This window comes from Microplitis mediator, chromosome 3 (assembly GCF_029852145.1).
Source record: "Microplitis mediator isolate UGA2020A chromosome 3, iyMicMedi2.1, whole genome shotgun sequence".
In the NCBI taxonomy this organism is placed as follows: Eukaryota; Metazoa; Arthropoda; class Insecta; order Hymenoptera; family Braconidae; genus Microplitis; species Microplitis mediator.
Window position 1 is genome coordinate 24,354,256 of NC_079971.1, and position 144,179 is coordinate 24,498,434.

The 144,179-nt window shown below is 28.7% G+C and overlaps 4 protein-coding genes across 27 annotated transcripts in view; 2 read left to right on the forward strand and 2 right to left on the reverse strand.

Annotated features, from left to right (window-relative positions):
• Positions 1-9,319: 9,319 nt before the first annotated feature.
• On the forward strand, positions 9,320-19,576 carry LOC130664595 (protein gooseberry-neuro-like). Of its 3 annotated transcripts, XM_057464579.1 has the most exons (6): positions 9,320-9,619; positions 11,300-11,438; positions 13,925-14,067; positions 14,158-14,220; positions 16,745-17,164; positions 18,830-19,576. In XM_057464579.1, the coding sequence occupies exons 1-6, from the start codon at positions 9,559-9,561 to the stop codon at positions 19,312-19,314; spliced, it is 1,311 nt and encodes a 436-aa protein (XP_057320562.1). In that variant the 5' UTR covers positions 9,320-9,558; the 3' UTR covers positions 19,315-19,576. The 3 variants fall into 3 exon arrangements, with proteins under 3 accessions (XP_057320562.1, XP_057320561.1, XP_057320563.1); XM_057464578.1 differs by having other exon boundaries at positions 13,925-14,220; XM_057464580.1 differs by lacking the exon at positions 14,158-14,220.
• Positions 19,577-25,071: 5,495 nt separating this feature from the next.
• On the reverse strand, positions 25,072-109,964 carry LOC130666130 (potassium voltage-gated channel subfamily H member 6). 21 transcript variants are annotated; one of them, XM_057466869.1, is made up of 26 exons: positions 108,727-109,964; positions 108,441-108,565; positions 99,240-99,470; positions 91,665-91,823; positions 88,246-88,399; positions 78,791-78,995; positions 78,518-78,686; positions 76,545-76,616; positions 74,330-74,454; positions 73,824-73,904; positions 48,187-48,430; positions 47,086-47,267; positions 44,402-44,422; positions 39,866-40,020; positions 39,635-39,755; positions 37,672-37,792; positions 35,822-36,131; positions 35,401-35,737; positions 33,689-33,882; positions 33,496-33,620; positions 31,278-31,376; positions 30,849-31,004; positions 28,899-29,244; positions 28,654-28,731; positions 26,559-26,813; positions 25,073-26,416 (listed from the first exon to the last, which is right to left on the reverse strand). In XM_057466869.1, exons 2-26 carry the CDS (start codon positions 108,514-108,516, stop codon positions 26,089-26,091), a joined length of 4,344 nt encoding a protein of 1,447 aa, XP_057322852.1. In that variant the 5' UTR covers positions 108,517-108,565; positions 108,727-109,964; the 3' UTR covers positions 25,073-26,088. The 21 variants fall into 21 exon arrangements, with proteins under 21 accessions (XP_057322872.1, XP_057322852.1, XP_057322851.1 ...); XM_057466868.1 differs by having other exon boundaries at positions 108,441-108,691; positions 108,771-109,963; XM_057466872.1 differs by having other exon boundaries at positions 78,800-78,995; positions 108,441-109,964.
• Positions 109,965-113,893: 3,929 nt separating this feature from the next.
• Positions 113,894-125,818, forward strand: LOC130665174 (guanine nucleotide-binding protein G(I)/G(S)/G(T) subunit beta-1). 2 transcript variants are annotated; one of them, XM_057465468.1, is made up of 6 exons: positions 113,894-114,552; positions 119,557-119,827; positions 121,858-122,003; positions 122,078-122,573; positions 124,067-124,283; positions 125,669-125,818. In XM_057465468.1, the coding sequence occupies exons 2-6, from the start codon at positions 119,771-119,773 to the stop codon at positions 125,773-125,775; spliced, it is 1,023 nt and encodes a 340-aa protein (XP_057321451.1). In that variant the 5' UTR covers positions 113,894-114,552; positions 119,557-119,770; the 3' UTR covers positions 125,776-125,818. The 2 variants fall into 2 exon arrangements, with proteins under 2 accessions (XP_057321451.1, XP_057321452.1); XM_057465469.1 differs by lacking the exon at positions 113,894-114,552 and adding an exon at positions 118,001-118,413.
• Positions 125,819-140,677: 14,859 nt separating this feature from the next.
• Positions 140,678-144,179, reverse strand: part of LOC130664968 (dynein axonemal assembly factor 1) — a 3,811-nt gene continuing 309 nt past the window's right edge. Inside the window, exons 1-5 of the mRNA XM_057465174.1 lie at positions 144,017-144,179; positions 143,637-143,950; positions 141,829-141,971; positions 141,585-141,748; positions 140,678-141,475 (exon numbers count right to left, since the gene is read on the reverse strand). The exon at positions 144,017-144,179 is cut by the window's right edge and continues 309 nt beyond it. Of these exons, the coding sequence (XP_057321157.1) occupies positions 141,199-141,475; positions 141,585-141,748; positions 141,829-141,971; positions 143,637-143,950; positions 144,017-144,179 (1,061 nt within the window). The 3' untranslated portion in view covers positions 140,678-141,198. The remainder of the gene's footprint in view (positions 141,476-141,584; positions 141,749-141,828; positions 141,972-143,636; positions 143,951-144,016) is intronic.

Consider the following 144,179-nt stretch of genomic DNA (forward strand, 5'->3'; position numbering starts at 1 on the left):
CTTCGTAGAATGATATTATTATTTATTTGGTGTAAAATATCCATGAAATATTACAAAGGTAGTATTCCATCTTCTATGCAACCGTAAGAACAAAAAAAGGGTGAGCGACATTTTCTTTTGACAATTGGAGTTCACATATTTTCTGCCTCGGATAGAGCCAACATGGAAATGCTTAAATTCGAGACACAATGAATATTATGGTCGATGATGACGAATATTTATGAGTTTATGATGTTACGGATTTATGACAGACTTTATTACCTAACATTTACACATTTACACAACGTCCGAGTCCTTGTTAGTTTCTTTTTTTCTTTTATTTAAGAATTATTGACTTTTCGAATACCCTGGAATTTTTTCCTGTTGCATAAAAAAAAAAAAAAGAGACATAGACAAAAATTTTTTTAGGATGTCCGCAGTCGAAGACTACTCGTGTAAGTTTTGCTGAATGAAAATATTATTTTACATTGAAATTATATTTCAAGGACAGACATTTTTGTAAGAAAATTATTTGTAAGTTTTAAGTTTCAAAAATTTGAAAATTAAAATTAATTTTTTTTTTAAACTAAAAATACAAGAAACGAAGCGATGATCGACTGGAAATTTTTTTTAGACATTTTTTGACTCAAATAAAATTTTAGAATTTTTTTTTGGGCATTAAAAATTTAAAAAAGGTCAGTTTTTATTTTTTTTCTGAACGTTACTTGACTCCGTTAGTGCGTTAGTTTTTAAAAATTTTTTTACTGATAAAAAGGCTGACTCTTAATTTTTTCGACTCGATTTTCAAAGGGTCAATTCCGGGATTTTTTCCCATTCATAAAACTGTCAATTTTTTTTAATCGACTCTTGTTTTTTTGCTGCATTTTCACAATTCCTAAACTAGTTTAAAAAATATTAGTCATTGTCTGACATTTTTAAGTCCAGCATAGCCAGCACTTTTCAAACTTTTTTTCACAATTTTTTTTACGCGGCCGACAAAAGATTTTAGTTTACAAACTGAGGATTTTACACTAAACTATTTATTGCATCGATAATATTTATAATATTATTATTATTATTATAAGTAACAACCGGCCGTAAATAAATTTATGAATAATAAAAAAATATAAGTAATAGAGTTTAAAATAAAATAAACTCGGTATTTAATAAAAAGTTATAATTTTGAAAAATATTTAAAAAACTTGTGTTGGATTTTAGTAAAAAACAAAATCGTTATTATAAAAAAATATTAAATTTTTCCAGCGACATATTTTCCTTCGGGTTTAAATAAAAGTGCAAGTGAGTTATTTTTAAAAATATAAATATAAATATAAAATAATAATAATAATTTACTTGGGTGAATATGATAGGAATAGCCAAAAAAAATGATGCAGTCCAGGTTACGATGACGATTCGTCTCGCCTGGCTGATGGTGCAGGTGTACTGAGCCCTCATTGGATGGACTATCGCGTAATATCTGTAAATTAATTAATTGATTTGTAGACTGAGAGCAGATACAGGCAGCGAAGACACTCGAGATGTCGAAATGTCAACATAAACTCCTTGATATCGAGTATCGATACCGACACTTGCTGTTATCAGCAACTCATATATCGTCTTGTACTAAAGCTGATGCTCAGGCACCACCCAGTTGAGCTTTAAAGTCTGCGCCCTCTCTGATAAATAAAACCTCCAAACCGGGAAACTCAAAAATTTATTTTTATTTGTCTGCTGGTTTTTAAAAAATTACAGTAAAAAAGCCCGCAAAGGATTAAAAGATTCAATAAAGTTTTGATGGGGTTAAAAAAACGGATGTACAAAGCAACATATGGATGCTCCGCTGAAACTCGCCGAGTTGACACGATCGACTCATGAATGTAAATTTACACTGAACCCTAGTATCAATAACAAAAGTGCCCATCTCACTACAAATTTGTCCAGATGATAATTTAGCAGTAAATTGGCCTATAAAATACCATCTGGACGTCAAACTTAAATAATAATAAACAATTAGACGGTAGATTTTAATAAAAACGTTAAATATTTTTCTATTGAAAGGAAAAATATATAACTTGTGTCATATATCAGGAATGATGAGTTTATTGGTCAGTCTCATGTACCCATCATACCATCATCCTGTGCCTCGTTGTCCTTAAATTTAAAGGCACGCAAGAGAACAATGCCCTGAAGATTTATAGCCTCGAAAGGACTCTTTAGTAAGTCGAAAGATCTCGAGGAAGAGGAAAAGGACGAGAAGCAGGAGCAGGAAGGCAGGAAAAAATTTATAATTTTGTAAAGATGAAGTTGTTTCCTGTCGTCCATCTCTGAGGCCCCAAATTTTACCTGGGAGAAAAAAACCGACCTCGGTTCGGTGTGACGGCCGCTGGTGGGTCCGGCTTGACCAACCGATTTTCGCAAACCCAGAACTAGTGGCCAAAGTTCGGGCTCAAATCAACTACTGCCTGCCTTTTAAACTTTTGTTCGTCTCCTTCTTGCTCGGTCTGCCCTCCATCTTGGGAACCTGCAGCGAGTGGTACAAAGCGAGATGAGAATTATTTTTAAAAACTCCCTCTACACTAGTATATATATATATATATATATATATATATATATATATATACATATATACTATTACTTTATTTTAGTAGTTATCGAGAGTAAACGACTAAGACGAGGGCACCCCGTAGATCCGTCGCAGTGTGAATGCGTCAACACGCTCTTCAAAATTATAAATTTACTGTTGAGATTTCTCCTAAAACTTTTAACATGCGCCCGAGAGTGTCATCTAAAAAAAAAAAAAAAAAAAAAAATTTTTATCTTGTCTATAAAAAAAAAATTTCAAATCTGTAGCGATAAAAAAAAATATCGCGGAAGTTAATAATTTTTAACGGCTCGTAGATTGACTGGAAATAATTACAGTTTTTTTTTTTTTTTTTTTTTTATTTGTTTATTTGTTTTAATGCAGGAGAGATTTAATTTGAGGATTAGTTAAAAATAAACCGTAAATAATCCACCCTTGGATCGGCTGAAGTTGTCAGGCAAATATTTATATTGTGTGCGTAAGTGTGGGTGGGGGTGTGGAGAGGGAAAATATTGTCTTTGTAGACAGAAGAAGTTGTCGATAGTCTGCGGTTGGATCGGTGATCATAAATCATCTGTCTTTGGCTGATTATTTATGCACTATTGCGGTTTTAAAACGCTCAGTGCTTGGTATGGCACCAAAAGATATTCTCAGATAAAATACTGTTCCTGTGGTCACCTCTGTGGTCTGCTCAAAAGGTTCATTTAAGATTTTTAAAAACTTTACTATTATATTTTGTATACATTTTCACTTTCTTTACATTCTATTCCTTTCGTTTGGGTGAAAGATGATGGAGAATTTTAAGGAAAGTTTGTAGAAGTCTGCAAGCAAATAATGAAGGGTTTGGATATTTTACCAATAATATGTGTGTATTTTTGGCGGGGGTTGAAGGAGAGAAAAAATTTTTTTTTCTATTTTTTGCGACGGATGCGGAGGATTCAAATTTTTTCGGGCGAAAAAATTTGAGGTTTTTTGGTTTTTGATGAAAGGCGAAATTTTTATGAATCTTTTTTTTATGGGAAATATTTGAAAATCTGGGCCTAGGGAACAAATTAAAATTTGGAAAAAAAAATTTAAGTTTAGAAAAAAAATAAAAAGTTGGGACGAAAAAAAAAATTTGTTCAATTTTTTGCAAAGGCTCAAATTTTTTCAATGTGAAAATTTGTGTCTGATAAAAAATTGTACACTTTGGAAAGCTTATAAAATGCAAAAAAAATCTTTACACTCACGCACACGCACTCAAACTCACGAGTGCACACGCACATGCACACGCGTGCATACGCACACACTCAAACAAACGAGCGCACATACACGCGTATGCACACATACTCACATACATATGTACCCATAACATGCACACACATATGCACACATAGCCACGCACATACACGTGCGCACACACATGCACACACACGCACACTGTGTTAACTGTAGTGATCGAGTAAGTAAAAATATTTTAACACCGGGAAATTTCATTTAACATCGGTAAAAAATATTTACACCGGCGGCGGCGTTATTTTCACACCGTTTTTTCGGTGTTGAAATTTAACACCGAAAATTTTAACACCTACACCGCTTGGACTCAGCCCGGTTATTTTTTACAGGAAGGAATATTTGTATAGAAAATACAGTTTGGTTTTTTTGAAGATTTTGAATTTTTGTATGAAAATTTGGATTGAAAAAAAAATAAAAATTTTGAGAAAAAAAGTTTTTGGATTCTTATATCCAAATATATGAGTAATATATATATATAGCGAGAGAGAGAGAAGGAGAAAAAAATTCAAATTAAGTTAAAAATTTATAAAATATAAAATTATAAAATTTCTCATAAAATTATTCATAAATAATAATAATTATCATAATTCGGCAGCCATATGTTCACAATAATTTACTCTAGGTAAGATTTCCTCCACGTGTTCAATGGAACCAAAAAAAAAAATTATTTTTCCAAAGAATTTTCATATAAAAAAAATTACCATCCATTTTTTCATTTCCTAAGGATAGCAGACCATTGTAATAATTTTTTCATAAACGGTTTCAATTTTGAAAAATTACCACTGTCCAAACCTGAGTTACGTATTGAGTATTGTTGCACAAAATATTCCAAAATATTTGTGCATAGCCCCCGTAGCAAAAATGTCTCAAAAGAATACCGTTTCGTCACAAGTTATAACTTATGCCGTCAGCCAACATATATATATATATATACATATATATCTTACTTAACTTACCTGTTTCGTCTTATGGTTTAGTAAATTTATAAAAATACCAACAGAAGCGTAAAAAAAAAAGTATCAAGTAAATAAAGCGAATCGAAAGAGGTGTCAGCAGTTTTAGTTTTAAAATTTCGGTGAAAAACCCGAAATTTATTAACAAGCGTCAAGTATACCTGGGATTCTAACACTGATATGCAGCCATCAGTGTGTTATTATCGCCTTGTTTGAGTTTTCATCAACTCCATAATACAATCTAACGATCCCGTGAATAATTCGTTAACAAAACACCCTGAAGTCTTATTATGGCCAGAAAAATCCCACCTCCGGAGTAGACTATTGACGAAAACGGGAACGAGAACGTGGACAAACAGAAATGTTTTAAAAAACGGAATGAATTTTTTAAGAAGAAGCTTCGGTCAGCAATTATTCGATCCATGTGTACTGAATATTGTTTAAAAATACTTGTGTGAAAAGGACCCCCAAGAGCTCGGGTTAACACGCCGTTACGGTGACGCGTTCACGTCCACCCGAATTTTCATGCCCAAAAACAAACTTGCTGCTGATGTTTCAATGCTACTTGTTTCGAATTATCGACAGCTAATGCTTTATTTTTTAACACGTGGGGTTTTGCGGACCCCAACCTTCGCCTTCTGTATGACTAAAAATATTTTGAGAACTTTATTTTGACAATTTAATTGTTATTTTTATTCTGTATGCAGAAAAATAATTTCTAGAGACAAAAAATTTTCAATCTCTTCAAAAAATTTTTACTCGTCCCAAGAAATTTTTTGCATCATGACTTGAAAATAAAAAAGTTCTTGGATCAAGAAAAAATTTTTTCTATTTTTTTAAATTCATACACAGAAAAAAAGTTATCGAGTCAAGAAAATATTTTTGAAGACAAACGTTTTCGGGAACCAAGTCAAGATTTTCTTGAGCCAAGAGAATTTGTCCTGGTTAAAAAAAATTCGTCTTGGTCGGAGAAGATTTCTACTTTATCTGAGAAAATTTAGGTCTCCAAAAAAATTTTCTTGAATCAAGAAAATTTACCTTCAGTCGAGAATTTTTTTTTCTGTGTACTATAATAGTTGTACTATACACTGAAAAAAATAATCGCTAGCCGCTATAGCGATCATTTTCTGTAGTAGCTAGCGATTAAAAATCGCTAGCTGCTAACGATTTTTTCGCTCTCACACCGACTTAAAAGTACACCGTGCTAGCTACTAGCGAAAAAATCGTTAGTAGCTAGCGAAAAAATCGCTTCCGGCTAGCTATTTTTAATCGCTGCCTGCTAACGAAAAAAACGCTACCTGTTAGCGAAAAAATCGCTAACTGCTAGCGTAATAATCGCTAGCTGCTAAAGAAAATAATCGCTAGCAGCTAGCGATTATTATTTTCAGTGTAGTAGAAAATAATTCTTACTTAAAAATATTTTTTTTTTCTGTGTGTAAAGTGCAGAGTAAACTTGACAATCTGTTAACTTAAGCATACTTTGGAACCCAGAAAACTGTACTATTAAATATAAATTATACTAAACTTTGTTAGAATGCAATTAGAGAAAATTTAATTTTAATTAACTTTTAAAACTTCTATTATTATAATTGATATGCTAACTGTTTTTGGGTGCATGGTGTTGGTGTAAATTTCTACATGGTATCCAAAAATTACCGTCAGTAAATTTAAATAATTATTTGCCGCGGCTGGGATTCGAACCCTGATCTCCCGCGTGCGAGTCCTATCCTCAGTCTGTCGGTCCGATGTCTCCTTAGGACAAAGACTCCACGACTTGCAATACATATTTTTATAGACTATCTCTACAAATCGTTTATTTTTATCCTTCTGGTTTATAAAAATTAAAAACTGGATAGTAATTTGTTTGTTTCCGTCTAATACTCAATACTATTATATTAATCTGATCGACATAAATTATGTACTATACAGACAGTAACTTTTTTATATTGTGCAGAATTCAGTCCATACTTTTAGTTAATTTATATATTTTCACACAATAAAAATAGCTGAGCCGTATAATTAAATATATTACTAATGATCAACAATAATTAAATATACTTTTAATAAATATTGCTGATAATAATAATAATAATAATAATAACAATAATAATAATGATGATAATGGTAAATAGTAATGTAAGAATTAGGGTAGAGATTATAAAATTATAATTATCATTGTAAGGAAATAGGGGGTTGTAAGTGGGGGAGGTAAGGCTAATACCTGGGCCCGGACAGGTGTACATATAAGCCGTAAGGCAACAATGTAGATTTTTACTTTGTTTACTTGTTTGTAGAAAATAAATAAAGTTTTATAATAATAAATATTGCTGTTCTATTAATAAATACTACCAATGAAACAGCTATGAAAGTAATAATATAAAAATAATAAAAATACTCTCTTAAAATGAATTAGTGAAAAGTGCTGCAAATCAGTGAATATTCACTGCATAAACAGTCCCGCAAGTATATCACTTATTTAAAAAACATACAGTATTAATTATCATTTTATAATTTTTACACGGTGAAAAATTCGCAAAGTGAATGCGGATTAAATCCAGAGTAAATGCGGAGTGAATGAATTTTCAAGTATTCACTCCCCTCGGAGTGAAATTCACTCCGAAGGGTAGTTTTCGCGGAGTAGATAATTTTTTTATTTATTCAATCCCTCCGAAGTGAAATTCACTCCGGAGAAGAGTTTTGAAAATATTATTAATTAATTAAAAATAACTCCGCTAAATAAAATTGAAGTAAAAACTCACGTATTACATTACTGATCAGCTGATACGCACACACACACGCACGCACACACATATTTGGACACACACACACCCGCGCACATTCACACAAACACGCTCTCGCACACACACATACTTGCACGCGCGCTTACGCACGCACACTCACTCTCACACACAAATTTGGACACACACGCACACACACCCGTGCACGTTCACACAAACTTGCTCTCACACACATTCGCACAAACACGCTCTCGCACACACACATACTTTTACGCGTACTCACGCACACACACATACTCGCACACACACACTCGCACACACACACACACACACACACACACACACACACACACACACACACACACACACACACACACACACACACACACACACACACACACACACACACACACACACACACACACACACACACACACACACACACACACACACACACACACACACACACACACACACACACACACACACACACACACACACACACACACACACACACACACACACACACACACACACACACACACACACACACACACACACACACACACACACACACACACACACACACACACACACACTGTTCAACAGTTTCATATAAAGTCATTTAATTGTTAAAACTTCAGACCGTAGTGAATTAGGAGTGAACTAAAATCCGCGTCACTCCAAAAGATCACTCCGCTAAAAAAAATTCCCAATTCACTCTGCATGAGGAGTGAATTTTTTTTTAACTCCGAAACTTCGAGTGGCGGAGTGAATGCGGATTAAAATTAAATCCGGATTCACTCCCGATTTTTTACAGTGAACTGAACATTTAATAATAACTAATAACACATGCGTTAATTTATTGAAATTTGCAATTTATGCTAAAATATATGAAATATTAAGAGATCCGGCTCTTTTTCTCCATGTAAAATTCAATTTTCATACATTTCGTCACTTTTATTAAATGACCTATGTAAATATTGTTATTTATTTTCAAAAGTATGTGGCAATATTTATGTAGTAATTACAAATATATATATAACCCCATACATACACTTACAGTTATAATTCCACCGCATTAAAATATCATTAAAAATGTCTCAAAACATCATTATATTATAGATCATCACGTGATATTTTAAAGTATCATTAAGTCTATTTCGGAAAATGAACCACGTGCAGCTAATTTGGGGTAAAATGGGCCAATTGTTTAAATAAAATTTTTTTCTCGAATATTAATATACTCATATATTTATCCATCTAAGACTCGTTTTCTCCACATTTTCACTGACCTCGAGGTCTCACCCCCACCCCCACTTACTTATTAACTGACAATTAGATATTTGAGCCCCATCTATCGCGATTTCCAGATATTTATCGTCAAAGTGCCCCCACTTTTCCTCTTCTATTAGCAAATAATCGAAAATAATCCGTTCCTAAGCATCTATAAGAAAGGATTCGAAGCTGATCCCGAAAATTTCCCTGCTAAAATAATCGGATCAGTACCGGATTTCGTATCAGTGATTAGTAACAACTGATAACTAAACCTCTTGATCTGACAGCCCGGAGGCGGGACTTGCAACGTGGGCCGCTGATTGGTCACATTTTCCAGGTGACCTGCTAGATCTCCCCACCACCTGGTGCAAGCCATCGCCGACGAATGACTAGTGTTTTTACTTACACTTAAAGTGCTGGCAGCATCCGAGGTCCTAAAGAATGTGGGCGGGCCTTCAAGGTTGGTTTAACTCGGGATTCTAAGGCTCAACAGCTCAGTCGATGTCGAGATCTAACACCCGATCGATCGTTCATTTTGAGCCACCATCGAAATTTTACCAACTGGTATCTCAAGTTCCTCAGACTCTTATTAGTGATTGTATTTAAGTGAACTCCTGGTTGTGTTTTTAGATACTGTACTACTCAGTACTTATTTTTACTGAATACTTTTTTTTACTTGTTCAGTGTTTGGTTTTTTTAAAATTTTTTTGGTTTAAATCCGAGTTCTGTGGAAATTTAGCATCCGCGGCTTGAGATGACGGTGACTACAAACTTTTCTATGATGAGACCATGTTTAACTGGATATCCTTATCAAGGTAAGAATATATATATAAATATATATAAATTTTTTTGAGGAAAAAAATCCCGACCCTTAAATGATCGATGCAGATCTACGAGTGATCCTGAAGTTAGCAGACAGTTGAAAATTTTCGAATTTCTGCTTGAACGACTTAATTTAAAAAAAAAATAAAAATAAAAATATGCACATGTAGAAAATTTAAAAAACTATGGGTGCAATTTTTTCAAATATTTTTTTTAAAATAATTTATTGTTTAGAAAAAAATCCAAAAATTATTGCACGTCGGCTAACTTCAGTATCATGATCTACGAGACTACGTGATACTGAAGTTAGCAGACGTCTAATAATGTTTGGACTTTTTTTTAGACGATAAAACATAAAAAAAAAAAAAAAATTTGAAAAAATTGCACCTTTAGTTTTTTTAATTTTCTACATGTGCATATTTTTAGTTTATTTTTTTGCAATTGATTTTTTGAAATACGAAAATTCAAAATTTTTTAAATGTCTGCTAACTTTGAATCATCGAGGCTACAAGGAGATAATTTGATAAAACTTACTCTGCAATTTGTACTAAGCCTGGGCCGAGAACAAAGTAAATTTTTGACTCTTTTTTTATTCAAAAATTACTCGATATCCGGTTTTTTTACCCCATAATTGAACCCCGTTTTATGATGCCAATAATTTCCATTTTTTTCTACAATCAAATTTTAAAAAAAAAATATTTCAAGAAATTGCACCTGTAGTTTCTTCAATTTTCTACACGTGCATTTTTTTTTTTTTTTTTTAAATCAAATCATTGAAAAAAAATATTTCAAAAAATTACACCCGCAGTTTCTTCAATTTTCTACACGTGCATTTTTTTTTTTTTTTTTTTTTTCAATTCAAATCATAGAAAAAAAAATTCCAAAATTTTGAATCGTCCGCTAATTTAAAAATCGTGTTCTACTCCCGATTAATAAGTAAAATTTATCAGATAATTTCCCGTGTATGCATTCAAAATTTTCGTTTTCGCTGCACAGGTGAAATTTATTTTTCAAGGCAAAGGCGCAAACATTCACAGAAATTTATGTCTGCTGCAAAATAAACTTAAGGGTTGAAGGGTAAAATTTTTTTTCCGTCCTTGGGAAAAACCCTCGAGTATTTCAAAATATTATGAAACATCTGGGGAAATTTTTCAGCCTAAATACTTATTTTTAATAACGTCATAAATCTCACAAATAGTTTTGGGCCCACCCCTATTTTCCTTTATTTCAATTTAAAGCTCCTTACAAATTCAAAGGAGAGTTTAAAATCCATCTTTGTCTCAGGGGCTTAAAGTTGTCATATATATGTATACCAAGGGATTACATATATCGAGTACTAACTAACTTACTATGTAATGAGCAATTTGGGGATTCTTTATTCAAGAACTCTGAGCAAACAGAAATGGAAATTATACCTGAGCTTTGGGTTTAAGTACAAACTGACTTGAAGATAAGAAGAAAAATAAAATAAACACGTGCAGTTTATTGGGGGTCATATTTCAAGAAAGTTTTCTTTTGTCCACTTGGTTATTGAGTTGGGAATGAATGGACGGGCGGAGGCCCAAAATTTTATTATTCATTGTATCGGTTCGGGGGTGGACGAGAGTTCATTAGATTGCAATTAGCGAGTTTTTAATTAATTTTTAATAAAATGGATTTTATTTGTGACTCAGATCTCGGATCAATACCAGGACAGGGGCGAGTTAATCAATTGGGTGGCATTTTTATTAACGGAAGGCCGCTGCCGCACCAGGTGAGGATAAAAATTATCCAGTTGGCACACTCTGGAGTTCGACCTTGTGATATATCTAGGTAAATAATTATTTTTGATTTTTCAAAATTATTATAATAAAAATTAAGTGGAAGAAATAAATTTGAGCGCTGGGAGAATTTTAAATGGCTGAGAAAATGAAATAAAAATTTTTAGAAAATTGGAAAAATTGACTGAGGAAAATGAGCCACCCAGAGAGGAAAGTACCACGGGCCCAAACTTGGCCCAACTTTGTAGAACCTTGGGCCAGGCTTGTAAGCCAGTCTTGGCCCAGCCTTGGTAGAAGCCTGGAATGATAATCTCGGCCCAAGCCTGGTTGCCAGACCTGGCCAAGGCTAGGTTACCCAGTCTTGGCCCAAGTCTGGCTTGCCATTGGATAGCCAAGGCTAGGTTACCCAGTCTTGGCCCAAGCCCGGGCCAATATAGGTGTGCCAAAGATAGGTTCTCCAGTGCTGGGCCAAGTAGGGGCCCGTTGTTCAACTCTGGCAGCTCCTGTATGGGCATGAGCAGTTTCCTAGGTTTTTTATTTCAGTCTGAAATTAATGAATAAAAAAAAATTGAAGCCCTTAAATATGATTTCAAATGGCCGCTGAAATAAAATAAAATTAGCCGTGAAAAAAATTATTTTATTAAATTAATTGTTAATTTTAACGGTCTGAAAATATGTGATTATTATCGATCATATATATGCTAGATAAATTTGTAGATAATTAAATTAAAAACTTAAAAAATATTTAAATTATTTATTTATTTGTATTTTATTTAAAAATAATCGTAACTTTTAAAATTTTAAATTTATCACTTCGTTCCTTGATATATTTTTTTTAGCCCAAGTAATTATCGAAAAAATGTCCCTTTAATTTTTTAATGTAACTTTAAAAGTTTACCGGGGGTGGGTGATTTTATAATTATTTGTTATTTAAAATAAACTTTCACCTCCGTACGACTCAAAAAATATCTCAACTCTGACCCACAGATTTTGCTCAGCGGGCTTTTGGTCTAGATTATTTTCCGCCCGGCTGTTTTATCATCAAGCCCAGATAATTATTTAATTATTTAAATTAACACTCAGCGACTAAAAATATTTATTTCGTATTTTGAGTCGCGATAAATTATCACCGAGCTTTTAAAATTATTCCTCAGGGCTTTTTTTTACCGTATGCTAAATAAATTTTACCAGCCTTCCATATAAATAATAGGGTGGTTGTTAAAAATTAAATTTTCTCAGGCGCCCCCTAAAAAGCTTTTTTTTAGTGAAAAAATACGTGGGGACTTTGGTTTTTTCTTTTGAGTAAAAAGAACACGTGCCTTAGGATGATCAAAGTTCATTTTTCGATACAATCGCGGTTTTTTTGAAATATCTCATGAAATATGCAGATTTAAGGAAAAAACCATAGGAACAATTTTGTAGGAAATTAAATTTTTGACAAAAAAGGTCATGTTCATTTTTTTTATAAAATGTGTATTTATGAAGATATTTTAAAAAAACTTTTTTTAGATCTGATGAATTGAGCGTTTTAAGGATCGCAAATTTTGAAAATAACATTTTCCTAAGTATATAGAAACTATAACAAGCATTAATGATTGATATGTTTCGAGTTACGAAATTGTCTATATTTAAAAAAAAAAACGTTATTTTTAACATTCGTTGTCCTTAAAATGCTCAATCGATAAGATCTAAAAAAGTTTTTTGAAAATATCTTCATAAATACACATTTTATTAAAAAAATGAACATGACTTTTTTTGTCAAGAATTTAATTTCCTACAAAATTGTTTCTACGGTTTTTTCCTTTAATCTGCATATTTCATGAGATATTTGAAAAAAACCGCGTGAAAAAAATTGCATCGAAAAATGAACTTTGATCGTCCTGCGGCACGTGTTCTTTTTACGTAAAAAGAAAAAACCAAATTCCCCAGGTATTTTTTCACGAAAAAGAAGCTTTTTATGCCACCCTAATAAATATGTAAATATATCGGCCATTTTACATCAAATAACACGGCTTGGAATTTTATTTTTGTAACTTAAAAAAAACAGCAAATAACATTTCAAATTAAAAATTTCTATGTCCGTTCAAAAAAAAAATTCCAAAATTATTAAAACTGGATTTGAAAATTTCAATTTTTTTTTTGTTCCTAAAAATTTCTCCTGAATTTCTCAGCATTTAAAAATTTTCTACACTGATCTAATTGTGAAATTTTGATAATTAAAATTTTTGTAAATTTTCAAAAAAAAAATAATTTAAATCGACGATCTGATTTTTTAATTATTGAGATCTATATAGAGCTATGATCTACTCAGATCTATAAATCAAACGAAATGTTCGAATTCTAAAATTTCAAAATTTCCCTTTCAAAAAAAAAAATTTCCAAAAATTCAAGATCTACGATCACATACTAGATCATCTAAGATCAATGTAGATCTCTAATATAAAAAACAAACTCAGACGTTAGATCTAAATAATTTTTTTTTTGAAAAAAATAAAATTATTTTTAAAACATATATATATGAAAAATCTATTTAAACAGAAAGCTACGGGTCTCCCACGGATGTGTGTCAAAAATCCTGAACCGGTACCAAGAAACCGGCAGCGTCCGTCCCGGAGTAGTCGGCGGCAGCAAGCCACGGATCACTACTCCAGAAATTCAGAACCAAATAGAAGACTATAAACGTAAGAATCCTTCAATATTTTCTTGGGAAGTCCGCGATCGTTTGATCGAGGATGGTATTTGTGATCGTACTACAGTTCCGAGTATTCCAGCAATATCGCGGATTCTGCGCAACCGAGATCCTCAAGAAGAGGGCGCCGTTAAATTACCCGACGGTAAACATCAACTACTTTTTATTATTATTATTATTTATCATTATTAATTCGGGGATTTAGATCGAAAGGTGAATTAAGCGATCGCGATATGAAATTGCTGGTACTCGCAAAAGATGAACGGTTTGTGCCTGATGATGATCGAGTCTGTAATTTTCTCGCCGCTCGCCATGGGGAGTCTTTTCAATAGCTACCATTCTACACTTGATGTTATATTATTTATGGATGGAATTTCTTTATTGAGTTTTTATTATGATTTATACTTTGATCCTCACTTCCGTTACTTTTATTTTCCATCATCAATTTCCGCTGAGTCTGCACTGAAAAATAATAATTTTTTTTCGCGCCAGAAAATTTTTGAAGGTTTAAATTTTTCGCGCCAAAAATCCATTTTTTTGTAAAGTCCGCATAAGGGTGGGGGAAAATAAAACAGAGAAATTTTTATCGTCTAGAAAAATATGGGGTAAATTGGTCACTTAAATAGAAAAACTAGAAATTTTTCTGTTTAAATTTTTCGCGCCAAAAATCCTTTTTTTTTGTAAAGTCCGCATAAGGGTTGAGGAAAATGGGATGAAAAATTTTTTATAGTCTAAAAAAAATATGGGGTAAGTTGGTCACCCAAATAGGAAAACTAGAAATTTTGACTTGTCTTTTTAAAAGAAATTTTTCCACGAATTGGAAACAAAAATTTTTTTGGCGGGAAAAAATTTTGATAAATCGGCACAAAATCTGACGGGTAAAATGAACTTTCAAAAATTTTATAATTACCAGCAATGACTTTACTATTTATACTTAATTAATTTTCCATAAGTTTTCAAAATTTTCCCACAGAATTTAAGTTTTTTTTTAATTTTCATACGCGCGTCTAATTTATTTTTTCAAATTTTGGTGAACACGAAATTTTGGTCAAAATTTGAAAATGGCCGTACTACCCATGATCAAGTTACCCCATACTTTTTTTGAGGCTGGGTATAAAAATTTATGAAAAAAAAAAAATTTTCTTCGTTAAAAAACTGATATCTCATTTTACCCCCTGCCCCTTTCTAAGCATCGGTTTGATTTTCCGCATTACGGTGTTGTGTTGTAGCCGTGCACCCGTGAGTTAACCTACTGGTGTGTTAATAATATGTAATAGAGTGAAATCCTGATACGAGATGTGTAAAGACTAAAAGAAGACTATGACTCGTATCGCGGTTAAGATGAAAGACTCTCACGCGTTTTACCGTAAGCCGATAGCTCAGGGGATCGTTTGGCGGCAACCTTTGGCGCCTGGTTTTTTTTCTCTCGTGTTAAATATATCAATGAAAACAAAAACGTTGGTAAAAAAACAAACTTCATTAAGAAAAGTGACCCCAAGTCGACGGGGGGCTGGGGGGTCGGGGTACAGACGGGGGTGGGGAGTTGGAGTAAAACAAATGGTAGGAAAAAATTTGTTGAGTTTTTTATAAATTCACTTTTTGACGCCGGGGCAGTTTGTTTTTTTTTGTGGGAAAAAATTTAACTGAAATAGACTGCGTGGAAAATTAATATTGTCGCGGGTCGTCAGGCGTCGGCGAACGATTAGACGCGCGTTTTTTTTTTATTTTGGTGGAATTTTTAGAAGGGTGGGGGGACGGGATATCCCAGTAATTTTTTTTTTATTTCCAAGTCGAATTTCAAAAAAATTCAAAATTTCAGGGTAAAGTTGAAACTCAAATAATTTTGAAAATAAAAAAAAATTTTTAAGGGAAATTTCAAAGTATTACTAATTTCCGGGGTAAGGTGGACACGAAAAGATTTTTTAAATAAAGAAAAAAATTTCGCGGTAAAACCGAAAATTCAAATAATTTTGAAAATAAAAAAAATTACGTCGAAACTCAAACAATTTTGAAAATAAATAAAAATTTGGAGGGAAATTTTAAAGTATTACTAAATTCTGGGGTAAGTTGGGACACGAAAAGATTTTTTAAATAAAGAAAAAATTTCGCGGTAAAACCGGAAATTCAAATAATTTTGAAATTAAAAAAAAATACGTTTGTAACTTTAACAGAGAGTGGGGTAAAATGGGATATCCCAAAAATTTGATTTTTTTTTTCAAGTCGAATTCCAGAAATATTCAAAATTTCGGGGTAAAGTCAAAACTCAAATAATTTTGAAAATAAAAAAAAATTTGTAAGGGAAATTTCAAAGTATTACTAAATTCTGGGGTAAGTTAAACATGAAAAAATTTTTTAAATAAAGAAAAAAATTTCGCGGTAAAACCGGAAATTCAAATAATTTTGAAAATAAAAAAAATTACGTCTGTAACTTTATAAAAGAGTGGGGTAAAATGAGATATCTCAAAAATTTGATAAAAAATTTTTTTACCAAAATTTCACAGCAATACAAATTACGGGGGCGAGTTAGGGCAGAAAAAATTCAGATAAAAATCCCGCGACCCTTTTGAATTTTCACTACCGCTCACTTTAGAATTTACGATAAAGTCTTAGTACTAAAGATGAATAATTAAATGAATTATACTAAACAAAAACTAATAATTATTTAATAGGCAGGACAAGTTCAGGATCCGACTGCGAGAGCGAACCAGGACTTCCGCTGAAACGTAAGCAGCGCCGGAGCCGAACAACTTTCACAGCACAACAACTAGATGAACTTGAGCAAGCATTCGAGCGAACTCAGTACCCGGACATTTACACCCGCGAGGAGTTGGCGCAGAGGACCAAGTTGACGGAAGCGAGGATCCAGGTCTGGTTCAGCAACCGCCGGGCCAGACTGCGCAAGCAAAGCGCGTCTAATAACTCAAATTTCATGAGTTCCACTTATCCAGCCAGCAGCTCCTACATCCTGCATCCACCAGCATCCTCGGGTCACTCCGCAGCCACTGCTGCTGCCACAGCAGTCGCGAGTCTCCCGAGTCATCCAATGCAGACTCACAGCCAAGAGTCCGCGTTTACTTCTTCTGCCCAAGGTAAGGCCCCGTTCCTTCAATAAAAATAAAAATCTCCGCACTACTCTCTAAATATGAATTAGTGATTTTTCACTAATTTCAAGTGAATATTCACTAATTATCAATGCTACAATCGTACCACGCAGAATTAGTGATTTTTCACTAATTTCAAGTGAATATTCACTAGTTGTCAATGCTACAATTGTACCACGCAGAATTAGTGATTTTTCACTTATTTCAAGTGAATATTCACTAATTGTCAATGCTACAATCGTACCACGCAGAATTAGTGAATATTCACTAATTGTCAATGCTACAATCGTACCACGCAGAATTAGTGATTTTTCACTTATTTCAAGTGAATATTCACTAATTGTCAATGCTACAATCGTACCACGCAGAATTAGTGAATATTCACTAATTGTCAATGCTACAATCGTACCACGCAGAATTAGTGATTTTTCACTTATTTCAAGTGAATATTCACTAATTATCAAGGCTACAATCGTACACAGAAAAAAAAAAATTCTTGACTGAAGGTAAATATTCTTGATTCAAGAAAATTTTTTTGGAGACCTAAATTTTCTCAGATAAAGTAGAAATCTTTTCCGACCAAGACGAATTTTTTTTAACCAAGACAAATTCTCTTGGCTCAAGAAAATCTTGACTTGGTTCCCGAAAACGTTTGTCTTCAAAAATATTTTCTTGACTCAAGATAACTTTTTTTTCTGTGTACCACGCAGAATTAGTGAATATTCACTAATTGTCAATGCTACAATCGTACCACGCAGAATTAGTGATTTTTCACTTATTTCAAGTGAATATTCACTAATTATCAAGGCTACAATCGTACCACGCAGAATTAGTGAATATTCACTAAATGAATATGTGAATATTGGAATTCACTGATTTGATAAGTGAATATGAGAATCCACTAAATTGAAAAGTGAATATGGGAATCCACTGATTTCATCGGTGAAAAAAAATATTATATTGCGAAAAAAAATATAAGACACTTGTAATTAGATCCGAAATGTGATTAATGTATTAGAATCATTACTTAGAGGAAGTATACATGATTTTAATTGATGAAAAAATCCCGGTGACTGCTGGGCTCGAACCTGCATCCTTCCGATTCAAAGTCTTTGATGCTATCCACTGCGCTGGCTTACGCATGTGATCGCGCGAGTGTAAATAGTATATTCGTTATGATACCTAACAATAACTGATGAAGAAATAAAAAATCCGTGATGTTATGATTGACGTACTCTTCATATAAATATATTATTGTTCTGTACTTATATTTTTTTTTATTTTGAAAGATTTTTATTTAAATTTTTAAAAATAGCACCGTAATTATTAATTATATTTATATCTAGTAAAATATTTAATTATTTGCTAGTTAAAGTTACTAGTGAAATTGTGAGATTCACAAATTAAGAAGTGAATAACAGTTTCACTTGTAGAAATTATGAAAATATCGCTAGTTCAGTAGTGAAAATCACTAATTTGCTAGTGAAAATTATAGTACTAAATTTATTAGTGAGAATTCACTAATTTGTTATTTAAATACACTGATTATGAAGTGAATACTGCTTCACTAACGTAATTAATGAAATTTCCACTAATTCATGTTTAGAGAGAAGTCTAGTCTATTACCAGAAACTAAACTCATAAATTTTTCAGATCTCTACCCAACGCATTCTTACCCATCACTTCTGACCCCCGGATCATCGGGCCATCAGCATCACCAGCAGCCGTACCAGCAGAGTCACCACCATCAGCTTCCGCCGACCCCCAATTCCCTCATGATGCCGGACCAGTTGTCCTCCTCCACTGACTTGTCCATCGGCTCGGTCTCTCCCATTCACCCGCATCCCCATTCTCACCCTCATCCCCACCCCCACCCCCTTCACCCTGACCCTCATACTCAGCATCAGCACCAGAGGCTCCAGGCTCAGATTCAGAGCCAGGCTCAGGCTCAGGCTCAGGCTCAGACTCATCCCTCGCAGCCGAGCCAGGGCGAGTCGCCACCAGCTTGGAACTTTCCCATCAACGCGCCTCGTCACAGTCCCCCGGCTCTACAGCATCCTTACCATCATCATCAATCTTTCGGTGGCTACCCACCGAATAGTTTCCAGCAGTCGCCTGGGTCTTACTGGTACTCATAGCGATTTTACTTTTAAATATTTATTTATTTACGTTTTTTTTTTAATGTAAATTTGTATACTTTTTAGTTTTATTTTTATTTATATGTAATTATGATTTTATAATTAAATACCAAATTGTATATATAAATATATATAAAATAGGCTTATGTATTTACCAAATATTATTATAAATTGTAAAAAAAATATGTGAAAAAAATTATTATTATTCATCAGTAATTTAGAAAATATTCTTAGGGATAAATATTTTTTATTGTAATCTCGGTAATTTATGTACGAATTATAAATAAAAAAACGTTAAAAAAATATGGAGGTTTTATTTTTTATTTAGGAGAAGGGGTAAGATGAGATGAAAATTTTTTTATGTGGAAATTTGAATTTTTTGGGAAATTTTTTACATTTTTTCGGATTTTGGATTGCAGAGGAAATGAAAAAAAATTCATATTTTTTTTGTGTCGGGAAAATTAAATTTTGGAGTTTAAAAAGTGAAATTTAAATTAATTAGAAGAAGGGGCAAAATGGGAAGGGAAAATTTTTATTCGAATAATTTTTCGATCTCTAATGATTTCGGAAAATCTTCAAAGGAAATCGGAGATTCCTGTCAAACTTTCCTGTGAATTTCCCACAATTTTCGTGGATTTCCCGGAAAATTCCTTGGCAACTATGGGCTCTACCTTAACCGCCGTAGATCTTCTAGGAATTACAAATTAATTTTTTGAAAAGTCAGATCTCTGCAGATCTACCGCGGGTAAAAACATTTCACCGGAAACGCGCCAAAATTTAAAATTATTCCTAATGAACAGGCTGAGAAGTAGCCGGAAAATTCAGTCAGCCCATTTTCGGACATAGAATAATCTGGGGAAAGTGTGCGCAGTGGGTAAACGTGCGCAAACCCATGAGTTTCCGGCCAAATTTCGGTCTTGTGTTCAATACCTGGGCCTTTTGCCGGCCACTTTTCGGCCGAAAAAAAAATTCATAATTATTTCGGCTCGAAATTTTGACTTGGGATATTTATATATATGTATATATTAAAGAAAATAATAAAAATACATATAGTTAAATTTAATAATGTTTTATTTCATTGCGGAATTTTTTTTTCAGTTAAAATTTTTTTTTTTAACGTCATACAATATAAATCAGTGCGCTCATTCGTGTAATATATAATAACAATTACAATGAAATATTATACATGCATATAAATATATATATATATATATATATATATATATATATATATATATATATATATATATATATATATATATACATATATATATTTATAAATATATATATATTGCATGATTTCAAATACATATGAGTGTTATTTAATTTGAATTAATTTTTTTTATATATATATGTATATGTATATGTATATCGTAATGTATATCATGTATATTTTGATATATTTTAACATTAATATATATACATATGTATATAAATATATAACGGCGCGGAACGTGTGTTATTTATTAAATTGTTTTTGCAGATATTTACAAATATCGATACATCGACGTATCGAGACGTTAACGATAACGTCGTTGGCAAAAGAAAAATACGCGAATTAATTTAATTACTAATTAATTTGGTGTAATTTTAATTGAGTGACGGTAACTTAAATTTTTGTCGATTTTTGAAAATTTATTGGTGTAATTTTTATTTTTTTTTACGGACGATTCTGGTTCTTGTGAAAATTTAAAAAAACGCGGGAATAATTTTCAAAACCGGGAATTTTTGAATTTGAATGAAAAAACTAGTGCACAAGATAGGAAATTGAATGCTCTTTCAAATGAGTACCAACATCCCATATTTATTTTTAAATATTTTTTAAAATATATATTCATACATGCAAATATATACATATATATAAAAAATAATTAAAAATAAATATGTCATGTGGGTACTCATTTGAAAGAGCGTCAAATTCTCTATATTTTTATGCACTCAAATATATATAAATATATATATATATATATATATATATAGATATATATTTTAGTAAACCAGAAAAATCCTTGAAATGTATAAAAATTTTTTCATCATGAAACCGAATTCGAACTGCAAGTGGGCATTCGTTAAAAAAAAAGTTTTTAATGAATTTATAAATTCGAACATATGTCAAACTTTCGATTAACTTACGGACATTAATTAATTAATTATCATAAAATTGTATTAATTAATTTTAAAATTTTTTTGATAAAGCTTTCATTGATACTAAAATTCTTAGCAGTATAAATATTAAATATGGCGGATATTTAAATTTCACAAAGAATTTAAACGAAGACATAAATAAAAATTTATTTATTTATTTATTTAAATTTATTAGTCATAGATTTAATTATTTAAATTCGCTGTTTAATAAAATATTTGAGTAAACAATAACGATAATTATTATAATTATGAAACACTTTGGTTATTATTTCTGTTGATAAAAAATAAAAATAAAGTGAGACAGAGTACTCGTAATAAATATTGCTTGAGTGCGAAGGCTGTTCAATGATTGAAAACGGATTTAATTTAAATTATGTATCTATTAATTAATTAACTAATTACTTTCTATTATTATTTCTACATTAGCACCAATACTAAAACTTAAAAATAAAATAAAAATCCATTTTCAATTATCAAAATTATTCTCAAATCATTCATGTACATCCACTAATTACAATACGTTTTTAATAATTTATAATTAATAATTTACTTCACTAATTATAGTACATAATTACTAAATTCTTCTACTAATTTTCCGCCATAAAGAAGAGGGCGCGCAAAATGAGTAAAATAAAATTGACTTTTTTTCTGGATTTAAAAAAAAATTAGTCCATTTTACCCCAACATTCAAATGTATGAAAAATTCTAAAGATTTAGTTTATTTTTATATATATAAATATATGAACTAATGCCCATTTTACCCCAATTTCGAAAACAAATTTCGTGGCCCATTATGCCCCAAATTTCAAATTTATGAAAATTATGTATATATATAAATATTTATATAACTTCTGACCATTTTACCCCAGACTAAAATTTATTGACCCATTTTACCCCAAGAAAAAAAAAATTAGTGACCGATTTCGACCGAAATTTTCAATTTATAAAAAATTATAGATATTATTTTTTCATATATTTCAAAGTATATATGAACGTCCATTTTTCCTGACAGTTGAAAAATTTAGTGACCCATTTTTCCCATAATTTTTCTCCAAAATTTGAGTAGATAAAGTAATTCTACAGATTAATTTTAGTTACATACATATATATGTGCAAATACATATATAAATTATGTCCATTTTACCTCACATTTAACAAGAGTTTAGTGGCCCATTTTACCCCAAAATAACAAAAAATCAGTGACGATTTTGCCTCAACATTTCGACTGATAAAAAATTTTAGATTCATTTTATATACATATATAAATATATATATGAACTATTGCCAATTTTACCCAGATTTTGAAAAAAATGACCCATCTTACCCCGATATTCTGATTAATCGTAATATTTAAAAATTCATATTATTCCAACATATATATATTTTATGCCCAAAAATAATTGTCCGTTTTACCCCCCAGTGAAAAAAAATTACACGGCCCATTTTGCCCCAAAAAAATTAGTGACAATTTTACCTCAACATTTTGACCGATACAAAATTTTATATACATATATAAATATAATATATGAAGAAATGCCAATGTTACCCAAATTTTGAAAAAATTGATGACCCATTTTACCCCGAAAGTTGATCAAAATATCTAATAATTCATATTATTTCAACTGATATATATTTTGTGTCCAAAATAATCAATCGCCCATTTTACCCCACAGTGAAAAAAAATTGCACGGCCCATTTTACCCCCCCACCCCCCCAAAAATTAGTGACGATTTTGCCTCAAATTTTACCCAAATTTTGAAAAAAAATTGCCCATCTTACCCCGAAATTCTCATTTATCAAAAATTCATATTATTTCAACTGATATATATTTTATGCCCAAAAAGAATTGATGTCCCATTTTACCCCCTAAAAAAAAATTTCATGGCCCATTTTGCCCCCAAAAAATTAGTGACGATTCTGCCTCAATATTTTAACCGATACAAAATTTTAGATTCATTTTATATATGAACTGTTGCCAATTTTATCCAAATTTTGAAAAAAATGAATGACCCATTTTACCCCGAAATTTTCATTAATCAAAATATCTAAAACTTCATATTATTTCAACTGATATATATTTTATGCCCAAAATAATTAATCGCCCATTTTACCCCACAGTAAAAAAAAATTGCACGGCCCTTTTTACCCCCCCAAAAAATTAGTGACGTCTTGCCTCAAATTTTACCCAAATTTTGAAAAAAAAATGACCCATCTTACCCCGAAATTATCATTTATCAAAATATCTACAAATTCATATTATTTCAACTGACATATATTTTATGCCCAAAATAATCAATCGCCCATTTTACCCCCTAAAAAAAAATTGCATGGCCCATTTTGCCCCAAAAAAATTAGTGACGATTCTGCCTCAATATTTTAACCGATACAAAATTTTAGATTCATTTTACATATGAACTATTGCCAATTTTATCCAAATTTTGAAAAAAAAATGACCCATCTTACCCCCAAATTTTCATTTATCAAAAATTCATATTATTTCAACTGATATATATTTTATGCCCAAAATAATTAATGGTCCATTTTACCCCCCAATGAAAAAAAAATACATGGCCCATTTTACCGCGAAATTCAAAATTTCAAAAAAAAATCAGCGACTCATTTTGCGGCCCCTTAATATTCAAAATTCGTTACTTATAAAATAATTATCTTGGTTTGTTAAACTGCGGCTATATTTCGTGTGCATTAAAGTCTAAATTTCAATAATAATATTAATAATAATAATAATTTATTACATAATACAATAGAAATACTGAGCAAATTAACATACACCTCAACATCATATTTATTGAATATATCATTTTCTATATTACATCAAATTTAATATTAATAATAATTAAAAAAAAAGCGTAAAGAACAAGTGAAGACAAAGAGAGATCGGTACGCGTGATAATTTTTTTTTTTTATTTTTCGTTTCTTGTATAAAATTTAATAACATTTGTAATTACCATTATATTAATTAATTATTAATTAAGTTTTGACTTAATCGTCGCACAGCTAAAATCGAATTTAAATAATCGATAATATAAATTTCATTTGAATCTCACACTCGCTTATATTTAATAAACAAAAATTTTATTATTATATTTATAAATAAATAACTTAGTAAACTAAAATAACAATATTTATCAAAGCGCACTCATATCCAATCAATGCTCTCTTCATATATATTTATATATTTATTTGATTAACCAATCACTGATTGGTTAATAAAAAAAAACGTAACCTAGTTGTCAATAATGAAACATAACCTCGCGTCGAAAATGCTCTTGGCTGTGACTTATTTATTTTTTTTCTATTTTTAAATAATATGGACGTTTATTATTATTAAATACCATAAAGCTTCATATATGTATATATATATGTATATCCATATATTTGAGTGCATGACAGTATAGAGAATTCGACGCTCTTTCAAATGAGTACCCACATGCCATATTTATTTTTTATATATATATTCATATATTTTTATATACAAATATATATCTTGGGAAATATTTCAAATAAATATGGCATGTGGGTACTCATTTGAAAGAGCGTCTAATTCTCTATACTTTTATGCACTCAAATATATATATATATATATATATATATATATATATATATATATATATATATTAGGGTGGTAATATTTTTTCGAGTTTTTATTTTTAAAAATCACGTGAGAAATTTTAGTTTGAGTTAAAAACTACCCCCGAATTTCAAGTCATGAAAAATTTTTGAATTTCGAAAAACGATGAAACCAATTTTTTTTGTCTTTGGATCTTTGCTGAATCTTTTGTATGTAGGCCGTAGAGAAACAACCCGAATTTCAAGTCGAAATATTAAGACTTGAAGGTCGGTGGATATTTTTGAAAATAAATTTATTGAATTGATTATTTATTGAATCACCTTAGACTATTTTTCTTTGTAATTTTCTATACAAATAAATAAATATCAACATATATAGTCAGGAAATTTAAATATTATTAAACTGAAAAACTTGGAAAACTCAGAGAATTTTATTTTTAAAAATTAGTTGCCGCCTTGTCTAATTGTAAGTATTCATTATTTTTATCATATTTTTAAATTTAAATTACGCTCGCTGTCAAAATTCCTTTGTCGCACTATAAAACAATAGAGATAACGAGATCAAGTCTTAATATTAATATTTAAAGTTCGCTCAAAACGATTTTAAAATTCGATAAATTTATTTTCAAAAATATCCACCGACCTTCAAGTCTTAATATTTTGACTTGAAATTCGGGTCGTTTCTCTACGGCCTGCATAGAAAAGAGTCAACTACTAAGGGGCCAAAAATTAAAAAAAAAATGGGTTTCCGATTTTCAAAATTCCCGAATTCTCGATCGACCTCCAGAAAATTTTTCCATGACTTGAAATTTGGAGGGTAGTTTTTCCATGCAAACTAGAATTTTTTCATTGCCACCCCACTACATACACATATGTATATATATATATATATTGAAAGTTTAATCATAAATAAATAAGAGCTTTTCGAAGATGAGATGCGATATAATTAAAAGCACAGCCAATGTGGTTACGACATAGACATATGATATGTTTCTGCCGTATGTGGAATATTATTATTATTAATTATAAATAAACTGTTGCCTAACTACCATGATCCTGATCAAGTTCATCTAGAGACTCCAACCTGGCAATCGGGGCTTCGTTGATCGTAAACTCCCACGAAATTTCATCGCTGGGTTGTCGAGATGTCTCGGGCCGGGTGTCAGATGTCGCTGATGCTGAGGTCTGGGTCTGGGTCTGAGTCTGTAACTGCGACTGCGACTGCGCAAGTCTGTCAGATTTACCGTCTTTTCTTAAGTCACTTGACCTGGGTCGCTGAAGACTTCCGGTAGCGATCGTGACCGCCGGTGGTATCGCGGTCCAGGGGTCGTCTGACTCTGGCTCTGATCGTTTGTTGAACGAACTGTAACTGAATTGCGTTAATCAGCTGGGCGTTAATGGAGGGATCGGTGGGTTAATTGGTTGGTAGGTCAGCTGATTAATTGATTAATTGATTGTTTGATTGATTAATTGATTAATCGGTGGGTTGGATTTAATGGAAATAAAAATACCCGGTTCTAAATTCCCCGCGTCTAAAGGCGGCAGGTTGGCTGTGCCATCCGTGAAGCTGGTGATGGTGATGGTGGGCTTGGGAAGTGATTGGCGGGCCAGTTAAATCGACGGGCTGACTCTGTGACCTCGTTGGGGCTGTACGGGAGCCGCCATTGAGGGCACTCTGCAGGGCAGTGGCGAGGGCTGATGTGTCTGATGTAAGAGTGAGTCGCGACGTTCCCGATGAGGTTGAGGTTGGATCGCGGGTTGGTGGCCTACCCGGACAAATCCATTATTCAATAATTAGTCTTCTTATTTTAGTGATACTGGTTAGTAATTGGCTGATTAAGCCGTTTTAATCTATGGTTTAGTTACTTAAGCAGCTGCCATTAGCCATCAGTTACCCGAGCAAGCCGGTGACTTTATTTACAGTGGATGTGTATGCGCCACTAGGTTACAGATCTAGTTAGAGGTTGGGACATTCGGAGACCAGTTGGCTGGGGGTGAGCAGTTTTGGTTCGTTTTGCTGATGGAAAGTGAGTTGTGGCCGCGAAGCTGTCGGATTAAGGACTGACATGAGTTCTTCCCCCACTACTACAATACCTGGCCTCGCGCATGCGCGGATATATTTGGGATGTTGCAATGGTGGGAAAAATACTTAAGTGTCGCGCAATTTTCAAAAATGAATCGGGTGAGAAATCAAAAAATTTTAGGGAATTTTGTAAAAAATCGGTATTTTTTATGTTTTTGAAATTTTAAATCGTGTAACGAATGTCGTAAGGGCGCATACTAGCAAATATACCCACAATTTTTTTGACTAATTAATGTAGTTTTTGACTAGAAGTGTAAAAATTCAAATTTTTATCAATTTTTTTTTGTGCCCTTATGGCCTTTGGGACCTAGCTCGAGTTCTAAGGGCGTAGAAAAAGTTACAAATTTTTATTCATGAAAAAAATTTCAAAAAACTAAAGCAGAAAAAAGTTTATGACCTTATATTTCACGCCCTTATAATTCTTGGCCCTTATCTCAGGCTCTAAGGACGTATGAAAAAAAATTACTTATTCCTGTTCACATAAAAAATTTAAAAAAACGGAAAAAAATATTTCAGGCCCTTATAATTCCCGGCCCTTATCTCAAGCCTTAAGGGCGTATGAAAAAAAATTACTTATTCGTATTCCGATAAAAAATTTTAAAAAACGGTAAGAAATATTTTAGGCCCTTATAATTCCCGGTCCTTATCCCAAGTCGTAAGGGCGTATAAACAAAATTACAAACTGTCATTTCTACAAAACTTTATCCACAAACTAAGAACGAAAGAAATTAGCCCTTATAACTCACGGCCCTTATTCTCAGCTCTAAGGGCAAAAATATCAAAAGCCCTATTTTATAATTTTCTACTCCAAACAACAAGTCCATCAATTCAACAAAAGATTTTTTAATGCGCCCTTACAGTCCCGATCGCCATAAGGGCCAATTACCTCTCGCATCACGATACCTAACCTCTAAATTCCAAGGGATTCAAGCCTTAAAAATACTTTCCATCCACATTTCCATCAGCAAAATACCAAAACACTGACCTTATAATCCCGAATGTCCCATAAATTTACTCATCTATAAAACAACGCCACCTGTCTCCGTAAATATTAAAATCTCTAATCTACAATCTTCAGGTTCTCAAATTACCTCCTTTGAATAATAGAAATAAACAACAAAAACTTTAATGGTAAAATCGTCCCAGCGAGAGAATGAACTGAACTTCCCCCACTTTTCTCACACATGCGCAGTTCAGAACCAACAAGTAGTGGGGGTCGTCCGAAGTTCAGTCTCTCTCTAGACGAAGTTCGGTGATGAACGTCAGGGAGTCGATCGCTGGGTCTCGCGTGACCACAGAGATCGTTTTGAGGTCAGGATCGATTAGAAGGGTCAAATGGGCATGTATTTAAATGAAATGTAGATGGAGACACGTGACGCTGCTGTAAAACGAGCTGAAGAAGAATAGATTAATAGAGAGACATAAGTTCTCTTATATATTTATTATTAGTATATATGGTAAATAGTAAATAATAACAGTATTATTATTATTTATGTATTCAGTTGATTGTATGATCACGTCACCTTCGGATCTTGTCCAATTTTTCCAAAACAAAACGCGCCGAAATCAAATGCAACTGATCCAGGGATTTTGAAAGAAAGCTTTCGTTGATGGACAATAAGAAGAAATAAATCTATTACACTTTTTTTTTTCATGGGAGTACATGCGATTTAAAAGTAAACAAATTAAAAGAGTTAATTAACAGTAGGGGAGTGGATTAATCAGTGGCATTTTTAATTAATGGAAATAAATATGGGAAAAAATTTACCGGAAGAGACTGTGCGATGCACTGGACTGTATCTTGGCTCCGTTTCCGTTAGCGGATGAGGAACCGGGCAGAGACGAGGGCTGGGGTTCGCTGGCAGATCTTTGTGCTAATGCGGGTGCTCGGGATGATCTCACTGCGGTAATTGGCGCTGCTGGAGCTGTGCCAGGCATCATATCTGTGCTGGAACTGTCTTTTGATGTGTCCAGTGTCTGCTGGAGCAGCGCCAAGATTAATCTTAGATCCCCTGCCATTGTTCGCTCTAGAGATGACACTTGACGCGACAGATCGTCGATGCGGATGTTTATGTCTTCTAGAGGTCGCCCCGGTCCGCTTTGAAACTCACCTGCTTTTGACAGAACTATTATTAGAATTTTTACTTTTAGGTGAAGGTGTAAACAGTCAATCAGAATTAAGTTGGCTGATGATTTTGAATTTTTGATTGATGTGAGGGACGAGGTAGGAAATTTGAAATTTGAATTTGGGCGGGAAAATTTGAATTGAAGGTATGGAATTCGGCTTATGGATTCTTGAGACGAAAAATAATAAAATGTCTGGGTTTTTCAATCGTTGGGAAAATTTTCATTTTTCGTCGGTTTTTTAATGTCGTAAATTGACGTACGGTAATTTTTTATAATTTATTGTGAGTGAAATATGAATTTTGTTTACGATTTTTGGATCGAAGATTTTGATGTGAATGTAAAGAAAGCGGAAATTTATGAATATTTTAAAGTCATCGAATGATTCGAAAATTTATAAATAATTCCTGTCTCGAATATATGTATAAATATAAATGTATATATACGTATATATTTGAGTGCATATAAACATAGAGAATTTGACGCTCTTTTAAATGAGTACCCACATGCCATATTTATTTTTAATTATTTTTTACACACATATATTTTCATACATAAATATAATATATATTTTAAAAAATATGTTAAATAAATATGGCATGTTGGTACTCATTTTAAAGTGTATTTAATTCCTATTGAATGCACTATATATATGTATATATACATATATATAGTACATATATATAGTACATACATATATACATATACATACATATACATATATAAACATATATATACATGTATATTTGAGTGCAGAAAAATATAGAAAATTAGGTGCGCTTTCAAATGAGTACCCACATACCATATTTATTTCTAATTATTTTTTATACATATATATATTCATGGATAAATATAATATATATCTTAAAAAATATGTTGAATAAATATGGCATGTTGGTACTCATTTTAAAGGGCATCCAATTTGCTATCTAATGCACTACATAAATATGTCTATATATATTATATATGTATATATTGTATATATAAGTATACATATATATTTTTTTTGAGTGCAGAAAAATATAGAGAATTACGCGCGCTTTCAAATGAGTACCCACATGCCATATTTATTTTTAATTATTTTTTATACATATATATTTTCATATATAAATATAATATATATTTTTAAAAATATGTTGAATAAATATGGCATGTTGGTACTCATTTTAAAGGGCATCCAATTTGCCATCTAATGCACTATATAAATATACATATTATATATATATATATATAAGTATACATATATATTTTTTTTGAGTGCAGAAAAATATTGAGAATTACGCGCGCTTTCAAATGAGTACCCACATGCCATATTTATTTTGAAATATATTTTCATATATAAATATATATATTGAAAAATATCTTAAATAAATATGGCATGTGGGTACTCATTTTAAAGTGCATTTAACTCTCTATCTTATGCACTATATATTTATACCCATTTATATACATAATTTTTTTTAAATAGCGTAATGAATGTTATTACCCCATACATATATTTCTACAAAAAATCCACGATTAAAATATAAGGCTCAAATAACCGATTGACTGTTAATAAGAGCAACAATAAAAAATGAACGAGATTATTTCTAACCATGCGAATTTTGCTGAAGAAGCTGAAGCTGTTGCTGAGGTGGTGATGGTGTTGTGTAATGACTAGATGGATTTGAAACCGGTTGAATAATATTACAGTGACTGGTATCACCATTGGTCGAACTTTTGCGTGGCGGCCTGGTCAATGGTGTGGTCACTGTGATTTAAAAAAAAAAAAACAATGAATAAATAAGTAAGTAAATGAGTTGACGTCAGTCTCATATACAAGTTAGTATTTTATTTTGAGAAATGATTTAGCTGACTGCCGGTCGGCAGATTCAGACAAGGCGTGCATGTGCTGACGTTGAAGGTGCTGCCCAATAAATTAACTCATCGTTCTTTTGTTAAGTTACTTATCAATGTTTTTTTTCTTTTCTGATTATTTATAGATAAATTGTCTGTTGTTGTTGTTAATGAACATACTGCTTACCTTGTTTAGCCAAGTAGTCGTGACTCGTTAGCGGCTGCAGGTGGATCTTAGTGTGCTGTCGAAGGTCCGGTATGCTGCGCTTGAGGTGGGTTAGCATGCCTGAACAACCAGGTTTTATAGGCGTTAAACCGACTTTGAGTCGTACTCAAACGTGGGTAATTTTTTTTTTTTTTTTTTTTTTATAATAATTAATTAATTATTTTTGTGCAAGAGAATTTTTTTCAATTGATTTCATTTTTTGTAATTAATTTAATTAATTATTTTTTGACAGGGTTGCAAGTTATTAATTATTAGGAAGTCATAAATTTGTGGAAATTTTTTTTTAATTAATTCTGTACTTGGTTGTAATTTAAAACTTTTTTGATACTTGAGACAGAAGGGGGGAGGGGGAAGGGAAAGGGGATGATGAAAAAATTTTAGGCTTCTTTGGTATGTCGTGGGACCAAAATATAGACGCAGTTTCAAAATGGCGGTAAAAAAATTATTTTTGAATGTGGGTAAAATGGGCCGATGGAAAAATTTTTACTGTGAGATTTTTAGGCCCAAAATGAGAAGTAAATATGAGCCACAAAAAAGACAATTTTGAATGCGGCGCAAAATGGGTCACCGTAAAAATTTGTGTGGGAGGTCAAGAAGGGCCGGTCTACAAAAAATTCAAATTTTTAATTTATTCTTAAAATAAAATTTTTTTCTCCTCTAAAATTATGACAGAATTTTCGAAAAATTTTCCTTTTTAAAAAGAAATTTTCTCAAAATTCTATTCTAATATTTTTCTCAATTTCATATGTAAAATTTAATTTTTAACGCAAACTTTAATTCAATTTTTCAATCAAAAATTTTCAAGCCCGATTTCAAATTCAAAAGTTTTTTAGGGCGGTCCATCTTAACCCTGTGTATAATTTTCCCAAAAATTTCCCCTTCCCCTACTTCTTTTTCTATACAAACATATATTATATATATCAACAAATATTCAAATATATTCCAAAATTTTCACAACAAAAAAAAAAATTCCGCCGGACATAAATAAAAAAAATTCACTTTAATTTTTCCATCCAAAATTTTACGCCTGATTTTAGATCCAAAAATTTTTTACAACGGCCCAAATTGCCCCTCTATATAATTTTCACAAAAATCAAAAAATTCCACCGGAAATATATAAAAAAAAAAATTCACTTAAATTTTTCTATCAAAAATTTATACCCGATTTTGGATTCAAAAATTTGTTACAGTGGTCCAAATTGCCCCTTTATATAATTTTCCCCAAAATTTCCCCTTCCCCTACTTCTTTCTTCATACAAAAATATATTATATATATCAACAAATATTCAAATATATGACAAAATTTTCACAATAAAACAAAAATTCCGCCGGACATAAATAAAAAAAATTCACTTAAGTTTTTCCATCCAAAATTTTACGCCTGATTTCAGATTCAAAAATTTTTTACAGCGGCTCAAATTTCCCCCCTACATAATTTTCACAAAAATAAAAAAAAAATTCCGCCGGATATAAAAAAAAAAAAAATTCCCTTAAATTTTTCTATCAAAAATTTGACCCGATTTCAGATTCAAATTTTTTTCTACAGCGGTCCAAATTACCCCTCAGTATAATTTTCCCAAAAATGTCCCCTTCCCCTCCTTCTCTCTATCCAAACATATATTATGACATATCAACAAATATATAAAAAAAATTTCACAATAAAAAAAATTCCACCGGAAAAAAAAAAAATGAATTAATTAATTAAATTAATGACTTCGCAACCCTGATTGATGATAAAATGACAGATTATGTTAACACGCAAAGCGCGAAAACGTTTAATATTTTTTTAACCGTTTTTTACTTACGTGTAAAGTTGAAATAAACGCGAGAAAGCGATAAATGATTGTGTGTGTGTTATGTTTTTAAATAATTAACGTCTTACTCATAAATTCAAAATGTAATAACAGTAAAAAAAAAAAAAAAAAATTAGAGGATGGGATGATTGCTAAAGATCGCAGAGCATCCACGCTAGCTTTTAAAAAGTTATAAAATAAATACGTAAATAAATATACCGACTTTAAAGTCGTGCTTAACTTTGAATTAACACACTATCGTGCAAGGAACTTGCAAAGTAAATAGTAAATAAATATTTATAGTTTTTTTTTTTTTTTTTTTTTATAAATTAATGGAGTAGGAAAGTAAAAAAGTTTTATGAAAAAATAACAGATGAATATTTTACCGGTAATGGAGTTTAGGGTCGAGCTTCGTTGCTTGGGTTCGTCGAACTCGAGGTTCATTGGAGTGACATCTTGACCCGCTTTGTCGGTACTGAACTCCAGGATCCCGTGGCCACTTGACTTGTCGCTAAAAAAGTGTTGCCGGGTAAGATTTATTTTATTGCATCTGGGGGAGGGTGGGGGGTGAATACTTACTAGTCGTCGGGGTCGTCTTGGAACGAGTCCTGACGACCTGTCGGCACTAGGTGAGTATTTGGTGCACCGATGACACCTGGTCCATATCGATAACGCGGTGGACGGAACGCAAATCTTCGAGTGTCTCCATCTACGTCTGTTGGAGTGCTCACAGGAAATCGCGCTGATATTGGATCGACTCCTGCTTGCTCGTCCTTAGGAATTTTTATTATTTTATTAGATGATTGGGAATTAATTTTGAATCGTTATGGTGATTTTTGGGACGGTTATTTATAACGGACCCATAGTTAGTGATTTTTCGCGGGGTTATTTTATACGGACTGGAAATTTGGTCATTTTAGTGGCGGTAATTTTGTCGCGGTTATTTTTAATAAGACCCAAATTGGAGAAATTTTCGATACAGTTATTTTTACGGGCCCCGAACTCGGTAATTTTGGCGACGGTAATTTTTTTGTGGTTATTTTTAACGGGCCCTAAGTCAGGGAATTTTTCTTTACGGTAATTTTTATTGCGGTTATTTATTCCAGACCCAAAATTGAGTTTTTCGTCATCGGTATTTTGTACGGGCCCAAAATTAGATGATTCAAATGACGGTAATTTTTGTCGCGGTTATTTTTAGTGGACCCCAATTATCGAATTTTTGATAGACCCAAATTTAGAGTTTTTATCATAGTTTTATTAAATGGGCCTGAATTTGATAATTTGAGTGACTGTAATTTTAATTGCGGTTATTTTCTTTGGGCCCCAAGTCAGGGAATTTTTCTTCACGGTTATCTACGACGGACCCAAAATTGAGTTTTTTTGTCATCAGTATTTTCTACGGGCCCAAAATTAGGCGACTCGTGACGGTAATTTTTGTCGCGGTTATTTTTAGTGGACCCCAATTAGGGAATTTTTCTTGCAGTTATTTTTGACAGGCCTAAATTTAGGGTTTTTTTTATCATAGTTTTATTAAATGGGCCCGAATTTGATAATTTGAGTGACTGTAATTTTTATTGCGGTTATTTTCCATGGGCCCCAAGTCAGGGAATTTTTCTTCACGGTTATCTACGACAGACCCAAAATTGAGTTTTTTTGTCATCGGTATTTTCTACGGGCCCAAAATTAGGTGATTCGTGACGGTAATTTTTGTCTCGGTTATTTTTAATGGACCCCAATTAGGGAATTTTTCTTGCAGTTATTTTTGACAGACCCAAATTCGAGTTTTTTATCACGCTTTTATTTAATGGGCCCCGACTTTGATAATTTTGATGACGGTAATTTTTATTGCGGTTATTTTTAACGGGCCTCAAGTCCGGGAATTTTTCTTCGCGGTTATTTATGACAGACCCAAACTCGAATTTTTTTCACGATTATTTTCTACGGGCCCAAAATTGAGTGATTCTAGTGACGGAATTTCATTCGCGGTTATTTTCAATCGACCTCCATCAGGAAATTTTTCTTACGGTTATTTTTGACAGACCCAAATTTGAATTTTATTATAAAGGTTTCATTTAACGGGCCCCGAATTTCGTAATTTTGGTGACAGTCATCCGCGGCTCCAATTCCCGCAATTTTTTAACCTCAAATCAGAAGACTTTTACTGTTTTGCATGTCGGCCATTTTCTCGCGGTTATCCACGGCGGCCATTTTGTCGCGACTATTATCCGCGTCCCAAAATGACATTGAAAAAAAGATTTCTCGTTTCAATTAAAAAATAAAAATGAACTTACATCTCTCATATTAAAAGTAATCTCCAAATTTTCAATAAAATGTTGATGAAACTCCGGATAGAGGGCTAAGACATCTAGAAGATCATCTCGATGTATTTTATGTAAATCACAGTAAGTAAGTGCCCGTACATTGCAGGAAGACTTTCCAACAGTAGGATGCTCGCAGGGATTTTCCCCAAATATGTCCGGGGGATTAAGAATCGCCATCACGATGTCATTCTTCAGTATCTCAATGCTGCCGCGCGATATGAAGTAGAGCGAGGTAAGAACGTCTCCACGATGGACCAGCGTATCCCCAGGCGGAGCGTGGGTTGTTTTGAACTTGAGCGAGAGCGCCCTGAAAGTGAACAACTTTTAGTACAACAAAGCCCAGTTTAAAGTTTTGAATTTACTGCCAGTTGCCCCAGTTTTTTTTTCTTACCTCAGGCAACCGGGACTGGCCTTTTCGAAAGCTTTGCAGTTGTTGAGAAGTTGCCGGTTCAGATGAAGACAAATGTCCGCCTGAAGGCACTCGGGGAACCCTTTCAAGACGCTATTCATATCAATACCGTTGGTGTAAGTCCACGCGTGCTGGAAATATTCTTCCAGTCGCTGCCTCAGTGGGTTCGGGATCTGATGGAAACGAATGAATTCACGGACACGCAGCATCTGCGTGTGGTATCGCGCGGTTCCGCTGTACAGTCGTTGGATTATTGCTGACACGTTTCCGAAGATACTCGCGTACATGAGGGCTGCAAAAAAATTTTTGATGTTGATAATTTTTTACTAGTAGAAATTGGCACGATTTGAAAAAAAGGCGGGAAAATTTAAATAATGGAAATGAAATTTTAATGGAAAATGGGAAAAAAAATTTTCATGTGCGAAAAAGTTTTGATTTTTTTTGTCTGTAGTAAAATAGAATAGGAAATTTTTTTTTTTGGCGCCAAAAATAGAGCGTCGGCTTTCAAATAATTAGTGGAATTTTTTGAGAAAATGGGAAAAAAAAAATTTCATGGACGTAAAATCGGAGGAATTTTTGCGGTTTTTTTTAAAGAATTTTCAATGAAAAAAAATTTCAAAATCAAAAAAATAGCAGGAAATTTTCCTAAAAGTGGGAGAAAAAAATTTTTTTGGTTATTTTTGACGGTAAAATTTTGAATACCAAATTTTTCTAATTCAAAAAAATTGTGAAAATAAAAAAAAACGTTTATTATTCGAATTTTTGTGACTAAAAATAGAGCGTCGGCTTTCAAATAATTAGTGGAATTTTTTGGGAAAATAGGAAAATAAAAATTTCATGGACGTTAAGTCGGAGGAATTTTTCGCGGTTTTTTTTAGACTCAAATTTTCAATGAAAAAAAAATTCAAAATAAAAAAAATAGCAGGAAATTTTCTTAAAAGTGGGAGAAAAAAATTTTTCCGGTTATTTTTGACAGTAAAATTTTGAATACCAAATTTTTCAAATTCAAAAAAATTGTGAAAATAAAAAAAACGTTTACTATTCGAATTTTTGTGACTAAAAATAGAGCGTCGGCTTTCAAATAATTAGTGGAATTTTTTTGGAAAATGGTAAAAAAAAAATTTCATGGACGTAAAATCGGAGGAATTTTTCGCGGTTTTTTTTAAAGACTCAAATTTTTAATAAAAAAAAAATTTCAAAGTCAAAAAATAGCAGGAAATTTTCTTAAAAATGGGAGAAAAAAATTTTTCCGGTTATTTTTGACAGTAAAATTTTGAATACCAAATTTTTCAAATTCAAAAAAATTGTGAAAATAAAAAAAAACTTAAAAAAATGTTTATTATTCGAATTTTTGTGACTAAAAATAAAGCGTCGGCTTTCAAATAATTAGCGGGAATTTTAAAAAAATAAAAAAAAAATTAACTCGGCTTCTGTATATAAAAAGTGATTACATTAATTAGCACTTCTCTAATTATGGACTACTCTATTTTGATCTCTCTAATGATGTCTATTTACCCGAAGTAATCAATAGCAGAACTTCCCACTGATATTTGAAACTTATTTACAAACAGAACTTTAAGATCGTGTAAAAATTTACTTTAAACTCAACGAAATTTCATTCAGTTTATTGACTTAAGAACTTCTTCCAAACTTTTATCAAATTCAAATAAATATTTGGCTAGCTGACATAGTTTTAAACTCTACCGATACTTTTGATACAATTTTCTTATGCTCCATTAAAAGAAACCGACTTGCGGTTTTAAAAAACCCACTGACTCCAGTCAACCGTCCGCCTGCAATCGTATTTTTTTTTTATATAAAAATAAACTTACATCCAATCAACATCACGATGATTGTAAAAATTTTTTCGGTATCTGTGTTGGGCGCGACGTTTCCAAAACCTACTGACGTAAGACTGCTGAAGGTGAAGTATAGTGCAGTTATGTAACGACTCTGTAATAAACATAAGTATGAATATAAATATCAAATTATACATTCTCCCATGAAAAAAATTTATAAAAAAAATATATGTTAAAATATAAAAAAAATATATTTTTCATATAAAAAATATGTATAAAAAATATATTTTAAATAGCTAACTTTTGGCCGATTTTCGTATATATTTTATATATTTTAAATATATTAAAAATTTATAAAAAATACATGTATAAAAATATACGAAAAATATATTTTTCTTATATTTAAAAATATAAAAAAAATATATTAGTAATATATTTTAAATCTATAAAAAAAAAAAAATATTATATAAAAAATATATTTTTTATATATTCTAAGATATATTTTTAATATATTTAAAATATATAAAATATATACGAAAATCGGCCAAAAATTAGCTATTTAAAATATATTTTTTCTACATATTTTATATATATTTATATATTTTTTATGTATTTTTAATATATTTTTTTTATATTTTAACATATATTTTCTTTATAAATTTTTTTCATGGGGGTTCATGTTTTTTTACGAAATTTTGAGTCAATTGAAAAAATTTTTAGTTTTTTTTCTTCTCTCAATTTAGAGTGAGTGGGGCAAAATGAGCCCAAATTAAATCTAGACTTAAATCAGACCAAATTTTTCGACGGGTATTTTGTCGTGACCAAATTACCCTGTACTTTTTTTAGAGATTACATATAAAGATTAACAAAAAACATTTTTTTGAAAAAGGTGTCTGCAGTGTTTAGAAAAAATATGGGTAAGTTGGTCATCCTAAATGTTGCGACCATTTCAAAATTTTGACCAAAAATTTTTTTTTCAGTTTCTTATCTGTTACTTTCTCAAAAATCCGCGAAAAAGCTGACAGGTAAAATTTTAAAAACTTTTTTTTAATAAATTTCAAAAATGAATTTAAAAAAAAATATTCTATGGTTCCGCATGTGGAACTTCTAAACATGTGACAGATTCGAACTTCGAGTGGAACTTTTTTGGAAAGTGAGTAATTTTGATGGTAAAAAAAAAAAATTTTGTGAGCAAATTTAGAGTTAAAAAATGACGATCTTGGAACTTTTTTGTAATTTTTTATGGACTTTTTTTTGTTCTATAAAAAATTCAAAAGAAGTGATTTTGAAACGCCAATTTTAGTCAAAAAAAAGTCAAAAGTGGTGATTTTGGACTTTTTTTGGAATGTTTTTGGAACACCTGTTTTAGTTGTGTAATAGGTTGTAAAGTAATGATTTTGGAACCATTTTTGAATGTTTTTGGAACGTCTTTTTTAGCTTCCGAAAAAGGTCAAAAATGTTGATTATGTAACTTTTTTGGAATGTCCATATAAAATTCCAAAAAATTTCCAAAAACGTCCTTTTTTGACTCTAAATTCACTCCTAAAAACTTTTTTTTTACCAAAATTACTAACGTTCCAAAAAAGTTCTATTCGAAATTCTAATCTGTCTCATGTTTAGAAGTTCCACATGCGGAACTTTTTTAGAATCTTTTTGAAACGAGTTTCTTTCATAGTCAAAAATATATGACCGACTGTTTATATTTAATTTATTTCCCTCAATAATTTTAAAATTTTCCCACAATTTAATTTTTTTTTCTATTTTTTTGCGCATTATTTTGCTTTTTCGAATTTCAGTAAACACGAAATTTTTTTTTGTCAAAATTCAAAAATGGTCACCTTGCTCATGACCATCTTACCCCATACTTTTCTAGAGACTAGATAAAAATTTCCAAAAAAATGTCTCATTTTTTCCCCCTCTCCTCTATTTTTTAAGAGTTCACTCAAGTAAAAAAAAAAAATCTCTCGATTTAAAATACAGACAGTAATTTATTTACCTTAATACTAGGTCCGCCAGTATTATTGTGATAATAGAATTGATGAGTGTCATTTGCGAGTATATCGAGCCAGCCGACTTTACTTTTCAAAAGTGGCCTTTCAGCATTTCCAATAGCGTACCTGCACAACAAGTCACTTGTTAGTACATATTTATATCGATTTCCGATTCCCTATTCAGTATTTAAGATCTCATGTCATTGTTGTGTATTATTATTATTTATTATGTTTACCAAATGCAAGCCATCCAGTGGGCGATCAACGCAAACGTCGCCATAAGCAGCAGCAATACAGCGGCTCCGTATTCACTGTATCGGTCTATTTTTCTTGCGACTCGGACTAAACGCAGTAACCGCGCAGTCTTGAGAAGCCCCATCAGAGTCGTTGTCTGAAAATAAACCGTACTTTTTTTTTTATTTAAGGCCATTGTCAACATACATATATTTATATATATTTCATATATATTTATAATGAGGCATTTTGCTTCTGCTCACTCCTAAAAGATCTTGTTTCAGTGTTTCAGTGTCTTGTGTGTCACGGAATGACAGGCGATTGATGTCAAAAATAAATTTTTGAATTTTGAATTTTAAATTTTTTTTTGAGATTTTAATTGTAAGAATGTGCGAATAATTTACGAGGGATTTTACTGTTCGATTTGGAATTTGAATTTTGGAATAAGTGGAAATTTTTGGTTATTTTTGAGTTTTTGAATTATTTGGGAATTTTCGAACTATTCGATGGGAATTAGAAAATTTTGTTCGAATTGGGGATGGAGAATTTTTGTTGAGGTCATGATTAAACAAAAGGGAAATTATTTGAATTAATTTTGAATAATTCAGTTTTTTTGGATAATTTGAAAATTTATGAATTATTGGAAAACTTACGAAAAGTTTGAAAATTTAGGAAAAATTCCCAAGTTAAGAAATAATTCAAGTACTCAAAATTATTCATGTTTTCGAATTATTAGTAAATTTTTGAATTATTCAAATGGAATTTGAATTTCCGGTTCAAATTTCGAACTTAAAATTGTATATCTAAATTTTGATTGATTTAAAAAAAATTTCCCAAAATACGTTACGAATGATTCAGATTTTTGAATGATTCAAAAATTCCCGAATAGAAAAATTTCCAAATAATTCAAAATTATTCGCAAATTTTCTAATTATTGGTAAATTTCTGTTATTTAATTGACATTCGAATTTCCGGTTTGAATTTTGAACAGGAAACTTTTATCTAAATTCTGATTGATTTAAAAAAATTTCCAAAATGAATTTGCAAATAATTCAGATTTTTTAAACGATTCAAAAACTCCCGAATAATTTGAAAATTTCTGAATTCAAAATTATTAGTAAATTTCCGTATTATTGACGAATTTCCTCTATTCGATTGAAATCGAAATTTCCGGTTCGAATTTCGAACCAGAAATTTTTATCTAAATTTTTATTGAACAAAAAAAATATCCAAAATTAATTACGAATATTTCAGATTTTCGAATGATTTAAAAATTTCCTAACAGGAAAATTTCCATGTAATTCAAAATTATTCGTAAATTTTTGAATTATAGATAAATTTTCGTTATCTGATTGGAATTGGAATTTTCGGTTCAAATTTTGATCAGTATATTTTTTATTCAAATTCTGATTGGTCTAAAAAAATTTCCAAAATTAATTACGAATAATTCAGATTTTCGAATGATTCAAAAATTTCCTAACAGGAAAATCTCCATATAATTCAAAATTATTCGTAAATTTTTGAATTATTGATAAATTTTCGTTATCTGATTAAAATTAGAATTTTCTGTTCAAATTTTGATCATTATATTTTTAATCAAAATTCTGATTAGTCTAAAAAAATTTCCAAAATTAATTACGAAAATTCAGATTTTGAATGATTCAAAATTTTACGAAAAATTCAAAAACCCGAATAGTGGAAAATTTCCAAATAATTCAAATATTCGTAAATTTAAATTATTGACACATTCTTATGAAATTATCTATAATTAAAAGTGATAAATGTTTGATTAGTGAACACACAAATTTATCAAAGCATTTAATTGTCTACAAGCTAAAGTGTAATTTCAATTATGTGATCATATATTTTGAATTTATTCTCCTCTGTAACTTGGAACGAATTTCAAATTTGGGAACAATAAGAGATCTGTTTATTTTCATATATCTTTTATTCATATATATATGTGATATAAATCTTCATTATTTGAAATTGGCTAGATATTTTGGGCGACATATATATTAAATAAGATACAATTGTAGTATATTATAGTACGTTTTAATTTTGTGAAGGAAATAGGTCACGTGTTAAATTGAACTGGCAAACAATTACCAGTTTAACAAAAGTTTAATTAAATATATATATAAATGGATTGTTGATAGATAAAGTTTTGTAAATAATAAATTTAAAGAGGCATTCTCATGAAATTGCTTAAGAAACAGTTAATAAATTTTTTCGGCTGCTGTACGTATACTCAATTAAAGTATTCCGCGTTAAAAACAAACTTTGAACTTCGAAATTTGAGACAATTTTCATTTTTTGTCGAACATTTTTAAACTTTTGGGAAGTTGGAAATAAAATTTTGAGTAGAAAAGATCAAAATTTACGATATCGCAGAAATTTTCATCGGCATGAAAATTTGGAAAAGTCAAACTTTTCCGAACTTTGATACTAATAGAAGTTCTGGAAAAATTCAAAACTTTAGCAATTTCTTTGACTCAAATTCAATTTTTTTATAATTTAAAAAAAATCGGAAGAATCGAAAATTTTGAACTTTTATAATGAAAATTTCTATAAAAATCTCGAGAAAATTGAAAATTTTGAGCTTTTTTCAGTGATTGTTTAATATTTCAAAAATTCAGTAAGGAATGAATTAATTTTTTGGAAACGTCCTTGCAAAATTTTTATTACATCTTCCAATTCCATTCAATAATTTTTTAAAAAAGTCTAAATCGATTTATTTCTGACCCGGGTCTATTAGTAATGAAAAATTTCTAAAATTTCTCAAATTTCGAAGTTCGACGTCGACTTTTTTTTACTCGGATAAATCGCAATTCAATAAAATCAACTCTGGTGGAAATTTTTCAGACTTTTCTCTGGAAAAACTCCGAAAAAGTCTTTAGAACTCTTAAACTGAGTTTTTCATAGAAAATTCCGAAAATTTTTCACCAGGGAAATCACAATTTTTTTTTTGTCACTTTAATTACTATTATTATTTTTTCTCATTGATATTCAAAATCTACGACTCAAAAACCGAGTGAAAAATACAGTGCGATTGTTTTCTCCCAAGCCGGGATTCGAACCCTGATCTCCCGCGTACGAGTTCTAGCCTCAGGCATACGCGCCACAGTCCCTATCGCTCTAGTCAAATTAACCAGTAGTTTATATTCTAAATTCTCTAGTCCCAATTATTCATTGAAATCTTAATATTTAATACATAAAATATCCAAATATTGACAAGTTGTATATTTAGTATATAAAAAAATATATGACAATACAATACCGTGTCATAAAAAAAAAAAAAAAAAAAAAAAAAAATGGTAGCAATTTCATGAAAAAATCTCAGTAATAAAATAAATAAAATGTAAGATAAAAAAAAAAGAAGTGAATGTAAGAAAAAATGAATGACTTGATAGATAAGTGAAAAGACGAAGCACTTTGAAAAAGCAATAAGACGATGGTTGTCGTAAGCGAATATGATTATATTAATATCCAGTAATAAATTATCAAAATTTAGCATCTGACCAATAGACTACTAGTTTTCTTATTATTATTATTCATATTTTCTGAATAAGCTTGCAGTTGAAAATCGATTTCAAAAATTCTGCGTGGGGATTAATTACAAAAAAAGCAAATGATGAATTGTTTGTTTATAGATTTAGTATAGATAATAGGGTGGTCGTTAAAAATTTAATTTTATCAGACGCCCCATAAAAAGCTTCTTTTTAGTGAAAGAATACCTGGAGAATTTGGTTTTTTCGTTTTAAGTAAAAAGAACACGTGCCGCAGAATCAAAGTTCATTTTTCGATACACTCGCGGTTTTTTTCAAATATCTCATGAAATATGCAGATTTAAGGAAAAAACCATAGGGACGATTTTATAGGAAATTAAATTCTTGACAAAAAAGGTCATGTTCATTTTTTTTATAAAATGCGTATTTATGAAGATATTTTCAAAAAACTTTTTTAGATCTTATCAATTGGGCATTTTAAGGATTACAAATGTTTTTTCAAAATATCTTCGTAAATACGCATTTTATAAAAAAAATGAATATGACTTTTTTTGTCCAAAATTCAATTTCCTACAAAATTGTTCCTATGATTTTTTCTTTAAATCTGCATATTTCATGAGATATTTGAAAAAAACTGCAATCGCATCGAAAAATGAACTTTGGTCGTCCTGCGGCACGTGTTTTTTTTACTTAAAAAAAAAAAAAACCAAAATTCCCAGGTACTTTTTCAGTAAACAGAAGATTTTATGGTGCGTCTGATAAAATTTAATTTTTAACAACCGGCCTAATAGATAATTAATTTGTTGATTGATAAAAAGAGTCGAGAGGAAGAGAAAGACACATGTGTGTAATAAACGAGTATGATGAGTGAATATATATTTATATATATAAATATAATTGCAAGACGTGTGCGATATGTTATATTATTTTTATGGGTGTTGTCACACGGCCACACCATATATATTTTATGTAATAAATAAATATATATGTATATAATTAAGTCTTGCCATGGAATTTAGTACAACTGACCTCGTCTTTATCCAAGCCGAGCTACAGAAATGTTAATTAAGTTGTTAAATATAATTTTTTTTATTTATTTTGGTTTTTGTCTATACTACTTTTAATAAATATGTAAATAAATTATAATTAAGATTCGATAACCTCGAATTCACACGTTCTTTTACTCTGTCCTCTGATCTATTTTTATATTTTTATTCCGATCGAGATTATTCAAGTACAGTACTGCTTTTTAATTCCGATAAAGTCTAAAGTTAGATTCCTTGATTTTATTTCATTCAAAAAAAAATTTCCTTTGCAAATCTTTGATCTTTATTCGAGATCTGAGTCAACGTTTTACTCACGCCTCACTTGCGGATTTTAATGAACTCTAGAGGGTTTTCTTTCAATCGCAATATTCGAAATTATTTTTTTCTCAGCGCGGACAATGTGAATTTAAAAGAATATTTATTGTTTACTTTCATTTTTTTACTAATAATTTTTATTGCTTAAGTTGATTAATTTTAGTTTTTGGAGGTTAGAAAATATATGACTTCATACAGATTTTATATATATGTATGTCATGATATATGTCAAATTTATTTATATGATTCATATATACTCATACTGATCCCATATATGAGTTTTTATGATCGAGTATGTTTATATATGATCATATAAGAAAATTGTTCATGTATAAATATATATGAACAATATTGTTTCAATCATCAGATATGATCATATATAAACATTTACATTCCGTGTGATAATATATGAGGATATGTATTCATATATAAATATCTAAGGAGCATGAATATATTTATCTGATTCAGATATGATCATATGTAAAAAATTACGTTATGTGTGATGATATATGAGCATATATATTCATATTTTAATAGATATAGAGTATGAATATATTTATCTGGTTCATCAAAGCATCATATATGATCATATACGATAATTGGTCATATATGAATACATATTATCATAAATTTACTTGTCTAATCCATCTGATCAACATATATGATTTATATATGAGTAAATATGCTCTATATCTGAATATATATGAACGAGTATCAGCAGATATGATCATATGTACAAAATTACCTTACGTGTGATATGAGCATATATTTTCATATTTTAATAGATATGGAGTATGAATATATTTATTTGATTCATCAAAGCATCATATATGATCATATATGATTAATATTGTCATATATGCTTCAGATATCGCCATATATATACATCAGCATATATGCATACAAAAAATGGATTTTTTGTGTAGTCATACATTAGCATATATAATCTTATATAAAAATATATGAAGAATAGGTACTTTTTTATTCATTTATATGATATATGTGAACATATAGGCTCCAAATTTTGATGTATATGAATACGTCATCATATGTGATCTTTTAAAAAATTGATCTTATATGATCACATATAAGTAGATATAATCATATATGAAAATTGGTCATATTTTATCATATATAATTTTATATGGACATATCTAGATCATATATGATTTTCTGTGGGCATATTTAGATCATATGTAATTAATATAATCATATATGCTTCAAATATCGCTATATATGAATAGACATCATCATATATGCATACAAAAAATGGATTTTTGTGTTGTCAGATAATAGCATATATAATCTTATGTAGGCATCTATGAAGAATAGATACTTTTTTAATTCATTCAAGTATCACATATGTTCATATAAGATATATGTGAACATGTAGGCTCCAAATTTTGAAATATATAAATACGTCGTCATATATGATCTTTTGAAAAATTGATCTTATATGATCACATATAAGTAGATATAATCATATACGAAAATTGATCATATATTATCATATATGATTTTATATGGACATATTTAGATCATATATGATCATATATAATTTTTTGTCAGTCATAATTTTTTATTTTTCCGTTTTTGAAAAAAATAAATATAAGATACGATGTTCGTTAAAAATTAAGTGTCATAATGATAATTAAAAAAATTTTTTCTTTAATTCTCGACCCTGCAAAAGATATTTTGACACAACGGTACACTTATTTAATATTTTACATGAACGTTTTATTTCCGAGTATCCAAAAATTTAGAAAAGGTCAGAAACTAGTCTACCAATAAGGTCGTCAAATTATAAATTCATATGCAATGAAAATTTTTATATTCACGTCACCGGATAATAAGTATTTGAGGAAAATATATAAAGCAGTACTGACATTGAATAAATTAACCCGCGATATTTAAAAATCGTATTTATTTGGGGTAAAAAATTCATCGAATTTAAATTCTGAGGTCAGATTTTCAATCTGTGTAATAAAGACTGGTACTGTACATTATTATTACTATGTGTATTATTAATATATATAATATATATGTATATATATATATATATATATGAAGTAATTGGCTCGAATATTGCACCGACGACACCATCGTATCGATCGTAGGACTCGCTCATTAGTCTCACGTGAGTTGTTTCGTTATAAAGCTAAACCCGTTTCTCTAGTATTACGAAAATAGTGAAAATGAATTCCAGTTGATAGAATTATTTTGTGGGATAAGGCGTAGAGGACAAGAGAAAATATGTTTACTCAAAATAAAGACGAATATTAAATAATAATAATAATAATAAATAATAAAAATAAGTAATAGAGTGCGATAGAAATGAGTAATATCGCTCACCTCGTCGGTGTTGTAGCCGTAGAGGAGAAGATCGAACGGTATGGCCGCTACCAAGTCGATAATAAACCACCCTCTCAGGTAATGGACGGCGATCTTCCACGGTCCTGACACAACTTCGTCATTCGTATTGACAAACGTCGTACGAAAATTTATGAGAATGTCAACGACGAAAGTCACGTCAACTGTTGGACAAAAAAATTTATCCGTTGGGTGAAAAATATTTAAAATCTGATTATTTGTGATTATTAATGGTCAGATTTGATTTTTATCAAATTATTTAATCAGACCATGATCAGATTTGAAAATAAAACACTAGATTTAAAAAAAAAATTTCAAATCTGACGAGATTTGTAGTTAAAAATCTGAAGAAATCTGGTGTAATCTGTTGAGATCTTATGATTTTTATGTCACATCAGATCTGGATATATCTGATAAGAACTGGCCAGATCTTGTCAGATTAACACGCTTTAAGATCTGATAAAATCTAGTCATATCCAATCAGATTTGATCAATGATTTCGTTATACTATATTTGCTTATTTATGACCAGATTTGTCTAAATCTTGTCAGATTGACAATTTTAAGATCTAACTGAATTTAGTTGCATTTAATCAGATCTGATAAGCTTCATTATTACTCCATATCTGATCATATCTAGTCAGATTTAGCCTGATCTAGTCAGAAATAATTGTAAGATTTGACAAAATCTAGGCATATTGTCAGATCTAATAATTTTTTTCACTATACTATATCTTTTTATATCCGACTATTTAAAACCCGATCTGACTAAATCTCATCAGATTACCTATTTTAAGATCTGATTAAATCTTGCAATATTTCTTCAGATCTAATAACTTTTTTTCATTACACCATGTCTGATTAGATTTACCCCGATCTAGTCAGACAGGGACAATTTTTAAATCTGACAAAATCTAGCCATATCTACTCAAATCTAATTACTTTTCCGCTACACTACATCTAGTCGAATTTCACCAGATAGTTTAGAAACGAATTCATAATCTGACCAGATTTGAATGACAAATCTGATCAAATCTGACCAGATTATAATTTTTTTTCACAGAGAATGTCTTAAAAAACTTACCAATGAGATCAATAATGACGATTGGATCATCGCTGTACTTTTTAGCCTTCCTGCTGTTATAGTCAGGCTCACTGAGTAAAAAAGCCGCGACATAGGGTGTAAAAATGGCTGTATACATAACCAACAGAAGAATAATCCAGTCCCAAACTGCTTTGAAAGGTGAATAATGCAGGACCGTCCACTTGTGGATACGTGGCGACTGAAGTTTATACTCTGGCAGTACATCTGCGCCAAGTGAAAGAACCTGTTGACATTATCACAAAAAAAATCACGTTAATTACCACCCACACATATCTACATAATCTTATCACCCTAACCACAAATCTAGCCATTACACGGCCGGAAACGTGACACCGCGCGATTTAAAATTAAGACCCCCATGCCTGTTGCAATTATCTGTATTACCTCCGTCGCGAAGTTGTTAGAACGGGTCACTGAATTTTCCACCATCGCATTGTTAGAAGTTCATTTTTTAATTTTTTTTTTTTATTATTGAATACTGCTACAATTATAAGAAGAAAAGAATTGTTCTAACAAGAGACGAGTTCTAGTTGTGGTCTTGTTTGTGCTCAAACGTGTACTGAGCTTGCGATGGGGATGAGGGTGCATAGGTCAGGCGCACCCTCTAAGAGAAGTGTCCTGTATTACTCGTATACAATCCACCCCTATATATATTTATAAACCCTACAAAGTGTTACCCAGACTTTATGTGTATAAGTTGTCTTTACATTTATATAAAATACATATGTATGTTTATGTCTGTGTATAAATATGTTGGAGGGGCGGAAGAAATGGGGACGCTGAGAAAAAAATCAACTAAAACCCGCTGAATTTATTTATTTTTATATATTTGTGTTGCATTGAAAAATAGAGACATATTAAGTCGCGGTAAATTTTTTATTTTTAAATGTATTTAGTTTTTGTTAAAAAAATTTTAATTAAAGAAAACAATTATAATTAATGACACATTATTTAAAATTTTTTTTCCCATCGGCCCCATCCCTTATATATATGTATATAAATTCCACCGTAATATTGAGTATAGCAAAAAGTCTACTGGCTTACTGCCATACTCTTATATTTATTTTTACTTTTTTTTGCTGGTCGATACTCGAGATATTATTTACTATAGTATAAAAGAAAATCTATCAAAAAATATGTTTGTTTTACTTTTATACAAAGTTCTTTATATATATTTAAGATTATTTTAAAAACCTTTAGATTGTTTTGTATACTCTGCGAAAATAAATAATCAATATAGTTTTTTTTCTTTGTAATATTCAACTTAGCCAGGAATTTAATAATCTATAATATATTAATTTAATACCCTGGTAATCGTTTGAAAAAAATTCCGATGAGATGAGACATGAATTGAATATGAAATGAATTTTTTGAATGACGAATATTATTATTATTTGATAAAAGAATAGGGAAAATGAAGGAAGAAATAGAAGCTGATAAATCCTGGTCATTGTTGAGTAACTGAATCATCTTTTTTATTTGAAAGTTGGAATTGACGTAGAATTTTCCACATGTGGAAAATTCTAAAGATTGTCTAGTTTGTATTTTTTTCAGAACGTCGGTCTCTGAATAAAAATTTTGTCAATAAAAACACGAAAAAATTGGAAGTCAACCGGAGTTTCATAAAAAACAACTGCATAAGGAGTAGGGTGGGCCGAAAATCCGCTTTTTTTAAATTTTCATTATTAATACCAAAAATATTTTTCCTTGTACAAAAAAAAAATTTTTCAGAAATCAAAAAAAATTTTAGGTCGATATCTTAGGATTGCTAAATTCCGCTAAAGTTAGAAGTTGTTTAAAATTTTTTTTCCAACACATTTTGATCGAAAATTTAATTCTCTCCAAAAAAGGTCCTATAGTAAAATTACGCAAAGTTGATAGTTACTGAGATAATTGCAATTTTGCTTTAAAAAACGAAATTTTTCCAGATATTATTACTTTTTCAGGGTAAAAAATAAATTTTATCATAAAAATTTCGTAGGAAATTCAATTTTCTACGAAACAGACCTAATAAAAATTTATTCAAAGTTGATAGTTACAAAGATAATAGCGATTCTTGGTGAAAACCACTAAATAACGAGAAATGTGACTATCTGAACATAAAACTGCCAATTTCTGAATAACTATAAATTTCAAGTTTTTACCATAAGACCAATTTTGTAAAAAATTTGATTTTCTATGAAACTTATATAATAAAATTCATATTTTAGCCTGAAAAAGTGATGATATCTTGAAAAATTATATTTTTTAGAACAAAATTGCAATTATCTCAGTGAATATCAACTTTACGTAATTTTACTATAGGGCCTTTTTTGTAGAGAATTAAATTTCCAATCAAAATAAGTTGGAAAAAAATTTTTAAACAACTTCTAACTTTAACGGGATTTGGCGAGCCTAAGATTTTTTGGTTTTCCGAAAAAATTTTTTTTTGTACAAAGAAAAATATTTTTGGTATTAATAATGAAAATTTTAAAAAAGCGGATTTTTGGCCCACCATAATAAGGAGTGAATAGGGATTTTTTTGAGCGGAATGCGACGGGGGTTTATTTAAATCCGCATTCACTCCGCTCGGAGTTTTGACACTTAAATAAATTTATGTTTAATAGAAATAACTTTTTTATGAGAAATATTATTATTTTAATAAATAATTTATTCAGGTATTGATAATTAACACATAATATATTATGTTTTTAATTTATAAAATGTTTTAGTAACTCACTAAATTATAATTTCATATAATCCATAGTAAAAACATTTAATTATTTAATTGTTATGGTGACGTAGTTTTTATGGGAATATTTTATATTTCGGTAGAATATAAAATGTTATTTCGCGGTTTGGTTGATGTGAGTCATGTGACAGTTTGTGGCTCAGTGAAAACTATATTATAATGATGGAAAATGGAAAATCTATTTCTTTAACTTCATAAGCGTAAAAGTTTTAATTATCAGCTGGTTAGAATTTTTAAAAATTATTTGGCGCGAATATTTGAAAAGGGAGCTCGTAATTATTTCCGTACTCAATATAAATATCTAAATATAAAAGACCAAACCTCACTACGTATTAGTAATTCACTCCGCGAGTTCTTACTATGATTTCATACTACAGTTTTTTCATAATTAATATTTTCCAAAACTCCTTTTCGGAGTGAAATAGAAAATCATCCACTCCATGTTCAGTCCTCAATTTTTTATCCCAATGTAGTATTTTATAAAAATACCGCTGAGTTATGAATTTTTTTTCTCGATATTTTAAGCCTCTTGTTTACAAGATCGAGAACGTAGTAAGTAAGCGCTTTCATTGGATTTTCTAAACCAGGAATCATTAAAAATGCATTATAAAAAATACTAAAAGATTATACGCCGATCATAAGAATTTATTTGCTACCAACATGTCATGGCAGTAGAAAAAAAATTTTCAATTTTCTTAGCGGGAAGTTAAAAATTGTCTGCAATTAAATGCAAAATTCATACCCTGCGAAAAAATTCTGCAAAAAAATGCAAACTTCAGTTTCTGGGAAAAAATTCTGCAAAAAATTGTGCCAATGAAATTTCAAATCCCAGGTGTGGAAATAGGGATTGAATGTAAGTTATATTTTCAAAACATGTTTTCTTCATGTAATCTCATATCTTAATTCTACAATTTAAACCTAAGATGCTAAATAAACTCTCTTTTGTTCCCATTCGGTCGTAAAGCTTTTTTATGTATATTATATATAATACAGCATTTTTGTTATTGTCTTCAATGGCTAAATGCATCTTCAAATAGGGCATTTCATTGACATTGTTCAGGTCATTTAGAACAGAATGTATTGAAAATTAAGTAAACATAATACCTATTATTTTGGAACAAATATTTTTATAAATTGAAATACATTCTGTCGAAAACTACAAAACTTAAAATTCAATAGTTTATTTTAGAAACTTGACAATAGAAATCTTATTGTTTTTCACATAATTTCAGTAAATCTTTGTCACTTAAATACAAAATAAAGAAACTAAGCTTTTTATTAAATCATACGAAATTATGTGTTTGAAAATATCGTACGAAAACATTTTCAGCAAAAACTACTAATTTTTTTCATCGCAATGCTTTCCCTAACCGATAAAATAACATTTTTCAATACAATGCCGTATGAAAAAACAATGTAGGGTTAAAATATATAAAATCATATGTTTGCAACAAAAAAATATATGATATATTATACTATATATGTATTATAAAAAATACAAAATAAATCATATAGAGATTTTGGCCGATTTAATGTAACATTATATACGGTAGTAAATATATGTATTCCATATATGTAACTATATATTTTTTATATTGAGCTATATATACATCTGCATTTACCTTATAATATATTGTATCGATATATTTTCATTTATATTCAAATAATATAAAATATTAATAAATTTTTCCATATTTATCATATATTTTGAACATATTTATTTATTTATTTTTATTTATTTATTTATTTATGTTATTTCCATACGGAATGGAAAACTAGGATGAGATTCAACTCTAGAAATTGCACTTTCTTCAACCCTCATTATGCTTATTGCTAACTTGCGTGTGGATTTATGCAAGATGCTGTAATAATTAAAGTTCGTATCAGCAAATTTTGAATTTTTCAAAAGTTCTATTTCTTTATCACACGTTTCACGCAGTTTGTTGAATTCATTGCCACTTATACTTCTTGAATTTAGTTCGGATATGTAATAATTGCAAGCAGTTATTTTGACAATATGTCGTTTTATATTCGGCAGAGCTTGACTGGAGGTCGGTCAATCAGTTTACGCTCGCAACCAATTGCTAATCTTTCTCCTATATTGACATTAATGCCATCATCCAGAAGATATTGAACCATCTTATTGATATTTTCTACTACTGCATTATGAATCATAAAATTACAATAATTATCAGGGCTCTGTTCACAAATGATCTAAATCTCATTAAAATATTTATATCAAAATCATGGTTTTCTGAGAAATATTTCAGTCATTCAGGTCTTTGTTTTTGAATTACTACTCTTGGGATTTTGCTCACGAAATGCACCCAGAGGGCCGATCTACGAGGGCAATACGGTCAGATAGTCTTGACAATGTCAGTAGTTTCCGCCTTAATTGCATGATAAATATATGAGTCTAAAAATACATTTTCTTCTTTGGACTCAGTTTTTAACTAGGACCATCTTCTAGAACCCTTTGAACCATCTTCTCATTGATATTTTCTACTACTGCAGTATGAAGCATGGAATTACAATAAGTATCAGGGCTCTGTTCACAAATGATCCAAATCTCATTAAAATATTTATATCAAAATCATGGTTTTCTGAGAAATATTTCAGTCATTCAGGTCTTTGTTTTTGAATTACTACTCTTGGGATTTTGCTCACGAAATGCACCCAGAGGGCCGATCCACGAGGGCAATACGGTCAGATAGTCTTGAAAATGTCAGTAGTTTCCGCCTTAATTGCATGATAAATATATGAGTCTAAAAATACATTTTCTTCTTTGGACTCAGTTTTTAACAACTTAACCATTGGTTCATTATGACGAAATATGAATACCATGAGAACTCTATATCAGTCCCTAAGGCAAATTTTGCTTTGGAATCAACCCGTAGTTCTATGTATAACAGAGATCGTTGTTTTTAACAGCGAGAGCTAATGGAGTCATTTTGACACCATCGCTATAATTTACTATTTGCACGTCAGCACCAAAATTTATTAATTTTTTCACTATGTCGAAATTTCTGTCGCGGACTGTTAACATAAGAACAGACAATTCGATTTTTTCATCTAGAATAATTTTTTCGTTTAGGTCTACCAACAAACATAAGTCCTTATTCACAAAATATGATTTGTGATGTGTGTTAGTCATTTGTATGAATTTATTAAAAGATATACAGTTTTTCTTGATGTTTCCTTTATTGTAAGGGTTTGGCAATGCGTCTTTAATTTTAATATATAGCTTATACTCAGTTTCTATGTTAAATAAGGAAACAAAGGGCATGATTTTGAGCTGTATAAATTCATCAGCTACTTTTGTCAGAGTAAACTGATATTTTCGTTTCAATGTTTCAGGATGGTCTAGTATAAATCTATCTGTCCCTGAGGCAAATTTTGCTCCGGAATCAACCCATAGTTCTATTATACAGAGATCGTTGTTTTTAATAGTGAGAGATAATGAAGTGATTTTGACACCATCGCTATAATTTCCTATTCGCACGTCAGCACCAAAATTTATTAAATTTTTGACTATGTCGAAATTTCTGTCACGGACTGTTAACATAAGAACAGACAATTCGATTTTTTCATCAAGAATAATTTTTTCGTTTAGGTCTACTAACAAACGTAAGTCCTTATTCACAAAATATGATTTGTGATGTGTGTTAGTCATTTGTATGAATTTATTAAAAGATATACAGTTTTTCTTGATGTTTCCTTTATTGTAAGGGTTTGGTAATGCGTCTTTAATTTTAATATATAGCTTATACTCAGTTTCTATGTTCAATAAGGAAATAAAGGGCATGATTTTGAGCTGAATAAATTCATCAGCTACTTTTGTCAGAGTAAACTGATATTTTCGTTTCAATGTTTCAGGATGGTCTAGTATAAATCTATCTGTCCCTGAGGCAAATTTTGCTCCGGAATCAACCCATAGTTCTATTATACAGAGATCGTTGTTTTTAACGGTATGAGATAATAAAATGATTTTGACACCATCGCTATAATTTACTATTCGCACGTCCGTACCGATATTAATTAATTTTTTCAATGTCAAAATTACTGTTTACTAACATAAACGCTCTACTTTGAAGAAAATTTATATGAGCGTCGATGTCAACTTTGTTCACCAAAAGATAGTCGATGGATTCTTGGTCGGACATAAATACCGCCCAATGCAACATCGTCATAAAAAATTTTATTTTTGGAATATCTCCGAATATACTATACCGATTATACTCAATTTCTCACAACTGTTGGAATTAATAAGCCGCTTCAAACGCGACCTCAAAAAGCCAAATCGGTGCATTCGTTCGAAAGTTACAGAATATTTACATACATACGTACATCATCTTGAAAATAGTCAGAATAGCTTCCTAGGACCTGAAAACGTTCAGATCTGTTAAAAACTTGGATTTCGAAAATCGTACCGACACCAATAACTTCTCTTTTTTGAAAACTTTCAATTTTCTTAGCGGGAAGTTTAAAAAAAATACAACAATAATTTGAGATCAAGTTACAATTATGGGAGGAGGGGGCAAAGTGGACCCCTTAAAATTTTCTATACGCCAGTAAATTCGGACGGATAAGCTTATCGAAATTTCTTATATAATGACGGCTAAAATAGACCACCAAAACTTCATTAAATATAATTTTTTTTTTTTAGATAAATAGATTTAGAGGAAAATGAAGTAGTTGGCTAGTATTTCATTCAATTTAACTGAACATAATTTAAATTATGAGTGAACTATTGAGTGAAAATATTATCAATGTGAGAAAATGTCCAAAAACTACTATAATAATTATAATAAATATATATGTTTTATATAGTTAAGATTATACTTAATAACTAGGTGCATTATTCTTTTGATATATGTGATCATAAGGAGCAATTGCTTCATGATCTAATAAATAAATGAATAAATAAAATAATTTATTAAGAAAGTTACAGATAGTAAAATTACGTTTTAAAATTAAATCGCAGCAGATTATTAAAATGACTTTTATGTCATTAAAAAATAACTGTTTTATAGTTATTTGCAAATATCACACGGTAAAGAATAAAAAATATCAAATCCGAAATTTTTTGGAGGGCCCACTTTGCCCCTAATTTTCGATTTTTCAATTTTAATGCCCCCATGAAAAAAATTGATAAAAAAAATATATTCATGTAAAAAAAATACATTAAAAATACATAAAAAATAGATCAATATATATAAAATATGTATAAAAAATATATTTTGAATAGCTAACTTTTGGCCAATTTTCATATAAATTTTATATATTTTTAATATATTAAAAATCTATCTTAGAATATATAAAAAATACATGTATAAAAATAGAAGAAAAATATATTAGAAATATATTTTAAATCTATAAAAAATCTAATTATGAAAATATAAAAAAATTATATAAAAAATATATTTTTTTTTCTGTGTAGTTGATTAACTTGAAAATAGATTTTTTATATACTTTTTTTATATTTTCATAATTACATTTTTTATAGATTTAAAATATATTACTAATATATTTTTTTAATATTTTTATACATGTATTTTTTATATATTCTAAGATATATTTTTAATATATTAAAAATATATAAAATTTATACGAAAATTGGCCAAAAGTTACCTATTTAATATATTTTTTTTATACATATTTTATATATATTAATATATTTTTTATGTATTTTTAATATATTTTTTTTATATTTTAACATATATTTTTTTTTTATAAATTTTTTTCATGGGGGTGGACGCAGCATAATGAAGTGAAAATAAGTATCAAGGGTCGAAAAATAAGTAAACGCATAAAAAAAATGAATGACATTATAATTATTTTCCTTAAGGGACCCACACTGCCCCCCTCTCCCCTAAATAAAATATCAACAAAATCTTATAAAATTAAACTCGAAATAGAAAGTAATAAAAAATTACCGTTGACAAAGTGGAGCCAAACTTCTGCTTCCTACTGCATTTATTACTAAAATAAGACCGTAAAACTTTACCCGGCATAATAAACTCAAAATGCATTATCAAACCCAAAAAATAAAATGAAAAACTTTGTAGTTTTGCGTCATAATTAATTGCTAGCAAATATCTTTTATATCAAAACTCGAAACAATAATAATAAAAAACTTGACACATTGTTTTTTGTCACAAGAATTTATTTATCCACATCCAGATGAAAGCTTCCGGCATAAAAGTGAACGAAAACAATCCCCGCAATATAAATCTACTGCTTCGTATCTACCGTTTGATTTTTCATTTAAAATTCTCCTTTTATTTAAAACTTTAACGAGACCTACTTGCGCGGAAACACACGCGAGTAAACTAAACCATAGACCACGAGTTCACAAAACGGAGGACGCTCTTCGAGTTCTTTACCTCTTTCCCTCCCCCGCGGCCCGACTTCTTCTTCGTGGGTAAGAATATGTCGACGGAAATAAAAATAAAGCTCATATAAAAAAAAAATAAAGAAGCTTTCATTTGCTTGCGGTACCAACAGAACTCTCTTTTTTTCTCTTGTGATTTTAAAATAGAATATTGCGTTAAACTTTGCCTTACTTACTACTCATAATTATTCACTTTCATCATCATCTCAAATAAAAGTCATTAAATCTTTCGTTCTGTCTTAAAAATAAAATAAAATATAAACTTCTTTCCACTCAATCTATTTAACAAAAAAAAAAAAAAAAAAAATCATAAACAATCAAAATTTATGTGTATATATAAATATATATAGTATATATATATATATATATAGGAGCATATGGTTCACTTAAAGGCAGTCAAGGTTAGAGGAAAAAAAATATTATTTTATTTAAATCTTTAAGTTTCATAGAACCGGAAAAAATAAATTTCCGAATTTACTAAAGAATTTCCGTTTTTTGTTTTTGTATTTTTTTTTTTTTTTTTTTTTCATGAAAAAATTATGCAGCCACCGGATGTGAAAGAATGGAGCTAAAATTTTTAGAATCACATTTTTTTCCATCTGTTTTCGCAGAAAAAATCGGGCGATAAGTTACTGATCCGAGTGCCGCCATTTTGTTGATAAATAATGGATCTGCTTATGTATGTATAATATATAGAAATATGTATTTGTGAACATTTTTCGCTTGACTTATAAGAATTCCAGCAACTTCACTTCAAGAAGGCTTTTCCAGAATTTTTCTGCATGCATGCATGAATTCAGGAAAAGACATTTCTTATTTTTTTCTCAACAATATGTGGAATATTTTTTTATAACATTACTATACATGGAAAGAAAATTATGGGAAATTTTGCAATGCATTATGGGGGAATAGTTCCCATAATGGTATAGGAATTGTACCCATACTATTATAGGGATGGTTCCCATAATATATGGGAATAGTTTCCATAATAGTATGGAAATAATTCCCATACTATTATGAGAACCATTCCCAGAATAGTATCGGAACTATTACCATAATATTATGGGAATGATTCCCATAATGGTATAGGAACTATTCCAATAGCATTATGGGAACCACTCCTATAATATTGTAGGAATAGTTCCCATACTATTATTGGAACCATTCCTATAATGTTATGGGAATAATTCCTATAAATTATAGGAACCATTCCTACAATTATAGGAACCATTCCTATAATGTTATGGGTAGCATTCCCATAATTATAGGAACTGTTCCTATAATTATGGGAAACATTCCTATAATATTATGGGAATAGTTCCCATAATATTATTGGAACCATTCCTATAATGTTATGGGAATGATTCCTATAAATTATAGGAACCATTTCTACAATTGTAGGAACTATTCCTACAATTATAGGAACCATTCCTATAATGTTATGGGTAGCATTCCCATAATTATAGGAACAGTTCCTATAATTATGGAAAATATTCCTATAATATTATGGGAATAGTTCCCATACTATTATTGGAACCATTTCTATAATGTTATGGGAATGATTCCTATAATTTATGGGAATGATTCCTATAATGTTATGGGTAGCATTCCCATAATTATCGGAACTGTTCCTATAATTATGGGAAACATTCCTATAATTATAGGAACTGCTCCCATAATTTATAATCATAAATCCTATGTTTCTATAGGAAAAAATTTTATAGAATTATGGGAACCGTTTCCATAATTTTCTTTCTCTGTACAATTCTTTTATTTATGAAACGTTCAGAATAAGTTTTCAGTCAACCATTGTTTCATTCCCTTACATTTTCCAAGTTAGAAAAAAGTTTTTCATTGTCAAAAGTCATCAAGTTCATAGAAAAACTTTTTAAATTCTCTTTTAGAACCAACTTTTCTTTTACACGGAAAATGTCTAATGGAAAAAATTTTAAGTCAATCTGGGGTTAATTTTCTATGAAGAAATTGTGAAATGCACCGAAAATTATTAAAAAGAAAATATGTATCTAAAGGAATTTTTTTTTTTTTCAAGTAACGAAAATTTTTTCAACAGGAAATAAAACAGCCGATTTTTTTAGCATACAGCTGATGTTTTTATACGAAGCAGGTTAAAAATAACGTAGAAAAAATTAATAACTCGCAGAAATAAATAAAAATTCAGAGGAAAAAAATAGAATTGGTTGGATACTTGAAAAAATTACGAGTGGTTTAAGCATGTAAATTTATGCTCGATCGTAAGCTCCATTGTCGAGCAAGACGGAAGCTTGTTAAAGTTGGAGCAGAGTTAAGGCATTAAAAGTAAACGGATAAGTGAGCGAGGAATTATGGGTCTTAGTACCGATCGATAAACCAATAACAGGACAGATGATTTAGTAACGCGAGGGTGGGGGTGGCGATCATTATTTCCGTATGATGACAGAGATGATGGTTATGAATAATAAGTTGATTGCTTCTGGATCAAACAAGATCCAGTTTTGATGGCCAAGGGGATTTGGACTCGGGTTATGGAACCTAATAAGTGAATATTTACACGGAAACCCGGCTACGGAATTTCGAGAGAAAGGTCAGGCAGCCGCAATAACAAGACCGTTTGTATAATTAGATTTTAAGTGGCGGTAACTCTTCAGAAAGCTTTGGCGCTAATTTATGAAATTTAAATTGCGAGTAATTATTTTTTGTTTAATTAGCATTAGATTAAAAACAAATAATTGCGTTTGAAATCATTTTCAAGAGCACTGCCAATTATATATAAGAAATAAATTTAATTGTTGATAATAGAGATAAAGTGTTTGAACACTACCAATAGTGATTACAAACTTTAAATCCACAGCTTAGTGCAGGAACTTCTTAACTAAGCTTATAAGTTTAAATACAATCACAAAATCCCGCTCAAATTTATTTCCGAGGACTCATTTTAATTGGAGTAGTGGCAAAAAATTCGATGGATCTGAGGCCTAAATTGAGCTTTTTGTAAAAAGGACGGTCGGAAAAAAACCGCCATTTGTAAAAGGGATTTACTAAGGGATGATAACTAAAATAGCCCGCATTGAAAAAAAGTTGTGTTCAATTTATTACCTTATATTATTAATTGTTATTCTCGAAAAACGTTTTAATTATTATTAATATACAGAGATTTGAATTTACGCGCGGAAAATTTTTGGAGCGCGAATTTTTAAATGAAATTTAAGAAACAATTAATTGTTATTTTAGTCTGTCAAGTAATTTTTTGAAGTTGAGAGTCAAATTGAGAATAAAACATATCAATTAACTCAAAAAAAAATAATTAGTTGACTTTATCAATAACAAAAATTCTGGACTTGATTAATTGACGTTTTTTTGATTTTTTGAGAGTAGAAAATTTGTTTGAATAAAATGAATGTAATTTTCATAAAGTTGGCACAATTCCGCGTAAAATGAGTACCAACAACAATATATTACGGTTAGATATTTTTTCAATTAATGATAATTAATTAGGGGGAGATTTATTTTGATTTATTGAAAAAAGAATTTTCGAGGGAAATTTGGTCATGATAATTTGAAAGTTGATGCGATTACGAGTAAAATGAGTACCAACATCAATACATTTCGCTTTGATGATCAATTAATTGATTAATTAACTAGGTTAATTAGTGTAAAATCAAGTAGTTTCGAACATAGTGATGTGGGTACTTAAACTAAAGGAAATTTTACAACCTCTTCGACTGTATCAACAAAATATCATAATTATAAATTTTGACAAAATTAGCGCCCTAATTAACCAGAATTAAAATTAAAAATACTCATTTTCAATTGCGTTAATCGAGACTGTTAATTATAATCATATTTTTAATTACCATAATCCAGATTAATAAATTTAAAAAAATGTAATTCGCGCGTTAAAGTGATACTGGAATTAATTTCCTAATTACAACCGTCAGTAAAAATTCTTAATTACTTTTGAAAATTTTAATTAAGAAAAAATATGTGTGTCATTATCTAGATCTCACCCTTTCTTCCCGTGGTTTACTTTGCTCGTCACACTTCTCAATGTCTTCGACAAGCTCATTTTTATTACCGAAATTTTCTATAAAAAAATTATTGAGATCTAATGCGATCTGATTAGATTCGCCGAAAAATATTCTCAATTTTCACCGGTAAAATTCGAATTTTTCAATTCGGGTCCACGTGATCTGCAAGTCTAAGATCTAAATAATATAAAAAAATTGATCTATGTCTAAAAAAAAGTCCGTGTTTAGATCTCCGTGTCTGAATAATTTATTCCCAGGTCGTATTTAATTAAAGTTATAAACTTGAAATAATAAAATATTAACTTCTCGGAAAACAAAAGCTGGAAATCCCGTTAAGAAAATCAATAGCCCCTCCGTTGATAGCTGATAGTTAATTCATACCGAGTATTATTACCTCTCTATTGATAGGAACCTTGGCCTGAAGTCCGCCGTTTTCAATCAAAAGGCTCTTGGTACTTCCACCTTTGACCCTCACACTACTCCATTTCTGCTTAGAAACCTGATGCGGGGACGTGTTCTCCGGAGGATCTATTTCGATTCTTGTCAATCCGAGCCTGTCAGCCCTCAGCGAACTCCCAGCTCGTTCGGCCTGATATTGATTCCCCCCCGCACGGGAGGACGTAATCCTATTAGGAGACATATCGCCACAGGATACCGGACCATCAGCATCAGTCTGTCCCAGAAGGTTCTCCGACATGGCCCTTGGGGACTTGATACACGTCATTGTCGTCGGTACGAACGTGTTAGCCGACGAAACAGACTTGACCAAAAGATTCTTGCTCTCGCGGCCCCAGGCTGCGAGTTTTCTTCCCAGCGGATGCGTGAACGATCTCTTCGGCCACCCGATGCTGAAAAACGTCTCCCTGACTACGCTCCCCCGGTAATTTTCCCTGTCTTCTATTCCCTGGGGATCCCGAGATTCTTCAGCCTCAATCGGGATTTCCGCGAGTTCCTGACTGTTTTTTTTCAGACACCATTTCCTCGACAGCGCAAACGAACTCGACACCACCGAGGACGTCGACGAAGTTACCGACGAAGACCGCGAATATTTTTTCCTCGTTCCAATAAACGGATTCCGTTCTTCCTCGCGGGTCCTTCGTTCCCTAGACGACTTCCTCTTGCCCTGAGACTTCCGGTCCCTCACATTCAGCGACGATCTGCTGGAAAATGCCGAAGATCCCGCGTGCTCGCCATTGCAGGAAGCAGATCTCAGTTTGGTTATAAAATTACCCCCCTCCTGACTGCAGTCCGTTTCGATAATTCGCGCGAGGTCCGATCCCGCGGAGTCACTGGTCGTGTCTGACGTCGGTCTGTTGTACGGATAATTACCACCCACTCTGCCGATTCTTTTCCGGCGAATGACAACCGGTGGCGGCAAACGATCGATTCTTTCGATCAAATAATTCGATGCCTCTTCTTCATCTGATAATTTTCCTTTTCCCCCCACTCCTTTGGCTTCGCACCAGCCCCAGCCTTTGTCCTTTCCCCGCTCCACGTCTTTCCTTTCCTCGTGTTGATCAATTTTGACAAATTACTTTCTCATTTATTGGACAATATTTATTTATATTTTTGGTTTTTTTCAAAACATTTTTATTAAAAACTAAGGCATTGAGGCGAAAGACAGTCGGGTTTTAATTATAAATTTATAAATTAATTGTGATATTTTAATTTCGGCATTGGAGGCCAGTAAAAAACAGTCGCTGCGGTTTAATTTTTGATAAAATGTAAATTTAAAAAAATTTGTAAATTTCAGTCGAGTAAAATTTGAACTTAAAATTTTTTTTTGTGCGTTAAAACTTATGGTAAAAATTTTTTTTGGCACCAACTCGATAACTCACTTAAGCACTGGCTCGATTTTTTTTTTTTTATAAAAAAATTAAATAAAATTTATCTTTTTCCGTCGACGTCGACGGCCGCGTTCTCTACGTCCCCGTTTTTCTTTTGTGATAAATTCCCACCCACTAGACATCGGGTCTGGACATTTTATATTTTCAAAACTTCGATTTAAATAAATAAATTTTTGTTTCGGAGAAAATAAAAATTATTTTGAAATTCACTTGAACTAATTTTTGTAATTTTTGAACGTTAATTTGAGAGCCGAGTTAATCGGGGAGGATAATTGGCAAACTTTTGGTAATTAGAGTAATTGAATATTTAGTCATTTTAGTGGATAGGAACCGAGTTGTTTAGTTTTAAGATAACACTTGATGCACAATCATTCACGTGCATGGAAGCTACTGCGCCGTTTCTGGATAAAGTCCTAGATAGAAACTACAAGAGCCAACACACGACCGCCACCTGTGCTACGAGAACCCTATATTGATTCCGCGGTACCAGAATGAGAGCGAAGATTATTTTTAAGGTGCGCAAGCGTCAAAAACCTAGCATTTATATAACATATATATAAATATATAGATATATATATGTTTATTTGTAGAGGGTGGGTTTTAGTGAATAAAAGAAAAAGTGGTTTAAAAGGTTGGGATTTAGAACGACTAAATTGAAGCGAGTTCGCGTTTCGCGTTTCGCGTTTCGTATTTAAGACAGATGTAGGATATTGTGATGATTGGGAAATAAATATCAGATCGGGTGATGGGAAAGGAAATTAGTTATGACAATTTCTAATAGTTTATGGATACTTAGAAATAGAGTCGATGTATTGAATGTATTGGGTAATAAATAATGATGAGATCTACGGGTTCAAATTTGGATTTTTGAGATTTGATGGGAGGGAAGACTTTGGTTGTTGATAGGGAAAGTAGCGGGGGTGAAAATTGGGATGGGGTTTGGGCTGAGTAGAGGGCAATAAATAGGGACAAGATTTTTGCCGAATTTTTGAAAGGAATAGTTGAAATTTTTGGTATTATGGGGAAAATATTGGTCGTGTTAAAAAAGTTTTGGAACAAAAGTTGTGGGAAATATAATTTTATAAAAAAAATGTCTCTTATGATTTTTTTATACAATCAATATTTTCACCGTAATTCGAAAATTAAGATTCATAATGAATGATTCAAAATTTTGTTAGTTATGAAAATCTTAATTTCGAAATTACGGCTTTTTTATTAGTCCTAAGAAAAAATTATAAGAGACATTTTTTTTAGAAAATTAAATTTCCTACAACTTTTGTTGGAAAACTTTTTTAACACGACCAATATTTTCACCGTAATTCAAAAATTAAGATTCATAATGAACGATTCAAAATTTGATTAATTATGAAAATCTTAATTTTGAAATTACGGATTTCTAATTAATCCTAAGAAAAAATTACAAGAGACATGTTATTTAGCAAATTAAATTTCCTACAACTTTTGTTTGAAAATTTTTTTAAAGCGACCAATATTTTCACCGTAATTTAAAAATTAATATTCACAATGAACGATTCAAAATTTTGTTAATTATGAAAATCTTAATTTTGAAATTACGGCTTTCTTATTAGTCCTAAGAAAAAATTATAAGAGACATTTTTTTTCGGAAATTAAATTTCCTACAACTTTTGTTTGAAAACTTTTTCAACACGACCAATATTTTCATCGTAATTTGAAAATGAAGATTCATAATGAACGATTCAAAATTTGATTAATTATGAAAATCTTAATTTTGAAATTACGGCTTTCTAATTAATCCTAAGAAAAAATTACAAGAGACATTTTTTTTAGGAAATTAAATTTCCTACAACTTTTGTTTGAAAACTTTTTCAACACGACCAATATTTTCATCGTAATTTGAAAATTAAGATTCATAATGAACGATTCAAAATTTGATTAATTATGAAAATCTTAATTTTGAAATTACGGCTTTCTAATTAATCCTAAGAAAAAATTACAAGAGACATTTTTTTTAGGAAATTAAATTTCCTACAACTTTTGTTTCAAAACTTTTTCAACACGACCAATATTTTCATCGTAATTTGAAAATTAAGATTCATAATGAACGATTCAAAATTTGATTAATTATGAGAATCTTAATTTTGAAATTACGGCTTTCTAATTAGTCCTAAGAAAAAATTATAAGAGACATTTTTTTTAGGAAATTAAATTTCCTACAACTTTTGTTTGAAAAATTTTTACAGAAGACCAATATTTTCCTTATAATTCAAAAAAATTCACAACACTACTTATTAAGCTACTCTGATATTTAGAGAATAAAAATAATTTGCTGTTGTAAGTAAATATGTTAATGTTGATATATATTTTGATAGTAATGATAAAATATTCTATTGAATCAAGTAAATAATCGTGACTGATTTATAAGAGTTTCTCGAATTAAGTAAACATATATTTGATTCAGCAAATGTTTACTCAATTAAATGAATTGCTCGTTAAGTAAATGCACTTTCTTGAATTCATGATTTATATTTTACAAGCTATATATATATATATATATAGGGGGAGGGTGAGTGAAACGAAATAATAGATTTTTGAGCATAAGAATACTGATAGTATAACTTTCCTCTAATTAAAAAAATGTCTTTTAAGTAAAAAAAAATCTGATTAATTAAGAAAAAAAAATTCTTTAGTAATAATAATATTTGTTTTCCGCTCGGTGTAGCAAAAATATGGAGAAATCAATTATCGTTCGAATATTTTGACCTAGATCGTTAGCTGAATTATTTTATGCCACGGGTTGAGCCACTTTGGAACAGCAGGTAGGAATGGCTCGCAGGTCAGTTTCCCATTTGTGTTATCTTTTTTTCTAGTGGGTTATAAAAATGTTATTTTCATAGTAATCGATTGAATATTGAATAAATTTGAATATTTATTAGATTCCCTTGGCAATAATTCGGAAAAAAAATTCATTTAAATATTACTGTAATTTTCCAGTCATTTGCCTTCACAAATTGGATTTACATCGTCGCTATAATTTCCATTAAAGAGCAATTTTTTTTGTGGCAAAAAAATAATTTCCTTTGAGACTGGTCCTCAAGGTCAGACGACTGTCAAATTTTTTAGCTGAACACAAAAATAAAAATGGATTTCACTTTTTATAGTGAAATGGACTTTTATTAGAGACTCAACTCAAGCTGCGATCAATTTCACGTGACAGTAAAAAAATTTGATGTGATTCGAAGCCAGCGTTAAAATAAGACAATTTTTTTTTTTTAATTATCAGGGATTGTAGTGTGGAAATTATTTTTTTTTTAGATTTGAATTTAGGCGCGGGAAATTTTTAGAGCGCGAATTTTTAAATGAAATTTAAACAACAATTAATTGTTATTTTAGTCGGTCAAGTAATTATTTGTAGTTAAGAGTCAAATTGATAATAAAACATGTCAATTAACTCAAAAAAAAAATAATAAGTTGACTTTATTCATAACAAAAATTCTGGACTCGATTAATTGACGTTTTTTTGATTTTTTGAGAGTTGAAAATTTTTTTAAATAAAATGGATGTAATTTTCTTAAAGTTGGCACAATTCCGCGTAAAATGAGTACCAACAACAATATATTACGGTTAAATATTTTTTTAATTAATGATAATTAATTAGGGGGAGATTTATTTTGATTTATTAAAAAAAGAATTTTTGAGGGAAATTTGGTCATGATAATTTGAAAGTTGACACGATTACGAGTAAAATGAGTACCAACATCAATACATTTCGCTTTGATGATTAATTAATTTATTAATTAACCAGGTTAATTAGTGTAAAATCGACTAGTTTCGAACATAGTGATGTGGGTACTCAAACTAAAGGAAATTTTATAACCTCTTCGACTGTACCAACAAAATATCATAATTATAAATTTTGCCAAAATTAGCGCCTTAATTAACCAGAATTAAAATTAAAAATACTCATTTTTAATTGCGTTAATCAAGACTGTTAATTAAAATCGTATTTTTAATTACCATAATCCAGATTAATAAATTAAAAAAATGTAATTCGCGCGTTAAAGTGATACTGGAATTAATTTCCTAATTACAACCGTCAGTAAAAATTATTAATTACTTTTGCAAATTTTAATTAAGAAAAAATATATGTGTCATTATCTAGATCTCACCCTTTCTTCCCTCGGTTTACTTTGCTCGTCACACTTCTCAATGTCTTCGACAAGCTCATGAAGGAGTCTAATGTCCTGGGGGCTGGGGGAATCTGATACCCTGCCAGCCCCCGCGTTCATTGCACTATGAGGCGCCAGCTCACATCGGCTTGCACTGCCCTCGACAACTAAAACTTTATTTTTCTTAACTTCGACCCCCACTTGTTCCTGTTCTTGTTCTCGTTCCCGTTCCCGTTCTTGTTCCCGTTCTTCTTTTTCAACTTTTTCCGGCTCGCGTTCCTCGTAATCGTCGTAGTCGTCGTACTCGTTCTGGTCTTTTAGTTTCCAACCTGACGACCAGCTCGACCAACTGTTCCTTCTGTTCCCACCCTCAGTCAGCCGCCATAGTTCTTCCTCATCGCTCATTTAAGTCACATTAAATATCTTACGAAGTTTTTTCATTTATTATTTTTATTTTCATTATTCGAATTTTCATACCGACTTCACTTTACATTTTTTTTTACTTCATTTAAATATTTCACTGCCACTAGTTTTTTTTTTACCTTCAATACCTTCATACCCCAGCCGAAAAATGAGACACTAGATACAGCTCAGAGAAAAGAAATTTTAATTTACGGTGGCTGAAAGTGGGACAAGTTGGCCCAGTGGACACAAAAATTAAAATAAAAATTTTTTTTCAGTGGTTACTTTAAATATTTTATTGAACGGGGGTAGTCGATGCAAAACGAAACTGGGGTAAAATGAACCAGTGTAAAAAAAAAATTTTGACTAGACAACTGGACACGATGTACAGATTAAAATTTTTTTTTGTTGGTAATTTTAATTATTTTTTAACAATAATATTATTTTAATAATTGTAATTAAAATTTATTGTTAATTATTAATAAGTTATAACTAATTAATTAATTATTTAGATAAAAATTTGGTAATTTATTTATTTAATTATCGAAGCAGGCATTAATTGTCGTGGCCGTACTAAAATTATTAATTTTTTATTTTTACAAAAATTTTTTTTCAGTGGTCCATTTTACCCTGTTTCGTTTTATTTAAGTTTCCCCTAAATCACCAAAATAACTAAAGTACCAAACACTAAAAAAATATTTTTTTTTTCACTTAAAATTTGGGCGCGGACATGGTCAACTTGCCCCGTCCCCAGCCACCGAAAATAAAAATTTATTAACAAAAAAAAATTATTTCCGTGTCATTTTACCCAGGCTCTAACTTATACTTCTATACAACTTTAATATTTTTATATAAAAAAATAACTTTTATTTTTTTTTGTCAGAAAAAATAAATTTGAAATTTTTTTAAAAAATTTAAGTTAAAAATTTTATTTAAAAAAATATCACGTGCTCATTTAATTTTATTTTGAAAATATGGTTAAAAATTTAATAACAGTATAAACGTATATATTTATTTCTGTCTATAGATCCAACTGTTAATGTCGCGATTAAATTGCGCTACTGTATCGCGATTGATATTTTTTTACGGTGTCTACTTATATTTTTCTTATCATAAATTATGATAAATTATAAAAGTTAAATAATAAAAATAATATCGCGTGTCTACTAGTTTATATAGAACACGATTGAGTGCATAGTTCGAGCATGTTGATATTCAAGTGGATAGCAAGTGGTTTTTATATATATATTATATGTATATAAATCAATCAAGAATTCACTTATATTTTTGAACTCACAAGAGGTCAATGTGCTTAATAAATCACTTGAAATAAAAAATAAAAAATGCAATTATGTCACTTATCGAAATTAGGTAATTTTAGTTTTTGTAAAATTTTTTTTTCAAATCAATAATGGCAGAAAAAAATTACAATTATGTCATTTATCGAAATTTGGTAATTTTGGAATTTATGAAACCTTTTTTTAAATCAAGAATTTAAAAAAAAAATTGCAAATGTCATTTATCGAAATTTGGTAATTTTTGTTTTTGTCCAAATTTTGTACAAATCTATAATAATAATAATTGCAATTATGTCACTTATCGAAATTAGGTCATTTTGAATTTTATGTTAATTTTTTTTTCAGGTTAATAATAATAGTAAAAAAAAATTTCAATTATCATTTGTCGAAATTTGGTAATTTTGGACGAGAAAAAATTTTACGTCAATAATAACAAAAAAAAAAAATTGCATTGGTCATTTATCGAAATTAGGTAGTTTTGGATTTTATAAAGATTTTACGTCAATATTAACAAAAAAAAAAGTACAATTGTGTCATTTATCGAAATTTGGTAATTTTGAAATTTATAAAACTTTTTTTTTTAATCAAGAATTAAAAAAAAATTGCAACTGTCATTTATCGAAATTTTGTAATTTTTGTTTTTGTCAAAATTTTGTACAAATCTATCATAATTGTCATAATAATAATAATTGCAATTATATCACTTATCGAAATTAGGTAATTTTGGATTTTATAAAAATTTTACATCAATAATAATAGAAAAAAAAATTCTATTGGTCATCTATCGAAATTAGGTAATTTTCGAATTTCTAAAACTTTTTTTTTCAAGTCAAGAATTTAAAAAAAAAATTGCAACTGTCATTGATCGAAATTTTGTAATTTTTGTTTTGTCAAAATTTTGTACAAATCTATAATAATAATAACTAAAATTATGTCACTTATCGAAATTAGGTAGTTTTGAATTCTATAAAAATTTTACGTCAACAATAATAAAAAAAAAAATTGCAGTTGTCATTTATCGAAATTTGGTAATTTTGGATTTTCTAAAAATTTTACGTTAACAATAATAAAAAAAAAAAATTGCAGTTGTCATTTATCGAAATTAGGTAATTCTAGTTATTGTCAAAATTTGTTTTTTTAAATCAATAACAATAATGATATAAAAAAATTTATCATATGCAAATTAGTTGTATTATTTGTTGAATTTAGTATATAGAGCTAGGTCTCTTTACATAAATATTATGTGGAATGACCACAAGGACGCGAGTCATTGATCTGCTGCGACTTTGCCGGTCGCTAATGGCAACAATATTTACGACAAAATTTATTTCGGTGTCTACTTTTAAATGTCTTACATTTCATACTATTTTTTTAATAAGTATAAATTAAAAAAGTTTTTTCGCGATTTATATAACAAGGCGACAAACTCTGCAGCTTTCGAAATCGATTAGTTGGCAGGGGGCCGAGAACCTTGAGATTTATCTGCAGTTTTTTAAAAAAAGGTCAGTGAGAAAAGTAACGCGGATGTTTTTTTATTAAATCTGTTGTGTATATAAGAGTAATAATAATTTTTATTGGCGAATTTATTGAAAAACTTTGGGTTGTATTTATACTATTGGAAATATATATGACGAGTTTGATATATTGTTATAAATTAATATATTGTTATTTTTTTATCAAAAATTGTGAGTAAAATTTTAGTTCCGCTTAGAATTTGAATAACTTGTTAATTATTGAGTTTATGGAAAAATTGATAGAATACTTTTTTGTAGGAAATTGAATTCTCTATAAATTTGGTCTGATATATTTTTATCGTATCTCGGATGAATAACTCATAATATCGATTTAAAGCATCAAGTTTATAAATAAATTAAACCCGAGAATCTATAAATATTCTCAGGTCTTTAAACTGATATTCTGAGCGAACTATTCAAAATATCAAAAATATACTCTCATACTTTTTTATAGGAAATTTAATCCTCTACAAAAAAGATCTAGACAACTTTGTCCCTAAACTCAACCATTCAGTCCCAATTTCGATTTTTAATTAAAACCCTCGAAATTTGTCATTTTTTCAAAATTTTAGTCAAAATTTGAGTAAAAAAATTGGAAAATTTTTGCCACAATAGTCCATAAATTTTTGTAGTGATAGAAAAAAATCCAAAATTCAAATTTTCACTTCCCAGTGTCCAAAAAAATATAAAACCCATTTTTCAAACTTTCTTCCCTTAAATTTAAAATTTCAGCCGAAATATCAAAAATATGACAAATTTACTCCGATACAATTTTGTAGACAATTAAATTTCCTACAAAAAAGTACTCATTAACTTTTTTCCTAAACTCAATATTTAATCCACAATTTAAATTCAAAGTAAAAAAATATGTCACCTAATAGTCAACTTCAATTAATAATAAAAATAATCATAATTTTTCTTTGATGTCAACATCAAAGAAATTTATAACGAGCTCTGACTAAGCTGTAAGTACTAAATCAATCGACTTATCAAAAAAAAATTCAATTAAAAAATTTTTAATTGGAATAATCCGATTACTTCTCAAAAGAAAAGAAAAAAAGTTCTCCCAAAAAAAGTCCAATATTTAAAAAAAATTTCAAAAAATACAAAAAAGAAAATTTTAAATTAAAAAAAAAATGACTAATTTTATTACGGTAATTATTGTCACTTGTGGGGTAACGATCGCGATATATAAGCCGCGTAATATATATATAATATATGAACGAAGAAAAAGATAAACAAGAAGCAATAAAAAGTAAGAAGTATAAAGTAAAGATATGATAGTTTATTAAAGTAAATATAAGTAAAGTGACAGGAGTGGGTTACGTGAGCCACCGCGCGAATCGGCGGTCACTGCAGCACTGACTGGTACGCAGTCTAGCGGAGCCGCCATGAAACCAACCCCCAAACTACCCCCAGTCCTTTACTATGTTCGTTTCATACCTATGCAGTGCACTGCCTTTATGAGCTTGTGGACGATATATATTCTCGGAAAAAAAAAAATATATATATATATATATATATATATATAGATCGATTTGTCACGCGAGAAAGGGGTAAAGGTCTACGATTTACTTTTATTATTATTTTTTTTTTTTTTTTATTTACTTTAATGGAGATCTTCCAGAAGATTTAACCACAAAATGCTCCATTAAATATCAAACTATCTATCGAGAAAATAAATAGTATTTTTATGAGAACATGAGCACGGAAGAGACTAAAATTGATTTTTTTAAATTTATTTTATGATGTAGATTTTGAATTTTTGAATGGGGGTAAAGAAAAAGAGAAATTAGGGGGTGAGAAGAATTTGGTGCGAAATGGGGGGGGGGGGGGAATTTTGAGTCTTATAGTTTTTGGGAGATAAATAAGAGGAAAAAGATTATGAGTTTTGGAGCGGGCGCTTATAAGAATTTTATCGGCTATAAAAATGAATTTTTATATTTTTCTGATACCTGAGGATTTATGAGATACGGAGTAGCGGATAAACGAAAATCGGCGGGAATAAAAAATTTTTTACGCGATTTGAATTTTAAAAATTCATAACTCGGAGAAGAATAAAGATCTTAGTACGGATTTTGCGGGGATTACTTGAGAATTTCATCAGCTAGAAAAATGGATTCTCTTAATTTTTCCATATTTTCAACCATTTTCTAGATGTCGGCAATAAATTCCGTAAAAAGAAGAAATCAGAAATTGAAATTATCGATCTACATAAATTTCAAAAATTCATAACTCAAAAACAGTTCAAAATAAAATTACCGGTCTTATTTCACTCTCTTCCAAATTTTATCAGCTACAAATTTTCCCTCTTTCATTTTTTTCATATTTCCAACCCTTTCCCAGATATCCGCAATAAATTCATCAAAAATCCGAAACCAAAAATAAAAACCACAATCTCCATAAAATTTCAAAAATTCATAACTCAAAAACAGTTCAAAATAAAAATACCACTCTTGCTTCATTCTTCTCCAAATTTCATCAGCTAAAAATTTCCCATCTTTCATTTTCTTCATATTTCCAACCATTTTTCAGATATCCGCAAAAAATTCATCGAAAATCCGAAATCAAAAATAAAAATCTCAATCTCCATAAAATTTCAAAAATTCATAACTCGTAAACGGTTCAAAATAAAATTACCAGCCTCTCTTCACTCTTTCCCAAATTTCATCAGCTACAAATTTCCCCTCTTTAAAGTTTTTCATATTTCCTACCATTTCCCAGATATCCGCAAAAAATTCATCAAAAATCCGAAATCAAAAATAAAAATAAAAATCTCCATAAAATTTCAAAAATTCATAACTCAAAAACGGTTCAAAATAAAAATACCGCTTTTGCTTCATTCTTCTCCAAATTTTATCAGCTACAAATTTTCCCTCTTTCATTTTTTTCATATTTTCAACCCTCTCCCAGATATCCGCAAATAATTCATCGAAAATCCGAAATCAAAAATAAAAATCACTACCTGTATAAAATTTCAAAAATTCATAACTCAAAAACCGTTCAAATTAAAAATACCGCTCTCGCTTCATTCTTTTCCAAATTTCATCAGCTACAAATTTCCCCTCTTTCATTTTTTTCATATTTCCAACCATTTCCCAGATATCGGCAGATTTACAAAAAATCATCAGTAATTTTTTGAAACATTCAATGAAAAAATGACCCAATAATTTTTTTTCCCATCTTCAGACATTTCCCAGATAATAATCATAGCAAATGTATAAAAAATATATATATATAAGTAAATAAGGACTTACTTGAGCAACTTTTTCTCCCATATTAGGCGTGTGCATAACTCCTTGAAAGTACTTGGCGGATCCGTTGTCCTGAAGAGAGAACTGTGTCACAAGAGAAACACAATAAGGGATGATTGCACAAAATGAGCACACAAAAGACTAAAGATAAAAGGGAAAAGAGCAATAAACGACCCATTCATTTCCGTAATTATATATCTACTGTAATCTTTTGTCATCTCAACCGAAAATTAATTACGCTCTCATTTGACACTTCTATCGCTAATTAATATTTTTTATAATTAACCCGCACATGAAAAAATTAATCAATTAATCAATGAGAGTCTCAAACAATGAAATGGACACAAGTGTCCGGGGTCTTGTCTAAATTTAATTTTCGCCGTTGCAAGAATATATTTTGTGATAAAAAAAGAATGAGCTCCTCTATTCTGTTTATATATAAATATATGTATAGATATATGTATATTTATGTTGCACATTAGACATTAGACATTAGTTGACTTACTTACTTTGTGTTTAACGGAGTCTGAACCCATTTGACTGAGAGACGGCGATTTTCTCTCTTTCGAAGCCCGCCATCTTTGGAGGTCACTTTCGGATGCGACCCCGGGAAATATTTTTGAATGTTTCGTTGCTAGAATTTAATTTTTAGAAATTTTATTATTATTTATATTTGAGGGAGGGGGGAGACACCTTTTTGGAAAAAAAAATTTTTTGTTTGTCTAAATTCGAGAAAAAGGGGCGAGTTGGTCAGTTTTGAAATTTTACCGGAAATGCAGACAAATTTACAAAAAAAAAAAAATTTTGTAATAAAAATTTGACTAAATTTTGGAAGAAGGGGTAAGTTGGTCAGTTTCGAAATTTTGATCAAAAATCTAGTCAAATTTTTATGAAAAAAAAACTTTTGTTGCAAAAGTTTACCGGCAGACTCTAGAAAAAATATGGGGTGAGTTGGTCACTTTAAATATTGAGACCATTTTCAAAATTTTGACCAGGAAAAATTTTTTTCGTGTTTTTTGTCTCAGTTATTTTGTGACAAAAAGGCAAAATAGTTAAGGGGTAAAATGAAAAATAAAAATTTTTGATTCACAGAATTTTAAATTTTACCCGCGAAAATTTTTTTTTGAATTTTAAAATACCCGCGACCCTCATGACCAACTTAGCCCATACTTTTTTTTGGGAGTATATATGAACATTTATGAAAAAAAAAAATGTCTTGTTTTAAAAAATGGTGTCTCATTTTCCCCTACCCCCTAAAATATATGTTATATATATATATTTACATATACTGTACAGAAAATGAACACAAAACAAACATAAGGAAAACAGGCTCAAGTCTACACTACGGCGAGTCTTGAATTTTTTTTTGTCCAGAATAATCAAGAGTCGCATTATATTTATTTATTTATATATTTATATATATAGTTATATTTATATTTTATATGTAGAAGCATATAATTATTTATAGTATTAGTGGTGGCCAGTGTTAATGTCGAGTTTCGCTGTCTATAAGCTGCATCCAGTGAAAATTTCATTTTCGAAGAGAAATTTTTTCGTTTAATTTGATTTTTTTTTTTTTTTTGAAATTATGATTAATGGCGGATGTAATGATTAATGTACAATGACTTAGGGTTAAATTTTGATAGATGGCGCAAAAAAAATTTTGACAGGAAGCCGACGAATTTTCATAATTTTTAGAAACTGCGTAATTAAGCATTTTGTGTAAATGCAATATATATATTCATATATGTATATATGTATATATGTGTATGTATGTATGAGTGTAAGATATTACACAGCATTTTTTTTTTCCAAAATTTTTGAAACTTTTGAATCGGGTCCAACTCACTGCTGATTTTTGAATTTTTTTTCCCGCCAATAATTTAAACCGTCGGTAAAAAATAAAAAATCCGTACGAATAAAAACGTAACTTAAGAAATAAAAAATTTCCCAAAATTTGAAAATAAAAATTTCCCATAAAAAAAAAATCACGACAATTTTCGATAGTAAAAATTTTTCTCAAAATTTAGCATCAAATTTTTATTTCAACCGAATAATTTTTTACAAAAATATTTTGCCTCCAAATTAGAGCGCGAAATTTCAAATTTTTTCAATTAAAAAAAAAAAAAAAAAATGCTGCCACTCAAATAATTGGCCCGAATGCCCTAAATATTTATAAATAAATGTTTGAAAAAAAAAAAAAATTATATGTAGGTCAATTAAATTGGTCTATTTATTATCTACTTATCTAGTGAGATTATTAGATTGAATGTTTTACGACTAAAAGATACCGAATGTTTGTTATCAAATAAAAATTAACGGCTTTTTTATCTCCGTTTAAAATCGGCATAAATTTCAACCCAGCAAAAAAATAAAAAATTACATTTTTCAAAAAAATAATTTCTGCCAAACAAAAAAAAAATCAACACTTTTTTTTATCAAAAAAACTAAAACCCTCCGACGGTAAAGAAGCTCCTGATGTCGGTAAATAAAAAAAAATTTATCTGTGCAAGCGACGGTAATTTACCGACATGAGTAAAAAAAATAAGCGCGCTGTCAAAATTTTTCAGGACTCCCCTGGTTTAGTAATTTTGTTAAAAAAAAAAAAAAAATGCAAAACAAATTTTAGTTGCGTATTTTTTCAAAAAATTAATCCTCCTAATTTAGTATTTATTAATTTATTGTTCGGTTTATTGTTTTTTTTTTGTGGATTATATTTTTTACCTTCCATGAGATTATCGACCGTTGCTGGCCACCGCTCGAACCCGGTTGCGCATTCACTTCCTCGATTCGGTACTAGAATATTTTATCTCAGTTTTCACATTTAATTTATATCGTTATCCTGCTTTTATTTATTTCATTTCAATGAATTCTTTGTTAAAAAAATTCTCTACTAACAATCGATCCGAGGTCACCACAAAACACTGCCATCTTTTATTATTAATTTAAACAGTAGACCGTGTCCGTAATTGCGTACTAATTTCTACACTGATTTTATAATTCAACACACAAAAGTCAATGGACTCACATGTAAGGGAAACACAAATTTTAATTACCGCTTATTTATTTCAATTTTTTTTTCTACCAAAAATTTCGCCCACCTGCGATTTTTGACACTCGATAAAAAAAAAACTATCGCTTACATTCAACTTATTTATGTTTTGTTGCCTTCATCTCGATGGAGTTAAGGAAAAAATCATAAATTTTTGATAAAATTTTTTTATGAAATTTTTAGGAAATTAGAAAACTGCTCACTTGCCGTTTTCATTTATTATTTACAAAAAAAGTATACGTTAGAATGAAAAAATGATATTTTTTTTGACTTAATCTCGAGTGAACATAAAAATGTTATCGAGCCCGAAAAGAAGTTGATTAAATTTGAATTTTAAAAGAGGAATTGAAATTTTTTCATTCGAGTCAAGGTTAGGACGGGCGGGAAAATTTGAATAGAGTGGGCTGTAGGTTTGGTGAAATTAATAAGCGGTAATGTTTACGACAGACAAGACAAACAAGGAAATGTGAGACTGAGGTAGACAAAAAAAAAACATTAAATAAAATGGGTGACATCGAATACGACACCGAGACATTGATAGACAGGATCGTGACGACTACATAAACAAGGATCATCACAAGCCACGTCATTGTCAGTTACTCAAGGAAAATGTCATTGTATACAAGGTGACTATTATTTTAATTATTTCTTAAGTTTACTTATGTCACTTGATATTTTAATTAATTCAAAAAAACGCGCGAATTTTAAAAAATGGAAAATGAAAGTAATGTATCGTTGTCGGTACTCATCTTACTGGGAATTTTATCAGCTGTGAAAATATCGTATTCATTTTTGAAAAAAAAAATAATTAAACGGTGAATGTTTTCAAAATTTATAATAGCGATTTTTCGTTAGCGCAGCCAGCGAGAATGTAAAATTTCCTCTAGTTTGAATACCCACATGACTATGTTTGAAAATACTTTACTCCATACTAATTAATCTGATTAATTAATTGACTAAATAATCATTGACTCGTAATATCTCGATGTCGGTACTCATTTTACTGGAAATTTCATCAGCTATGAGAATATCGTATTTGGAATTAAAAAAAAATTCAATCGAAACAAATTAAACAGCGAATTTTCAAAAAATTTATGATATTAATTTTTTGTTCGCACAGGCAGTGAGAATACAAAATTTTCTTTAGTTTGAATACCCACATCACTATGTTTGAACATACTACACTTTATACTAATTAATTTGGTTAATTAATTAATTAATTAATCATTAACGCAAAATGTATCGATGTTGGTATTCATTTTACTCGTAGTCGCGTCAACTTTCAGAATATCATGACCAAAGAACCCTTAAAAACTTTTTTTTCTTAAAATCTTTAGAAATCATCTACTAATTAATCACCTAACAAATGAAAAAATACTGAATTGTAATATATCGTTGTGGGTACTTAGTTAACGCGGAATTGTATCAACTTTACGAATATAAGATCCATTTTTTCCAAAAAAAAATTTTTACACCAAAAGCTCAAAAAATTAAGTTCTGATATTAATTGAAATATTTGTGACTGACAGATAAATTTAAAAAATAAGACAAATAATCGTCACCCTATATGTTACAATTATATATATTTATATAAATATATATAAGTATAAGTATGTCCGAGGAGGAAAACACGTGGGGGACTTACGAACACTGCAAGTGAGACTCCTACATGGTATTCTGGACATGTCATTCTTGACCATCCTCCTCGAAATGGCATCCAGACTGGCAGCATGAGATACACTTCTTGACGGTCCATCATTACCATTTCCTGGTGAGCAATTCGTGCCATCCCAGATTCCCGATTTAGGTGAAATCTGTTAATATAAATTCCGTTAATTATTCCCGAAATTATTTATTCACGTGCATGCATAAACATAAGTGCTCAATATTTAAATATAACTATAAAGCATTTACTGACGTCGCTTACTCCTTCGGGGCTGGCTATCGGCGCAGTGGCCACTGTGGTAGTCGTCGTCGGTCGAGTTGCCGCTCCAAGGCCCGCAGAGATCCCATGCCCGCTGGTGCTGGCTGGCAATGGCAGCGGCACTGGCGGTGGGGTCCCCATTCTCCCGGATCCTGGGCCCCAGGACTCTACCATCGTTGGTGACCCACATGTCAGTGGACTGAAATAAATTCATTCTGTTATCAATCATGTATTAAAATATCATTTTATTGTCAATAAGTCAGTACACGGAAAGAAAATTATGGCAGCGGTTCCCATAATTTTGTGAAATTTTTTCCTATACCATCATAGGAATTACGACCATAAATTATGGGAGCGGTTCCTATAATTATAGGAATGTTTCCCATAATTATAGGAATAGTTCCTATAATTATGGGAATGATACCCATAACACTATAGGAATGATTCCTATAATTATAGGAATGGTTCCTATAATTTATAGGAATACTTTCTATAATATTATAGGAACCATTCCCATAATATTATGGGAATGGTTCCCATATTATCATGAAAAAATTAATTTAAAGAAGTGTAGTAATCACTTCTACAATACACAGAAATATTATTAAACATAAAAACAAAAATTCAAACATTGAAAAAAAAATCGTATTTGGCAAAAAAACATTAAAATTTTTAACAAGAATTTTTTGTCAGCACAAAACATTCAAGAAAATTCAAATTTTGGGAAATTTCTACACTATTGTGCAAAAAAAAAATTTTATGATATTATAGGGATGGTTCCCATAACATTATGGGAATAGTTCCCATAATATTATAGGAATAGTTCCTATACCAATATGGGAACCATTCCCATAATAGTATGGGAATGATTCCCATACCATTATGGGAATGGTTCCCATAATGGTATGGGAACCATTCCCATTTCATTATGGGAACTATTCTCATACTATTATGGGGATGGTTCCCATAATATATGGGAACCATTTCTATAGTAGTATAGGTACTATTCCCATACCATTATGGGAACCATTCCCATAATGCATAGGAAAACTTCTCATAATTTTCTTTCCGTGTACTGTCAATAAGTCAGTACACTGCGAAAAATTTTACTCGCCCCAAGAAAATTTTTACTTGCCCTGAGAAATTTTTTGTATTATGAATTGAAAAGGAAAATTTTCTTGGGGCGATAAAAAATTTTCTTGCGCCAATAAATTTTTTCTAGTCCTGAGGAAATTTTTGTTTTCATTTCACAATGAAAAATTTTTCTTGCGCCAAGAAATCATTTTTTTCTGTGTAGTAAAAACTCGCGGGGTAAATTACTAATTCGTAGTGAGGTTTGGTCTTTTATATTTAGACATTTGTATTGAGTACGGAAATAATTACGAGCTCCCTTTTCAAATATTCGCGCGAAATAATTTTTAAAAATTGTAACCAGCTGATAATTAAAACTTTCACGCTTATGAAGTTAAAGAAATAGATTTTCCATTTTCCATCATTAATATAGTTTTCACTGAGCCACAAACTGTCACATGACTCACATCAACCAAACCGCGAAATAACATTTTATATTCTACCGAAATATAAAATATTCCCATAAAAACTACGTCACCATAACAATTAAATAATTAAATGTTTTTACTATGGATTATATGAAATTATAATTTAGTGAGTTACTAAAACATTTTATAAATTAAAAACATAATATATTATGTGTTAATTATCAATACCTGAGTAAATTATTTATTAAAACAATAATATTTCTCATAAAAAAGTTATTTCTATTAAACATAAATTTATTTAAGTGTCAAAACTCCGAGCGGAGTATGCGGATTCAAATAAAACCCCGTCGCCCGCTCAAAAAAATCCCCATTCCATGCATAATTTTTCTACTTCCGAATCTCCCATCAGTAAATTCCGATTTCCATAAAATCCAAACCCACCCGATTTTTAGTGCCAGAGTAACAAAAAACAGAACATTGATAGAAAATGATCGATAAACAGACGCCATGAGGTCGGAGGTCAGCCGGTCTCGGGATCGCCAAGTGTGTCAGTGTTAGGTCACAGTCCATATCAATCGATACACAAACATGACGTACAACATTACCCGCATATCTATATCGTTGTCGAAAGTTTGTCCACTTCTTTGTTTAAACAAACACTTATTTCTTTGTTCCCGTCTTATAAATTCACCCAACCTTCATTTCCTCGCAGTTAATGATATTTTTTAATCCATAAATAATTAAATATGTAACTTTGTACGGTATCAATTATTTGTCCAGATGTTGTGTAAGGACTTGAAGTTATAATCCATCGGAATTCCCAACCGACAAATTGATTTGTTGGCGTGTTTGAGGTAAATACGAGTGTCGGGGACTGGGCTGGGGGTTGAATGCTGGGATATCTTGAAAACTGGAGACCTTGAAAACTCATGAGCGAAAGAGAGTCATGTTTTCGGATTTAGTTTGTCATCTGGGTTGTAGTTTTAGCTGTCCGACACACGTCCGGTTTTACTTCAGGGTCTCCATTATTTTACGTGGGATCGCGTGATCCTTTATTTGCTTTTACTTAGACACCGATCGGTGTCATTGCGGTAAACTCGGGCGAGCTAGAGCTGGAACTAGAGCTAGAGCTAGAGCTAGTTTTGCAATATTGTCCTGTGTAGTGTAGGGCTTAGTCTGGCGATTTTATGGCTGTTTTGTAGTTGATGTCATTGTCAGCGAAGGTCTGACATGACGCTAACTGCCTTTACTTGCGTGTCTGACTCATGTTCTTTAAGACCACTTTCGATTATTATTTCTTGTAATGTTTTAGTTTATGATCTTCGGAGACTGGGACTGGGGTACGATGTATGTTTCAGGAAGTAATTTATTTTTGGAGCTTCTGATCTAATGGAATTTATATTTGTTTGGTTTTTTAAAAATTTTGTAATTTTTATTTTTAAATTCCCGCGATTTTTCGGAAAACTTTTTTTTTGTAATTAGGGTACGCGTTTTTATTTACGATCCTGAAGTTAGCAGACAATTACAAATTTTTGGATTTTTGTTCAACAAATCAATGACAGCAAAAAAAAAAAACTAAAAAAATGCACATGTAGAAAATTAAAAAATCTATATGTGCAATTTTTTTAAATATTTTTTTTTTTATAATTTGTGGTGCAAAAAAAATCCAAAAATTGTCAGACTTCAGCTGACTTCAGTGTCATTTTTATTTTACTTTTATTTAGGTCAGTATTTTTTTTTTATTTTTTTGGGTCAAAATAAAAAATTTTTTTAATTTCCATGGGACCCATTTTACCCTAGTACTTTATATTGAGGATAAAATTATAATAATTGTCAAAAAATTACGATACTGAAGTTAGCAGACAATTAAAAATTTTGAAATTTTTTTTTTGACGATTTAACATAAAAAGAAAAAAAACTAAAAAAATACACATATAGAAAATTAAAAAAACTACATGTGCAATTTTTCAAAATATTTTTTTTTTAAATTTATCGGTTTTAAAAAAATTCAAAAATTATTAGACGTCGGCTAACTTATGATACTGAAATTAGCCGACGTCTAATAATTTTTGAATTTTTTTAAAACCGATAAATTTAAAAAAAAAATATTTTAAAAAATTGCACATGTAGTTTTTTTAATTTTCTACATGTGTATTTTTTTAGTTTTTTTTTTTGCAATTTAATTGCTAAAAAAAAAATTTGAAAATTGTTAATTGTCTGCTAACTGCAGGATCATGAGTTAGCCAACGTCTAATAATCTTTGGATTTTTTTAAAACCGATAAATTTAAAAAAAAAAATATTAAAAAAAATTGCACATGTAGTTTTTTTAATTTTCTACATGTGTATTTTTTTAGTTTTTTTTTTTTTTGCAATTTATCGGTTTTAAAAAAATTCAAAAATTATTAGACGTCTGCTAATTTCAGTATCATGAGTTAGCCGACGTCTAATAATCTTTGGATTTTTTTAAACACGATAAATTAAAAAAAAAAAAAATATTTTAAAAAATTGTACATGTAGTTTTTTAAATTTTCTACATGTGCATTTTTTTAGTTTTTTTTTTTTTTCTTATAATTTAATTGCTGGAAAAAAAATTCTAAAATTGTTAATTGTCTGATAACTTCAAAAAATTATGCAAAATTTTTAGAGCCGAGATCTTTATTATGATTATTATTATTATTATTATTATTATTATTATTATTATTATTATTATTATTATTATTATTATTATTATTATTATTATTATTATTATTATTATTATTATTATTATTATTATTATTGTTATTAGTATTATTAGTATTAGTGGCCTGTTTTTTGAGTAAAATAATTTTAGTGACAAGGATCATAGAGTTGGTTTAATTTCCCTAGAGCTTAGAACTAGAGCTAGAGATAAAGAGAGTTAACATGTCACTGATGAAAAGTGAGTAATTTTTTTTTGTTTTATTTATCGAACTTTTTTAGGGTAAAAATGCAGCATAATTGTCAGCAATTGGTACTAAATTATTTAACGATCTGTACTAATAAAATATATTCTGGGAGAAGTTATTGAATTATTATAGACCCCTGCTTAGTTACCTCCCGGAGTTAATTTCAATAGCTCCGTTAGTAAATTAAAATTTATTAAATTATTTCATTAGAAGCTAGTGGGAGACAAACGATATTGATATTTATTTATTTATAAACTATAGATATTCAATTAAAGGGGTCGCGGTAAAAAAATTGGGTGGGAAATTTTATTCCTGTAGATTAAGTCAAAAGTTATTTGCGTCTGGGGTAAAATGAGACAGGAAATTACTCAGTAACTGTATTGAGAAATACAAAAAAATAGGGGAAATTGGTCACCCCGGACCGTGCGATCGAATAAAAATTTTCCGGAAAATTATTTTTTATAATCCTGACCCAATTTATTTTTCTTTAGTTTTCAATAAAATTCAATGAAACTCTACCCGGTACATGTTGGAGAATTTCCACTCCAGTAGAAAATTCACTAGATTTAATATTTTCTCAATGGAAATTTCTAGAAAATTTTTTTTCATTCGCTTTTGTGTAGCGTTTTTCCAAAAGACGTCTGTTACCCCGAAGCCGAGGACGCCTTAATTTTTATCAGGATCGCCGCCTTAGAAATTCTATAGAAAATCCTGAGTTCAAAAATGGCGGGAAATTTTGAAATTTTCCCTCAGGGTCAACCGTTTTTCAAATTTTTTATGTAGAAAATTACAGGACTAAAAAAATTTTTGCAACTCATAATAGAACTCAAAATTTTCAAATTGTGGGTCAGGAAAAATGGACCGGGTGGGCAAAATGGACCACCCTAAAAAATTGGTAACTTTTTTTTTTTTCAATGGTTTTTAATTTACATTTATAATCATGACTAAAATTTTGAGTCTCAAAATTTTTTCAAAAATTTTGCAGTGGACTCAAAGTATTGACAAAAAATCTATGACGTGTCTTCAGTATATTTAAATTTTATAAAAGTTTTTTATCTTCAATAATTTTTTCAGTGGCAAAGAAATTTTTTTTTCCATGGCAACTGGAAATTTGGTATGATTCTGAAGTTATCAGACAATTAACAATTTTCGAATTTTTTTTCCAACAATTAAATTAGAAAAAAAAAAAAAACTAAAAAAATGCACGTGTAGAAAATTTAAAAAACTTCAGGTGCAATTTTTTCAAATATTTTTTTTTTTATAATTTGTCATTTTTTTAAAAATCCAAAAATTATTAGACGTCCACTAATTTCAGTATCATATTCATAGGGATCGGGTACTGGGTCTCTGACCTTATAAATAAAAAAAAAAAAAAACTAAAAAAATGCACAGATAGAAAATTTAAAAAACTTCAGGTGCAATTTTTTCAAATATTTTTTTTTTCATAATTTGTCGTTTTTATAAAAATCCAAAAATTATTAGACGTCCACTAATTTCAGTATCATATACATCGGGATCGGATACTGGGTCTCTGACCTTATAAATGAAAAAAAAAAAAAAATGCACGTGTAGAAAATTTGAAAAACTTCAGGTGCAATTTTTTCAAAAAATTTTTTTTTTATAATTTATTGTTTAAAAAAAATCCAAAAATTATTAGCCATCAGCTGACTTCAATATCATAATTTGGATTCATAACTTCATATGTAGGTCAAAAAAAAAAAAATTCTCCGTGTTCCCATAGAAAAATCCATGATTTCCTAAGCCCGCCCTCCTTATAAATTAAAGTAATAAAAATAATCCGACAATTTTTCCAACTCCAACATTATAATAATTCTCATAAATTTAACTACGGCAATAAATAATAGTAGGAATCTATTGATCGGTAATATTTGACTACATAAAATATTAATAGGATTCCGAAACAAGTTTCCTCCCCGTAACCAATCACGTTTATTACATTATAAATCAGCATGTACACTTCAGTTACACTTTCCTGTTCTTGAATTTAAACTCTCAAAGCTTCAATATTTTCTTGCGTTCATTTTTTCATTTTTCTACACCCGCGTAAAACGGGTCGCGAGAAAGAGATCTCGATTTCCACGTCTCTCCTTTCTACACGCGATCGATCCGGTACTACAACTAATATAAAAACTACAGCGACATTTCTCACGTGAATAGAAAACTAAAAAGTCGTATAAATTACTCTTAGCCACGCATTTCTTATTATATTTTTCACAGACACCATTTTTTTCTCGAGCTTTTTTAAATTATTTAATTAACATTTATTTATTTCCTTCATTACTTCGACCTATTTCTCGGAATGGTCATTTAATTTAAATATTTTTCTGTGATACTAAATGTTTTAAAGTAATTTACTTTGAAAGATTTTTATTTATACCAGAGTAATTGTAATGGCTAGAGTTTGTAAGCTTCTATCAGTTTTATTTATTTAAGTGATTTTGAGAAAATTAATTTAATTAGGCTGAAGGTCAATTAAAGTTGGAATTTTTAGTTTTCAATAGACGATTTACTGACTCTGAGGAACAAACAGAAATTTTTTTAAGACGAGAAAAAATTTCTTGCGGCAAGAAAATTTTTTTTAGACCCAAAACATTTTTTTTTACTCCTGAAAAATTTTTTCTTGCGCCAAGAAAATTTTTTACTTCAATTTATGACGTAAAAATTTTTTTGAGACAAGTAAGAAATTTCTTGAAGCAGGAAATTTTTTCTCGACCTAAGAAAATTTTTCATTTGAATTTCTGATACAAGAAATTTCTTTGAGGTCAGTGAAAATTTTCTTGAGACAAGTAAGATATTTCTTGAAGCAGGAAATTTTTTCTTGATCCAAGAAAATTTTTTCTTGCTCTAAGAAAATTTTTAATTTCAATTTATGGTGCAAAAATTTCTTTGGGGTCAGTGAAAATATTTTTGAGACAAGTAAGAAATTTCTGAAAGCATGAAATTTTCTCCTGATCCAAGAAAATTTTTTTCTCGCCCTAAGAAAATTTTTGATTTCAATTTATGATGCAAAAATTTCTTCGGGGTCAGTGAAAATTTTTTGGAGGCAAGTAAAAAGTTTCTTGAAGAAGTAAATTTTTTCTTGATCCAAGAAAATTATTTCTTGCTCTAAGAAAATTTTTCATTTGAATTTATGATACAAGAAATTTCTTTGAGGTCAGTGAAAATTTTTTTGAGACTAGTAAGAAATTTCTTGAAGCAGGAAATTTTTTGTTGATCCAAGAAAATTTTTTCTTGCTCTAAGAAAATTTTCAATTTCAATTTACGATGCAAAAAATTTCTTTGGGGTCAGTGAAAATTTTTCGGCGGCAATTAAGAAATTTCTTGAAGCAGGAAATTTTTTCTTGATCCAAGAAAATTTTTTCTCGACCTAAGAAAATTTTTCATTTCAATTTATGATGCAAAAATTTCTTCGGGGTCAATGAAAATTTTTTTGAGGCAACTAAGAAGTGTCTTGAAGCAGAAAATTTTTTCTTGATCCAAGAAAATTTTTTCTTGCTTTAAGAAAATTTTTGATTTCAATTTACGATAAAAAAAATTTCTCTGGGGTCAGTGAAAACTTTTTTTGAGACAAGTAAAATTTTTTTGTGTACAGTAAAAAAAAATACTGAGGTTTTAATAAACCGTATTATTGAATAAAAAAATTGTGATGACAACCCGAAGTAGGTGAGCACGAAAACGATTCGGTAATATATTTATTTACAATCAATATTCATAACGATTGATGATGATAAGCCACAGCAAAAGCAAAAGCTAAAGCTAAAGCTAAACCCGAAGGTAAGATATAGATAAAAAGGGACAGGATACCGATAATATAGACGACAGCAAATTCGTTGTTTTATCAGACCGAAAATAACTGTAGATATGTCGTCTGTTGCAGATTGAAACTTTTGTCCTTGTTTACTTCTAAATGAAACTTTTGTTTCGTAATGTTCTAGCAAACACTCTCAGTTGAATAAAAAAAGAAAAAGAGAACAAGAAGATTGCGGAAAAAAAACTCCCATTTAGAGATTCGTCATTTTAAGTAAACGTTGAAATTAAAAAGATATATATTCTATTTATATCTATATATATATTTAGGGAGAGGGAGGGGTAAACTTTCGGAGTTTAAAAAAATAAATAAGTTTTTTTTTTACATTTAACGTTTACATGCCAAATAAAATATCAAAACTTGGCGGGAAAACGAAAAAATGTTAAGTGATTTTTAAGCGGCCACAAAAATTAAATTATTTTTTATTACCGCGATATTTGAATGCAGTCGAATAAAATTTCTATTTTATTTTATTTATTATTAGCATTTGTCGCTCGTTGGTATTAAAATTCTTGTGGTGTCGCAAAATTCGTGCCGAGAATAAAACGAAACATTAAAATTTATTTTTTTTTTTTTTTGCCTAAGCCGGGATTCGAACCCTGATCTCCCGCGCGTGAGTTTTAGCCTCAAGCCAACGCGCCGTAGTCTCCTTCCATTAGGAAACTTGTACTTTTCTACCGAAAATTATCGTATTGAAAATTTTTATTTTCATATTTCTGTGGTTTAAAAATTTGAAAATTTTTTTCTTATAATAAATCGAAAAAATCTGCGTTTATTTTTAAAAATACCGATTCTGTTTTTATTTTAAAATTCAGTAAATAAATTTCTGTTAAAGAAAATTACTCTGAGTTAAATATTAATTATTGTCGTCTAATTAAAATTTTTTACGCCAAGAAATTTTTTGTTTTTAATGTGACGCAGAAAATTTTTTTTGCACCGCAAAATTTTTTTTTCTCTGCATAAATTTTTAATCTGTATTTTAATTTACAATTTTAGGTAATTAAATATATAGTAAAATATATGACAATAATTGGGATAAATTTTCAAAAAAAATTCAAATTAATTAATTTTCTGTTTATTAAAAAAAAAATAAGAAAAAAATTTGAAAGCTCAGATCTGAAGCCACAACTGCACGTAATAAAAAAAAATTTAACGGTCAATAAAATAAAGAACAAAAATAACTAAAAAATATTTACCAATTTTCCGAAGCCTCTTCATCTAAAATGGTCCCATCAGCGAGCTGTCTCTGCGGCACAGTTGAAGCGGCTCTCGGTCTATTTCTAACCCTCGGAGGACCAACGACTCCAGTTCTAGACAATCCAGCACGAAAGGATGCTCTGGCTCTGTCAACTGTCACGGTCATTATTTAATTAATTCTATTAACTCTGCAGTAAATAAATTCCATTATCAATCAACAAATATATAAATAATTAATTTATTATTAATTATTATTATTAAATTCACTGCCGATCGAGGATTTAAAATCCCAAGCGATCTAATCACTAAAGCAATTTACCACTGACTAGGTCAAAATATAAACCAGACCCGTTACTTGCAATCTAAATCGTACTCGGATAAAAAAAGACTCAGCATTAAAACACGTGATGGTATCTGGCAGTTTCTACCAAACTTATCCGTAAAATACACGTGTTACCACAAATAAATAAACAAAAATTAATATTTTTTTTTTTTTTATTAATAGAATTTTAATTTTTATTTAATGTAAAAATAAATAGACTTGATTTTTTATTTACTAAGAAATTGATATTTTTATACAAAATGTATATATGTATATATTAATAATATGAGGAGGTCGTTAATTGTAATTTTCAATGCCATTTAAATAACATGGGAATTTTTTTTTCATTTTGAATTTTATAACTCGAGTGAATCAGTGGATCGAAAAGGTCGATACGTATTTTTGGGGGAAATTGAACGCTGTACAAAAAAAGTCTCTTATTCGAGGTCAAAAGGAAATTGATAGTAAATTTTAGTATTATGTGACATTTCCGGTGAAACTATCAGACTTATCACAAAATTTTATAGGACCTTTTTTGTAGATCGTTTTATTTCCCACAACTTATTTATTACAAAGTTTTCAAAATTCCTGAAAGCTCTTTAGTTATTTTCATTTAATGTCAATTTGTTCCAAGAAATCGTTTCGGTCGATTTTAAGAATCTACTTTTAAATGCAAATAACTAAAGAATTTTTAGAAATTTTGAAAACTTCATGATAGATAATTTGTAGACAATAAAATGATCTACAAAAAAGATCTTTTATAATTTTTTGATAAATTCAATTTTTCAAAAGTTATTTGAGGTCAAAAGGAAATTCATGGTAAATTTTATTAGTATTGTGACATTTCCGGCGGAACTATCAGAGTTATCACAAAATGTTACAGGCCCTTTTTTGTAGATCATTTTATTTCCCACAACTTATCTCTTACAAAGTTTTCAAAATTCCTGAAAGCTCTTTAGATATTTGCATTTAAATGTCAATTTGTGCTAAGCAATCGTATTCAGCCAATTTTGATTTACTTTTGAATGCAAATAACTAAAGAACTTTCAAAAATTTCGGAAACTTCATAATAGATAATCTGTCGACAATAAAATGATCTACAAAAAAGGTCCTGTAACATTTTGTGATAAGTCTGATAGTTTCGCCAATGTCACTCAATACTAAAATTTACTGTGAATTTTCTTTGACCTCGAATAACTTTTGAAAAAGTAAATTTTCCAAAAAATAATGAGAGACCTTTTTTGTACAGCGTTCAATTTCCCAAAAATATATATCGACCTTTCCGATCCACTGATTCACTCGTTATAAAATTCCAAATAAAAAAAAAATCCCATGTTATTTAAATGGCGAAAAATTGCAATTAACGACCTCTTCATTTTGAAATTAAAGACTCAAATTTTAACAGGACCTTTATTTTGTTATCCCTCACAAAAATTTCAAGACCATTCATATAAAAAAACAGTCGGTTTTTTTTGCCCAGTGTAATATGTCTATATATATATAGAGTTAACTAAATATATGAATGTATGTTAAATTTTATTATCATTGACAATGATACAGAAATTTCAAAAGCACATTTACAATAACAACAACTGTAACATTTATTACCAGGTCAGGGTTAACGATTTAAACGCGTTTTACCGGCTAGCCGACAACGTTGCGGAGGCAAAACTAAAAATAGTCTGGCGTGCGAACAAATACTCCAGATACTAAAACGCGATCAACGTTATATTAGTAAGATGTTTACGTCTCTTTATCACGTTTTGTCTTTTCAACCCCGGCCCTATTGTGGGCTTTGGACCTTCGGCCCTCAAAAATTTATGCATGCAAACGGTCTTGCATTGGCCTGTGCCGGTATACGATTTTGGCTCGACGGACCAGCCATTGCTGCGGTGGATACTTGAGTTGGATTTTACATTGAAAGGTTTATTATTTAAATGAGGCAGTAATTATTTACAATTAGATAATTATTTTATTTTATTTTATTTAAGTTGAGTTTGGTTTATTGTAATGACTGGAATTGCTGAATAATTACTGAGACCGTAACATACTTTTTTAGTTTGACCTAGTGTGATATCGAGGATGATTTTCATTACGATTATTATTATTGTTGTTATTATTTTCTATAATTATGTGGAGGAAAAAATGGGGACGAAGAAATCCTATTTTTGTGGCCTGTGATAGATTTTTTTTTTTAGGCTGATAAGAACTTTAGTTTTTGTTTTTGGAAAAAAATGGAATAGGGTCGAAATTGGATAAAGAATTTTAATTTTGTTTTTAGAAAAAATGGGTTAGGCTCAAAATTTGATAGGTTTTTTTTTAAAGAAATCTGATAAATATTGTTGTTTTTGGAAAAAAATGGAATAGGGTCGAAATTCAGTTACTTTTTTAAACATTCGATAAAAATTATTGGTTCTGTTTTGGAAAAAAATGGAATTGAGTCAAAATTAAATTATTTTTTTTGTTCAGAAGGTTGATAAATATTTTTGTTTTTGGAAAAAAATGGAGTAGGGTCGAAATACTGTTACTTTTTTAAGACATTCGATAAAAATTATTGGTTCTGTTTTGGAAAAAAATGGGATTGAGTCAAAATTAAATTATTTTTTGTTCAGGAGGTTGATAAATATTTTTGTTTTTGGAAAAAAATGGAGGAGGGTCGAAATTCAGTTACTTTTTGAAGACATGAAAATTATTGGTTTAGTTTTGGAAAAAAATGGAATAGACTAAATTTAATTATTTTTTTTCCAAGAGGTTGATAAAAATTTCTGTTTTTGGAAAAGAATGGAATAGGGACAAAATTCAATTTTTTTTTTTTTACGACATTTAATAAAAATTGTTGGTTACGTTTTTGGAAAAAAATGGAATAGGGACAAAATTCAGTTTTTTTTTTAAGATATTTGATAAAAATTATTGGTTACGTTTTTGGAAAAAATTTAAAGGGATCAAAATTAATTTTTGACGTTGTTTTGAAAAAATTATGCGTATATATAAAAACAATTTTTTGAATTTTTGGACAAAGTGAATATTTTCAATCAATTTTTAAAAAAATATATATATTTAAATAAAATAGATAATCATAAATTATTAATTACTTACATCGTGTAGCAAGACGATTGTTGGTTGTCGAAGGTGGAGGCACAGCTGGTGGCGGGGGTGGCTGAGCACTCAGATCTTCAAAGTTGATAATCTGCAGGCAGATGTCATCTACCTCGCTTCTTATTGGAGCAATAACCTCGCTACACAAGAACTTGGTGCCTGGAATATATTAAGTGAGAAAAAAAAAATTACATTAAAAAAAAATAAATAAATCAAAAGAAAAATAATTAAACACTAAAAGTTATTTATAGACTGCACTAGATGAGTTGAATCGCAGCCCATTAATTTTCATTGATCCCGACGGAATCGATTCGCTTAAGAAATTTCTTATCGCTTAACTTTTTTTTCTGTTAAAAAATTACGTAATTCACTTACGTATAATCCGAAGATGGTAATTTTTTAAATATTTTATTAAATCAGAGGAAAAAAAATTAATTACAGTCGATAATAAAAAAAAAAAGTATTGATGTGAAGAAGAAAAAATAGAGAATGGCTTTGTCTCTATACAAGAGCTCAATTACTCGATATTTAAATATCCGTATTATTGTCATAATTTAATTCACCAGAGTAATAATTACATGAATGCCAGCTAATAGCGCTGAGGAAAGAGTAGATGAGAAAATAATAGCGAGCTGGAAATTCTTGTCGATCGACTTCCGTTTATAGAACACGATACATATGTAGCAAAATCAATGAATGAAAAAAAAATTATATATATATTTATATATACATATATACACGGAATAGCCTTTCCCAACCTACATAATCCATCCTACTATTTTTTTATTTATAAATATTTTTTTTTGCTTGAATATTTTTTTCATAATTTTGTATTGATTTTACACTAAGTCCAGATTATTTACGCTGTGATGTCACGCATATACATTTTTATCTACATAATTTATTTAAAATGATATGACATTTTTTTGAAAAACTCATTTAGAAAAACCCTCTATGTTTGTTTTAAAATATGTAGGTTGGAAAATTGGGTAAAATGTCTTTTCCCCGAAAAATTCTGTAAAAATTTATTTAGAAAAACCTTATGAAATTTTCATTTAGTCATTGGTTTTTTAAATGCATTGAGAAAAACTTTTTAAAAAGATTCCTCCGAAAAATCTTCAAAATTAATTTTAAGAAATTTTTTTTCTTGAAAAACCCTCTGAAATTTCCATGTTGAAAAACCTTTTGAAAAATTTCCTACGAAAAATCCTCTGAATTAATTTCTAAAAGTTTTCTTAGAAAAACCCTTTGAAATATCGATTTGGAAAAACTTTTTGAAATGTTCATTCAGAAAAACCCTCTGAATCAATTTTCAAAAAATTCTTCTTAGACAAACCCTTTGAAATATTCATTTAGAAAAACCTTTTGGAAAATTTGCTCTGAAAAACCCTCTGAATTAATTTTCAATAAAGTTTTCCTGGAAAAACCCTTTGAAATATCGATTTAGAAAAACCTTTTGAAAAATTTCCTCTGAAAAACCCTTTGAATTAATTTTCAGAAAATTCTTCTTAGAAAAACCCTTTGAAATATTCATTTAGAAAAACCTTCTGGAAAATTTGCTCTGAAAAACCCTCTGAATTAATTTTCAAAAAAGTTTTCCTAGAAAAACCCATTGAAATATCGATTTAGAAAAACCATTTGGAAAATTTCCTCTGAATAACCCTCTGAATTAATTCTAGAAAATTTTTCTTAGAAACACCCTTTGAAATATTCACCTAGAAAAACCTTTTGGAAATTTTCCTTTGAAAAACCCTCTGAATTAATTTTCAGAAAATTCTTCTTAGAAAAACCCTTTGAAATATTCATTTTGAAAAACCTTTTGGAAAATTTTCTCTGAAAAACCCTCTGAATTAATTCTAGAAAATTTTTATTAAAAAAACCCTTTGAAATATTCATTTAGAAAAACCTTTTCAAAAATTTCCTCTGAAAACCCATTGAATTAATTTTCAGAAAATTCTTCTTAGAAAAACCCTTTGAAATATTCATCTAGAAAAACCTTTTAGAAAATTTACTCTGAAAAACCCTCTGAATTAATTCTAGAAAATTTTTCTTAAAAAAACCCTTTGAAATATTCATTTAGAAAAACCTTTTCAAAAATTTCCTCTGAAAACCCATTGAATTAATTTTCAGAAAATTCTTCTCAGAAAAACCCTTTGAAATATCGATTTAGAAAAACCTTTAGGAAAATTTCCTCTGAAAAACCCTTTGAATTAATCTTAAAAAAAGTTTTCTTAGAAAAACCCTTTGAAATATTCATTTAGAAAAACCTTTTGGAAAATTTCCTCTGAAAAACCCTCCGAATTTTTTTTTTAAAAAGTCTTCTTAGAAAAACCTTTGGAAATTTTCATTCAGAAAAACCTTTTGAATTAATTTTCAAAAAAGTTTTCTTGGAAAAACCCTTTGAAATATCGATTTGGAAAAACCTTATGAAATGTTTCTCTGAAATTTTTCTAACAGATTGATTTAGAAAATCCCGTGTAATGTCGACAGAGAAATTCCGTCGACGATAAATATTATTTTTAACGAGACAAAATAAGTATAAATAAATAAATAAATAAATTTATTACAATATAAGTATTTTATTGGTTAAAGTGAGGATCAAAGTTTGAACCGAAGGGAAATAAAAGAGAGTATCGAGACTAGGGTGAACGTACGGAGGGTAGTATAGAGTGGGAACAAAGGGGAAGAAGGTATAGTAAAGAAGTGGGTGGTGGGTCGTGGGCTGGGGGCTGGGGGTGGTGAATGTGGTGCATGGGTTGGAAGCTGTGTGGAATGAAAGCTAGGAACGTTCATCGATCCGAAAAGAGTAGAGGGTGCTTGCGCTAGAAGCTAGTGTCGACGCCCAACCAAGACTACTTCTGACTACTTCTGACCGATGCTCTTTTCCGTAAGATATAACAACTAAACTGCAACAGGAGGATCATACTCAGACTCTATTACTGCATCCACTAGATATTTTCTTGTTTCAGGTTATGCCTCATAGTCTTAGTCTTGTATATATATCACGTATGTCGGGGCTTTATGGTCTGCATTGAAGCATCTAAATGTTGCACAATTGCTTCATTAAATGTTACAAAATTTATGCGCTAGTTTTATTTTATTGACGCTGAAGTTACGAGTCATTTAATGCCGTTATGAAGGTTATTAAAAAAAATATCATACATTTTTACGGTCTCATTGTTTATGAACAAGATATGACTCATATTTTTTTTTCTTTGATTAATCAAATTATTTTTACTGATATTTATATATTCTATCAAATTAAAAATTAACGTCACTTATGGTGTGAAAAAATTTAAAAAAAAATTTTTAAAACAAGGAAATGTGTTATATATTTATATATATACTGAGATCTTGAAAAATAAATATATAAATTAGCTTTGACTTAAAAAGTAACGGAAATAATTTTCAGTTCATATTTCAAATATTCTGTTACAAAAAAAGAATTTTAAAAATACATCCGTCAATTTTACAAAAACATATATATATATATATATATATATATATATATATATATATATATATATACATATCATATTTCTACTTCCTAAATAAATCTCAAATGTATCGTCTATCCCAATATATATGACTTATTTTTTTTTGGCGCCATTTTTGAAAAAAAAAATTGATTTTGATGAAAAAAAAATTACAATTTTTAGTACAAGGGGTAAATTGATCATCCCTTTGATCAATTTCTAGTTTTCGGAATTTTTTTCCTCCCAACCGCAGAAATTAATTTTGCAGTAAATTGGCGGCAAATTCAAAATTTTTTTTTTTTTTTTTTTTTTTTTTATTTTTCAAAAATAGTCGCATTTAGCTCTGGATTACCCAAAATATGTATCCATAAAATTTCCACTGATTAAACCTTAAAAAAAAAAAAATAACCCCAGTATACAAAAACAATATGAAATATTTTAATATTTTGGCTCCCGCCCAAAATCGTATGTTCAAAAATAAACTTGTAGTATTTGATATTAAATCGAATGAGTGCGTGGGATACTTGGCAGGTAACCCATGATTATCACTATCATGTACTCAAATACTAGTGCACATATTTATATACATATATAGCAGAGTCGGAGTGTATCAACTATACGCGACGATGCAGTAAAAAAATGAAGAACAAGACGATAAAGAAGAATAAGAAGAAGATTAATGGGTTGCGACAGGTGACAGGTGACTCAGACAAGGTAAAGGTATGAAAAAATATATGAAAATAACATTAAGCAGAAGGTTGGACAGTGAAAATGAGTGGTCCGATGATCACGGCTAGGTTAGGTATGTATAAGTATATATATATTTTGTAAAATATGTAATAGGAGGTCACGATTACTGGGATTACTGCGTCGAGAAAACAAACCGGCCGACAGTAGTTTGGGTCAACGGCTGCTTCCCCAATTGGTCGATGACGGTACTCTCGGCCTCGTGACGTCACTACCACGTGAGTGCATTGCCCCAATGACGTGTTATGTATGTTAGTACGTTTTGTTACGAGTGTGTAAGCATGTGGATGTAGATATTAAATAGGTGAAATGAATGTGTTAAGTGTGCGCTTTGAAAGCATCAAAATAACAGCGCGTGTGTCCTCTTTTCGAATTGTGTTACTGAGCTCTTGACTTGTCTATCTCTCATTACAAACTTTTGTTTTACAAACTATTCAATTGCTCATTTTTGTTTTCATTTCTATCCAGTTTTCTGATAAAAATTTTTCTTGTTTTTTCTTACGAATTTTAGTTTTTGAAAAACGAATTTTAATTATTGAATTTGAAATTTAAATGGTATTCATTTTTGTTTACTTAAGAGAGGACTATTTTTAGTAATTAAAGACTTCCGGTTTGGTATTTAATAAATTACTTTTTTTTGGAAAAAATTTTAATTTACGGTGGCGAAAGTGGGACAAGTTGGCCCAGTGGACACGAAAATTAAAATAAAAATTTTTTTTCCGCGGTTACTTTAAATATTTTATTGAACGGGGGGAGTCGATGCAAAACGAAACTGGGGTAAAATGAACCAGTGTAAAAAAAAAATTTCGACTAGACAACTGGACACGATGTACAGATTAAAATTTTTTTTTGTTGGTAATTTTAATTATTTTTTAACAATAATATTATTTTAATAATTGTAATTAAAATTTATTGTTAATTATTAATAAGTTATAATTAATTAAATAATTATTTAGATAAAAATTTGGTAATTTATTTATTTAATTATCGAAGCAGGCATTAATTGTCGTGGCCGTACTAAAATTATTAATTTTTTATTTTTACAAAAATTTTTTTTCAGTGGTCCATTTTACCCTGTTTCGTTTTATTTAAGTTTCCCCTAAATCACCAAAATAACTAAAGTACCAAACACTAAAAAATATTTTTTTTTTCACTTAAAATTTGGGCGCGGACATGGTCAACTTGCCCCGTCCCCAGCCACCGAAAATAAAAATTTATTAACAAAAAAAAATTATTTCCGTGTCATTTTACCCCGGCTCTAACTTATACTTCTATACAACTTTAATATTTTTATATAAAAAAATAACTTTTATTTTTTTTTGTCAGAAAAAATAAATTTGAAATTTTTTAAAAAAATTTAAGTTAAAAATTTTATTTTAAAAAATATCACGTGCTCATTTAATTTTATTTTAAAACCATGGTTAAAATTTAAATAACAGTACAAACATATACATTTATTTATGTCTATATACCCAACTGTAAATGTCGCGATTAAATTGCGCAACTGAATCGCGATTCAAAGGAATTCACGATTACACTCTACAGAACATATCTATACATAAATGTATAAGCCATATATCCACATATATACATATATATATGGAAAGCTGATATAAGTTACAGGTGGTTGAATTTTCTTTTATGTATCGCGTATGTAAATTAGTAATCGTTTTAATGAAAAATTCATTTTCAAATAAAGTTTAAATTTTTTTTTCCCCCTCCACTAGAATTTAAACACAAAAAATTTATCCGCTCAAGCGCGCGAACAGTCGGTTAATTTAAATTCATAAATTCATATTTATTTTTGAAACTTTACTAATAAACATTTTCCCGCATTTTTTTTTTCGTAACAAAAAAAAAAAAAAAAAAAAAAAAAAAAAAAAAAAAAAACTGATGGAGAATTTCAATAAAAGGAAACTGATACTACTACTGTATATAAATTTTCATAGGCAATTGAAAAAATCCCACGGCAGCTTTTCATCCACTTTTTTTTTCTCGGGTAATTTCGTTAGATTGTGAGGTCAGAGAGGGGGAAGGTTTATATAGACCAAGATTACTTTGAATAAGTGAGTAGCGAGTAAAGCGTGAATGTGGTAAATGAGGTTGAGTAAAATGAGAAAAGCTGGATGTTATATATATATACATATGTCGTCAGGTTGTCGCGGCGGATTGGTCGCGGTCTTGGTCTGGGTCTTGGTCTTGATTCTATTTGGGTAAAAAAAAAAATAAGTGTAGGGATAAAGGGTCATGGGTCACGTGTAATAACGGACGGACTGACAAGCGAAAAGCAACGGACACACATATATATGTATATATATATATTGCTGTGTAATAAATTATACAGTAGCTATCGATCTCGTCACTCTTAAGGTCACTACGGTTAAATCGTGATTGTTGGCACAATTTTTTTTTTTTTTTATTAATCTTCTGATGATTAACTAAAGTTGATAATATATATATTAAGTATTCATTTTTATAGTTTGATTATATATTTATTTTTAGATAATTAATAAAAATAAATTATGCAAGAAAGTTTTTGTTTTGATCCCGGTCGGATGACATTTTTTTGGAGGGAAAAGGGAAATTTTGAGTGCAGTGACAGAAACTGGGTAAGTTGGGCCAACTGGGTCATGACAAAAAATTTGGTGGAAAAATTTTGTGGTCGATACTTTTAAATGACCGCAGTGCCTGCGGTAAATTGGACCATTTTCCCTTAGATTGTGAATAAAATTTTGGAAAAAAAATTTGTGACCCATTTTGTCAAGTTTTGAAAAAAAAAAAATTTTTAGACGATTAATTAAAGTACAAAATTTACGTTTTTGAAAAATTTGAATTCGAAAAAAATTTGAAAATTAGGAATTTTTTTTTTGAACCCGCGGTCAGATGACATTTTTTTGGAGATTAATTATTTTTTTGGAGGGAAAAAGGGAAAATTTGATTGTGGTGACAGAAATTGGGTAAGTTGGGCCAACTGGGTCATGATTAAAATTTTGTGGTCAATACTTTTAAATGACAGCAGTGCCTGCGGTAAACTGGACCATTTTCCCTTGGATTGTAAATAAAATTTTGGAAAAAAAATTATTGTTGATTTAGACGATTAATTAAAATTGCTGACTACATTTTTAAAAAATTTGAATGTTAAAAAAATTTTCAAATTTTGGAAACAAAAATTCAAAAAAATTAAATTTAAAAAAAAATTCCACACCTCCAAAAATGTACAAAAATAAAATGAATATAAAGAAACCAATTTTAGGTTTTTACCAAAAATTTAAATTTAAATTTGATTAAAATTCCCGCGTAAAATTAAATGAAACATTTTCTGTATCCATAAATAAATAAATAAATAAATTACCGTCTTTTCTGTAGTAGAGGATTTCAAAATGTTTCTCGACTCCTGCAATCAATGCATCACGTAATGCAGCAATAGCATGAGGTGAGGTCATTGGTCCATGAAGAAAATCGCAAACGGCTGGCCGTTGCATCACCTCCGCCCTCGAAAATCCGGTAAGCCGGCAAAATCCGTCCGAACAATAAATAATGTGACATAGTCCCTGTTGAGCGTTGGCTACCAAAAAACTTCTGTCTGTAATATTTATAAAAAAAAAAATTCATAAATTAGTTATTTAATTTTTTAAATATATATGTATATATTTAGTTGTAAATTAATGCGCGGATTATATTGATTTATTTAAGCCGTTGCTTGGTAATGTAAATTTTATTTTTTTTTTATAACTATTTTTACAGAGTAGACTCTGGAACACTTCCGGTTGAACTGATGTTAGAAGTATGACCTTCGTCCTAAATACGACGTCGATGCCAGAACGATCCATTAAATATTTTTGGTAACGTATAATGACCGTCTGGTTACAAACTTTTATTATTTTTATTATTTTAGCATTGAAATGATTTTTTTTTTTCGTAAGTTGGGAAAATTTTTTTTTGCCGGGAAAAAATAATTGGTGGTTACAAATGGGTTTTTTTAATTGGACGACCTTCAAAAATTTTTCATATATATATGTGTATATATATATATTTATTTTAAAACAGTGATATAAATAATAAATACCGCGAATTAAATTTGGAGTATATATATTTATACCGGAAGTACTTAAGTGCGAATTCTAAGAATTTGTTATTTATTTTAATACAAAACGTCGTTGTATCTTTAATTTTATAAATTTGAAAATTATCATTATTTTTTTTTTTAATAATATTTTGACTAAAATTTCAAAAATTACATACTTGTTTAAAATCAAAATTGTGAGGAAACTATTGAGTTTAGAAAAAAAATTAACAAGTACTTTTTTGTAGGAAATTTAATTTCCTATAAATTTGGTCTCCTATATTTTTGTCATATTTTTGATATCGGGCATATAAATTTGATTTTAAAGAACCGGGTTTTTGAAAATTGTAGACTTTTGAATCTCTCAGTAGTTTTTGAATTTGAATTTAAATTGTGGCTGAAATATTGAAAATATGATAAATATGTAAGAATACTTTTTTGTAGGAAATTTAATTTGCTATAAATTTGGTCTCCTATATTTTTGTCATATATTTGATATATGGCATATAAATTTCATTTTAAAAAACCCGGTTTTTGAAAATTGTAGACTTTTGAATCTCTCAGTAGTTTTTGAATTTGAATTTAAATTGTGGCTGAAATATTGAAAATATGACAAATATATAAGAATACTTTTTTGAAGGAAATTTAATTTTCTATAAATTTGGTCTCTTATATTTTTGTCATATATTTGATATATGGCATATAAATTTCATTTTAAAAAACCCGGTTTTTGAAAATTGTAGACTTTTGAATCTCTCAGTAGTTTTTGAATTTGAATTTAAATTGTGGCTGAAATATTGAAAATATGACAAATATATAAGAATACTTTTTTGAAGGAAATTTAATTTTCTATAAATTTGGTCTCTTATATTTTTGTCATATATTTGATATATGGCATATAAATTTCATTTTAAAGAATCCGGTTTTTAAAAATCGTAGACTTTTGAATCTCTCAGTAGTTTTGGGCTTTGAATCGAAATTATGACTAAACTACTGAAAATATGACAAATATATAAGAATACTTTTTTATAGAAAATTTGATTTCCTACAAAAATGTATTCTTACATATTTGTCGTATTATCAATAGTTTACTCAGAATATAATTTTAAAGAAAAAAAAATATTTTAGAGAAATTTGAAATTCAATTTTGGAACCCGGGTACTTAAAATTAAAATTGTGGGGTAATTATAAGAGATACGCAAAAAATGTATGGGAACAAACTTGTAGAAAATTAAATTTCCTGTAAAAAGTATGAAGCAAGTTTTTACGTAAACTTAATAGTTAACAAGTTATTTCAACCGAAAAGATAAAAGAGTAAAAAATTTAAGTAATGATTAGAAATATTTTTAATTAAAAAATAAATTACAGAATTTTATCGGATTCCGATGAAAAAATTTCTAATATGACCTACATAATGAAATTAATAAACTAAAAAAAATAAGAGCTGGGATTTAATCAGTTTCCAGTGGGAACTAAAAAAGTGAATATGAAGCCAAAGCTAAATAAAGAAATGAAAATCAATTGGAATATCCACTTAGTAAAAAGTAAACGAAACGATAGTCGCGGAAGAAGTAGTTTTTAAATGAAATTTATAAATTTTGGCAGTGTGCCAAACTCATCGTCAGCATACAGGATAAATTTATCGTGGTCAAGTCTGTACCGCAATGAGCTCTCATCTACTCATTACATGAGCTCTCAGGACAATTGTATCGGTTTCCATTATTTCTACTGGAGAGATATTTTACCCTCAACCCACTAGTCACTAGTCACTAGTCACTAGTCACTACCCCTTGGCTATGTTTCATTGTGGTTTTTCGTCCACCACACTAGATTACAAAAGCCCTACCTCCTGACTATGGATAGATAGTCAGCTAGAATATGAATAATAATAATAATAATAATAAAGATAAATTAAAGTGACGACATATGAGCACTATCTGTTAGATGAGTAAAAAATAATAATAATAATATACTGAAAAAATTTGCGGAATGAACGCGGAGTAGATGATTTTTTATTTATTTAATTTCTTCGGAGTGAATTTTACAATGAAGGAAAATTTTGAAAAATATTAATTATAAAAAATGCAGAATGAAATCGTACAAAAAAAAGAATTTATTGGCGGAAAAATTTTACTCGCCCCAAGAAAATTTTTACTTGCCCTGAGAAATTTTTTGTATTATGAATTGAAAAGGAAAATTTTCTTGGGGCGATAAAAAATTTTCTTGCGCCAATAAATTTCTTCTAGTCCTGAGGAAATTTTTTGTTTTCATTTCATAATGAAAAATTTTTCTTGCGCCAAGAAATCCTTTTTTTCTGTGTAGTAAAAACTCGCGGGGTAAATTACTAATACGTAGTGAGGTTTGGTCTTTTATATTTAGACATTTGTATTGAGTACGGAAATAATTACGAGCTCCCTTTTCAAATATTCGCGCGAAATAATTTTAAAAAATTCTAACCAGCTGATAATTAAAACTTTCACGCTTATGAAGTTAAAGAAATAGATTTTCCATTTTCCATCATTAATATAGTTTTCACTGAGCCACAAACTGTCACATGACTCACATCAACCAAACCGCGAAATAACATTTTATATTCTACCGAAATATGAAATATTCCCATAAAAACTACGTCACCATAACAATTAAATAATTAAATGTTTTTACTATGGATTATATGAAATTATAATTTAGTGAGTTACTAAAACATTTTATAAATTAAAAACATAATATATTATGTGTTAATTATCAATACCTGAGTAAATTATTTATTAAAATAATAATATTTCTCATAAAAAAGTTATTTCTATTAACCATAAATTTATTTAAGTGACAAAACTCCTAGCGGAGTGAATGCGGATTTAAATAAAATCGTCGCACCGCTCAAAAAAATCCCTATTCCCCATGCATAATTTCACCTCCGGAATTCTGATCAACAAATTCTAATTAAAATAAAATCCATACTCCAAATTCACCCCCGAATTACAGTATTATTATTATTACAAAATTAAAGCGCCAACATATGAATATCCATTAAATAAAAAAAATATATATATAATATATATATATATGTATGTCCATTACCATTACCCTAAATCGTTTTTTTTTTTTTTTCATATTTGATACATTCTGACATATATTTTAGCGACACTCGTTTATCAACCGCGAGTAGGCCCTGAATAAAACGGTCAAAGTCGCGGATGTTATATTAACGATATATGAAAGACCGGTGGAAGTTTAAGTTACTAAAGGGGTGAAGGTATTATAAAAAATAATATTAATAATAATAATAATAATAATAATAATAATAATAATAATAATGATAAGTGGGTCGTGGGATTTGCGGGGCAAGCGTGTCGACGGTTCCGAGGTCACGTATTTGCCACGATGCGGGAAAATCATGCGGACATGGTACTCTCAACACAACGAGGACGAATTTCTGGTATTCCTCGAAATATCCTTCCGGTAATGACCAAAATAGATATTTATGCAAATCAACATACACAATATTATGCTAATTAACTCATTACTTATTAGTTATTAATTATCGGTAATTATTTTCTTTGTTACTCTAATGTGTATGATATATCAGAGGCCAGTTTACGTTGGAAAGTTTTTTTAGTTTCAGTTACTGGGAGTTTTAAATTTTGTTAAGTTCTCAAGTAATTTAAATTTAAAATTTAAATGCCGGCTAATTTTAGACGCTTAGGAATTTTAATAACTCATTTTTAAAGTTCATAGTTATTTTAATTTTAAACAACTTTTAGTTTTTACTACTTTGCGTTTAGAGATGAGACTAATTTTCAATCGCGTTCGAAATAAAAAAATTTTTTTTTTTTTTATTTCTATATATTTTTAAAAAATTAAATAAATATAAGACTTACAGATATATTTTTTTTAAATTTATAAGAAATTTTGAAAAAATTTGAAATTTAATTTTTCGAATTTGAATTTTACTAAAATTTTTATTTTCATTTTCTATAAATTTTACAAAAATTTGAAAATTGACGTGAAAATTTTTTAAGTATTAAAAAAAAAGTCCTTGAGATTCCAAAATTTATAAGAAATTTTTAAAAAAATTTGAAAATTAATTTTACGAATTTGAATTTTTCTAAAAATTTTTTTTTTTTCATTTTCTACAAATTTTACAAAAATTTGAAAATTGACATGAAAATTTTATAAATATTAAAAAAAAAGACCTTGAGATTTCGAAATTTATAAGAAATTTTTAAAGAATTTGAAAATTAATTTTTCGAACTAAAATTTTTCTAAAATTTGTTTTTTATTTTCTATGAATTTTACAAAAATTTAAAAATTGACATGAAAATTTTATGAATATCAGAATAAAAATTTTTAAAAAAGTCCTTGAAGTTTCAAAATTTGAAAAAATTTGATAATTAATTTTTCGAATTTGAATTTTTCTAAAATTTTTTTTTCATATTCTACAAATTTTACAAAAATTTGAAAATTGAAATGAAAATTTTATAAATATCAGAATAAAAATTTTAAAAAAAGTCCTTGAAGTTTCAAAATTTAAAAAAAATTGACAATTAACTTTTCAAATTCGAATTTTTCTAAAATTTTTTTAAAAATAAAATTTACAAATATATGATAATTGACGTGAAAATTTCATAAATATATATATAACTAATTACCAAATATATGAAGTGTCAATAAAAAAATTCAAAAAAAATTTCCTTGAAATGTCAAATTTTGAAAAAAATTGCGGAAGTAATAAAATTTCAAAATTTACTGTTTCACATCAATAAAAAATGATATATGTAATTTATGACCAGAAGCTTAAATAAATTTTGGTAAAATAAAAAATTGAAACTTCAGTCGCGATTAAAAAATATTTGGCGGGTAAATAAGTAATAATTCAAAAACGTCAGATTAGAAGCCATTACTGCGATGTACAAAAATGATTGTGGACGTAAAGAAAGAGGACAATTGTCATTTAGAATATAAATTTTAAGGCCTTAAAGTCGGATTGATAAATTGCCATACATATGTTACATAAAATTATAACTCGTATGGTTTCACTTGAAATATATCCGTCTGTCAATTTCGATTACGATCAAACTAATCCGGCTCAGTTTTAATTTTTTATTTTCTTTATTTAATTGACATGATTGACAGAAAAAAAATTATTTATTTCTGTATCAAAAAAAAATTATCGTTTTTATTTATGATACTGAAGTTACCCCCATGAAAAAAATTTATAAAAAAAATATTTTTTTCATATAAAAAAAATATATAAATATATATAAAATATGTATAAAAAATATATTTTAAATAGCTAACTTTTGACTGATTTTCGTATATATTTTAAATATACTAAAAATATATGAAAAATACGTTTATAAAAATATACGAAAAATATATTTTTCTTATATTTAAAAATACAAAAAAAATATATTAGTAATATATTTTAAATCTATAAAAAATATAATTATGAAAATATATTTTTTATATAATTTTTGTATATTTTTAAATATAAAAAAATATATTTTTTGTATATTTTTGTACATGTATTTTTTATATATTCTAAGATATATTTTTAATATATTTAAAATATATACGAAAATCGGCCAAAAGTTAGCTATTTAAAATATATTTTTTATACATATTATATATATATTTATATATTTTTTATGTATTTTTAATATATTTTTTTTATATGAAAAATATTTTTTTTTTATATTTAACATATATTTTTTTTATAAATTTTTCTCATGGGGGCAGCCGTCTAATAATTTTTGAATTCTTTTAAAACCGATAAATTACAAAAAAAAAATATTTTAAAAAATTCCACATATAGTTTTTTTAATTTCCTACATGTGCATTTTTTTATTTTTATTTATTTTCAAAATTAAATCGTTCAAAAAAAAATCCAAAAATTGTTTACTAACTTCGGGATCCTTTTTTTTCGCCGCAAAGTGATTTTTTGTGACACGCGACCCTTTGATATATTTTTAATGTCCTGTTATTATATATGTATATATATTTATATATTATTTTTACAAGTTTGAGGGGATTATTGTTATTTAGATTGATTGGTGATTTAATGATAGGGATAATTTACATAAAAAGTTATAATTTTTGTCATTAGAAAAATTGAGGGAATTTGTAAGATAAGAAATAAAAAAATTACAGACTCGGTCAAGGTTAATAAATGTTAATACAGAGTATCATGATAGGTTAAGATTGATTTATATCTACTGTACAATTTTATTCAATTATTGAATTAATTTATTGATTAATTATATGTCTAGTTTCATTATAGGAAATTTTGAATACTTTTTTATTTGAAAAAAAAATTTTGGAAGATTTAAATCTGGAATTTATGTCTATTTCTATACGTATATATAAATATATATGTATTGATATATGTGTGGGTGTGTAATTTAATTAAAAATAATAACGAATGAAGATGGAGATTGAAAATTTAATGAAAAAATTTTTATGTCAAATTTTGACAGAGAAAAGTGGGTCAAAATGAAAAATTATCAAAGTACGACATGGGGCAATTTGGTCCAAAATTTTTTCGAATCCTTTCTAAAAATTCTATTTCTGATTCAATAAAAATTTTTTCAACGAAATTAATAAAAGTAAAAAATGGAGACTTAAAAATTTCCATGGGTCTATTTTACCCCACGTTAGAATTTTTATTTTTTTTCGCTAACCCTTGAAATTCGCGACCTAAAAAATAGATCTAGAAGATTCATTAAAATTTTTTTTTAACCGGCCTATCTTTCCCTCTTTTCTGCCCTACATTTCCACATCGAGCAAATCAAATATTTTTTATGTATTACCAGTTTTTCAAAATTACTAAAAGCTTCTCTTTCAAAATTACAAACTTTCTAAAAATTATCCTCCCCTTCTTACCCACCCTTTGACTTTTAATTAAAACCATAAGAATTGGAAATTAAACTCTAGAGCCTCAAAAATATTTCTTACAAAAATTAATTACAATTCCCCCCCCCCCCAAAATAAAAAATTAATTCCCATGAGTATCAAATTTATGAGCGGAATGTACCAGATATCAGACAAATTTTAAATTACAAATAAACGAATTAAACAATTAAAAATCCAAAAATAAAAAAAATCCACATACTCATTTTCAAATTCTCTACATGTGTATTTTTTTATTTTATTCAATTTAAATTTAATTCGCTTATTTCAAAATTTTTTAAATTGACAATTGTCAGCTAGATTCACAAATCAAATTTCCCTTTAATTCCCCCCACCCCCCATAAATATTTCCCACAAAAATGCAACTAAAATTTTTTTTCCACCAAAATCCAACCACCCAAATTTCGTCTCCAAAATTTTTTTCCCCACCCCCCAAAAAAATAAAAAATCCAAAATTTCGCCCCGATCCTAAAGTTACTACACAATTATTAATTTTTGGATTTTCTTTTCAACGACTCAAATCCAAAAAAAAAAAACCAAAAAAATGCACATGTAGAAAATTTTAAAAACTATAGGTGCATTTTTTCAAAATATTTTTTTTTTTACAATTTCTAGCCTAAAAAAAATTCTAAGATGTCGGGAAACTTCCAACCCCCATAAAAAAATAAAAAATCCTAAATTTCGCCCCGATCCTAAAGTTACTAGACAATTAACAATTTTTGAATTTTTTTTACAACAAATCAAATTCAAAAAAAAAAATCAAAAAAAATACACATGCAGAAAATTAAAAAAGCTATAAGTGGAATTTTTCAAAATATTTTTTTTTTACAATTTATAGCCTAAAAAACATTCAAAGATGTCGGGAAACTTCCAACCCCCATAAAAAAATAAAAAATCCTAAATTTCGCCCCGATCCTAAAGTTACTAAACAATTAACAATTTTTGAATTTTTTTTACAACAAATCAAATCCAAAAAAAAAAAAACAAATAAATACACATGTAGAAAATTAAAAAAACTATAGGTGCAATTTTTCAAAATATTTTTTTTTTTACAATTTATAGCCTAAAAAAAATTCTAAGATGTCGGGAAACTTCCAACCCCCATAAAAAAATAAAAAATCCCAAATTTCGCCCCGATCCTAAAGTTACTAGACAATTAACAATTTTTGAATTTTTTTTACAACAAATCAAATCCAAAAAAAAAAAAACAAAAAAAATACACATGTAGAAAATTAAAAAAACTATAGGTGCAATTTTTCAAAATATTTTTTTTTTTACAATTTATAGCCTAAAAAAAATTCTAAGATGTCGGGAAACTTCCAACCCCCATAAAAAAATAAAAAATCCCAAATTTCGCCCCGATCCTAAAGTTACTAGACAATTAACAATTTTTGAATTTTTTTTACAACAAATCAAATTCAAAAAAAAAAAAAACAAAAAAAATACACATGTAGAAAATTAAAAAAACTATGAGTAGAATTTTTCAAAAAATTTTTTTTTTTACAATTTCTAGCCTAAAAAAAATTCTAAGATGTCGGGAAACTTCCAACCCCCATAAAAAAATAAAAAATACATTACCATGAGTATCAAATTTCCTAATGATGGTTTCAATAATGGTGGTCCTTGGAGCAACGTGTCCTCTTCTGACAGGCATCCCTAAATTTTCGTCCTCAAAGGACCACTATATATCTCAAACTCCTCCACTTATTTATTACAATAAATGTAATAACAAATAACCGTAATTACAATTACTATCCAAATTTAATCTATATACATCCACACATATATATGCATATATACATACAATAAACAGTCGACACAACTACGCACTAAATAAAAAATAATAAATAAACATTTAACTCACTCGGAGTTTCGTAAAAAAGCACAGCACGAATTGAGCATAATTACCGTTTAAACACTTAATTATTATTATTATCATACATATGTATATATTATTATTTATATATTTATATTTAAAATTGTATAAAAGACACGTAGAGCAAAGTTATAAAGCATTTGCCGATAAATAAAAGTTAATAGCTGAAGGCCGTGTGAATGCGTGGTCAAAAAAGCGCGGCGGGTAATTTTCGCGATATTTATTCGTTGCCAAGATTTAACACAACGACTTTAACCTACTCCTTAATATTTTAAATTATTAACGATTATTTTTTAAAAATTTTCCAAGCCGTTTATTATTTTTAAAATATTTAAATTTTAAATTTAAAAAAAAGCGGCAATTTGAATTTTTAAATTTTTAAATAATTAAACTTGACCTTGACTGTAATCATCTAGTGTAATTGTCTACCCGATAGTGACTATGGGAAAATAAATGCACTGTGTGATTGTCGATTTATTCAGCTTTGTTAATTATTATTTATTAATTAATTAATTAATTAATTAATTGTTCAGTCGTAGCTAAGACTCGGAGTCTCGTTAACTAGGATCTGGACCCATTTAATATTTATAAATTTATTATTATTTTTATTATTTAATTTAAACTCCACATTTAAATCGATCCACTTTGTAGATTCGTAGTCTTGATGCTGGACCTTTTGTGATATTAATTTTATATAATTACTTATATATTTATTCATTTTTTTTTTTTTTTTTATTTTTATTTTTCCTCCACAAATTTTATAATTAACGTTCCTAATTTTTTTAAATTCAGGCGGTAAATAAACGTGACAAATCTTAGGCACGTTGGTTTTTTTTTTTTTTTTTTTTTTTTTTTTTTTAAATATCAGATTAAAAAAAAAATATTTGATTCGATGTCTAGGACCAGTCAGCTGTGAATTTTTTATCAGATCGCGATATTGACACGATTTTTTTTATTTAAATTTTCAACACCAGTATTTTTATATTCGATAACTTTTTTATAAAATTTAATCATGATTTCATATATATTTTATATATATTTATTAACAAAAAAAAAATGTCACTTTTTTAAATCACTGATTTTTAAAAATTAAACGCGGGATTTTTTAAATTTTAAATAATTTTTTTAATATTAATATATATGTATGTACATATATATGTATATATATATATATATATGAATGTTTGTGGGACTAACGGATGCCGTTGGTGTAAGACTACAAATGCCGAGGATGACGGCGTGGGCTCGACGACGACTGCAAAAGACTGGACATTATTTATTTTAAGTTTGTGCGCATGCGCGGTCAGTGCGCAAGAACGGCAGTGAGTGCGCCCGCGCGATTTGAATCCCCACCGCGGAAAAATTTTAGTTTTGAGAGAGCGAGCAGATGGGGGTGGAAATTTACAAGAGAGAGAAAAGTTTTAGGTAAAATAAAATAGTTACTATGTCACTATCAACAAAACAAAGGCATAGACGTGATAATATTGATAACGTTTAACAAACAATTAACACGGTTATTATTTTTTATGTTGCATGCCATTGGTGTTTTAGAGGCTCGGATAAAAAATAGGAAGGATGAGAAACATAATAATGATAAGCGACAGGGATTTAGATTGTGAGCCGTTAGTTTTTATGATCAGGACATTGCTGGGAGTCTATGAAAATTTATGGGGTTGGGTGGCTTTAGATAAAATTTTTAGCTTTTAAATTTTATTCTGTTTTAAGTTTATCATTTATTTTATAGTAAATATTTATTTAAATTTTTTTAATGACAGTTGAAGTTCGCGGGTAAAAAATCGCGATTTTTTAAAATAGAAGTAGTAAATAATGAACATAAATTATGAGTGTGAATGTATGACTGAAGTCAACCGAGTTCTAATAAATTTTGGATTTTTTTTCAAAGTAAATATAAAAAAAAAATATTTGGAAAAATTGCACTTGTAGTTTTTTTAATTTTCTACATGTGCATATTTTTGGTTTTTTTTTTTTTCTGTAAACAATTTGTTAAAAAAAAATTTGAATTTTTCATCATCTGCTAACTTCAGTCATTGATTTCAAAATTTTTAAAATGCGCATTTTTTAAAAATTTTACTTAATTATTTACTCTACTTACTAATAATTTTAAATTTATCTAATGTCTGCTACATTCACATGACCGAAGTTAGCAGCCAATGAAAAATTTTCAAATTTTTTTTCAAAAAATAGCACTTGTAGTTTTTTAAATTTTCTACATGTGCATTTTTTTTTTTAATATTATTTTTTAATTGTTTATTTATTTATAATTTTAAATTTGAATGATGTCTGCTACATTAGGACTCGTCATAAATTTTATATAAGAAATTGAACTATAGATCAATTGAAGAAAAAAATATATATGTATATATGTATGTATGTTACATGGTAAAAATTTGGGGAGTGAACGCGAATTAAATCCAGAGTGAATGCAAGCAGATGTTTATTTATTTAATTCCCTTGGAGTGAAATTCACTTCAAAGAGAAATTTATTTTCATATGAAAACTCCGGTCCGGAGTGAACGCGGATTTAAATAAAATCTGTAATTACTCCGTATTCACTTCCGATTTTCGCAGAGTAATTTCAGTCAAGATTTCAATTAAAAAATTAAATTCTAATGTAGAAATTGTCTATTTTTAGACAGGAAAAATAATCAAAGTTTTGTGATCGATATAAAATATATGAAATTAATTTTTTTTACCCTTTCGCTGTATTTCGGTTGGTGCCGCGACCTGACTTATTTCCGTAAAAGGGCTAAAAAGACCAAAAATAAAATACAAATTTAAAAAAAAAAAATTTTGTCTGAATGTTTATCGATAGAAAAAATCTGGGGTGAGTTGGTCACCCTAAATAGTGAAGACCATTTCGAAATTTTATTTCCTGTTTATCATCTTAATTATTTTACCACAAGTCGAAAAATTTGGCGGGTAAAATAAAATTTCAAAAAATTGGTTTAAATTTCCCGCGGAATTCAAAATTTTTTTATATTTTATTTACGCGACTATTTCACTTTTTATAATTTTACCAACCACGAAAATATTTTTTAATCAAAATCCAAAAATGACCGCAGTAATGACCAACTTACCCCATATTTTTCTAGAAACTTTACATCGACATTCATAAAAAAAATTTATAAGAAAAAATATTTCATTTTGCCCTACTCTCCCTCATATATTTATATATTTATATATATAAGGACAAGTGTGTTGATTTATTGAATATTAATGACCTCGAGCATATTAATGAGTACAATTATTCAGTAGCGAAACCGTTTGAAGAACGTGAGCAGTCGTAATCTGGCATATAGTGAGAAGCTTTCATAATATATAACGACGAGGTTGGCTTTGAGGGAGTTTTAAATTGCATACTAAATGCAACGATGCATTGTAGTAGATTATCGCGTGTTCAGATCGTCAAGTACGATCAGACAGTACCGTCCCTTTAATTTTGCATTCCGCACGACATTTCACAAGTTAATTGCATGCTGATGACTCTGGCATTGGTTTCATCCCCCCCTCCCCCCTGCACACTCATATTTACTTACCAATCAATATTCAAATCCTCATATATTTTCCCTCTCAGAAATTCATTTCAAGTCCGAGTCCCATTTCCCGCAATTTTTTTAAATTTCTTATTTTTTTTTTAAATTTCCCGCCATTATTTAAATAATTAATTATAATTATAATCATATATATATACATACATACATACGTATGTATATATATCCATATATATATGTATATATATTAACAATCGTTAATGAAAATTTGATTCTTACCATCAGCCGCGAAATGTCAAAAATTAAAAATTCAAATTTCCCGCCATTATTTAAATAATTAATTATTATTATAATCATATATATACATACATATATATATACATATGTATATATATATATGTATATATACATATATATATATATACATATATATATATATATGTATATATATTAGGGTGGGCCAAAAAAAGTGACTATTTTTTTTTTCTTTAGTTACAGTGAAAATATTGTTTGAGATGATGAAAAAAAAATTCTATTAAAATTTGAGCTCTTAATATTAATATTAAGAGGTGCCTATTTGCAATTCTCCATTTCCCATTTAAATAACATGGGAAAAATAATTTTTTATTTTTTTATTTTTCTAGCTCGGCATTCGCACGTCATATAAATGAGTCCATAGCATATTCTTGTAGAGAATTTAACGCTCTACAAAAAAGGTCTCTTATCATTTTTTGATAAATTCATCCATTCGAAAGTTATCGGAGCTGGAAGTCAAATCTATAATAAAATTCCAGATCTTTTTACTTTTCCAGCAAAACTATCAGACTTATCAAAAAATGTCATAGAATCTTTTTTATAGACAATTTTATTCCCTACAAATTATTTTCAATAAAGTTCTTTGAAATACCACATTTTTTTCTAGTTATTTTCATTTTAATTCCAAGCTCGTAAAAATAATAGTCTTCCACTCTATTCTGAGAACTTAAGATTAAAATGAAAATAACTAAAAAACAATGCGGAATTTGAATGAACTTTATTTGAACAAATTTGTAGTAAATAAAATTGTCTATAAAAAAGATTCTATGACATTTTTTGATAAGTCTGATAGTTTTGCTGGAAAAGTAAAAAGATCTGGAATTTTATTATAGATTTGACTTCGAGCTCCGATAACTTTCGAATGGATGGATTTATCAAAAAATGATAAGAGACCTTTTTTGTAGAGCGTTAAATTCTCTACAAGAATATGCTATGGACTCATTTATATGACGTGCGAATGCCGAGCTAGAAAAATAAAAAAATAAAAATTTTTTTTTCCCATGTTATTTAAATGGGAAACGGAGAATTGCAAATAGGCACCTCTTAATATTAATATTAAGAGCTCAAATTTTAATAGAATTTTTTTTTCATCATCTCAAACAATATTTTCACTGTAACTAAAGAAAAAAAAAATAGTCACTTTTTTTGGCCCACCCTAATATATATCAACAATCGTTAATGAAAATTTGATTCTTACCATCAGCCGCAAAATGTCAAAAATTAAAAATTCAAATTTCCCGCTTCTTCTGCGCAGAATAATTCGTAGTGATTCGTTTATCTCCGTTTAAATTCGTGATTAATCGTGTGCCTACGGGGTCTACGGGAGTCCATTCAAGGAGCCCCGCCCTGCCGCTCGCCAGCAAGCCGCTGTCGTTTGCTAAAGCTCCAAAGTATTATAGATTAAAATAAAAATAATTTATTATTAAAACAATACCGATTATTTAAAAATAACCGCGAATATTATAATATTCAAATAGTGACTGCACAATTAATATTAAATAATAGTAATAACTATTATTATTATATATATAAATAATATTTTATGATATTATATTACATATAAATAACTATAGTTAATAATAATAATAATAATTACCTCCACCTATCGGACACCATCTTAACACGACTTGGACGCGAGCTGAAATAAAAAAGTTAAGTGTCAAAAAAAATAATAATACCGGCTTAAGACTGTTGCTGTTCACCTGACAGTGTTCCATTTTTTCTCTACATGTTTTGTGTCATGTGTGCAAGTGATTAAAAATTTTTTTAAAAATCTGCTCGCTGTCATCTTAATTTGACGTTTCGCGAATAAAATTAATTTTGATTATATTTAAATTTAAATTTATCACGGATTGATATTTAAAATATATGTGATATATTTCGAGTGGATTTTGTGTTGTATATTTAAATTGACGAGTGGAAACCATCTTTAATATTTCGGTATTCGAATTAAAAAAAAGACGGCTGCGCTTTGGAAAATTCCCAGGTAATTTTTTTATTTAAATTAATTAATTAATTAATTAATTAAATAATTAATTATTGTTATTGGTATTGATATTATTGGAGTTGTTATTCAATGTCGGGTAATTGTTGATTTTTTTGAGTCGGTTCAAAGATGGCGGCCGTTCTGTCAAACGCTGGGTTTTTGTTTTTCTCGCGGATTTAATTTGGAGTTTTGGTTTTTGGTGGCGCGATTTTGGGGATTTTTTTTTGAATTTTGGGAGGGAGGGAAATTTGAATGGGGGGTTGATATTTTGTTGAGCGGTAATGGAAAATTTTATTAATGCGACCTAATTATTTTATGAGCTCGTTAAGATTCCCACGTATTTCAATGAGATGAGATGAAATTTATGAAAGAGAGAGAGAGAGAGAGAAGTGTAGGTCGAATACGCACGAGCGTCACTTTTCTATTGCGTAATGCGTACGCGCGTATTTTAAATGCGCATGCGTTCGCGCGCTTTTTTTAAAAAATTTTATTTCGTTTTAATTTCTTTTGAATTTACAATATATATATGTATATATATTATATATACATATTCATAAATTTATATACACACATATATATATATATATATATATATATATATATATATATATATATCAAAAAATATTTTTTATAAAAATTTGAATTTGAAAATTTGAAAATATTTTTGCTGGAAATTCAAATATTTGAAAAAAAAGTCTCATAAAAAAAATGTATATGTTATTATGATATATTTATATATTAATAAATTCAATATTGATATAAATTTTTAATAAAAAAAATTCAAATTTTTAAAAATTACTCAAGTATAAAAATTCTCATAATTTTTTAAAAATTCCGTCATAAATAATTAAAAATTCATAAATATTATCACTGACATATTTATATTTACATCTAAAAATAAATATGTAATCAGGAATTAAAATTTTTTCTCTACAAACTGATAAAAAAATTTTATCATCATAAATCTCATTAACAAAAAAAATGATAATAAATTTTACTTGACAACAAAAATCAAATTTTCTCATCCTCACAAAAAAGAATTTTCCGAAAAAAAATTTGTCGCATAAATTGAAAAACAAAAATTTTTGGAGTAAAAAAATTTCTAGTCTAGTTTTTTTGCACAAAGAAATTTTCTTTATTTCAGTGGACGAATTAATGAACTCAATAAATAATAAGAGTAAAAATATATACAATTCATCTCTTATCTTATCAATATATAAAATATGTCCCATTGATAAAAGTAAAATAAAATGAACTCAGACTGCGAGGTCAAGGGTCAATATCTTTAGCTCAGTCCCGATTCGCGAAAATATCTGCAGCCTCCCCCGCTTTTGTCAATCGATCAATCACTCAATCAATCCATCAATTAAAAAAAAACTCATCCATTTTACCCCCGAATTTCCCTGACGTCAGACCTAAAAATAAAAATTCAAACTCCGATTTCCCGTCTCCCGATAAGATCCTGCTCCAAATCTAAAACAATTTAAATCCCAGCGGCATAAAATCTTAAAGAGGTTAAAACCCGCGTCGACGCAATGGATCTCCGTCAGTTTGACGTCACTGTAATATTTTACCAAAATTTTTTTCAATGCAAACCAACACTTGGAAAAAAAAAAATTAATAATTTATTTAAACCGGCAGGTGTTTTTCAAACCGTCGTCCGCATCTGCCGTCTTCAAGGTTCGCTAATCATTTGAAAGGAAATTTTCTTAATTCGCAACATATATGTTTATATTTATATATTTATTATAAAAAATAATCATTTTTTTACGGGCTAATGACCCGTGACGTAAAAGTTGAAGCGTAATCGCTAGTAAAGTGATGAGAATATGAGTATGTACCGTCTATATAAATATATATATATATAAATATATATATATATAGTACCTAGTACTTGGTCTCCGACCTGTGCAAACTTTACAAGCAACAATTTTATCGTCTAGCTTCGATTTAGCAGCCGTTTGATGTCTAGTACAATGGCGGGTTAATTGAGCGTTAAATTTTTTGAATTTTTTTTAGACAAAGCCAAAATCTTAAGGGTCATATAAAATATATGACAGTAAAGAAAAATTCGTTCCACGTTTTTGAGTGAAATTCAAAAATTGCGACAATTTACGATGAGTGTGAATTTGACAGACGTCAGATGAATTTGAAATTACAAATAAATGGAGTAAATAATTTTTAAAAAATATTTGAAAAAAATGCACTTGTTAATTTTGAAATTTTTTAAATGTGCATTTTTTTAAATTTTATTTTATTAATTATTTACCCTGTTAATTAGTAATTTTATATTTTTCTGATGTATGATACTGAATTTGGCAGACGTTGAGTTTTTGGATTTAAAAAAAAATGATAAATTATAAAAATAAAAATATTTCAAAAAATTGCACCTTTAGTTTTTTCAATTTTCTACATGTGCATTTTTTTTGTTTTTCTTTTTTTTGTCTCTGATTGGTTTAAAAAAAATTCAAAAATTTTAAATTGTTTGCTGACTTCAAGATCACGATGATACCAAATTTAGCAGCCGTCTAATAGTTTTTGAATTTTTCAAAAAATCATTAATTACAAAAATAAAAATATTTCGAAAAATTGCACCTGTAGTTTTTTCAATTTTCTACATGTGCATTTTTTTAGTTTTTCTTATTTTTGCCTCTGATTGGTTGAAAAAAAATTCAAAAATTCAAATTGTCTGCTAACTTCGAAATCACGATGATACCAAATTTAGCAGCCGTCTAATAGATTTTGAATTTTTCAAAAAATGATAAATTACAAAAATAAAAATATTTCAGAAAATTGCACCTGTAGTTTTTTCAATTTTCTACATGTGCATTTTTTTTGTTTTTCTTTTTTTCCCTCTGATTGGTTGAAAAAAAATTCAAAAATTCAAATTGTCCGCTAACTTCGAAATCACTTTTTTTTTGCGCGTAACTATTGCAATTTTTTGGAGTAGACAAAAAAAAAGTAAAAAGCGACGTCTATAAATAAAATATGGCTGAGCTAAGAAGGGGAAATTAATTTTTTTAATTTTTAATTGACAATTGGTAGTCGGTAATTAGTAATTGTTAGCTGGCGGTCGGTGTAATTGTTTAAAAAAAAGATGACCCTGAAGTTAGCAGACAATTAAAAATTTTTGGGTTTTTTTTTTAACAATTAAATTTGAAGAAAAAAAAAACTAAAAATATGCACATGTAGAAAATTTAAAAAACTACAGGTGCAATTTTTTCAAATTTTTTTTTTTTTGTAAATTTACCGCCTAAAAAAATTCAAAAATTATTAGACGTCGGCTAACTTCAGTATCATTAAAAAAAGTAGATATATATTTTAGTAGACGAAGTTTTAGTAAAATTACGAGGACGACGACGACCGCAGTAGTCTCGAGTGGGGCGTCGAGCTGTTTCCCTCATCGATTTCGAGTCGTACAACTAAACCAGCCAGTACGCAACCGACGTCACTCTTCCTCATCCACAAGCAAACCATTTTTTTACTTCACTTGCCGTCATTCCCTCCATCGCTATACATTTCCTTCTGCTTCTGCTTCACTCTCTTCCTCGTGTGCTTCCGTCATTGTAATAAATTACAATAGTGCTCCGATTTTTTATATTACATATATATAAATATATACATATACATATACATATATGAAAAATGTATTTTTCAAAAGTGAGTCATGTGCATTACGGATGTACCGGCTTCGGAAACTAACGATTCACTGACGTACTTTGGCGGTTATCAGCGAGTTTAGTTTTTAGTTTAATTCATATTTTTATTTTAAATAAAGTGTGTCCGGTTGTCGAGGGCGTGCTAATTGACGTCAAGAGGTTATGAAGAGGTGGAAATGATATCGTGACGATACGAGGTCGAGTAAGTGGCCATTTTATGGAAAAAAAAATAAATTTTTCTTTTACCGCCACTTGAAGTTCCATTTTTTAAAATTTAAATTTGAATTTTAAATTTCGCGGGTTTTTTATATTTTCCTATTTTTACATTTTACTTCATTTTTTTATAAGAAATTTTTTTCTAGTTTATTTAGAATTTACGCATGCGCATACTTTCTCATATATACATACATATATACATATATATATATATATATACAAATATAAATTTTATTAATTACGGAGTAAAAATTAAAAAAAAATGATTAAAAATAGATTTACATTTGGTATATATGTAGATATATATAGATATATAAATATGTCAAAATTTATATATATATATTTTTTTTTATAAAAATTTATACTCCATAATGAAAAAAAATAATTTATATATAAATTGACCTCAAATTTTTATCAAAAAAAAATGTATAAATATATATATGTATATATATATACAAAATATATATATATTTTTATTTTTTGCAAAAAATTTGTACTTTATTACAAAACAAACTTATTAATATATATGTGTATATATATATGCATGCACATATATATATATATATACATATATATATATATATATATATATATATTTTTTTTTTTTTTTTTTTCATAAAAATTTGAGGTCCATTTGTATATAAAATTTTTTTTTTATTATGGAGTATAAATTTTTATAATAAAAAATATATATATAAATATATACACAAATTTTGACATATATATATATATATATATATATATATATATATATATATATATATATATATATATATATATATATATATATATATCAATTTTTGTACTTAATAATAAAAAATTTTCAAATATTGAAAAACTAAAAATTTATTAAGAAAAAAAAAATATATGAGTAAAAAGAAAGAGAGAGTAAGTGGGCGTGGACCCTGTAAAGGTCCCGACTAGGTCACGGACGTAGGCTCGTGGCAATTCGCCATGTAATTTTAACGAATCAACAGGTACCGCTAAAAAAGGATAAATTACTAGGCCATTGCTCCAAAATATTTTCTTCTGCCAACTAAAAAAATTCAAAACTGAACCGCAACTCCTCCAATAATTTCCATACTCGTACGTCCCCACAATAAACAAAAATTGAATTTTAAAATTACAGGGGTGGCAAAGACAGGAGGAACCGAAGGTGGTGGCAGGGAAAGTAAACAGCGAACTCGGCTGGCGTCAGCAGGTGGCGAGGCTTGAAGGATTTAATTGCAAAAAGGACGAGGATATTCTGCAGTGGGAAAGGAAAAGACGCCGGCCGCTCGAGGAATCAATCGGTTTTGCCATTTGATTGGAGTTTGTCGAGAGTAAAGGCTTCGTAAATAAGAATGAACGAACTAGAGAGCCTGCGCCAGGAGGCGGAAACTCTGAAAAATGCGATTCGGGTGAGCTGGCTTTGTTTTTTTTTTTTTAAATAAATATTTTATTTTTTATTATGTTTCTATTTGTGATACGTTAGGGTGAGAGGGAGCTTGTAGTAGGGCGCGGCATATAACGCTGATCAATACCACCATCATCCCTCTTTCGTTCTCATTCTGTAACTCTGACTTACCATACCAGTACCGGCAACACGCGATTATTTTATACACGCGATATATTATTTTTTATACCGTTTTTTTTATTAACAAATAAATGCTTCAGTAAAATAAATGGGTTATTTTTAGAAGTCGCTTCACTATAATTTTTTATTAGTTATTGATTTTTTCTCGTCAATTATTCTCTTGATATTTCATTTTTTCAGAGAATTACTTTTCATGTTACATCGAAATTTTCTTTTATTCAGTTCATGATTTTGAAATTTAAAAGTTCGTATTTTATTAAATTATTTGAATTATTGGCGGGGGTTGCATATAAAATTTTAAAGCCCGAAATTTTTCACTCCAAATCAAAATTTTTATAAATAAACCTTTAAAAATTCATATTTTGTAAACTAATAAAAATTGAGAGTTGGTCGAAGTCTCATTTTAGAGATTAGACTTTTCCCTACAATTTTCATTTCTACAAAAATTTTCTTCTTTTATTACTTTTTGAGATATAAAATTTTTAAACCCAAAACTGTTTACTCCAAATCAAATTTTTATAATTTTCCTTTCAAAAATTCATATTTTCTAAACTAATGACAATTAAGAATTGGTCGAGATCTCATTTTGAAGATTGGACTTTTCCCTACAATTTTCGTTCTCATCAAAATTTTCCTCTTTCATTACTTTTTGAGATATAAAATTTTGAAATCCAAAATTTCACTCCAAATCAAAACTTTTATAATTTTTCCTTCGAAAATTCATATTTTCTAAACTAATGAAAATTAAGAATTGGTCGAGGTCTCATTTTAAAGATTAGACTTTTCCCTACAATTTTCATTCCAACAAAAATTTTTTTCCTTCACTAGTTCCTTAGATATAAAACTTTGAAACCCAAAACTGTTTGCTCCAAATCAAATTTTTATAATTTTCCTTTCAAAAATTCATATGTTCTAGACTAATAAAAACTAAGAGTTGGTCGGGGTCTCATTTTAAAGATTAGACTTTTCCCTAAAATTTTCCTTTTCATCAAAATTTTCCTCTTTCATTACTTTTTGAGTTATAAAATTTTTAAACCCAAAACTTCACTCCAAATCCAAATTTTCATAATTTTTTGTTCAAAAATTCATATTTTCTAAACTAATGAAAATTAAGAATTGGTCGAGATGTCAATCCAAAGATTAGACTTTTTCCTACAATTTCCATTTCAACAAAAATTTTTTTCCTCCACTAGTTCCTTAGATATAAAATTTTGAATCCCAAAACTTTTTACTCCAAATCAAAATTTTCGTAATTTTCCTTTCAGAACTTAAAAAATTCATATTTTCTAAACTAATGAAAATTATGAGTTGATCGAGGTCTCATTTTAAAGATCAGACTTTTCCCTATAATTTTCATTCCAACCAAAATTTTCCTCCCCCATTACTTTGTGAGTTATAAAATTTGTACTCCAAATCAAAATTTTCATAATTTTCCTTTCGAAAATTCATATTTTCTAAACTAATGAAAATTCCATCTTGACCAAGGTCCCCTTTCAAAGATCAGACTTTTCCCCACAATTTTCATTTCCACAAAAATTTTCTTCTTCCCCTCCCTTAGATACAAAATTCCACAAAATTCCCAAACCACTCCCCCTACAATTTCCTATCTTTCCCTCCACAAACTTCCAAAATTCCAATTTTCCTATCAAAATTAAAAACTCCATCCGAACCTCCAAAAATTCCGACTTTCCCTCAATTTCCACTGATCCCCTCTCCAATTTCCTAAACTCGCTCTGACAAAATTTCCAACTCGTCAATCTTACAATCAATTTCTCAAATTCCATTCGTTTGTCCCCCCAAATATATACAAATATATCAGTAACTAGAATCATAATTTCCTAAAAAATATTCCAGGATGCTCGCAAAGTCGCATGCGACACGAGTCTGGTCCAGGCAACTGCCGGAATGGAGCCAATCGGTCGTATCCAAATGCGGACGAGACGTACGTTGCGTGGTCACTTGGCCAAAATTTACGCCATGCACTGGGGCAGTGACTCTAGGTACGTCCCCCCCCCCCTTCCCCTGTCACCTCTAATCAGCTACAAACTAATCATCAAATTTTTCCAAACCACAGAAATCTAGTGTCCGCATCCCAAGACGGGAAATTAATAGTATGGGACAGTTATACTACGAATAAAGTCCACGCCATACCTCTGCGATCATCATGGGTAATGACCTGTGCCTACGCACCATCAGGGAGTTACGTAGCCTGCGGTGGTCTTGACAACATTTGCTCCATATACAGTTTAAAAACTCGGGAGGGCAACGTACGGGTTAGTCGGGAGTTACCTGGTCACACTGGATACTTGTCTTGCTGTCGGTTTATCGATGACAATCAAATAGTCACCAGTTCTGGCGACATGTCTTGCGCACTTTGGGACATTGAAACTGGCCAGCAGTGCACATCCTTCATTGGACATACTGGTGACGTTATGTCACTGTCATTAGCACCGGACATGAGGACTTTTGTATCTGGGGCGTGTGATGCCAGCGCTAAATTATGGGATATACGTGAGGGCTCTTGCAAACAGACTTTCCCTGGTCATGAGAGTGATATTAATGCTGTCACGGTATTTATTATTATTATTATTATTATTAGTTTTTTTTTAGACAAATTTTAATTAAAGTTTGAACTGGAATAACTTGGGAAATATTGAATGTATGAAAAAATTGAATGAGTACTTTTTTGTAGGAAATTTGATTCTCTATAAATTTTGTCTGAGATATTTTTACCGTATTTTTGAAAAATAACTCAGAATTTGAATTTCAAGTTCCGAGTTCCGATAATTGAAGATTTGTAGTAGTTTTTGGTCTTTATATTAATTTTCTGGGTTAAATATTAAAAATATGAAAAAATATATGCGATCAATTTTGTAGGAAATTAAATTCTCTATAAATTTTGTCTGAGATATTTTTGTCGTATTTTTGAAAAATAACTCAGAATTTGAATTTCAAGTTTCTAGTTCCAAAAATTGAAGACTTGTAGTTTTTGGTCTTTGTATTAATTTTCTGGGTTAAATATTAAAAATATGAAAAAATATATGAGAACAATTTTGTAGGAAATTAAATTCTCTATAAATTTTGTCTGAATATTTTTGTCATATTTTTGAAAAATGACTCAGAATTTGAATTTCAAGTCTTTAGTTCCCATAATTGAAGACTTGTAGTAGTTTTTGGTCTTTATATTAATTTTCTGGGTTAAATATTAAAAATATGGAAAAAATACATGAGTACAATTTTGTAGGAAATGAAATTTTCTATAAATTTTGTCTAAGATATTTTCATCGTATTTTTGAAAAATAGCTCAGAATTTTAAATTCAAGTCTCTAGTTCCAAAAATTGAAGACTTGTAGTTTTTGGTCTTTGTATTAATTTTCTGAGTTAAATATTAAAGATATGAAAAAAATATATGAGAACAATTTTGTTGGAAATTAAACTCTCTATAAAATTTGTCTGAGATATTTTTGTCATATTTTTCAAAAATAACTCAGAATTTGAATTTCAAGTCTCTAGTTCTCAAAATTGTAGACTTGTAGTTTTTTGTTTTTATATTAATTTTCTGGGTTAAATATTGAAAATATGAGAAAAATATATGAGAACAATTTTGTAGGAAATTAAATTCTCTATAAATTTTGTCTGAGATATTTTTGTCATACTTTTGAAAAATAACTCAGAATTCGAATTTCAAGTTTCTAGTTTACATCATTGAAGACTTGTTTTAGTTTTTTGGTCTTAATATAAATTTTCTGGGTTAAATATTAAAAATATGAGAAATATATATGAGACCAATTTTGTAGGAAATTGAATTCTCTACAAAAAAGTATTGAATCATTTTGTTGATAAATTTAATAGTTAAGCCACAATTTTGATTCAAAGTTAACTGTACAAAATTGGTAGTGAATTCGAAGTGATTACAAATTTTCTCAATTTGAATTCATTTTTCTTCGGAGTAAATTTTACTTTGGATCAAATAAATAAAAAGCCCGCTTTATATTCACTCTACGAATTTTTTACAGTCTAATTAATTGTAATTAATTAATTTACTATTAATTTTTATTTTCAGTTCTTCCCCAATGGTTATGCATTTGCTACTGGATCAGACGACGCGACTTGCAGACTTTTTGATATACGAGCAGATCAAGAATTGGCGATGTATAGCCATGACAATATTATTTGTGGTATCACCAGTGTCGCATTTAGCAAGAGCGGTAGACTTTTGCTCGCTGGTTACGATGACTTTAATTGTAACGTCTGGGATTCCATGAAAAGTGAACGCGCAGGTAATTTTTTATTTTTTGTAATTTTTATTCTTTTATTGTGAGAAGTGAAGTAATTTCTATTTGTCCTTCTCGAGTAATTAAACAGGAAATTAGTTTATTTCAAATTTTTTTTTTGGAGGAAGTAAAATAGACGGGGTAATTTGAGCGAAAGATTCATAAAATTTTAAATAGAAAAATTTAAATTTTGGTCTCGGGTCGTGGGGTAACATTGGATGGATAAAAAATTTTTTTTCACCAAAATTAAAGAATTTGAATTTTAAATTTACCCGCGAAATTTCACTAAAATTTAAAAACAAAAATTTCAAATTTACCCGCGAAAATTCACCAAAATTTCAAAATTCAAATTTTAAATTTACCCGTGAAATTTTCCCACAATTTCAAAAGTCAACTTTCAAATTTACCCGCAAAATTTCACCAAAATTTAAAGATTCAAATTTTAAATTTACCCGCTAAATTTCAACAAAATTTGAAATATAAAATTCTAATTTTACCCGCGAAATTTCACTAGAATTTAAAAATAAAAATTTCAAATTTACCCGCGAAATTTCACTAGAATTTAAAAATAAAAATTTCAAATTTACCCGCGAAATTTCACTAGAATTTAAAAATAAAAATTTCAAATTTACCCGCGAAATTTCACCAAAATTTCAAAATTCAAATTTTAAATTTACCCGTGAAATTTTCCCACAATTTCAAAAGTCAACTTTCGAATTTACCCGCAAAATTTCACCAAAATTTAAAGATTCAAATTTTAAATTTACCCGCGAAATATCACCAAAATTTGAAAATTCAACTTTCAAATTAATCCGCGAAATTTCACTAAAATTTGAAAATTAAAATTCTAAATTTACCCGAGAAATTTCACTAAAATTTAAAAATAAAAATTTTTAATTTACCCGTGAAATTTCCCCAAAATTTTAAAATTTAAATTTTAAATTTACCCGTAAAATGTTCTCAAAATTTTAAAATTCAACTTTCAAATTTACCCGCGAAATTTCACAAAAATTTAAAGATTCAAATTTTAAATTTACCCGCGAAATTTCACCAAAATTTGAAAATTCAACTTTTAAATTAATCCGCGAAATTTCACTAAAATTTGAAAATTAAAATTCTAAATTTACCCGAGAAATTTCACTAAAATTTAAAAATAAAAATTTTAAATTTACCCGTGAAATTTCCCCAAAATTTTAAAATTCAACTTTCAAATTTACCCGCAAAATTTCACAAAAATTTAAAGATTCAAATTTTAAATTACCCGCGAGATTTCACCAAAATTTTAAAATTCAAATTTCAAATTTCATTAACTAAAAATTCGGCTCTCCCCCCTCTACTTCTTCCTCACAAATAAAAAAACTCACTAATAATAAAAAAAAATTGTTAATTAGGAATCCTCGCGGGTCACGATAATCGTGTGTCCTGCCTTGGAGTAACTGAAGACGGCATGGCCGTGGCAACGGGATCATGGGACTCATTTTTACGTATCTGGAATTAAATAATTATCGCGAGTTGTTAATTAATTTAAACAAGTAAATAAACACAAAAAAATAAATAATAAAAGAACCAACAGTATCAGCGAGTCGTCTGCATGCGCCGTAGAGGATTTACAAAGTTATAATATTAATAATAATAATAATAATAATAATAATAATAATAATAATAATAATAATAATAAACAATAATAAACTAGAACAGTCACAAGATTTATGTTGGTATTAAAATTTATTACGTTTAATAGATAAATTTTTGTGTTCAATACACACGTGACTTAAGAAAATATGAATGATTAATAAATAATATGAATGTTCTAAATATATAAAACTGAGCTCTCGATTTAGATTTTAATTGGCAACGTAAAGACTTGAGACGTTTTACTGTACGCTAATAAATATACTGATTTTTTTTGTTATTTTATTTGCATATGATAATAAATCGAGAGCATGCGAACTGGATGCTTGTGCATCTGAAAAATAATTCACGCAATCTCGCGCACACGATCACACAAACTAAAATAATTATAATTATAATGGTAAACAATAAAATATAAATCAGAAATGAATTTTAAATATTTTAAAGTCTAAGTGTAATGATAACCGTAATTAATTAATTGATTGATTGATTGATTAATTAATTATTGATGTGTTGATTTAATCGTAACGTTATTTATTTTGTATAGACCTTTGCCATATAAGCTGTCACTTAATAACTTAGAGGTAAATTTTTATTCACGAAATTTATTTCGAAAATTATTGTAACTTTTTTTTTTGACAGGCAAGGATTTTTTTTTTGTAAAATTAATTGATTTTGAAATAGGACCCATTTGATAATTTTGATTTTCGGAGACATTTTGATTTTTTTTATCGAAAAGAAAATTTTTATTAACATTCGGAGAAAAAAAAATGAAATAAAAATTTTTTTTTGCTGAAATTTGAATTTGAATTTTAATAAAAATTTTGATTTTTTATTTTGAATTTTGATAAAAATTTTGACTTTTTGAAAAAAAATTTTGATTGAAATTCAAAGTAAAAAAAAAAAAACTGAATAAAAATAAAAAAAATAATTTTTGAAATTCATATTTCAGGAAGAAAAATTTTTATTTTATTTTTTTAATTTGAATTTTGAGTAAAAAATTAATTTTTTTTTTTTGTTTAGAATTTTAATAGAAATTTTTGTTTTTTTATTTTGAATTTTGATAAAAATTTTGACTTTTTGAAAAAAAATTTTGATTGAAATTTAAAGTAAAAAAAAAAACTAAAGAAAAATAAAAAAATTAATTTTTTAAAATTCGAATTTCAGGAGAAGAAAATTTTTATTTTATTTTTTTTAATTTGAATTTTGAGTAAAAATTAATTTTTTTTTCTTAAATTTTGATAGAAATTTTTATTTTTTTATTTTGAATTTTGATAAAAATTTTGACTTTTTGAAAAAAAATTTTGATTAAAATTCAAAGTAAAAAAAAAAAACTGAAGAGAAATGAAAGAATTAATTTTTGAAATTCAAATTTCAGTCAAAAAAAAAAAAAAAATTTTATTTTATTTTTTTTAATTTGAATTTTGAGTAAAAATTAATTTTTTTTTCTTGAATTTTAATAGAAATTTTGATTTTCTTATTAAAATTCAAAGTAAAAATAAAAAAATTAATTTTTGTAAATTCGAATTAAAAAAAAATTTTTTCGCTGAAATTTGAATTTGAATTTTCATACAAATTTTGATTTTTTTATTTAAAAAAAAATTTTTACTAAAATTCAAAGTAAAAATAAAAAAATTAATTTTCAAAATTCAAATTTCATAAAAAAAAAAAATTTTACTTTCAAATTTGAGGAAAAAAAAATTTGTTTGTATTTTGAATCTGCATTTAAAATTGTAATAACTGTAATTTATATAATTAATTAATTAAATAAAATAAATATAAGTAAATAATTATAATAATAATAAGTAATTAAGGTAATTAATGATTAATTTGCAGGAAGACTAGAATTGTATCCAAAATAAAAAGCAAAAGTTTGTTATTAAAAAAAATAATTCCCATTATTTATAAAGAAAAAGAAAAAAAAAAAAATAACAATCGTCGATTGTAATTCTGTCAATTTACTCCTGCGTTTTTCAATCAAATCTTGCCTTTCGGTAATTAAGACCCTATTAATTAAGTACACTAATTTAAATTTAAATATTAATATTTATAATAATGATAATAATAATAATTACATAATTAATTAACTTAAATATTTTAAAGAGCACAAGTATCATCTGCGATTTTTTGTATCTAAATCTTGTAAATCCTTTTGTACTGCGTTAAATACGCGAGCTTCATTCACGGATTGCTCCTCTAATTTATTTTTAATTAATTATTATTATTATTTTATGTTATTGATCTTAATGATCTTAATGATAATTAGCAAGTTTTCAGTGGAATTAAAAACAAAAATTATTATATAAATAAATATATGATCTAGTCATAATTAAATTCGCGTAATATATAACTTGTATGTTTATTATTAATTACTTTTAATTACTGTACTTTTTTTTTTAATTAAAAATCTGTATTAATTTTATTTTTAAAATTAATTAATGGAAATTTTTTAATTAAATATTTCATGGAATCAATTAATTAAAATTTTTTAATTAATTTTGATTGAAATCCAATTAATTGCCAGTTTTAAAATAATTTTAAAAAAACAATTAATTGATATTTTACAAGGAAATAATTAATAAAAATATTCTAATTAAATATTTAATGTAAAAAAATTAATTATGAAATTTTTAATTAATTTATATATATATTTAATTAATTGGCAATTGATAATTAATTTTTTTAAAGAGGAATTAATTGGAATTTTTCGATGAAATATTTAATGAAATAATTAATGGAAATATTTTAATTAAGTATTTAATGTAAACAAATGATTTGAAATTTTTTAATTAATTTTTATCAAATTCCAATTATTCGACACTCTAATTAATATTTTTAAAAAACTCATTAATTGAAATTTGAAAAAAAAAATTAATTAAAATTTCTAAATTAATTTTTTCAAAAAACTAATTAACGGAAATTTTGTAATTATTTTCATAAGAATCCAATTAATTGACACTTTCTAATTAATTCTTTTGAAAAATTCATTAATTGGAATTTTTAAAAAACCAATTAATTGGAATTTAAAAAAAAATAATGAATGGAAATAATTAATGAAACTTTCTAAATTAATTAAAAAAAAAAAACTAATTAATGGAAATTTTTTAATTAATTTTTACGAGAATCCAATTACTTGATATTTCTAATTAATTTTTTTTAAAAAACCAATTAATTGGAATTTAAAAAAAAATTATTAATGAAAATTTCTAAATTAATTTTTTTAAGAAACTAATTAATGAAAAATTTTTAATTAATTTTTATAAGCATCCAATTAATCGACACTTTCTAATTAATACTTTTAAAAAACTAATTAATTGGAATTTTTAAAAGAAACAATGAATTGGAGTTTAAAAAAAACTAATTAATGAAAATTTCTCAATTAATTAAAAAAAAAACTAATTAATGGAAATTTTGTAATTAATTTTTATAAAAATCCAATTCCTCGATATTTCTAATTAATTTTTTTTAAAAAACCAATTAATTGGAATTTAAAAAAAAAGTAATTAATGGAAACAATTAATGAAAATTTCTAAATTAATTTTTTTAAAAGAACTAATTAATAGAATTTTTGAAATTAATTGTTATAAAAATCCAATTACTTGATATTTCTAATTAATTTTTTTTAAAAAACCAATTAATTGGAATTTAAAAAAAAAGTAATTAATGGAAACAATTAATGAAAATTTCTAAATTAATTTTTTTAAAAGAACTAATTAATGGAAATTTAAAAATTAATTTTTATAAGAATCCAATCACTCGATGTCTCTAATTAATTTTTTTTAAAAAACCAATTAATTGGAATTTGAAAAAAAAAATTAATGGAAACAATTAATAAAAATTTCTAAATTAATTTTTTAAAAAAACTAATTAATGGAATTTTTTTAATTAATTTTTGTAAAAATCCAATTACTTGATATTTCTGATTAATTTTTTTTAAAAAACCAATTAATCGGATTTTTAAAAAAAAGTAATTAATAGACACAATTAATTGGAATTTAAAAAATAAACAATTAATGAAAATTTCTCAATTAATTTTTTTTAAAAAACTAATTAACGGAAATTCTTGAATCAATTTTTAAAAAAATTTTTGTATTAATTATTTAATTAAAATTCTCCTCTTAATCATTAAAAAAAACCATAAATTAAAATAAAAAAATTAATTTATCCTCAAATTAATAAAAAAAAATTTCTGTATCTGGGTCCTATTTCATAAACTTAAGACTCTAACGCACTAAGGTGATATTAATATCACAATATTTATACGCCAAATATATAATTAAAAACCAACATGTAAAATTAATTTATTAATTTTTCTTTACCACTTACAATTATTTATAATTTCGCAAAAAAAAAAAAAAAAAAAAAATGGCGCCACGTCGTCAGGAACAACTGCCTCTTTCGAGTAAAAAAAAACGATTTAACCAAAACCGAAATTTAAAAAAAATTCGTAATTAAATCATGTGACGAATGAGTAAAAAATGAGAGAAAAAAAAATTTCACTGCGAATGAGGGAGTAAAAGCCAAAAATAATAAATGTGTATATTAACTGACAAAAAATATAAATAATAATTATTATTATAAATGGAGGGCACGTGTCTTTGCTGTTAAACGGTAGATAGACAAGACGGTTTCAACAATTTTTTATATAACATTTAAACATTTAAAACTATTATTATATATATATAAATATATATATACGTATATCAGCTATTAGTGGATGGAAAAACAAAATTAAATAAATTAATACTTATACTTAAATACATATAAATATATATATATAAACATAAACCGCTTGATTTATCTAAAGTGTACATCACTATAATGATCTTTGTACGTTTGTTTGCTTTTTTAAATTTTTTTACCCTACTGCATTTACTGATATGAAGTCATGTAGATTTTTCAAGGATTTGATACTGACTCGCTTGTGTTTTATTATTATTATTGTCTATACTATTTTTTTTTTTACGAGTGAGAATGAGAGCTGATTTTAAAAAACAATACCGCGATTCTGTACTTTCATTTTATTTATGATTTATCTCGTGTGTAATTTAAAATTAAAAGGAAAAAAAATAAGTGACGTCTTCTTATTTGGTAAATAATTTAAATGTCAAATTTATTGGATAAATGAAATGATAACGTGACGTACAATTGCGATCGTTATAATTATACCCCACTGATAGAAGAATTGGTTTTTATTGGATGATATTTATGTGGAAACATTAAATAGTTTATTTATAGGATTAAATTGATATATTTATTTATAGTCAATAAGTATGATGTTGGGCAGGTAAAAAGTTGATGGAGAAAAAGCGGTGAGTATGATCATATATGGTCATATTTGGTGAGGTGGGAGTTTAAAACGGACTGAATATTGTTATATATGATTATATATGAAGATATGTGATCTTATTGGATCATACATGTCTGAAAATCTGATACTATTTCAATATATGATACTATATGACCATATATGATGATATGTGATCTTATTGGATCATACATGTCTGAAAATCTGATACTATTTCAATATATGATACTATATGACCATATATGATGATATGTGATCTTATTGGATCATACATGTCTGAAAATCTGATACTATTTCAATATATGATACTATATGACCATATATGATGATATGTGATCTTATTGGATCATACATGTCTGAAAATCTGATACTATTTCAATATATGATACTATATGACCATATATGATGATATGTGATCTTATTGGATCATACATGTCTGAAAATCTGATACTATTTCAATATATGATACTATATGACCATATATGATGATATGTGATCTTATTGGATCATACATGTCTGAAAATCTGATACTATTTCAATATATGATACTATATGACCATATATGATGATATGTGATCTTATTGGATCATACATGTCTGAAAATCTGATACTATTTCAATATATGATACTATATGACCATATATGATGATATGTGATCTTATTGGATCATACATGTCTGAAAATCTGATACTATTTCAATATATGATACTATATGACCATATATGATGATATGTGATCTTATTGGATCATACATGTCTGAAAATCTGATACTATTTCAATATATGATACTATATGACCATATATGATGATATGTGATCTTATTGGATCATACATGTCTGAAAATCTGATACTATTTCAATATATGATACTATATGACCATATATGATGATATGTGATCTTATTGGATCATACATGACTAAGAATCTGATACTATTTCAATATATATGATAATATATGACCATATATTATCATATATGATGATATCTGAGCATATGATAATATCTGATAGCATCATATGAATATATGCTAATATATGGCTATACTTGGTGAGATATGAATTGAAAATGGATGAAACATTGTTATATATGATCATATATGATGATATGCGATCTTATTGGATCATACATGACTAAGAATCTGATACTATTTCAATATATATGATAATATACGACTATACATTATGATATAAGATCATATACGATGATACGTGATCATATGTGATCTTACTGGATCATACATAGCTGAGAACCTGATGATATCCGAGCATATGATAATATCTGATAACATCATATGAATATATGCTAATATATGGCTATACTTGGTAAGATATGAATTGAAAATGGATAAAATATTGTTATATATGATCATATATGGTGATATTTGATCTTATTGGATCATATGTGATCGTGCTGAATCATACGTGGCTGAAAATCTGATGATATTGAAAATATATGATAATTTATGATCATAGATGATGACATGTGATCTAATCGGATCATGCATGACTCAGAATCTGATACTATTTCAATATTAGGATGATATATGACCATATATGATGACATATGATCATATATGATGATATGTGATCTTACTGGATCATACATAGCTGAGAACCTAATACTATTACAATATATATGATCATATATGATGATCTATCATCATATATGGCCTTTCTGGGTCATAAATGATTAGGAATCTAATAATTTCTGTATCATATAATTATATATGATCATATATATGACCATGTGTGATCATATATAGCCATACATGATCAGATATGAATTTAAAGCGGATGGAATATCGTTTATATATGATTATCCATGATGATATGTGATCATATATCATTCAGAATCTGATAATATTTTGATGCATAAGATTATATATGATCATTTATGAATTGAAGGTTGTATATGATGATATGTCATCATATATAAATTTATAAATGTTCTTACAGGGGCATACGAGATTGGAAATCTGATGATATTTAAATCATATGACTATATATGACCATATATGATTTTTCTAGGTCATAAATTACAGAATCTGATACTATTTTGATATATATGATCATACATAGTCATATATCCTGAGGTTCAATTAAAAACGAATGAAACATCATTATATATTAATCATATATAATGTCATGGTCGTATATGATGGTTTGTGATCATATATGACCATATATAATCATATTTGAATATGTATGACCATATAGTTCATATGTGGTTTTTAGATAATCAAGATCATATATGAGGATACATATTACACATGACATATAAGATATGATCATATATGGTCATATGCGATCATACTCGTATATATACATGACCATATATATCATATATGGCTTCAATCAATAAAATATAAATAATGTATGACCGTATATGCTCATATATGATCATATACGATCATATGTGACCATATCTGATGATTTTTTCCACCTGAAATAAATATTTGTCGACTATTAATAAATTCATATTTCCTGTAAATAAATATTTATCACTCACAAAAATTGGATACTCAACATTACAAAATATCAAAAAAATTTTTTTTTATCAATTAATTTGTAAAATTAATCATTTTTATTGTTAATCATAAAATCCTTCTATCAGTGCTACAATAATTAAAAAAAAAAATATGTAACATTATAAATAATTTTTTTTCTTTATAATAAAGTAATTAAATATAAAAAAAAACCGTAAGGTTTTATTTAAATTAATGGTCCAAGTGAATAAAACTCGCGCTCTAGATTTGTTAAATTTTTAATTCTACTTGCGTTAATTGCGCGAAATTAATTTTTTAATTAATAAAATTATAATTATAATTAATTATATTATTATAGACGAGCGTGATATATATTTCCACGGATTTATTTTCCACGGCTTTATATATTTACACTAAAAATAAAGCCAATTAAGTGGATGGTAATTATTAATTAACTATAATTATAATAATAATAATAAATATATATATAAAAAAAATCGTAAGGGCGCAGTAATTAAGACGGTGTCAGTGCCCATTAAAAAAAAATTTTCTTATCTCTTCAGAATGAATGGGAAACAATTAACTTGTACCGAGTTTTATTAATTAAATAAATGATTAAAATAATTAATAAGTATGACGTATAAATTTCTGACACTGGGTAAATTATTTGTATTCATCATTCATCGGCGTTGTAATGATTAAAATAATCCACAATTACAATTATATTATTATTATTGTTATTATTAATAGTGATGATAATAATAATAAATAAATATAAAATGTTTTTTCATGACCTCATAATTATTTCACGGAGGCTCATTCATTGCCATCAAACGTCAGTATAATTAATGTGAATGTGGAAAATGGAAAAAATAAAATAAAAATGTATGTAGGTATTTAAAGAAAATAATAATAATAATATTAATAATAATAACAATAATGATAATGATAATTTTTTGTCGTTTTATTTATTCGTATTCTGCACCACCTGCATTTCAGAAATTTCGAATTTTTCGCGGGAGAATTGAGAACTTGAATTAATGGACGTGATTTTGGTAAAGGAGAATCTGTCGAATAAGTCTGATTATTAAGTAATTTATATATTCCACGTTTTTTCAAGAGATTTTCACGTAGCAAAAGATTTTCGTCATCCCGAGACTTTTTTCCGTAAAAGTGACCATTAACTTTAGCTGAAAGTATCTTCGAGTTCCGACAGATGGCGCACGGTAGTGAAAGTTTTCCGTTGTAGAAGAGTTGAACCAGACGTTATAAGGTCCAACAAATGACTGCATATTGTCGGTTTTCGTGGAGCTCATCCACTGCTTACTTTTAATCATTAGTAGTATTGCTTTGGTGCATTTTTGAAAACGAATGTATATTTTATTCGCCAGATGTATTCTCTTGAAAATATTAATTCAAAATTGAAATGTATTTTTATTTCCGATATTGAAGTTCAAGAGTACTGAATAAATATAAGTAAGAAAAAAAAATTGTAACAGTCGATAATGGCTATAGCTAATGTAGAACATTTGTTTTTACGAAAAATTTCTAGTGGCAGCGATAATCGCTCGAAACTTTTTTGATTAAATTCAATTATTTATTAAGTCGATTAATTTGTCCCATCGATCTTACAAATGTGTTGTTCCCGAATATGTGGATCCTAAAATACTGAAATCAAAAATTAAATTCATGACACTAGCTCGTCGTTCACAAGAATATGGGTACATCTTTCCTAAGAGAGCTGAATGTATTTCTCTATTGAAACTTAAATTGGGGAACGTGAATAATTCGACAATACTATGTGAATTGCGACCATTGTGACAAATTAGACCTTACGCCCGTAACGATCAAATGAATACTAGCTGGTCATTCGTCAAAGTTAATTTTATTTGATGTTATCTTAATAGTATTAGTACTAATAAGTATTCAAAATAATAAGAAAAATAAACGGGAGCAGAAAACAGTCAAAAAAACTAGGAACTAAAATCTTGAAGTTTTTAATTATAAAATATTTTTAATCTCCCATGACTGTATTATAAATGTCTAGACAACCAGAATAATACTGAATAGTTGTTCATCAAAATGAATTTCAATTAGTTTCAATAAGAAGAAATATAATCGAATTTTTTTTTTCTCTAAATCTATGTGAATAAATAGTTGAATCTGTGACTCTAACAATAAATGAGAATATATGATTGGCATTTTATATATGACAGCATGTTTACGTATACATTGGCGAGAGGATTATATAAAGAATTCAGCTCAGAGTCCCAAAAATTTCCCCATGGTGTTTTCCGATAAGTTTTTTTTATATTTAAACTTGCCACACTATTTATTAATTTCTCATCGCCTCTGTCATGCATTCATCTCGTATAAGAATGCATCCATCTATTAATAAATAGAAAAATCCAATATTTTTTTTAATATTTCGATAATTTTTGGCGGTACTTTATTGATCCTAGTCGTAATAAAATTAAGTTTCCGAACATCCTATTTTCAACTCACGGTAATGAGTTTTTAATGATACACAGACATTGTAATGACTCATTTCTAATGAGTCTCAATTTAAAGGAACGTCGACCATTAAGATCAGACAGATCGATAATTTCAAAAATTAACAATGAACAGAAGTTGGTTTGCATTTGGTTGAAAAAATTTAGTAGGGGTTACTCAGGATCATTAGTCCTTAAGATCTCCAGCATAATTTGGGTATATAAGTATCCGTCTTGTGAAAAAATCATTACTTTACTTACGACGGCAGTCAGTGAATCGTAAACTATTAAATTAAATAAAAGTGCAAGTTTTGAAATGACACGGATAAATGGTACGTATACTTGTGTCCATAAGTTTTCCCTTGAAAACTTTAGTTCTTATTTGTACGAAATCGACGAAGACGGCGACGAAAATTCATCGGACTACAAGGATTTTCCATTTTCACCATCACCCGAAATCGATGATTCTTGGTGCTTCAGAATGGAAATTACACATCTTGATTCAGAATGGATAACACTGAGAATCGCTTGTATGAGCTTAGAACATGAGAATATTTTCACCACAATAACACTTTATATGGAAGATTGCAACCAGGATCTCATTCTTTTTCAAAAAGAAAACCTCAAATTGATACACAACGATTTCCATTACATCCGTTGTATGTTCCCAAGATTTGGACCCGGTGATGTACCAGTGGAATTTCCAATGGAATTACCCGATGATACATTCACTATTTGGATGGAACTAGCTATTCACTATGGTGATGTTCCCGAAACAACAGAGATATATTTGGACATTTAATAAACAACAGCATGTTCACGTATACATTGACGAAGAGAAGATCTAAAACGGCCCTTTTCAGGGCCACAAAATTTTTTAAAACGTAAATTACTTTTCAAAAAAATATTAACCTATCAAAAGAATCCAGCTCAGATTTCCACGAAATTCCCTCATGTGTTTTCCGATGAGTTGCCATGTATTTTAACATCATAATTAACAATGTTAATTAATTTTAGAGATAATTGGGTTTTGTTAATTAACAATTGCATTTAATAAAGAATTTAAATGGATTATTTTAGATATTTTGTTTTATTACTGATTTATTTCACAAAATTGCCGGGATTTTTTAAAGTTACTCAGATAGACTTAATAACCACGCAAATAATAAATACACAACTAAATTAACGAATTTTTTCAATTTATTGTACTATTCAGTAGTCCCTAATTGTGTTTTAATGTTTTTTTTTTCTTAGTAGATTTTTTAGAGAAATCGGGATATTGCATTCGTCCTCATGGTAAAATTTTTAAGAATTTTGTCATATTTAGAAGACACAATCACGTCATTTGTACGTAAGAAAAATGACTTGTTGTAATCTGTATCTTATACTTGTATCTTACACTGTTTCTTATATTTGTTTAAATATTGGTCTTAGAATATTGAACTACCGCAGCTTGTTTAAATAGATAGTTCAAGTACTACTGCTCCTTTAGTAAATTTTAAAAACCTTGGAAAAATATGAAAATTCCATAATTTATTAATTTTTTGTTTTCAATAGATTGAAAAATGTCATTATTGTTATAAGTAATACTTGTTTTGTCGATTTAATTACTCTCTAAACTTGAATTAGTGGAAATTTCATTAATTACGTTAGTGAAGCAGTATTCACTTCATAATCAGTGTATTTAAATAACAAATTAGTGAATTCTCACTAATAAATTTAGTACTATAATTTTCACTAGCAAATTAGTGATTTTCACTACTGAACTAGCGATATTTTCATAATTTCTACAAGTGAAACTGTTATTCACTTCTTAATTTATGAATTTCACAATTTCACTGGTAACTTTAACTAGCAAATAATTAAATATTTTACTAGATATAAATATAATTAATAATTATGGTGCTATTTTTAAAAATTTTAATAAAAAACTTTCAAAATAAAAAAAAATAGAAGTACAGAACAATAATATATTTTTATGAAGAGTACGTCAATCATAACATCACGGATTTTTTATTTCTTCATCAGTTATTGTTTGGTATCATAACGAATTTACTATTTACACTCACGCGATCACATGCGTAGGCCAGCGCAGTGGATAGCATCAAAGACTTTGAATCGGAAGGATGCAGGTTCGAGCCCAGCAGTCACCGGGATTTTTTCATCAATCAAAATCATGTATACTTCCTCTACGTAATGATTCTAATGCATTAATCACATTTCGGATCTAATTACAAGTGTCTTATATTTTTTTTCGCAATATAATATTTTTTTTCACCGATGAAATCAGTGGATTCTCATATTCACTTTTCAATTTAGTGGATTCTCATATTCACTTATCAAATCAGTGAATTCCAATATTCACATATTCATTTAGTGAATATTCACTAATTCTGCGTGGTACGATTGTAGCATTGACAATTAGTGAATATTCACTTGAAATTAGTGAAAAATCACTAATTCATATTTAGAGAGTAATGTTTATTTGCCAAAATCATGTTTAAATGGATTTCACTTTGAAAACTGTTCAAATACTCGGTACTTGACCTTATGCATAGCTTACTATACCATCTAAATGTAAGCAGTTTTGTCTACTCTACATTCCTTTACGTAAATTTGAATGCCCCTATTATTAAAATTGGGACAAAGACATGATCGTAGATAGATAAAACTACCAAAGAAAAATATGTTATGAGAAGTAAAATTTTTAAGTAGTTGACGTATGGGTTTTTCTGCAATTTGAATACGACAACCGTCTCAGATAAATGGGAACTAATTACTCTGTGACTGTCATTTAAACCCGTGGTATTGCAAAGGTACTTTAACCATTAAGTTACACGGAAAACAAAAAAATGTTAAAATTTACTCGAATTATCAATACTTTTTATTGTTTCAAATATTGCTGCGGCGCCCGGGTGTGATTTTGTTGTATATTATAAGGTACAAGGTTAAAATATATGAGTGATCTGTAGGGAAGAGAATTTACCGGTAAAATAAATATTTTACTTATTTTACCAATTTTCAGCAGGTTATTTACCGGACAAATAACCAAAGTAGTTACTTTTGTTCCGTGGGTGGCGTTGATGTGCGATTGAAAATGTGTACAATGTAGACTAAAAATTATTAGCAATTATCTATTATCTTTCAATATTATTGAGTTAATAAATAAATAGTTAACAATGATAAAAGTGAAACATTGATCAAGGTTATTCGCGGATCTTGTCAAATGCAGCTTTAGTATTGAAATACGACCTTCTGTTGAGTTCTGTTGTAACAAAGTTGGTTGAACAGAAGAATTTGAGATTAATCGACCGAGGTTCGAATCTGCGGCATGCAATTTATTATTTTTTTTATTTTACTGAAGTTAGCCGAAGTTTTGAATTTTTTTTTATTTGTTTTCAATAATTAAATTAGAACCAAAAATATTTTTTTTAAATTGCACTTAAAGTTTATCAAGTTTTTTAAAAATAAAATTTATTTTTCATTTTTTTTAAATAATTTTTTCAATAAATAAAAATTCAATACGCCATATTGCTTTTAAAACTTAGTATAGTAAACTATATACACATTCGACGCAAGTAGATATTTATCATTTAAATTAATATTTTACCGGTTAAATAGCCAAATAACTTACCGGTTAATAACCGGATATTTGTCCACTCGAATCACTAGTGATCTGTTAAAATATACTTATGCTCAAAGAAAAAAAGTACAGGATAAACATACCCGACTAGAAAATACCTGATGTGATGCCTGACACTATACCCGGTCCGGGTCAGGTACCAATACGGTATGCCGGAAATGGCATGCCGTACTCTCACCGGTGCAGTTTCGGACAGGGCATAGATCAGGATAGCCCAATATTGAAACTATTCGAGTGGTCTAAGGTTTGCCGGAAGAAGATCGGATGAAAAACGGATTCGGAAAACCTTATGCTAAAATTATAGAGTCGCGCGAGGCTTTCCTGGTAAGGAACTGGGCAGGAACTTTTCAGTAATGCCTGACGTAAAAATGAATTTTTCTTTTGTAGTTGGCAGAATTAAAAAAAAAATAAATTTCGATGAATGTCAAATTAGTCTTGCTCTGGTCATCGAGCGAATAGTTAAAAACAAAATGGCATTAGTGAAAATACAATTATAAATTTTTCTTAGAATTATTTGCACAACCCAATAGCAATTATAGACCGATTATCCGAACGTCGTTACTGCAAAAAGATTATCAATTAGTGTTCGAAAGAAAGGCTAATCATATGGATCATTTGTACATACAGATCAATCCTTTAATGGTCGAAATACCGGAGCAACTTGAAGTAAATGTGCGAGCATTTTCAAGAACAGAAGATCAAAGATTCGTAAAATTATGGGATAAAGATATCCAGGAGAGAAGAATAGATTCATTCTGTTTTCGAAATTAAACAACAAGGCATTTGATAGAAACGGGGGATTTGCCAAAATCAAGTTGTAACGATGAAATTCGTTCCCCGGAACTACAAAAAAAATATCGTTATCGAAAGTCGTGCGAACAAAATGGACTATATATATTTTCAAAGTTTTTTCGGTGGATCCAAATGGAGTACTAATGGAAAATGAAATATTTATAAGTACGAAATAAATAAATGTTTTTTTTCCTCTGAAATGTAATTTTTATTTTTGTATAGCGAGAATTATTCAAGGAAACATTAATGTCAAGATATATTATCATCGAAAAAGAATGTAGTTACTCTGTTGAATGATAGACGGAAACTCGTCTCATAAATGCTTAAAGCTGGCGAATATAAAAACTTTTAAATAAGTGTCTTACCAGGGACACTACAAACTGTGGGCGCGATCTAGCGGCGAGTACCGAACTACTCCCGCTGCTGTTGGCTTGCATCAAAACTTAAACTAAGAGAAAAGATAAATATGGTGGAGAGGAAGTTTTGGTGCTCGTAAAAAATTTATTTCCATTTTCTCTCCAATACGGAAAATTTAATCCACAAAATTTTTATTTTCCAAATAATTTTCTTCTATAAATAATTTTCTTTAAGTATTTTCTTTATTCCCATGATATTTTCCTCATTTCCCAAGTGATTTTCTTTACATTCGAAAAAATTTTCTTCATCATCTTCACCATCAGATGATTTTTCATCATCAGTATCATCAAGTGGCGGTAAATTTATTTCAATTTTCCCTTCAAGCTGTGGCACATTAATTAACCACATAATACTATCATTTATTTTTTTCTGTTCTGCTTTATTCCATCGGTCCCGTTCCCTCATTTCTTCTTCAGCGCCCCCTCGTTCCCTAGGCCAAAAAAAAATTGAATTAAATTTTCTGACATCCAACTAATTGGTCATTAAAAAAAGCAAAGTATGAATAAAAATAGAATGTAGACGATGAAATGCATAGATACCATGCTAGGGCACAAGCTCGATCTATGGGAAAAACCGGACGGTCATCAAGATAACTCAGATTCTTACATTTCAAAATCATTACTTTACGGTAGGTTTTAATGGACCTCAAAACTGGATTTCCCATTAACGTCAACACCCGTAGAGACTTCATGGCGCCAAAAATCTAGATAAAATTTACTTTTCAAATGTGTGTCAAATTTTTTTCATATCTTTCTTATCTTTTAAATTAATACGTTACTCAACCTCCATTACTTCTGGTGATTCGATTCGATTGTGCGAGACATCAAGAACTGAGAGTGAGTCCAAATATTTCAAGTGCTCGATATCTTGGACACTTGTCAGATAATTGTGCGATAGATTCAAAGTATTCAAAACTTTTAAGCCATCTTTAATTTGAAATATTTATGGTTTTACTAATGAGCCGCATAGGGGCAAAACAGGTCTTGAAAATTTTAATGAACAAAATTTTTAAAAGTGAAAGTCACTGGAATTTTTCTATTTTTTTAACTATGGGGGAAAAGATGTGAGACGAGGCGGCGGAATTTTTAAGTTAAAAATTTTTTTGAATTTAATTTTAATTTTACATACAAGCGTAAGTTGAAAATTTTTCGGTAAAATTTTTTTGCAAAATTGATCCGATTTTTCAAAAGTTGATACGATTTCGAGTAAAATGAGTACCGACATCGATATATTTGGATAAAATGGCCACTGTGCGGTTAATTTGACAATTAATTAATTTTTTGAATTCAAATTTCCAAAACTCCGCTGACTTTGTTTGAATTAATTAAAAAATTGGACATGAGACAATTTTTTTAATTATTGTCACCCAATAGATGACACTTTTCAATGTTTATTCCGATTCCCCCACTTCCTAACCTTGACTCAGATGGAAAATTTTAAAACCCTCTTTTAATATTCAAATTTAATCAAGTTCTTCCTGCGCTTGAGAATATTTTTATGTTCACTCAAGATGAAGCAAAGAAAAATATTATTTTTAAATTGCGAGCTGTAGTTTTTTAGTGAGCGAGCAATAAAACCCACAAGTGAAAAATTTTCTAACCTCAAAAAAATTTCATAGAGACAATTAATAAAAAATTTATGAAATTTGTCTATCTTCCTTCGGAATTAGGTCAGTAAAATCTAAATAAATAAATTTTGAGCTGTAACTTTTTTATAAATAAGGAACGAAAATCTCAAGTGAGCAATTTTTTAATTCCGAAAATTTTCATAGAGAAAATTAATAAAAAATTTATGAAATTTTTCTACTTTTCATCGAAATTAAGTCAGTAAAATCTAGATAGACAAATTTCAAGCTTTAATTTTTTTCTGAACGAGGAACAAAAATTGCAAGTGAACAAATTTCTAACCACAAAAAATTTCATAGCGAAAATTAATTAAAAATTTATGAAATTTTTCTACGTTCCATCGAAATTCAATCAGTAAAATCCAAATGGACAAATTTCCAGCTTTAATTGTTTCCTAAATAAGGAACGAAAATCGCAAGTGAGCAATTTTCTAACCCCGAAAAATTTCATAGAGAAAATAAATGAAAAATTTATGAAATTTTTCTACGTTCCATCGAAATTAAGTCAGTAAAATCTAGATAGACAAATTTCAAGCTTTAATTTTTTTCTGAATGAGGAACAAAAATTGCAAGTGAACAAATTTCTAACCTCAAAAAATTTCATAGAGAAAATTAATTAAAAATTTATGAAATTTTTCTACGTTCCATCGAAGTTCAGTCAGTAAAATCCAAATAGACAAATTTCCAGCTTTAATTTTTTTTTTTAATGAGGAACGTAAATCGTAAGTGCGCAATTTTGTAATTTCAAAAAAATTTCATGAATAAAAGAAATGAAAATTTTATGAAATTTTTCTATTTTCCATCGAAATTAAGGCAATGAAACTTAAATATATAAATTTGACGCTCGACTTTTTTTGGAAATGAGCAATAAAATTTTCAAGCGCGTGCTTTTCTAACCTCAAAATTTTTTTCAATTCCTAAAATTTCTAACTGACCCGTTCTGCCCGAATTGAAAATTCCAACTCACCAAGATTTTCGATTGTGCGAATAGTATTGTGCGACAAATTTAGAGTATCCAACTTAGTAAGAGCTTCAAGATTCTCAATTTTCGATATCAAATTATTGTGCAAATACAAACATCTCAATTCCCTCTGATTGCTCAAATTAGCGATCTCTTTGATTCCATTGTTCTCCAGCCACAGGCACTTCAGCCCCGTGTACTTTCCCAGATTCTCAATATATGAAAATCCATTGTAGTGGAGGTACAGCACATCATTAAGATACGGAGTCTGATATAAATTTTCCTTCTTGCAGTGATTCCGTATCAGATCTTCTGTCATCCTTAAATATTCGAAATTATCTTTACCCTCATTAACATAAATTTCAATAAATTTTTTTCTACTATACCTCTTTCCATGTTTCTCATTAAATTCATAAACTTTGTCCTCAATAATGACTTGGGTTAAATTTTTTTTCTCAACCTCCAAAAAATCCTCACCCTCGTCATCAGTTTCAATTTTCAAATTTTCATAGTAAAATTTTTTCTTAATTTCACTGACGTCGCCCTCGT

What these genes read in the sequence shown, in the direction of transcription:
- LOC130664595 (XM_057464578.1), top strand. Translation starts at nt 9,559, where the DNA reads ATGACGGTGACTACAAACTTTTCTATGATGAGACCATGTTTAACTGGA. An exon ending in CGCCGTTAAATTACCCGACG is followed by an intron (nt 14,221 to 16,744) that starts GTAAACATCAAC and finishes ATTATTTAATAG; the next exon opens with GCAGGACAAGTTCAGGATCC. An exon ending in GTTTACTTCTTCTGCCCAAG is followed by an intron (nt 17,165 to 18,829) that starts GTAAGGCCCCGT and finishes TAAATTTTTCAG; the next exon opens with ATCTCTACCCAACGCATTCT.
- LOC130666130 (XM_057466869.1), bottom strand. Translation starts at nt 108,516, where the DNA reads ATGCCTGTCAGAAGAGGACACGTTGCTCCAAGGACCACCATTATTGAA. An exon ending in CAATCGTCTTGCTACACGAT is followed by an intron (nt 88,400 to 91,664) that starts GTAAGTAATTAA and finishes TGACCGTGACAG; the next exon opens with TTGACAGAGCCAGAGCATCC. An exon ending in CTGGCGGACCTAGTATTAAG is followed by an intron (nt 37,793 to 39,634) that starts GTAAATAAATTA and finishes TGTTTATTACAG; the next exon opens with AGTCGTTACATAACTGCACT.
- LOC130665174 (XM_057465468.1), top strand. Translation starts at nt 119,771, where the DNA reads ATGAACGAACTAGAGAGCCTGCGCCAGGAGGCGGAAACTCTGAAAAAT. An exon ending in CTCTGAAAAATGCGATTCGG is followed by an intron (nt 119,828 to 121,857) that starts GTGAGCTGGCTT and finishes AAAATATTCCAG; the next exon opens with GATGCTCGCAAAGTCGCATG. An exon ending in GTGATATTAATGCTGTCACG is followed by an intron (nt 122,574 to 124,066) that starts GTATTTATTATT and finishes TTTTATTTTCAG; the next exon opens with TTCTTCCCCAATGGTTATGC.